This window comes from Ursus maritimus, unplaced genomic scaffold, assembly GCF_017311325.1.
Source record: "Ursus maritimus isolate PB19 unplaced genomic scaffold, ASM1731132v1 scaffold_8, whole genome shotgun sequence".
Taxonomy (NCBI): Eukaryota; Metazoa; Chordata; class Mammalia; order Carnivora; family Ursidae; genus Ursus; species Ursus maritimus.
The window spans coordinates 12,886,847-13,031,025 of NW_024426996.1; the positions used below are offsets into that span (position 1 = coordinate 12,886,847).

The window sequence follows — 144,179 nt, forward strand, 5'->3', positions numbered from 1 at the left end:
GAACAACTTTCTAAAACTTAGGGCCTGAAAAATGGAAGAATGGAGAAAAGAGTTACTTTTATTCCTCCAGTGGGAGGAATATGTTTATAGGAGAAATTTCAGAAGGTAGATTTTGGACATCTAAAAAAATTTTTTTAAAAAACTTACAGAAGAGTTACAAGACTAGTACAAAGAAATCTTATGTCCTCTTACCTAGATTCCCCAGTCGTTAACATTTATCTGCATTTGCCCTCCCTCCAACACTCCACCCCACATAGTCTTTTCCTGACATCGTGTACCTTCACCCCTAAACACTCTGGAGTGTAACTCCAAGAAACAAGGACACTCTCCTACATTACCACCTTCTACCCTCCCAGCCGGGAAGTCTACCTTGCTGCCATCACCGCCATCCAACCCACAGACTCCAGTTGGACTTCATCAGTTGTCCCAGAAGTGTCTCTTTCTCTTTTCTGGCTCAGGATGTTCTCCAGAAACACTTGTTTAAATCTTTTCTAATCCTGACCCATTTTTCAGTCTTTCCTGGCTCTCACGTCCTTGTCTGTCTTCAAGAGTACATTTCATAGAGTGGCCTTCAACCTGGATGCATCCAGTGTTTCCTCATGACCAGGCTCAGGCCATGAATTCTTGGCGGGAGTACCACAGAAGTGATGCTGTGTTCTTCTGCATAAATCAGGGGCTGCCTGATTTTGACTTCTGCCACCGTGGGTGATGTTCATGACCATCACCTGGTCATGTTGGTAACTGCTGGGTTTATACCTGCTGTGAAGTAACTATTTTTCCCTTTGTAATTGGTTAGTATTTGAGATAATGGGGTATTGTGTCCATACCCTATTCCTCATCAAATCTCCACCCACCAGTTTTAGCATATGCTAGCAATTTCTGCCTCCATCGATTACCGGTACGATGGTTGCCAAGTGATTTTCTGTTTACATCATTCTTTCTACATATGTTAGTTGGCATTCTACTGTAAAGAATTTTCCTCCTTCTCTATTCATTTATGTTTCCTCATATTCTTATTTTAGTCAGTGGATCAATGGATTATATAATCTGTTATTCTTATTTATTTTTATGATTAAATTAACCCTGATTTTGCCATTGGAAGCCCCTTCAGTCTGACTTTTGTGTCCTTTTGACATGTCCCCTAATCATTCTTCAAGAAATTCTTTACTTTATGTTCTGCAAGATGTTCCAGGCTCATCTTGTACTTTTCCCATGTCAGATGTTTCTCTGGGGAGTCCCGGTACCTTCTGGTGTAGTCAGAATTTAGAAACCAAGATCTGATTACTTAGTGTGCTCACTGCTCCTGCAGTTTCATTGCTTCCAGACCAACTTAGCAGGCACACCTAGGAAATGCTTGTGTACGTGTGCGTGCATTATGTATGTGCATATATAACACAGAAATACGTTCCTATATTTTTTTATTAAAGATTTTAAGTAATCTCTACACCCAATTTGGGCCTCGAACTCACAGCCCTGAGATCGGGAGTCTCATACTCCATGGACTGAGCCAGCCAGGTGCCCCTATTTCTATATTTTGTATGGAAAATATGTAGAATATTAATTTATTACATATATATATATGGTTTAAATAGAATGATACATGCAAACATCTGTAACATCACTGTTAGCATGTGTATATTAAAAAACCCATGAGTGCATAATATTTCCAATCCAGTCTAACGCTTGCATGTTCTTTTTAGTCTTTGCCCTTTCCATATTTGTAAGTGATTTTTTTAGACAGGCAACAACTTAGCTGTCATTATTTCAATATATTTACTTACTTGCTAAACCAAGTAACTTAATTGTTAAATATAACTAATCTCCTAGTCACTGTGGCCATCCCCTCCGCTCATCGCCTCTGGGACTGCTCCCTACCACCCCAATTTTTTTAAAAACGCCACACACATCTTCATATGACATCCCCTCCTTGTTATTACCTTGCTTCCTCAGATGCTCATGCCCTCATGAGCAAGTCTCTATGCTAGGATAAGAAGAAATGGGCAGATTTTAGACATCTTAAGTTTGAGATGGCAGTTGCATATTTAAGTGAACATGCCAAGTAATGGGTCTGGGGTTCATGTTCTGTTAGGGAATGCATGATATTTTTGTGATCTGTAAGTGTGTTAACTGTTCATTAGAGAATGGTGGATTCCAGAATGTAGAATACCGGACTGTGTTGTGTTTTATCCTGTTTTGCGCTGGTTAGCACACAGGCATCTTTCCTTGCGCTGGAGGGCTGTAACCTGGAATTTCTCACACTCCACTGTGCACTCTAATCATTGGGGTCTTGTTAACATCAGATTCTGTTTCTGCAGCTCTGAGATGGAGTCCGAGTCTATGTGTCTCCTAGGAGACACTGATACTAATACCATTGGTCCTCAGACCACAAGGCTGTCACACTGAAGCCCGTCCCTACTTCTAGTCCTTCACCGGCTCTTTCTTGCCCTCAGCCTAAAGTTGCAGCTTCTGAGTGAAGGGATTTGTCTTGGGCTTGTTTTGGGGGGCGGTCTCTTTTCCTAGCTTCTTCCCCACCCCACCCCCCCCGCCCCGATCCCCATGCACACGTCCGGGCTCTGCAATGACACAGAATTACTTGTAGTCTCCTTAGTAGATCTTGTTATTGCATACTTTGTTGGCCATCTTCCTTCTGCTTCACTACATTTTCTCTTCTTGGCTTACTCTGGCTGGCCACATTGATGCGCTTCTTTCATTATCTTCAGACTGGCTTATGGTCTTCCATTTTACTTATAAGGAATCCTCAGCTTCTTTTATTCCACACTGTACTGAAATTGTTGGATCTGCTGGCCTGATCCTTGAGGCAGAGCAAGCTTGTACCCACTGGCATGTAGTAGGTGCTTAGAAAACACTTAAATGGACCTGCTACCTCTCATAAAATATTTTCAGTAATGACAGGTTTTCAACAGGGATTTTGGCCTTCGTTTCTTTTCTTCATGAGTGGTACCTCCTGTGTAAAGGTAGTTTAGTAATGTTTTGGCCTCGAAATCAGACCAGGGATCAGATCCCAGCCCTGTGCCTTACTAACTGTGACAGGGCCAGTCGCTCAACCCTCCAAGTCTTAATCGGTAACATAAAGGTAATAACAATCTTGGTACTGCCTTGTAGCAGTATTGTGAGAATTGAGATAAGTATGAAAGTATGTAGCAAAGACATAGTAAGTACTCAGTAGTATTAATTGTATCATTAGGGCAAAAGAATGAAAACCAATTCCTAAAGAGCTAGGAGATTTAAATGATCAGTGACAACAGGGCCTACAACCATCATTTTAACATTTAGTCTATGGTATGTTTCCATACTTGAGTGTACATACGGGTTATCTGGGTGCTTGTTAGAAATATGGAGTCACTAGGCCCAGTAGGTCTGAGAAGACTGTCCAGGGATCTGCCTTTTTCATTAATATTCTGGTTGACATCAACTGCCCATGGAACACACTTTAGAAACCCCAGTGTTTTCATAAAAGCACTGAATTTAGGTCCCCTAACTATCAGATAATATGAAATGAGAAGTTAGTAAGAGAAAATCAAGTCGAACTAAGAACAGATGATCTGAAGGCAGGAATAAAGTTGTCATGATGTTCAAGTTTCAGATGGTTAATGACTTTTATTTTTTCGCTTTTAACTTAGGATGTCTGAACACGGACGAACAATCATCTTCTCCATTCATCAGCCTCGTTATTCTATCTTCAAGTTGTTTGACAGCCTCACCCTGTTGGCCTCAGGAAGACTCATGTTCCACGGGCCTGCCCGGGAGGCCTTGGGGTACTTTGCATCAGTGGGTATGCTTGACTTTTTCACACAGTAAGATCCTTTCTTAATAGAATCCTGAAAGAGCAAAGGCGGTGTCTAGGAGTGTTGTTGGGTCTTTGAGTAGACATACCGTGGCTTCTGCCACTCCAAAACTTCTTCAGTTCGTTTGGTGCTAGAATACAGTGCTAGCTTGTTCTTCAGGTCTCTTTCCTGTCCTGTCTGACTCTGCCTGCATATGTGTGTATGAAGATTTCTGTGGGGCCCATATTGATCCTCTTCCTAGTTCTGGCGACCTTTCCCTAACGGTTCTGTAAATAAGTTGGACTCATAACCAGTTATCTGTCAGTCAAACATTTTTGGAAAGGCCCAATAATATCCCCAAATAGTTTGTCTTCTTGTCTAAGTTATGGCTCAGGCTTCCTCACTTTATTCCCTTGTGTGGGATGTTGGTCTGCTTTGGTGGGGGTTCATGAAGATGCTACTTAAAATTTTCTAGCAGCATTAAGTTACGGATTTAGGCCTCGAGAAGGGATGAGTGATTTACCAGTCAACAGAATGACTCATCCTAAGTCTTACTTTGAGGGGCCAGCACTTCTGGCAGTTTTGGGCTGCCTGGTTCTATTTAGAATGCAAATACATAATTTTTTTATGACTCATGCCGTCTGTTTCATTTTGGAGATATTTGGATGGGATTATAAATGGTGCTCCATGACTCCAAATATAGTTTTAAATATTCACTAGTCATCTTTTAAAATTTTTATTTAATCTTTCTCCTTCAAAGGTAACAAGCGCACGCAGGTCTAGGGAGTTTAGGGGCGATGAAGCCGATAGACTGCAGGCCAAGTGAAGTTCAGAGGAGCACGCCGCAGGCAGTGGAGATGAGCGTTCCCCTGGCCGTGCGGTCACATTCTCTTGGGAGTGCTGCTCTGGGGATTTGCTCTCTATCTTGGGGTTTTGACAGCACAACAGATGATCGTTTTAGGCCCCAGGTGAACTGGGGGGACAGAACACAGCCCTGGCCTCTCCCAAGTGCATTCTTTGCTTGAGGAGCAGTAGTCCTAGCTACAGCTTTTTTTCTCTTTAACTTAGTTTTTTTTTTTCCCTTGGGCCTATATGTAGATTTTTGAAGCAGTTCTGATAAGCATCAGAGCTTGCTGATAGCTGTTCAGATCTCATGAATTACGATGGATAAGGACCAGGTATTAACTTTAGACTTTTGGGGAGTTCAAGGTGGGTTTTGAGTATGTTGTTTTTCCGGAAGAAAGAGCATTGTTGAAATATCATGTGATTGAATATATAAAACGAAAGCGTAAATCAGTGAAAGGAGAAGAAAAAAAAAGATGAAGGAGAAGTTGATTCTCTTCCCCTGCCTCACCTCTCTCACTGCTGACAGTTGAGTTTTTGCTTTCTAAGCCCATCAAGTGTGTATACCTGAGTTGCCTTCTTTTTGTAGGTTACCAGTGTGAGCCTTATAATAACCCTGCAGACTTCTTCCTGGACGTCATTAACGGAGACTCGTCTGCTGTGATACTAAACAGAGAGGACCAAGAGGGTGAAGGTGTGTGAATCTGTTGAGAGTCACAGATTATTGCCTAATTGAGTTGGCTGAAGTTTAGCAATGTGACAATAAAGCATGGCTTTGTGGATTTTTATTAAAGCCGTCCTCTGAGAACAGTTGTGTCGGTCCACTTGCGCTGCCATAACAAAGATACCATAGACTAGGTGGCTTAAACAATAAACATTTATTTCTCACGTTCTGGAGCTGGAAGTCCAAGGTGAAGGTATCTATAGACTCGGCGTCTGTTGAGAACCCGCTTCCTGGTTCAATGATGGGTGACCATCTTCTCATTGCCTCCTCACATGATGGAAGTAAAAGAAGGGCCTCTTCTAGAAAGGTTCTAATTTCATTTATGAGGGCGACACTCTCATGACTTAATCACCCTTCAGATATCATCACGTTGGGGATTCGGTTTCAGCATATAAATCTTGAGGGGAACACAAACATTCGCTCTATAGCACTGGTCAGCATACAGTTTGTTTTCCGTGATTGCTATGTTTTTTACTTAATGTATAAATGAGTATTTCTGTGATAGTGTCACTTCTAAGGGGAATTTTCATTAAAAAAATGCCCATTGTTTATATAATGTTTTGAAATAAGAAACTTGGCAATTTATATATTTGCATATAGAAGAAAACAAGGATCAAGTGTGTATATTAGGAATTACAACTCCCTCTGGTAAGAAGTCTGTTTTAAAAGAATTAGGGTTCAAATGTTATAGTTAGGAAAATGTCAGTAGGTTTGCTGTATTCATAATTTTATGGAAACGGTTGGCCAATTAACTATATTTTTCTAATACTGTAAAGCAGTGACAGATCTAATAATTTTTTATACTCAAGTGTTAGAATTAAGATGTCAGGGAAGAACCTAAGAAAGGGGTTACAGAAAAATAGCTAAATCATTGTCATTTTATGAATAATGTTTCCCTTCTTTATCCACTTCTATTCCAAAGTCAAGGAGACTGAAGAGCCTTCCAAGAGAGGTACTCCACTTATAGAAAAAATAGCTGAGTTTTATGCCAAGTCTGACTTCTGCAGAAAAACGAAAGATGAGTTAGATCAACTCTTAAAGGGTCAGAAAAGGAAGAGCTCAGCCTTTAAGGAGATCACCTATGCCACCTCCTTCTGTCATCAACTCAGATGGATTTCCAAGCGTTCATTCAAAAACTTACTGGGTAATCCCCAGGCCTCTATAGCTCAGGTAACCTGACAGATTCTTCGGGTCATGCTGGGACCTACTCATGTGGGAACATTAGGGTTCTGATATAATCTATTTTAGGATTATGCTTATCTTCTACTCAAGCTTCCATTTATTTATCCCACTGTGTTTGGGATATAAGAAGAGCCAACAGAACAAGCGAAACCCCGTGAAATTTTTACCTACGGAAGACTCTTTTTTGGTGTGGGTTTTTTGTTTTGTTTTGTTTTTGACTACGTAATTAAGAATTTTTGTTGATTTAGACTAGCTGTAATGGGTAATCTTTGTCGAAAAATCTTTTCTTCAAAATTTGTGAAATAAAGGAAATGTTTAGCCACATTTAGGGTTTTCTGGTGGCTGCACACGTTTGTTTCCTGACTCATTCAGCAAGTTCTCATTGACCGTGTGTGGCATTTTGGGGACTTGTATACAGCAGTGAACAACATGGGTGAAAGTAAAACCCCTGTTCTCATAGAGCTTGTTTTCCTATGAGGCGTGACAAATGACAAATTCATACAGTAATGAACTCGATAGCAAGTCATATGGTAAAAGGAGCTCTGGAGAAAGTTTAGGCACAGTGGGGGAGAAAGGAAGAGGAGAGAGAAGGAAAGGAGAGTGGGAGAGAGCAGAAAGGGGTTGATTGCATTTGAAGTCAGGTGGTCAGGGAAGCCTTCATCTAGACTCCCTGAATGCACCTGAAGGTCACAGGGGTCAGCTGCTGTCTCAGGGAAGAGTCTGTGTGCAAGCGCTCTTCCCCATCATTGACCTTCCTCATTTAGGGGTTCTCATTTTAGGAGAGCACTAGGTACCTAAAACAGTTGTCAGTTAACACAGCATAGTAAGCAGGCTTGAATTCAGTTAAATAAGCATATTCACTGTCAGATTAATAACTTTCTTTTGCTGAAGAGGAAATCATGTTCTTTTCCTCTTTGGGCTGGCTCTGTTGGCAGTTGTTGATTACTACCCCTTTATTGTCCTGTTATTCTCAGGTGCTCTGTCCGACAGAACCCTAGTATTCCCTGTTCATTGGTCCATCCTTTCTAAGGAAATCTGTTTAGCCAGTTCTTTTGGGGCTGATTGATTTTATTTATTAGCAGTCATTGAATTTCTGTTGAATACCAAAGATGGCATGTTGTTGGCACTAATAAGATATTACTGATTTCTTGGGGCACCTGGGTGGCATAGTCAGTTGAGTGGCCAACTCTTGGTTTCAGCTTGGGTTGTGACCTCAGAGTTGTGGGATTGAGCCCCAAGTTGGGCTCCACGTTCAGTGTAGAGTCTGCTTAAGACTCTCTCTCCCTTTGCCTCCCCACCTCCCGCCCCATGTGTACGTGAGATCTCTCTCTCTTTCTCTCTCTCAAATAAATAAGCTTTTTTTTTAAAGATTTTATTTCTTTATTTGACAGAGAGAGAGAGAGAGAGAGACAGTGAGAGAGGGAACACAAGCAGGGGGAGTGGGAGAAGGAGAAGCAGGCCTCCCCCTGAGCAGGGAGCCCGATGCAGGGCTTGATCCCAGAATGCTGGGATCGTGACCTGAGCCCAAGGCAGACGCTTAACAACTGAGCCACCCAGGCGCCCCTAAATAAGTCAATCTTAAAAATAAAAAAGATATTATTGACTTCTTACCACATGCACCATAATTTTCATACTTCAGTACTGTTGCCTTTTAAGTATTAGTACCAAGAATCTCTATCCCTCTTTGAGACATACTGCTAATTGCTCCAAATATTTTTGCTACTATTATTTTGTATTTGTCAGAATATGAACACTTCTTTGTACTATCAATCACAGTTAAATTTTTATTCTTTTAGAATAGATTTGATATCATTTGGAAACAAGTCTGATAAATAAGGTGAACCTTGTTTACCCATTGTTCCAACAGTGAGATAATGTAATGGAGTTGATTCTTTAGTGTGATTTATACATTAATTTTTTTACTTGGAAAATAATGTAAATTTTCTCTTTTTTCTGAAAGTGGTTTGTAAGTGTCTTGTCCAGGTCACATGTATAGTAGTTCTGGGCTGGATGTGATTAGAATGTGGAGTCGTTCTTTCTTTTTTTTTAAAGTTTTTATTTAAATTCTAGTTAGTTAATATACAGTGTATTATTAGTTTCAGGTGTACAACATAGTGATTCAGCAGTTCCATACATCACCCAGTGCTCATCACAAGTGCCCTCCTTAATCCCCATCACCCATTTCACCCATCCCGCACTCATCTTCCCTCTGGTAACCATCACTTTGTTCTCTATAGTTACGAGTCCGTTTCTTGGTTTGCCTCTCTCTCTTTCCCCCATGATTGTTTTTGTTTCTTAAATTCCACATATGAATGAAATATGGTATTTGTCTTTCTCAGACTGTCTTATTTCACTTAGGATAATACTCTCTAGCTCCATCTATGTTGTGCAAATGGCAAGATTTCATTCTTTTTTAGGATAAGTAATATTCCATTGTATATATACCACATCTTTATCCATTCATCAGTTGATGGACACTTGGGCTCTTTCCGTAATTTGGCTATAGTAGATAACGCTGCTATAAACATAGGGTTGCATGCATCCCTTTGAATTAGTGTTTCTGTATTGTTTGGGTAAAAAATAATAATAGTAGTGCAATGGCTGGAGTCATAAGGTAGTTCTATTTTTAACTTTTTGAGGAACCGCCATACTATTTTCCAGAGTGGCTGCACCAGTTTGCCTTCCCACCAACAGTGCAAGAGGGTTCCCCTTTCTAGAGTGTGGAGCTATTTCTAATACAGCATGATTCTGCATCTTTTGTTGCTAGGCTTCCTTCAGCTGCAGACCCAGGCCTAGTGCCTCCAGGTTGCATGTTTACCCTACTTGTCTCCTCAGTGAACTCAGTTCCACAAAAGGAGTCCTAACAATGCTCAGATTCATGGCAGTCTCTTAGAACAAAGATAGAACATTGCATTTCTCTGAGCATTACCTGTTCAGATTTGTACATACTGGAATGTTACCTTAGGACAGGTAAAGGGCTGGATAGTATATACTTTTGACTTTTCAGGCCATGTGGTCTTTGTCTCAGGTGGTCAGCTCTGCTATTTGAGCAAGAGAGGAGCCATAGATAATACATAAACAAATGAACGTAACTGTGTTCCAATAAAACTTCACTGATGGACACAAATTAGAATTTCATTTAAATTTCATGTGGCGAGAAATAGTCGTCTTCTTTCACTCTTTTTGTCCCCCAACCATTAAAAAAGTGGTAAAACCCGTTCTTAGCTAGAGGGCTGACCAGAAATAGGACACAGTCCATATTTGGCCTGTGGACCCTGGCTTGCTGACCTTTGCCTTAGTGTTTTTAATCTTGTATATACATTTACTTCTTAAAGTGTTCGAATGTGAGGCTATTAAACTGTTACGGCTTCCTGCTGATAAATCTCATATTGCTAATATTACAGCCATCCTTAGATTTCAACTAGTCATTTATGTGATTCAGACTTTGCTTCTGATAATGCCATTTGACCAAAGGTTGTATTTGGACGATCTGGGAGTAAATGGATCATCTGTATGAAAGGCTTTAATGTCCCTTTAATGTGCCATGGGTTTTTCTGATCAAATCAATTTGGAAAACACTGTCATAACTCTTAGAGATTCATTTTACCATTGGCATATTTAATATGTGACTATGGATTTGTTTTTTGAGTGATGGCCATAATTATCCCTCAGAACTTACCTTGAGATACCTTGCTAAACACGTTTGGACAAGACAGAATAACATATTTAGAGAATTTTTTTTTTCCCTTCTGTTCAAAACAGAGACCAGATGCACAGAACTCAGAGGTAGTGACTTTGTGCCCTCTGTTGAGCAACGTTTAGCTTGTTTGTTTGTTTTTTCTTTTCTGTAATGCAAGAAAGAATAACCTAGATGCCCCTTTTGAAGGCATGACAAAATTACAAGATTAATAGTTTTGTCAATGTGTTTGAAAGCTGACTTGAAAATACTTTTAGAACTTTGAAACCTTGAGCAAACATCCTAATGATAAGACTGACAGTCTGTTAGTATAAGATAGCAAATATTTGAATACAAAAGAAACTTTTAGACTGCCTGTTTTAAAAAGTCTGAACATTCTTAAAGTTCTGTTGTCTGAAAGTAGAGACTCGTCCGTCATCGTTTATTCTGGGAGCTTGATCTGTTGGCACGAAGTGCAGTATATTCTGAGGGTAATGAAAATTATACCAAGGTAATTTTTTCCAAATTTCAGACTGTCTTATTAGCATGGGAATTTTGAAGACATCTCACATCATACTTTTTTTTAGACTGTGGTCTTCACAAACTAGTCTTCATAGATCATGGGCCTCTTTTCTAGTTTGGTTTGCTTCATGCCAAAATAGGCTTGTAAAAAATTTCAAGTCTCGATACCATCACACTGTTGTAGTACTGAAAAAAAAATTTTTTTTTTTAACTTTGAAGGTTCTGAGGTACATGGTGGGATATTTTGTTTTCTTTTGATGATATTTCTTCTATTTTTATATTTAATACAATATAAAAGTACAATAAGTAGAATTTTCTTAAATAAATTCTGTCACAGTGTAACCCTTAATCCTTTGCTTAGAAGTGTCTGTAGGAGACATTTTGTCAATCTTTAAAACAAAAGTGATGTTTATGTGGTCTTCTTGGGAGTCCTCAAACAGACTGAGTAAGCGAATGTAGGTAAGAGTGGCCAAGAATAGGCAGCGTATTAGTTCTACACTGTTGGCTGTAGGCCCTTGGACTGAGGTTGCTAGAGAAGCCGTGTCAAGAGAATGGGTAGTGGAAGCATTTGAGTTCCCTCAGAGAGAGCTGGCTCAGAGCTTTGGTGGCAATGACATTGCACTTTTCCAGTGCAGGCATGCCCTGCCCCCTGGGTCAGGTAGGCAGTCCGCTTACCCCTGCTTCCTTATCACGCAGAGTAACATTGTTAGAATTTTTTTATGTGTGCTTGAAAAAATTTATTTATTTATAATAGTAAGAGTAAAGATATCCTGTTTTTAGTTGTACCTCTATTTTTTTTTTTAAAGATTTTATTTATTTATTCGACAGAGATAGAGACAGCCAGCGAGAGAGAGAACACAAGCAGGGGGAGTGGGAGAGGAAGAAGCAGGCTCCCAGCAGAAGAGCCTGATGTGGGGCTTGATCCCATAACGCCGGGATCACGCCCTGAGCCGAAGGCAGACGCTTAACCGCTGTGCCACCCAGGCGCCCCTAGTTGTACCTCTTGAATATAAAACTGCATGTTCACTAGGACAAAAGGTTGAGAGTTCAGGTCAGGACTCTTATCTATTTGGACTTTATTCCTCAAATGACTTAGCCAGGCACTTGCATTATTCCCTTATGGTAGCGTGAACTGGACCTTGAACTGGCCTGGTGAATCACTGGGAGGAACCATAGCATTCCAGGAGTCTACTGTGTTCTGTTGGCCTCCCCAACACACAGATCGATTATTTTTTCATTTAGAATTTAGTCTAGGGGCGCCTGGGTGGCTCAGTCGTTAAGTGTATGCCTTCAGCTCAGGGCGTGATCCCAGCGTTCTGGGATCAAGCCTCACATCAGGCTTCTCTGCTGGGAGTCTGCTTCTTCCTCTCCCACTCCCCCTGCTTGTGTTCCCTCTCTCCCTGGCTGTTGTCTCTATCTCTGTCAAATAAATAAATAAAATCTTAAAAAAAAAAAAAAGAAAGCAGTCTAATAACCTACACTGTTTTATATTCACCCAAGGACTTTTTCTGAATCACTTGAAGTATCTATCTCCATGGAGAAATTTGATTATGTAGCCTTTACATCTTATAATAATAAATGGTGGGTTAAGTTTTTACCTTTAATTAAAACTTGTTTTTCTTTTTCTTTTTGAAAAGATAATTGTAACAGTCATCCTGGGATTGGTTATAGGTGCCATTTTCTATGATCTAAAAAATGATCCTACAGGAATCCAGAATAGGTAAGTAAATTTGGATCTTGACTTTGAGGAAGTGCTATTACATCTTTCCAGCTAATGAAAATCCATTAAGAATTTGATTTTGAGACAAGTACAGGGTAAACTGAGGAGTAGGATAAGTCAGTGAATTGCAGGTGGAGTGTGTGTGTGTGTGTGTGTGTGTGTGTGTGTGTGGTGGTAATTTATACAGATTATACAAGTAATTAATTTTACCTTCCTAACCAGTTTTAAGTGCACAGTTTAGTGACGTTAAATACATTCACATTGATTTTTTAAAAGATTTTATTTATTTATTTAGAGAGAGCACACGAGCAGGGGAGGGGCACAGGAAGAGGGAGAGAGAGAATTTCAAGCAGACTCTGTGCTGAGTGCAGAGCCTGATGAAGAGCTTGATCTCGTGACCCTGAGCTCATGCCCTGAGCCAAAATCAAGAGTCAGATATTTAACTGACTGAGCCACCCAGGCGCCCCAATATATCCACATTATTGTGCAACTGTCACAGCTGTCCAGCTCCAGAACTCTTCATCTTCCCAAACTGCATCTCCGTACCTGTTGAACAATAATTCCTCATTCTTCCTTTCTTTAGTGCCTGGAAGCCACCATTATACTTACTGTCTCTGAATTTGACTACTCAAGGTACTCATATAAGTGGAATCATACAGTATTTGTCCTTTGGTGACTGGCTTATTTTCCTTAGCATAGTATCTTCAGGGTTCATCCGTGTTGTAGCATATGTCAGGATTTCTTTTCTTTTAAAGCTGAATAATATCCATTGTATGGTTGTACCATATTTTGTTTGTGCATTTCTCTGTCCTTGGACACTTGGGCTATTTCTACCTTTTGGCTGTCGTGAATGTTGGGGAGGAAGAATTTCATCTGCCATTCAAAGTCCTTCTGGTAGGACTGAGAATCACATTGACATGAGACAGATTAACAGGAGAAAATTTAATAGCACGTGTACTGGGAATTCACACAGACATGCAAATTCCAAAAGCAGTGAGACAACATGATGCTTATATGAGCTAAGGAGAAGGGTGGGTAGGGTAAAGCAGAGAAAGGCCTTAGCAGGAAGGTAGGAGATGATGTTTGGAAAACAAAGGTTGCCCTCTTATGCAAATAAGTTTCTTAGGCAAAGAGGCATCTTTCTTAATAGCTCTCTTACTGGTACAGGCTCTCCTTTCCAAAGTAAATTTAGGCAGTTGAGGGGGAGATAAGAAGCTTTTTTTTTTTTTTTTTAATTTTAATTGACAGAGCACAAACAGGGGGAGCTGCAGACAGAGGGGAAGGGAAACGCAGGCTCCCCACCAAGCAGGGAGTCTGATGCAGGACTCGGTCCCAGGACCCCAGGATCATGACCTGAACCGAAGGCAGATGCCTAACCGACTGAGCCACCCAGGTGCCCTGAGATAAAAAACTTCTCCTGAGTCTGCCAGGTCTTGATTGCTTTTAACGCAAAATAATTTTCATGGCAATGTTACCCATCTTGGAGTGGCCTGCCCTTTGCCCCTAATTGAGCAATGCTGCTGTGAATGTGGAAATATCTGTTTGAATCTCTGCTTTACATTCTTTTGGATTTATACCCAGAAGTAGAACTACTGGATTATTTGGTAATTCTATGAAATAGTCTCATCTTCCACAGCAGCTGTAGCATTTTGCATTCCTACTGGCAGTGCACAAGGGTTTCAGTTCCTCTACCACCTTACCACCCTTGTTATTTTCTGTTTTTTTTTTTTCTTTTCATAATAATAATAACCATCCTAATTGGTGTCAGGTGATAGCTCACGTGGTTTTGATTTGCATTCCCCTAATGATTAGCGATGTTGAGAACCTTTTCATGTGTTTATCGGCCATTTGTGTATCTTCTGTGGAGAAATGTCTATTCAAATCCTTTGCCTATTTTTTAATTGGATTTTTAAATTGTTGAATGTAAGTGTTCTTTATATATTCTGGATATTAATCCCATATCAGGTATAAATTTGCAAATATTTTCGGACATTCTGTAGGTTGTCTTTTCACTGTTGAGAGTGTCCTTTGATGCACAAAAGTTTAAAATTTTGATGTAGTCCAGTTTATCTGTTTTTTTCTTTTGTTGCTTGTAAATATTTTTTTTTTTCTATTTTATGATTTGTTTGCCATGGGAGCTGGATGACACTCAGGTTTTTCTGTTATATGGTTAGCACTTATGTTAGTTTACCTCACCGAGTTTTAGTCACCATGTACCCTTAAAAATATTTTTTCATGATGAGACTTTGTAATGGGCTCTGGCATGCTCTGAAAAAGACTGCAGAGTTCTCCTTGTACTTCATGTAGAAAGCTGTTCTGTGCTGGGCGCTGTGCACTGTGTTTTAAACCATGGACTCAGGCTTCTGCCCCAAGGTGGGGGGGTGGCTATTATCCCCCTTTGCCCATAAGGATATGAGGAAACTTGCAGGAGCTTAAGTGGAATCTGTGGTGTTGTGTGATTATTTATGAAAGAAAGAATAAGCATAAAAGTCAATTCCTCACTCAAGTAAAATAAATGATCTCCTGTATGGACTCAGATAGTGTTGCTCTGCATTGAGATTATTATGGCAGCTTATTTCCAGGGTTGTGTCACTGTTTTTCTCTTTCCTTTCCCTGAAGGGTGTGGTGTTCTCTCACTCGTTTCCAAGCTTGCTAGTAATTGATGATTTATACCCATTATAGATGCCATATTTGTACCAAGTACAGAATATAGGTCACAGGATCTTTTGCCCGGGGACCTTTTGTATTGTGCAGTGGGAAGTATTGTGGTGACAGCTAAACAAATTAGTATCTATTAAGAGAAAAGATATTTTAAAAAATATTTGGATTAATAAGTAGATATTACAGACGGATTACTAGCTTGAAAAGAATTAGAATACCTTAAATTCTTTAGCAATAAAAACTGTATGTACTATAAAATAAACCATATGATTTAGAAGTAATGTCAGTATCTACTAGTTCAGAATCATGATGAATATAACAGTGTTGTTAGACATAAGGCTTAACCAATTGAGCTGAATTGTTGCATGTCCCATCTTTCTTTCCTTCTTCTTGTTCTTTTTTTTTTTTTTTTTTTGCATGTCCCATATTTCTGAAATTAGTTTTTACTTTGCTAGTAGGCTTACTTATGTGGAAAAAGTTGCATAGCTGCCTGTGTACTGGATCTGGCTATTTTCCGTTCATTAATTATTGTATAAACATTCACTTTTAAAACAGTCTGTTCTCTAAATCCATTCTTTCTTTATGTTTTGGTGTTAAAAACAATTACTGAGTGTCTATGGACTTTTTTTTTGAGGGGCTGTACATTTGGGTTTATATTTTTAAAAATGTTCTCTCTTATTCTTGTGTCATTTAAATGATGGGTCACTTCAGCTCTTTCAGTGTCAACTCACATCCTCAATGTCAATTAAATGGTTTGGTTATGAATGGAAGCCCAAGACCTTTTCGGGAATGTTGGCATGCTTTCATAAAATGCGTATGTCTATCAAAGCGTAGATTACCTGTGACTTTCCTTTTAAAGCCTTAATTATTTTACTGAGAAAGAAGCATTGGTAGTCTTCCTTTTCTTACAGGTATGCAAATAAATTTTTCTTTTATAAGCATCATTTTGTTTTCTTTCTTGAGCACGTTGGAAACCGTTTGGTGATGGCTTGTCAAGGATATCAAGGTGCTACTGACAGCTGTGTGGTGGAGATATATAATAAGGGGTCGATTGAGGTTTTCCTCTACTGTCCTTTTGCCTCCTCATGTCTTAGTTTCTTCTTTACTTTAAAAAGGTGGCTAATAGAGGTTTTTAAACTTTGCAGGCTTTATTTGGTTCACTATTTCTCTGTTCATACATTAGGAATGATACTTGTTTTTGTTAGTTAAAATTCAAGATGATAATATTTTTATGACCTATGTATTCACCAGCACAGACTGCCTTCACAAAGAACCATAGACTGAGAGGCTTAAACAACAGTGTAAACAACAATTTCTTACACTTCTAGAGAACAGGGTACATCCATGGTCCGTTTCAATGAGAGCTGTCTTCCTGGCTCGCAGGTGGCTATCTTTTTGCTGTGTCCTCACATGGCAGAGAGAGAGAGTGTGCACTCTGATGTCTGTCCCTTTTCTTTTAAGGGCGCTAATCCCACTGTGTGGGCCCTACCCTCATGACTTCATCTAAATCTAATTACCTCCCAAATACACTGTCTCTAAATATCATCACATTGAAGGTTTGGGCTTCAACATAGGAATTTGGGGAGGAAACAGTTCAATCCAAAGCAACCCAGGTCCATGACTTCCAGACTGTGCCCTGTGAAGTCCCAGGGGTACCACTGTGGATACACAGGTATGGTGGGGAGAAAGCCAATGAGGCCCATACTTCCCTCTGTTTTAACCAGAGCAGTTTCTATTTCATGTAATAAAGTATCATTTGAGGAGAGAGTTTTGAGGTTAGAAAGTGATTTGAGAATGTTTCATTGACTGCAGTGCTTCCCCCCCCCCCCACTTCTCTCATTGCAGAGCAGGGGTGCTCTTCTTCCTAACGACCAACCAGTGTTTCAGCAGTATATCAGCTGTGGAGCTCTTTGTGGTTGAGAAGAAGCTCTTTATGTGAGTAGGTCTCTGTTCTAGGAAGGGGGCTGTCGGTCAAACTGGTCATATCCAGTATTGGACCACAGCCTGGTTCCTGGGGATTGCCAGTGTTTATTGAGGAAATTGAGAAAAAGTAGCTAGAGGTTGGGAGGACAATCATGAGCATGTGGGGCTTGATGCCAAGGGAAAAGGAGTTGAAGATTAGGGCAGAGCCAGCAAATCCAAATGCTGCAGATAAAGAAGTGATAAAGGGGCTAAAAAGGAGTTTTTGTTTTTAGCAAATGAGAAGTTGTGATGGCCCGCACAGGAAAAGTGAGAGGGGCTTGGTAGAGAGAAAGTAGTGGGTTGAACAGTAAATATAAGGTGTGGAGGTCAAGTTGAGAAAGAATGTGGACCCAACTTAGCCCTCAACGGGAGGGGAATGGAAGGAGCCAAAGGATAGCCTTAAAATAAAGTAGGGGCTGTTCTGTTTCTTGTCTTTTTCAGAGTTGGAAGAGATTTGCCTATATTTACATGCTGAGGAAAGGATCATTCCAGAGGGAAAGAATGATATTGGTGGAGGAGTTTGGAATTACAGGAGGAAGATGTCAGGAAGAGGAAGGGATCTAGAACTGGAGAGGGAAGGAAACAGTATTTGATAGCTGACAGGGATGTGTGGTTGAAAGGCATGATTGTTGAAGGAGGAAGTGCCATTTTCTTTTTTATCACGAGAGTGGGAGAAGTGATCCAAAGCTGCATTAGAAAGCTCAGAGGATAGCAGAGCCAGCTGCTTCATAATCAGAAGTGGGGAGAAAGTAAAGCCTCTACCATAACTGAGCCCAGCTACTGGAGTGCTGTTCTCTAAGGAGAGCCAGTGTTCGAAGAGAGGGAGGAGATGCAGATCTGCTCACTGGGAGTGGGTGCTCAGGGGGCAGGATGGATGGCACCCAGAGGGAGTTCTATAATGAGAAGAGCTGTATCGCACAGACTCGTGTGGGGGTGACATCACAGAGGAGGCTCGCACCCAAGATGGTAGGTGGAGGATTGATGCTGACAGGATGGAGGCCGGGGGTTTGCCTCAAGGATGTGAGAAGCTGTAGGCATTAGACCCCTGGTGGTGGTGGAAGTCTGTAGACACACAAGCAGCCCAGTCTGGTCTCTGCCTTCCTCAACTAATGTAAGACGAATTTTTCTTTTTTAGACATGAATATATCAGTGGATACTACAGAGTGTCATCTTATTTCTTTGGAAAACTGTTATCTGATTTACTACCCATGAGGATGTTACCAAGTATTATATTTACTTGTATAATATATTTCTTGTTAGGTAAGCAATATGACAAAAGGTTTGTGTCTTTAGTCTTGGATATGAGGGCAAGCCGTTGAAATCACTGGGAGGTCACGTAACCTTCTTCCCAATTTCTTTACCTAACGCAGTTATAGCAAACAGTCATGTGGCGATGTTTGGGTAAAACAAATATTCTTGACAAGTTTCGTTCTTAGAAGAAAAGGCAGTAGAATTGGGGCCAGTTATGTTGCCTGGAGCTCTCCATCTCAGGCACTCAGAAATTGTTAATAATTACAAATAAAGGAGCAGAGGTGTTACACAGAAATGTACTTATGCAACAAGTATAAAAAAGAAACTTTATGATAACTTTATACAGTAAGATGGGGGGCTGGTGATGAAATTGGTGACTCAAGGTGGTTGGATAGAGGATGAATTTTCTTGGTTTTGGTATTAGTTTCTCAAAATATTATAGTGCTTTGCGCAGTAAGCAATCCCAAATACACAGTTACCTAGGCAGTTGGATTCAACCCTCTCTTTTCTTCCCAACTAAGGCTTGAAACCAGTTGTGGAGGCCTTCTTCATCATGATGTTTACCCTTATAATGGTGGCTTATTCGGCCAGTTCTATGGCACTGGCCATTGCAGCAGGCCAGAGTGTGGTATCCATAGCGACACTTCTCATGACCATCTCCTTTGTGTTTATGATGGTGAGTAGGAACTGTGCCTCTCTAAGAAGTAATTATTTCCCCTTGTGTTTTCCCACAAATTTACCTGTTACCTAAAACCTGCTTTGAGGATTCTGTAAATGGGATTCTCTGCCTTAAGGAGACCATGTATTGAGGTATAGCTTATATTAGAGAATGTACAGATTTTTCTTGACATTACCCAGCCTTTTTGGCTACTCTTCCAATATCATTGCTATAACTTTAGTTAACATTTTGTTATAAATGAGTTTTTAAAAGATGCTTCTTGGTGACATATAGTGAAACATTGATAAACTGGAACTTCAAAAACCAAACTAGACTTTAGACCAGAGACTGTAACAAGAGAGGAAGAAGGGCACTATATCATAATAAAGGGGACAGTCCAACAAGAAGATCTAACAATTGTAAATATTTATGCTCCCAATATGGGAGCATCCAAACATATAAAACAATTAATAACAGACATAAAGGAACTCATTGATAATAATACAATAATAGTAGGGGACTTTGACACCCTACTTACAGCAGTGGACAGATCATCTAAGCAGAAAATCAACAAGGAAACAATGGCTTTGAATGACACACTCTACCAGACGGACTTAACAGATACATTCAGAACATTTCATCCTAAGGTAACAGAATACAGTCTTTTCAAGTGCACATGGGACTTCTCCAGAATAGATCACATACTAGGTTACAAATCAGTCCTGAATAAGTATAAAAAGATTGAGATCATACCATACATATTTTCTGACCATAACGCTATGAAACTTGAAGTCAACCGCAAGAAAAAATGTGGAAAGACCACAAATACATGGAGGTTAAACTGCATTCTACTAAACAATGAATGGGTCAACCAGGAAATCAATAAATTAAAAAATTACATGGAAACAAATGAAAATGAAAACACAACGGTCCAAAATCTATGGGGTGCAGCAAAAGCAATCTCAAGAGGGAAATATATAGCATTACGGGCCTACCTCAAGAAGGAAGAAAAATCTCAAACAACCTAACCTTATACCTAAAAGAGCTAGAAAAAGAACACCAAATGAAGTCTAAAGCTAGCAGAAAGAAGGAAATATTAAATAGTAGAGCAGAAATAGATGATCTAGAAACTAAAAAAAAAAAAAACCCCAGTAGAGCAGATCAATGAATTCAAGAGCTGTGTTCTTTGAAAAAATTAGTAAAATTGATTAACCCATAGCCAGACTTATGAAAAAGAAAAGAGAAAGGATTTAAATAAATAAAATCACAAATGAGAGAGGAGAAATAACAACCAACGCCACAGAAATACAAATAATTACAAGAAAATTAGAAAAATTATATGCCAACAAATTGGACAATCTGGAAGAAATGGGCAAATTCCTAGAAACATATAAACTACCAAAACTGAAACAGGAAGAAAGAGAAAACTTGAACAGACTGATAACCAGCAAAGAAATTGAATCAGTAATAAAAAATCTCCCAACAAATAAAAGTCCAGGGCCAGATGACTTTACAGGGAAATGCTACCAAACATTTAAAGAAGAGTTAATACCTTTTCTTCTCAAACTATTCCAAAAAATAGAAATGGAAGGAAAACTTCCAAACTCATTCTACAAGGCCAGGATCACCCTGATTCCAAAACCAAAGACTCCACTGAAAAAGAGAACTACAGGCCAATATCCCTGATGAACATGGATGCAAAAATCCTCAATAAAATACTCACAAACCGAATCCAACAGTACATTACAAGAATCATTCCTTACGATCACGTGGGATTTATTCCTGGGCTTCAAGTGTGGTTCAGTATTTACAAATCAATCACCATGATTCACCATGTTAATAAAGACAAGGATAAGAACTATATGATCCTCTCAGTTGATGCAGAAAAAGCATTTGACAAAGCACAGCATCCCTTCTTGATAAAAACCCTCAACAAAATAGGGATAGAGGGAACATACCTCAACATCATAAGGGCCTTATACAATAAAGCCACAGCCAGTATCATCCTCAGTGGGGAAAAACAGAGCTTTTTCTCTTTGGTCAGGAACAAGACAGGGATGTCCACACTCACCACTGTTATCTAACATAGCCTCAGCAATCAGGCAACAACAAGAAATAAAAGGCATCTAAATTGGTAAAGAAGAAGTAAAACTTTTACTATATGTAGATGACATGATACTCTCTGTAGTAAACTCAAAAGACTCCACCAAAAAATTGCTAGAACTGGCACATGAATTCAGTAAAGTCACAGGGATACAAAGTCAATGTGCAGAAATCTGTTGCATTTCCATACACCAATAATGAAGCAGCAGAAATAGAAATCAAGGAATCGGTACATTTACAACTGTACCAAGAACCATAACCATCCAGTGATTATACTACTAGGTATTCACCCAGAGTGGGGAAAATACTGATTTGAAGGGATCCATGCACCCCTATGTTTATAGCAGCCAAACAATATCAACAATAGCCAAATTACGGAAAGCGCTCAAATGTCAATTGACTGATGAATGGATAAAGAAGATGTGGCATAGTTACAGACTGGAATATTACTCAGCCATCAAAAAGAAATGAAATCTTGCCATTTGCAATGATGTGAATGGAGCTAGAGAGTATTATGCTGAGTGAAACGAGTCAGAGAAAGGCAAGTACCATATGATTTCACTCCTATGTGGAACTTAAGAACCAAAACAAATGATCACAGGGGGAAAAAGAGAGGCAAGCCCAGAAACATACTTAACTATAGAGAGCAAACTGATAGTTGTCAGAGGAGAGGTGGTTAGGGGGTTGGGTTAAATAGGAGATGGGGGTGAAGGAGGGCACTCGTGATGAGCACCAGGTGCTGTACGGAAGTGCTGAATCACGAAGTTGCACACCTGAAACAAATATTAGAGTGTATGTTAACTAATTGGAATTGAAACAAAAACTTCTAAAAAACCCCCACAAAAACCAGAAGAATTTTGATTGTAAGATTCCCTCATAAAAATGACAGGTTAATGACCCAACTTTTGTGCTAGTGTTAGAGAACCGTTGACTTCTTTAAGCAGTAACTTAATGGTTTGGTCAGATTTGCTCCTCTCCAAGGGAATAGCTAAGCTCCATGAGAAATAGAACAGTTTGCAGTGTGGGTAGTCTGTCTTGGGTCCTGTATTTTGAAAAGGGGTGTTTTAAAAATACCGTAAGGTTCCAAAGCCCACACAGTACTGTGTCTCCTCCTTTCTGGGTTCCTGACATTCTCTTCTACCAATATATTTCTGCTTACCTTTTTTTTTAATGGTTACCAAAGCCTAACCTTACATATCCCTTAATTTTACCTGTACATGGATGAATCAGTAGGCAAATCAGCTAGTTGCCCCTTAACTAAATCAAGTGAACAGGAACGTTTAGCCTGTTTACTTAATACACGTGTTCTTTTTGCTGGAGTAGAAGATGTCTTTCTTTCTTTTTTTTTTTTTAAAGATTTTATTTATTTATTTGACAGAGAGAGAGACAGCCAGCGAGAGAGGGAACACAAGCAGGGGGAGTGGGAAAGGAAGAAGCAGGCTCCTAGCGGAAGAGCCTGATGTGGGACTCGATCCCATAACGCCGGGATCACGCCCTGAGCCGAAGGCAGACGCTTAACCGCTGTGCCACCCAGGCGCCCCGGAGAAGATGTCTTTAAAAGCAGCGTAACTAGCACAAATTTTTGCCAAAGTTTAAGTCTTCCATTTCTGAGTTTGACATCTACCAATCTAAACATTATTGGAAAAGTGATAAACCTTGCATATATTTTCTATCATCCAATAAATAATGTGTCATCAATTTATAAAAATGTTTTGTGTGATAGATGCTTCACCTTATTATTATTTAAAAGTTTGTAGATAGATCCTTTAAAACCAGTCATAAAACCATATTTTCCTCAGAGATGCTGTGTGTCCTCTGTTAAGGACCTGGTTAAGTCAAGTTCAAAAATATGTAGCCCCTCCAGCAACCTCGTCATTGTTATGTCTGCCCCAGCCGGCTAGAAGCTTTAGATGACCCTCTTCTCACATGGCCGTCTGTTGCTGGCATAGTCCGCCCTGGGATCTTCACTGTAATGCTGCTCTTTGGTAGCTTTAAATGAAGGTATTCACCGTATTTTACGTTGTTCTTCATCCTGTTACTCCGTATGTCAGTCCCAGGCTTTGCGTTATTGTAAGCATGCATCCTGAACCCCAGGTGGTTTCTGTCGTCGTGCACAGGTAGAATGCAAGCCTTGTAAATAACAGATCTTACTGTGTTGGGGAAGTAGAGAGGGGCATCAGACGTTCAGATCTGTTCCGGTATGTTTACAGGGGTTGTATCATTAGCACAGTCAGTACTGTGTTGACCTTTCATTGTGGGCAGTTACCAAAAGTAAAAACCTTGACAATGAAGGGTCTTCCAATGAAATGACGTAGGTATGATAGATATATTGTCATTCCTTTAGAACCATAAACAGCCTCAGCTCTAGAGAGGCGTACGTATGTGAAGTGGAGAAGTCAGAAGAAGTGCTTGTAAAGGTTGTAGGGGACTCAGAAATTATTCTCTGTAATTCTTCATGAAATCACTTCACCAGGTCTGATTCTTGGTACTTGCTTTTTGTAGATATTTTCAGGACTGTTGGTAAATCTCAGGACCATTGGGCCTTGGCTCTCTTGGCTTCAGTACTTCAGTATTCCCCGATATGGCTATGCGGTAAGTTTTCCTGACGTGTCCTTGTGACTGCTTCATTGTTCCCACGCTGGGAAAAACCAGAATAAGGCCCAGCAACCTCATGGCCCCAGCCACGAACTGTGAAAGTCTCCCAGGGGTTTCATTTTTAGAGTGACAGGTGTCACCTTGATCATCACCTGAGGTTTCCCCAGTCACCCTGCTGTCTGAGGGAGGTGAGGGGTAGAGAGAGAACTCCTCATGAAGGAGGAAGATGGACTAACTGATATAAAAAAATGTAGTTGCATTTCAGTTCTATAGGAAAATAGAGGATTGGAGCCTAGAGTACATCTTTTATGTGGAAATTAGAAGAAAAAGAGCATATGATATAGCTACTGTATTGGCTTTAAACAGCTCATCAACTCCCAAAAAACTGTGTCTTAAAATAGTGTGACTGGGTTTCTAACTCCCAAGAATTAGCACTGGTTTTGATGAAAATAAACAAGAACAATATAAAAGATTCTTACCATAAATTAACAATAGTCTTTGAGTACTGCTGTATGATTTTGATTACACTGTTTGTGGGAGTATAAAATTAGGGAGCGAAGAAGAAAGGAGCTACGGGTAGGATAGCCAGAGGTCTCCCCTCTTTGCCAAATACTTTACTGCCTTTATTTCAGAAGCCAAAATCCCAACATAGACCACTCAATTACCAGGGAAAAAAATTTTAGCTGCTCTGGTGTGACCGTGACTGTGAAGCTTGGTTTGTTTTTAGGAATAGCAGTAAAGATTAAACTAGGAGGACATGATCATTCTTTGGAGACTTTTTGAAATTTAAAATCATTTACCTTCTCCCATCTGCCCTTGTGTTATAGGCTTTGCAGTATAATGAATTTTTGGGACAAAACTTCTGCCCAGGAGTCAACGTAACAGCGAATGATACCTGTGGCTATGCGACGTAAGTTTGTACTCAGTGTCAGAATGGGTTTGCTCACTCTGGTGTCATGTAGAAAGGCCACTGGGCCACGTGGCTGGTGTGGGTCCTCTCACCGGCTTCTCTGAGCTGTAGTGCACCAGTGCACATCTCCTTGACATTCTACTATGGTCAAAGTTATGTTTAAGTTGGGGAAGTGTTTCTGATATGTTGTTCATTTGGGGCCTTTTAAAACGCTGTGTTGATTGTGGGTTTTAGCTTTTATTTTCAGAACGTCTAAGTTTGAAATGAGCTGCTTTGACATTTTAGTGAAGCCTTAGAATATTGGAATTGTATGGCTTATGTGAGGTGTACGGATCCATGAACTTACGGCTTCCTCTAAGCCCAACCCATGGCCAGGAGCAAGAACTAGAAAGGCAGCTAGAGCAGAACAGAGTGAACGTTTCCCGGGCACGCTCGTGGCACCTGCCTCTTCGTCCTGCACTTAAACAGGAGACATTATGAAATCGAAGTCTACACAGCTGTTTTTTTTTCTTTTAAATTGACTTGGAATAGCCTCATTAAAGCATGTACCCTCTAAAGAAAGAAACATATTTCAGCCAGCTGAGAAAGAAGTCCCATTTATTGCATAATGTCCATAAAACGGAAATGAAGATTTTCGTAAAATCAGAGGATATTGTTTTAAAAATTGAATAACACATTCCTTATCAATGATTGTTGTTAACAGCTTGATTCTGATACATGAGCTAATGAAAGAAAAGAGAATGCTGGTATCCAGAATCTCACGAACCCTCATGAAATAATTCTTAGTAATAGGACAATTTTAGACAAAATTAGAAGTATTTCCATAGAAAACCTCTGTGGAGAGAAGTTTTTTTTACCGTGCCCACTCCCTCTCTTTTGTCCGAGCATGACACTTTTTCTGTTGAATTTCAGATGTACTGGCGAAGAATTTTTGATAAACCAGGGCATCGATCTCTCCCCGTGGGGCCTGTGGAAGAATCACGTAGCCTTGGCATGTATGATTGTTATCTTCCTTACGATTGCCTACCTAAAATTGTTATTTCTTAAAAAATATTCTTAAATTCCTCTTCAATTTACATGATTGATCCACACATTAAAAAGGGAGCATCTTGATTTATTTTAAGTATTCAGAAGTGTTTTCGTTGTCTTTTCATTCGGCATCATATTCAGCAAGTATTTTCAGCCCAGACATTCACAGACACCGCGATGAACTGAATTATACACGAAAGAACCCAGGTCATAAGCTGGTGCTGTTAGGAACCGCGTATCAGCTCATCTAGTCTTATAGTACCCATGGGGGAGGCATCTAGTTTAATTCATCGACCTAAGCAAGAATTGAATTCTAGGAACTTGTGACAAGTTCTGAACATCGCTGATTATCCACTTCCTCATCTTTAAAACGAGTAGAGGGTTCGTTGCCCTCCAGCTGGAGTATTGCATGAACCAACGATCCGCCGTTACTTAGTAAATAAAAACAACAAATACACACATGCAGTGGTGGAGTACGAAATCGAAACTGTGTTGGGAAAACCCGCTGTTATTTGTAGGGTAAAAAAAAGCCATTATGAGAGGGAAAGCTTTGCTGGGCCTTTTAACGTTACTGGAATTTCCTGAGATTTCTGTTGTGGAGTCGGAACAGCTCAGGAGGCTCTGCTGGCCTCTGCACGGGGTGGCGGGCCTGCGGTTCTCAGCCGCGCGGGGGCACCTCAGGGGCTGGGATGTGGGTGCGCCTCACAACCTCCTGGGGCCCTTCGCTCAGGTGCACGTGTCTGTGCCCCGTGAGCCCTGCTGCGGCCGCGTCGCCAGGGCTGCTCTGGAAAGAACGTTCCACGGCAGGACCTGGGAACTTACCCAGATCCTTCCCGGCTCCAAAAACTGAGACTGATGCTACCGTAACTGTCGTAACTGCCCCCGTACAGACGTCTTCGTTTCGTTCCCACACAGACGTCTCTTACTCACAGATTCTCTCTTCGTTCTGACCTATATCAGTACTAAGGAAGCGTTTCTTAACTTCCTTTTCTTGAAGGGTAATGTAGGGAAAAGTCTAGTCCAGTGACTTATCGTAAAAGGAGCACATCGGTGCTACTACCAACGCAGGGGCGGAAACAGGACATGACCAGCACATGGGAGCCCCCTCGTGCCCCCTCCCCATCACTACTTCCCTCTGTGACACCTGCATAGCCTCTCTGTCGCTGTTACCACACAGCGGGACGGCTGAGTTTTGTGTTCCTGTGTGCATAGGTACATCCTTACTTAAGTCCCTCCTGCCCCCTTTTAATGAAGGATTAATTTCGGAATAATTTTAGATTTACAGAAAAATTGCAAAGATACTATGGAAATGTTCCCCTATGCCCTTTGCCCAACTTTCCTTAATGTTCACGTTTCTAGACCACGGCACATGTCAGAAGTAAGAGATGAACACTGTACGTGATTATTACTCAACTGTGCACTTGGTCAGATTTCACCACTTTTACACCAACATGCTTTATTCCAGGATCCATTTCAGGAGATCACATTGCAATTAATCCCCCTTTTTGTAAAAGTAAACACTTCAGTATTGTAGGAATTAAGTGAGCCTGAGGGTCACCAGTGTAGACGCCTTGCGTCTGCTCATCTTGGAGCATTGTTCAGTGTCAGTGGGCACCCTGCCATACTGTTGTGACATCAGTCCAGGGACATAGCATTATATTTTTAAGAAACTATTTAAAAATGACATTTGATTAATGCATCATCTTGTAACATGTTATCACACACTCTTTTTACCTGATTGTTGTGTGACCATCAGGGCCAATCAGTTTTTCCTGTTGTTGGTATATAACCCTGGCTTCCTTAGAGTTCTCTGTATACAGTCTTCCCTCATTATACAGAGGATAATATATATATCTATACTTTACATACAAAATACACTTAAAGAAGAAACAAAACAGCCAAATATATTACTGCGTATCTTTAAAAAGAATTTAAATGCTGTTATACTTATCATCCCTTTATATTACAATATTCTTTTTTACATAATTGTTTTTAATATTGTGGTAAGAAACAACATAGGATTTGCCATCTTCACCATTTTTGAGTTAAGGGACATTTTTTTGAAGTATAAGTAAATATAAGTCCTATAAAGGAGAAAATATTAATTTATAGAGATTTACTTCAGACTGTGTCTATATTATTTGAATTTTGTTTTTATTTTCTTGGATGTCAGAAGAACTAATCTATAATGGATGGGATGAATTAATTTGGTTTAAAATAAAAGAAACCTCAGGAATAAGTGAAATGTGTTAGCTACTACTTATGCTCCTTCCATTGCTCTCGTGGTGGCTTGAAGTGAGTCATTGAAGAGGCAGCGTACCCACTCACCTGTGTCTCCATCTTGAAAGCCATTCTTTATGGTCTTTAGATTGGAACTGTATTACCCTCAGTACCTCAGTATCCACATATATTTGAAAAGTAGCATTACTCATATCTATATGACATCTTTAGGCCACCCCAGTGCCTGCTCAGTGGGCCTCAGATGAGACTAGTTGAGGTAGCATGGGTCCAAAAGCTTGGGCTCTCACCAACTCTGATGTACTGGCAGCCATTACGGATGCCTGAGCTGCCCACAGCAGGGCTGATGCTGAGCTCTCCATACCGTCCTGACCTTTGATGAGACCGCAGGCCACTTGGTGACAAGCTGATAATATGCAGGAACTTGATGATTGTCCCAGAAATCTGTGAGGATCAGTATCTTGGAGTATGAGTCCTACTGGAGGCCTTAACTTTGTAGAAACTCTGTGTTTTGTTTTGCATTCTCTCATGGAAGAACTGTATAGTGTTTTATGATACCTCTTGCTCTACTGTCTGAGGAATTTTCCTTTTGCCGGTAGCAGTAGAATTATTAGAAGTCATCAGCTTGAGAGTACTGCCAGGTCTTCGCAATGCTAAAACTTTTGGCTAGTATCCGTGGTAAAAAGTTTACTTCATTTTACAACCCGCTGCTTGTGTGTACGCAGATAGTCCAAGCAAGTATCAGGGCGTGCATTCCGAAAGTTATTTTTGAAAATAGAGTTTGAGTATAACGATTTTATAGGCCCACCAGTATAATACAGTGAAAATGTAATCAATCAATATTTTCAAAGTTACACACTTTTATATGCCCTTTACTTATTTTTAGTGTCCTGGTTTGATCAATTATATGTTTATGGTGGTAATAGTGCTTTATCTCCCTCAGAATTCATAAAGATTAAGTAATTCCTGATACTTATTTTTCATTTTATGTTTTTTGTTTTCATACATCCTTGCTTTCTCTGAATTCCTTCTTGCATCTGTAAAATGAGAACTTCTTGTAGCTTTAGCATTTTAGGTTACATGGTTTACATTGAATCGTCCGCTTTCCAACTAGCTTCAAGAAGAGCAGCCACCCCGTTTGACTTTCAGTTTCAGCCGTGTGCTTCGGGATACTCCTGTAATTTCTTTCATTTGAATTCTTGCCAAGATAATGTGAATCTTATGGAGGGCCTTCTTTGTTGCTGTGTGAAAGGTCGGCCTTCGACTTGTTCATCTGATGAGTTTTAAGCATTTTCTTTTTTACATTTCGTTTTGGTTGGTAGGGTTAGGACCGAGCAGTGTTCTTTATTCCTACAGACCAGGGGTTGACAGACTTTATCTGAAGGGATCCACTAAGTGTTTTGTAGTTTTTGTCTATTTTTTTTTTAAACCACCTCTTAAAAATATAAAAATCATTCTTGAAAAATGCGAAAACTCTTCTTAGCTTGAGGCTGCACAACACAGGCAGCGGGAGCCGGATTTGGCCCCCAGGCCATAGTTCGCAGGGACCCCCGGTGTAAACAGTTGTTGCTCCTGCTTCGTGAGGAACCATACTTAAATTGTTGATGAACCAGATTTCTAAGAAATCTGCTGGTATTTTCAATAAGAGATTTTTCAGTATTGTATTGAAACCCTATTTCTGCATAATAGAACAAATATATCGCTTCCTAATACTCGACTCTCCCTCAAGAGATCTGGCTACCAGTTGAGATTAGGCCTCATGGGATTTGTGGGAGAGCCTGTTTTGCATGTTAAGGAATTGGACTTTTTTTTCCCAGCGTGTGTAAGGGGCATTGTTATACCCTGAGGAATTAATTCACACCAGCCATCCTCGGAAGGGGACTGGTAAACCAGAGCACTGATTCACTAATGTAAACAGTAAAATGTTACAATAGCCATTTACTTGTGACATTCTTCTCTCAGGTGGGAAACTGAGATCAGAGGATTCCTTGGTAAAGATAGAATTAGGATTTCAGATTACCTCAAATAATGTCTCTACGTCCACAGGAATTTGTGTGCCAAGCTAACCTGAATAGTTGCAAGAGCTCATCGTCACCAAGACGATGCAGGAGATAATCAGTACCCTCCTCAGCCTCCCAGGTCTGTGTTTATTCTCAGTGGAATAAAGATCCCAAGGAAAGAAAACCTGGAACCCCACCAAACCTAGTTCTACCGTCTTGCTGTATCTTCTGGCCTTCTGTCTTTGGTATATACATTAAAAAAAAAAAAAAAAAAAAAGGTTGATTCACATGTTGCAGCCTGCTTTTTGTCCCCACCAAGCACTGTGAACATAAGGTACTTACATTCTAAGTTGAAGGAATTCTTCTTTTCTAGACACATATCTTTGCTGTTATCTAGGGTTTCCCAAGCTTGCCTGCTAAGAATCAGTGACCATCTGGGATGCTTATGTGAGGAAGGCAGGCAAGGAAAGGCTATTTTCCCCCCAGCTGTTGAGAAATCTCTGAGGGGTGAGCCTGGGAATTCCGGGTGATTCTTTGGGATATTCTGATTTAGATTGTAATAACCAGGTAAGGCCATTTTAACTTCATTGTAATTTGATCGCGATCCAATCACTGTGACATCTGCATTCAACCACATATTTTGTATCTCCCTACATATCAGACTCACATTTAGAACCAAGTGAGCTCATTAACATTAGCTGATCTTCCGACCCTTTCTAACCCGCGGGATCATTCCTCCCCTGGCAACCCCACACGACAGCACTATGCGGTCTCGGGTAAGTGACAGTTGAAAGTGCCGCCGCTCCAACCGAGCGAGGGTTTGGCCTCCTTTCTTTGCCACGCAACAGAACCCCAGGCATCATCTCAGTAACAAAGGGCTTGGCGGTACCGCGTTTGGAAAACCTCAAGCTGTTCCATCTTTTTCATTTTGCAGATGAGGGAACTTGAGTTTCAGAGGCTGTGACCCGCCAAAGGCCACGCAGACTATTTTCTTGCTACGGTTGGGAACATACTGCACTAATCCCCGGGTAACTTGCCAGATCACCTGTGGCGGGTCATTTGTGCAAATGTGCAGATATCAGGATGGGCACAGGGGTCTCCAGTAGAAACCAGGGAGTTGTACTTTTAAAAAGTGTTTTAGGAGCCCTGAAGCAAATACAGGGCCTTTTTCTCTCTACAGTTACTCAGGCAGATGTCCCCCCTCCTCTCCTTGTCATGTGCCATTCACCAGGTTTGTGGCCTTGATTTACTTACGTGGCTTCATCTATATCTGTCTCACGCATAAAGCAGGGATTCTCTCAGTATGCACCTCTGTGGAGGCGTCACAGGGAAGTAAGGGACTGCACGTGAAGTGCCGAGAAGTACCTGGCTCATAGGGCGCCCTCAGTGATTTTAGCTATCACTGCTGCGTCCCACAGGACATCACACAGGTTATTCGCATCATCCTAGTGCCAGTTCATGGATGACACCCTTGGCAGGGATGAGAGCGCCATCCTCCAGGGTATGTTTCGGGCATTAAACCAGCAGTTGGCAAACTATGGCCTGCAGGCCAAATCTGGCCCACTGCCTGATTTTGTAAATAAAACTTTATTGAAACACAATCCCAGGCATTTGTATTTGTATTCTCTATGGCTGCTTTTGCACTATGATGGCCAAGCAGTTGTGGCCGAGATCATTATGGTCCATAGAGCCTAAAACATATACTATCTGGCCCTTTATGGAAAGTGTGCAGGCCCCTGGAGTAAACCAAGGGTTCTTGTTCCCAGCAGTGACAGTATACAGTAACAGAATACAGGTCTACACGCCAGTGATCTTGGCCTCGCTCAGTATCCTTCCCTTTAACGCATTTGCAGAATTTATGCTTCCCGTCTGCAGCTGTCGGCTCTACGGTAGTGGAGCTCCCAAATCCCAAATACAGGGCGGGTTCCACGGAACCTGAAACTGTCCGCCACGTACACACTTGGAGATTTGCACACTGGTGAAAAGCAGGCAAAGCAAGCAGGTATCACACTGGTCATCTGTGTCAGGAGAGTGTGGACTTGACTGCTGTCTAACGGGGCAGAGAATTCAGAGGTAACCTGGTGTCTCCATGCTCAGTGGTTACCCTCTACTGGCAGCCAAAACCACCACAGCCTGATAAGGGACAAGGGCTCTGAGCCCCCAGCAATGAGGGTGTGATCACTGCACCAAACCGGCGGTACAGCTGAAGTACTGGCCAAGAGTGAGAAACCTCTAGAAACGGTGGGAGAGGAGATAAATCGTTATGGCCTTGTGCGCAGCAGCAGCAATGGGAACTAGCAAGTTCCACTAACCTTCCTGAATTATATTCTCTAGAGATGATAGCTGGCCTCCCTCAAAAAGCCCACAGTGGACTTAATGAGGGCACGAGTGGATCTGAGTGACGCCAGGGTGGCTGAAGGAGATGCGTTTGGTGCCCTGCGGCCTGTCTCCTCTGCGCCTTTGATCTCAGACAGTTCCGGTGAGCTCGGATCGTGTTGACAGCATCCCCCCCCTCAAGCCTGCACCACAGACATCTTCGCTTTGCTGCTGTGCGGCCTGCAAAGCTGAAAGAGCCTGCTTGGCCCGAGTGCAGGCCTGGCCTGAAAGGGTGGGGGTGTCCGCCCTCCACCAATAGGAACCAGGGCCAATGGATAAAACCCTGGCCTTACCTTCTTCAGACAAGGAATTAGGGGAGGCCTTCTGTAGTGTCCTCGGAGGTGGCGCTGGGCTCCTGTTGCCTCCAGAGGCACCTTCAGTAGCATACCTGTGTACTGGCATCTCCTCCCTTCCGGGCTCACGCTGTGTCCTGGTCCAGTTCCAAATAAACTATCTGAATTCAGGTCCTTGTCTCGGCTTTTCTTTCAGGACTCCGAAACACATTCCCATGAATACCAGGAACAAAACAAGCATGTCTACTCTCACTGCTACTCTCCAACATAGTACTGTCCTTTCTTTCAAATGAGCTTCTCTTCTCCCCAGAAAATCCAAAGAACCAATACAGAATCTGTTAGAACCAGTAAAGGAGTTCAACACGTGTGATATATGGAAGATTAATTTATAGAACATTTGTAATTTCCCTTCATATCAGCAATAACCACCTAGAAAATATAATAGATTCTCATACTACCAATAAAACTATATTAAAAATGCATAAGTTCTTTAAGAAATTGTAAGAAACACTTAAAGGACATTAAGGAAGTTCTGAATAAAGGAAGAACTGTTTCTGATAGTGTTAAGATGTCAGTTCTCCCTAAACTAATGGATAAATTCAATGCAATTACAGTTAAATTCCAGTGGGAACTTTCCCTCTGTCCACCCCCGCCCCCATAGGAGCCCACCAACCTTGTTTGCACACTTGCATGGAAAAATAAAGTTTCACAAAAATAGCACAATTTCGGGGGGGGGGGAAGATCTTACCACATATGAACACAAACTATAAAGTCATAATAATAAAAATTGTGCAAGAACATTCATAGATCAGTTTTTAAAAGGCTAAAGAGTTAAAAAAAACCACACATTTATACATGAAACAGAAACGACATCATGAAGTAACAAGGTAAAGTAACTTAAATTATTTAATAGAGAATATTGACAAAACTGTCTCACTGTATGGAGAAAATACCTGTGGGCCTTACACAAGGTTACTCTTACACAAGGTATTAAATGTGAAAGGTAAAACTGTAAGTTTAATAAATACAAGTTTTTGACCTTACAAAGGTCTCAAAACCCGACACAATAAGGCAAAATAAATTGATGGATTTTTTAAAGTATAAAAACCAAGAAAATATTGACAAAATTATCAGTTGGATGAGAGATATAAGAGTCCGAAACCGATAAGGGATTAATACTTAAACCATACAAGGAACTTGATTTGTTGATTCACAAATCAACAAAAAAGGCCGTGACCCAGTAGAAAAATAAGCAATGAACACAAACATACGTGTTTCCCATCAGATCAAAGTGTAAGATTTTAAAGGTTTGAATAGGCAACTTACCAAAAGGGAAACCCAAATGTTGAACAATTACGAGGGGATGTCCAACCTTAGGAATTAAGAATCAGAAATGCAAAATAAAGTGAGACCTTACTTTAAAACCATGCCATTGGGGCGCCTTGGTGGAGCAGTCATTAAGCGTCTGCCTTCGGCTCAGGGCGTGATCCCGGCATTGTGGGATTGAGCCCCACATCAGGCTCCTCTGCTATGAGCCTGCTTCTTCCTGTCCCACTCCCCCTGCTTGTGTTCCCTCTCTCACGGGCTGTCTCTGTCAACTAAATAAATAAAATCTTTTAAAAACAAAACAAAACAAAACAAAACCATGCCATTAACAAAAAGTAGGAAGCTGGATGGTCCTGATGCTGGTGAGGGTATGCATAAAACTGGTAATCTCATGCCCATAGTGGAATTGTAGACTGGGGCAGTCATTCCGGAGGGCAATCTGACAGTTCTGAATAAAATTAAATATTTACAGGGGGCCTGGGTGGCTCAGGCAGTTAAGTGTCCGATGCTTGATTTCAGCTCAGGTCATGATCTCAGGATCCTGGGATCAAGCCCCGCATTGGGGTCCCCGCTCAGTGCAGAGTCTGCTTGAGATTCTCTCTCTCCTTCTCCCTCTGCCCCTCCCCCCTGCTCATGTACTTTCTCTCCCTGTAAAATAATTTTTTTAAAAAAATTAAATATTTATAGACCTGGCATTCGGCACTCTGACTCCTGTTATATACCCATGGAGGAACTCATGAAAAGCCAACAAGGAAATTATGTTCAAAGATTTTGAAATAACAGAAATATTAGGGCCAACTATTCACTATAGAAAAGCATAATAAAAGGTGGTGGCCGCACAACAGGAAGTACTACAGGATCCTCAGAATAACCTCCTAGAGGCACAGACTGCAGAAGGAGTAATATGTCAGATTGCTCTTTGGACATAAAGAAAGAAGATGCCTCTTTCAAAGTCTAAGCCTTTACTAATGAGTCTCATGATACAAATTACCCACTGCTTCTACTTAGGAGACAGACACCTATTACATCTGTTATACCAAGTCTTTATTGAGAAGTAAAGTGCTCGATATTACACATGAATGAAATCTCGATTGTCGAGAGACTTGCATATGTAACATCTTAATAATACAAATATAGAGGGGAAGATGATAGGAGAGGGATGAGAAGGGAGTTCTCCATGACTAAAGAGAAAAAAATATGTAACTTATGGGTAAAAAGAAAGAATTTTGTAAAATCTTACAGGTGAAATGAGAAACAGTATAATAATAAGTATATAAAAAGACTTTCTAGTGACCATAACTGACATATGGCACGTGGTCAATACTCATGGATACCACATAATGACTGCACTTCAAACTGAAGTTTGTTTACACATAACAACATGGTACACATAAATACGTACACTCTGTATCCCTGGAATGCAAACTGTAGTACCTAGTAATAAGCACTTGGTGTAGCATATTCGAAAGAAAGTAAAGAGGGAAAGAATGCCACGAGAAATCCTGTTAAAGAAACCCAATGTGTATCACTTCTACGGAAGCCAGCTTAAAAAGGTTTGTTTGCTCATGTTTTCATTGAAGATTTCGCTGACATATTCTACCAATTACATGAACAGCATGGGAATTCAAAACAAGGCACTACAACACAAGCCTCTCTTCTACTGTTCTCTGAGTCGGAGTTAATTCACCAGCACTGCATTCTCTCTTGCTCGTCCCATTAGCTCTCAAAAGGTACCTCATTCGACACTTGAAAAATAAGATCTTTACTTTTTATTGAGAAATAGATTTCTTCTCCATAAATTTGGTGAGACCCTCTCCTAATGAAAAAAAAAAAAACCTGCTGTAAACTCAAACTTCGGGTGATACGTTCTGATAATGAATTTTCAACACCAGAAACTCCTTTTGATTAAACTGAGCTCCACTTAGATGATCAATTCTAGTTTTGAAATACAGGATCAAGAGTATTTGAGTTCTAAGGGCGCCTGGGTGACTCAGTTGTTCAAGTGTCCAACTCTTATTTCGGCTCAGGTCATGATCTCAGGGTCAAGAGATTGAGCCTCGAGTTGGGCTCTGTGCTGAGCATGGAGCCTGCTTAAGGTTCTCTCTCTCCCTCTGCCCCTCCCTCTCTCTCACAAAAAAAAAAAAAAAAAGAGTATTTGAGTTCTATATTCTCAAAACAGCATAAAACTCAAACTTTAGTTTTACAATATTTATATATGAATTTCAAAAGTCCTTTAAATTTTTGTGTAAATGAACACATTTGCTGAGTCAAAACCTTCAGTACCTACTTAAAACATTTAGTAAGTTGGCCTTCCCAGATTCATTACAACATAAAAATCAGTTGCAAATAAGCTGGATCACCTGGGAAGAGAATATATGGACAAATCTTTATACTAAACTAATTATTAGAATAAGTCAAACTTAGTGATAGGGCTCCTTCCAGTTTTCCCATGTTATGGTGAGAGATGACGTTTTAACCCACAATCAATCCTTGGTGGCTTCCTGCAGCTCAGAGTAAAAAGAGTGAATAAGCGGAAGTTATTCCCACAGACATTAGATACTATACAGTAACGACGACAAAAAAAAGCACAATATTCAACATTTAGCTTAACCATTCATACGAATTCTAGCATAATGACTACATACCCATTCTATGGTTTGGGGTTCTTTTCCAGCTCATCTTTTAGAAAAGTTTACCCCAGAAAGGTAGTTGAAATAAAAGGCTCCTTTCTTAAAAGAAAGCTCTATATTATGTCCATGAGCTCAGCTTGAGTGGGAAGGACTGCCTCTACTTTCCCCTCACACACTGGGCAAAAAGGACAATACTGATTTTTGTGATGGGAAATAAAACTCAGAAGCCTTTTGACAGTTCTCTCCTCGCTTTAAAGGCTACTTCATTGTCAACTGAGAAGACTCAGCCATGGGAGCAGGTGGGCACACCACTCCGTATACTTTACAAAGACTTTTTCCTAGACTCAATATTTACACCTAGATTTCTTACGTGAGAAAAAAAAAATCTTCTTTGATCCATGGGCAAGGTTTAAAATAAATTAAAGTGCAGAAACATTAACAGCTGGTCACAAAGACCAGCATCCTGTGGTGGTCAGGGCATACAGACAGTGCACTTGCCATGGCAATGCGGGACAGCCCCTCTCTCACCAATCCGAACACATACTAACACATGTCCTAGACGTGGATATTGGAACTCCCGTTTGCACCTGCACCTTCTATTCCTTCTGTAGACTGGGAGGAAGAAGGGCGGGAGCTTCTGGAGCGAGGCTGACCATTCAGTCCCACGGGTGTGCCTAAACCGTGACTTATTTGGGAAGCCGCATCATCAGATTCCCAGCGTTCCAGCTCTTCCCGTACCAGCCGTTCCATCTGCTCCCTGTGGATTTCACCGTCACGACCCAGTCTCTCATCCTAATAAAGGAAAAAGAGACCACGATGTTGGGGGTAGGGTGATGCATACTTTTGTACTTAGGAGTTGCCCTAGGAAATTAAGGGGCCAAATAATCTGTCATTAATTGACACTGGCGATTGATAGCATAGAAAGCAATTCTTGGAGCTACTGGAGTAACTTTTTGCTTAATTCGACCATTCAGTGAAGGCAGAAACATCAGTGCTTGTAGTACTCAGTAACACCTCCAGAGTATCATCTGATTGCACTGATCTGCAGTTACAGACATTTCAAAACACGCATCTCAGATTAAAGGTTACAAAACATGACTACCCCAATATTTTATAGAATCAGTGTTTCTGTGTCAGATGACCACTTACCTCCACCACCCCATCCAGCAGCCTTCCCAACACTTCCCTTCTCTTCAGTTTGGCCCGCTCCATGATCTCCAGCTTCACGATCACAGCGTCAATCTTGGACACGATGCTGCCGATGGAGTGCTCCATGCGGTCCACGCGTCTCACCAGGCTGTGGGAAAGCACAGGTGAGAGGGTCAAAGCCACCTTGTGTAGTCGGTTGCCTTTTCAGCCCAGCTGGCTTTTCAAATGGAAGTGCTAAGATATTTTTTATTAAACAATATGATAATCTGAACACATTCTAAATAGTCTCAAACTTTAGCGATAAACTCATACATTGCTGATGGGAATGCTAACTGCACAACTTCTCTGCAAGTCAACATTGTATTAGAAGTCTTAAAAATATATGCTTAGCTTTTATTCAGATATACCATTTTAAAAAAAATTTCTAAAGGAAATATGTATACTTTTTTTGGCTTTTTTGGCTACTAGCATACTCATTAGAGTTCTGCTTATTAATAGTGAGTCATTGAAAAATAGTTATGTTAGGGGTGACTGCGTGGCTCAGTTGGTTAAATGTCTGCCTTGGACTCAGATCATGATCTCTGGGTCCTGGGATCGAGCCCCACATTGGGCTCCTTGTTCAGTGGGGAGTCTGTTTCTCTCTCTTCCTCTGCCCCTCCCTCTGCTTGTGCTCTCTCTCTCTCTCGCCCTCCCAAATAAAATTTTTCAAAAAAAAAAAAATGACTATTTTTATAATTAACAGAAAATTATTCAAATGTGTTATTGTTCATCTATACAATGGAATTCCAAGGAGACACCAGAAATTATATAGTGATGGATTATTTAATGAAATAGTAAAGTTCATGATATATTAAGCAAATAGTTAGAAAACACTGTTCACTAATGATCCCATTATTTTGAATAAAAAATTACATAAATGCTTTAAAAACATAGAAATAGACAACCTCTGGAATGGTGGCATGGGGCTCTGTAGGCACTCTCCCCAGAGAAACCACCATAACTGTTGAAAATTATTTAAAATTTTTTTCAAAATTCTGTAAATCTTAAGAGTATACAGCAAATGAAGAAGCATTTATTTAAGAAAATCCACTGGATTTTAGTAAGAAGAGTGAGAGTCTGACATGTGAGCTACGGTCTACGGTCTACTCCCTCTCTGTTTCCCCCAGCTCAGTGTGACAGAAGTGTCACTCCAGTTGGGTTGGCATGGACACAGGGCCCCCACTCCCTTCAGGTCCCAGTGGGGGGCTGTGGTGTCTCTAAGGGAGGCGGAGGCTGCTGCATGTCTCATCTCTATGCCCCACCTCCAAATTCATGTTGCAGAGGATCTAATCCAGGCAAGAGTGGCTGAGAGGAACGAGGTTCTCTTCCTCCACCCAACCGCCAACTGTGGGGTGGAGTTTCCATGCCAGGAGAGGAAAGCTGAGGAGACTGAAGACCACCCTAGCCCAGTGGCTTATTCATGAAACAGGGGTATCGCTTTGGGAAGTAGACTACCGTCCCTGCCCCTAGCTCCGAATCAGTGGCACATAGGTTTTGCCCACGAGGAGAGTCAGGCAAGAACAGAGAGCTCCAAAGCTTCCCCCAGGAGGACTGGCTTTGTTAGGAACAAAGTACTAAGCCTAAGAGGGCTCCTCAAAACATCAGAGATTGTGGTGATAAGCCGTTCAGACTAGGTTGGTCACCTCATGAGATAAAAAAGGAAAATTGTTTGCTGAGCCTGGGTGGCTCAGCCGTTAAGCATCTGCCTTCAGCTCAGGTCATGATCCCAGGGTCCTGGGATCGAGTCCCGCATCGGGAAGCCTGCTTCTCCTTCTCACACCCCCCTTGCTTGTGTTCCCTCTCTCGCTGTCTCTGTCAAATAAATAAATAAAATCTTAAAAAAAAAAAAAAAGGTAAATTGTTTACCAGCTAGCTTAACAGAAAGAACCAGGAAAAGAGACAGCTAAGGAGACTGCTAAAGACTGGCTTCAAAAACTACCCTTGCAAAGGGGCCTGGATTGAATTGGATCAGAGTGTGAACAGTTTATATCCCAAGGCATTACTGAAAACAATAGACCAATCAGCCAACAATTAGTGGAAGCTAAGAGGTGGAAGTAATATCAAGAGGCAGAAGGTGGGGCGCCTGGGTGGCACAGCGGTTAAGCGTCTGCCTTCGGCTCAGGGCGTGATCCCGCCATTATGGGATCGAGCCCCACATCAGGCTCCTCCGCTATGAGCCTGCTTCTTCCTCTCCCACTCCCCCTGCTTGTGTTCCCTCTCTCACTGGCTGTCTCTATCTCTGTCGAATAAATAAATAAATAATCTTTAAAAAGAAAAAAAAAAAAAAAGAGGCGGAAGGCTTCACAGACAGATCCAGGAAAGACAATGAGCTTCACAGACAGATCCAGGAAAGACAATGAGAGCCCTGCTAAAAGCACTGTCTTTTCAAAAGGACTGTGTGTGGTCACGTGGTCACGGCTCTGCCCTCTGAGAGGCAACATCAGAGGCTTTACAATGTGGGGGAAATAGACTTCATTAAAAAACAAGCATGCAAATTGCAAACAGAACAAGCCTGGGGGGTAGGGGGAGGAAGAAAATAAGTATTCTAAATGGCTGTAATATTTCTTTAATATCTCCAGTTTTCAATAAAAAATTATGAGACAGGCAAAAAAACAAAACAGAAAAAAATGTGACCCATAATACACAGAGAAAGAGCCAGCAACAGAAACTGCCTTTGAGAGGGCCCAGACAGATTTAGTAGACAAAAAGCTCAAAGTAACTATTATAAATATATTCAAAGAACTAAAGGAAATCAAGCTTAAAAAGACATAGGACAATATGATGACACTGTCTCATTGAACAGAGAATATCAATAAAGAGATGCAGATTATTTCAAAGAACCAAAGAGAAATTCTGGAGTTGTAAAGTACAATAAATGAAACAAAAAGTCACTAACGGGGTCTCAACAGATTTGAGCTGGCAGAAGAAACAATCAGCACACCTGAAGACAGATGGACAGAAACTATGGAGTCTGAAGAGCAGAGAGGAAAGAAAGAGTGAAGATGTGGGATACCGGTAAGCACTTCAACATACACAGGATAGGAGACCCAGAAGGAAAGGAGAGAAAGCAGAAAAAAAAAAAAAAAAATCTGAGGCCATAATAGTTGAAAACTTCCTAAATTTGATGAAAATATTATATACCCCAGCAGCTTAATGAACTCCAACTAGGATAACTACAAAGAGATCCACGTCCAGACAGATCATGGTCAAAATATTGAAAGGCAAAGACAAAGAAAAAATCTTGCAAGCAGCAAGAGAAAAGTGACCCATCACATACAACGGAACCTCAGTAAGATTAACAGCTATCTTCCCATCAGAAACAGTGGAGACAAGAAGAAAATGAAGAAGAAATAAAAATATTCTTAGATAAAGAAAAACAGAGAATTCTAGCTAGCAGGCCTGCTTTATATTTTATTTTTATTGTTAAATATTTTATTTATTTATTTGAGAGAGCACACACAAGCTGGGGGGAGGGAAAGGGAGAGGGAGAAGCAGACTCCCGGCTGAGCAGGGAGCCCGACATGGGGCTCGATCCCAGGACATTGAGATCATGTTCTGAACCAAAAGGAGAGGCTTAACTGACTGAGCCACCCAGGTGCCCCAGCAGGCCTGCTTTAGAAGAGATACTAAAGGAAGTTCTTCAGGCTGAAAGCAAGTGATCCAGATAGTAATTAGACTCCACATGAAAAAACAAAGAGCACTGGTACTGGTACACGGTATTATGCAACTGTAAAAACACAAATGCATATTCCTTTTCCTTTTTTTCCTCTTAACTGATTTAAAAAGCAACTGTGTAAGACAATATGTACCTGATTATATGTTGGGCCACATAAAAATGTAATAATATATTTGACAATACCAGGACAGAGGAGGTGGGTATTATCAAAGTTGTACTGGAATACAGAAATGACACCAGATGGTAACTTGAATCCACAGGAATGAATGATGAGAACCAGAAATGGTAAATATGAAAAAGAATATTCCAAACTCTCTAAATATATACTTTCTCTTCTTTCTTGTCTCAGCTCTTTTATGAAGTGATCATTCTAACAACGTGATACTGGATTTGTAACATATATAGATGACTGTGTATAATAATGACACAAAAAAGGGGAGGAGTTAACAGAGTTATATAGGATATTTCTAGATCTCCTTGGATTAAGTTAATATAAATCTGAGGTAGATTCTGATAAATTGATTTGTATATGTTAAGTCCTAGAGCAATCACTAAAAAAATAACTGAAAAATGTAATGAAAAAAACTATTAAAGGAAATTAAATGTTGCATTAGGAAATATTCACTTTATGTAAAAGAAAGCAATAAAGGAGAAAAAGAGGAACAAAAAAAGACATAAGACCTATAGAAAATGAAAAATAAAATGGTAGATGTAAGTCCAACTATATCAATGGTAACATTAAATGTAAATGAAGTAAACATTCTAATCAAAAGGCAAAGACTATCAGACTGGATAAAAAGACCAGATCCAACTATATGTTGTCTACAGGTGACATACTTGAGATTCAAGGATACAAACAGGTTGTAAGTGAAAGAATGGAAAAAGATGTATCATGTAAAAAGCAACAATAAAGAAGTTGGAGTCGTTGTAGTAATATCAGATGAGAAAGACTTTAAAACAACAACAAAAAATCTTACTAGAGATACAGTAGGACATTTTATAATGAAAATAGGGTCAATCTATTAGGAAAATGTACCAATTATAAACATGCATACACACGAACAGCAATACACAAAGCAAAACCTTACAGAAAGGAAGGAACAGACAATATAATAATAATAGTTGGAGACTTTAATACCCCACTTCCAAAAGTAGATAGAACAAATAGGTAGAACAATAGGGAATAAACCAACTAGACCTAATAAACACCTGTAGGACACTCCACTTAACAAGAGCAGAACGTACATTCTTCTCAGGTGAACACGAAACATCCTTTAGGGTATACCATGTGCTAAGGGCATAAAAACATAAAAAAAACCCCACATGTAAATGAAGATACAAACACCAAAAGGTTAACTGGCATTTTGGTTTAGTGGGAATGGGAGAGATTTTAATGTTTTCTTTTGTTTTTCTTTATTTGCTAATCTTCCTATAAGGAATGTATTACTTTTATCAAAAGAAAAAACACCATTAAAAGTTATTAAAAAAAAGAACTGATGATAAGTAATGGGAAGAATCAAACTGCGAGAAGTAGAAGAAGCTGCTTGGTCTCAGCTGTACTCGTCAGTCCAAATTGTGCCAATTCTTTAATACTTACACTTGAAACTCTTCATAAGAAACCCCACTGGAAATGCTTCCCCTCCTTCTGGAGCTATGCCCACTGTCTTCATCATCGTCCTCCTCAGAGTCATCCAGGCTTCGAGGGAAACTTCGGCTACTCATCGGACGTGGTAAAGAGCTGTGATCCAGATCCAGGTCCTCCTGAAGAACATGGGATCGGTGAGTGAGGAGCGGGAACACCCAGTCCGCGCGGAGCTTCCCTGCGGGCCTGGGCACGTGGGACATGGGCAGGTGCCATTTAACACCAGACTGTGATTCCCACACGTCTCAATTTCAGAGACTGGCACATTTTCAAAACAGACTTTTAATGACCAGCAAGAAACTGCTAACTTGTTTGGACAAGCAAGAACATTAAAAATGTAACGACAACAACAAAAAAGTCAACGAAGAAATGTATTACCACCTTTTCATAAAAGAGAACACATTTAATAGCTACAAAGTAGGAAGGATATAATCTTAGAATAAAAATTTTGACTAAATACAGCCTCGTGAAAGATGATTTTACTCACTGTCCTCCTGCTCACATTTCACCATACCTGGTCGTTTCCCACCTACGGACACCGTTCTGCAGAGCAGGTTAGAACTCACGTTCTATACTACGTCCTTACAGAAAAGGGACTTTTGTATAGAGTATTCACCTGGGTTCTCTGTACCTCAAATACCATGGATAGTTTTTGGTTTGTTTAACCATTTATTTTTTAAGTTAATGTTAAAAGCTTTTAATCATCCTTTCTGATTATAAAAGACCATTTCATGACAAGTGCTCAAATGGAAGGCAGCTGCTAGTTTTGTTTTATTGTAAATGTTAATTTAGAGAGCAACTAACTTTATATATCTCCTGAGGAATCTTTTTTCCCCCCACTCTCATGAACATCGCGAACTATACATAACTCCTAAGTTTCCCTTTTCAAGCTGATGACGAGAAAGCTTAGGGCCAAATTTGTAGCTCACTCTTTAACAAGCATATATGTATTTGCATTTTTAGCTTCATAATCTAGTTTTATATTTCACTTTTGTTTTACCTCATTTTTCATTTTGATTTTTTACATTTACGCCAACCTACTGTATTTTTACATATTATTACGTCGTATATCCTTTTTGGAATACGCTGGGTGCTACTGCGTAAATTGACTGAGACAGAGAGACAGAGAAAGAGGCAGAAAGACAGAGAGACTCTCAGTATCCACTACTTAGCGTGGTGTCTGAAACACTGTGAGGACTGAATCAGATCATGTTCTCCTACACTAGACCCACCCTCTCTTTTTCCAGGTCGTCTCTCATCTGCTGATGTTCATGTTCGGTCAGTTCTTGATCTCCATCTTGGTCATATTTTGTGAATATTGCCTCGATCTCTGCATCGGTATGACCCTTCCTGAAATTAGCGAGAGGTTACAGAGGAAATCATTCATGTACATGGTCCAACGCAAACACAGAGACATCAAGATGCAGGGAGAAAGGAGAAACTGCTGAATCACGGCCAGCCCTCCTCTTGGGATATGTTCCAGAAAGACAGTTACTCTGAAAGAAGAGCGTCTGAGTACTCCGGCCAGAAATATCCTTATCACCAAGAACTTATCTTTATACAGGAATTTGCCAGGGCCTCAGAAGTGTGATTCTCACCCTTTGAGATCTTGTCGAAGTTCATCAAAGTTTAACTTGCCTCCCCCTTGCCTCAGACTCTCAGAAATGTCATCCACAGTATTTTTTTTCAGTTTTAGTTTAACCAAGGCTTTCTGGTAGCCCTGTTGAAAAGAAAAGACTGGGTTTAGTTTACTCTCCTTTTCCATGTGCTTTACCATCCATTTACACTAGTAACTACTGGTGTAGACCTTGTTTTGCACGGTACTGCAGGACTGTCAAAATAACCACACAAGCCCGAACTGTGCAAAGTGATGTTAATAATCAACAGGAAAAATTATGACTGCTCCGTGACCTTTAAAACATCTTATCAGGGGCACCTGGCTGGTTCAGTCAGAAAAGCTTGTGACTCGTGATCTCGAGGTCATGAGTCTGAGCCCCACATTGGGCACAGAGATTACTTAAATAAATAAACTTAAAAAACAAACGAAACTTTTAATCAAAGCATTAAAAACTCCCTTGGTATTGGTTATAAATTTACAGGGAAATTTAAAAAAACAACAGTAAAATGAGTATCCGTTTAGTATACTGAAATATAAAACACTAGAAACATTAAAATTAAAATGGTTTATTTCTTTGTAAAAATGTTATCCAGAGTAGTCTGAATAGTGCTTCCCTTCTTCCTGTACAACCGGATATGGAGGAAGCCTCTTTTCTATGTCTTGAGGAGCTTTTATAACCCTTTCTTAATATAGATCAGCTCCCAACATTTTATCCTTTGCCCTTTCAATGTTGTAAAGTATCTCCAGAGTTCCTTGAATGTGATGTTCCTTGCCAGTGTCACTTCCTCGGAGACACTGTCGGAACTTTCCATCACCACCACTACCCTTATTCGTGTTGATAAATTTGCCTTCACTAAGTTCTTTGACTGCGTATCTGTCTTTGCACAGATACTTAAGATCTCGGAAGATGGCAGCATTCTAGAACTCTCTTACATTTGTTTTGAACTTTACGCTCAGTGTTATCAGCCTTTGTTTCTTTGCTCTGCTTTTATCTTTGCAGGCCCATTCTCCCTTTCAGTTATGCACGCTTGTAAAATGTCATGTGGGGGTTTCTAACAGGGAGACAGAGGAGCAACACAGCCACCTGTTTGGTGCCTGCACGGAACAGCAGGTGCTCAGTGACCTAGCCTAGACTTCGTAAGAGGTGATGTTATCGCTCACTGATTATGATACACATCCATTACTTACGTAACAATCTGTAGACTGAAGAGCTAGCAGGGAAGTTTACATGCTATGCTATTACAGTTAATATACTCTGATAACTGAAATGTTCTGTGACAATGGGAAGTGCGCACTTTATAGTATTATTCACAGGCAAGATACTGTGATAACTGAAATAGGAAGTGTGTTGCGAGGCTGGTGTTATTTAACATGAACCGAAATCTGTGCATCTCAGCCCCAAAGCGCAAAGTCAGGACTGCTCGTATACACTTTGGAGATTTGCTAACATGTAATAAACTGTTGTGCAAAATTCAGGATAACACAAGTCTTAGGTCCCATCCAAGGGATTTTGTTTGAAGAACTGGAAGTTCTCTGTTCCAACATGATTCACCGACAACACAGTCTTAGGACTTGAGCCAACAGAAAAAGATCACAGTCAAGGAGCCACTGGTATCTTAGCAAAATGATGTTAAAGAACAGGCTGCGTACTTTAGATGTAGTTATTTGTTGTTGCTTAAGTTTTATACTTTAAACCAAATAAAGAAGTCACATTGAGAAGAACAAAGCTACACAAGCTTCCGGTCCCACCCTTCCGTTTATTTAACCACTTCCTGAGAAGGTGTATAAGTGAAAGTTCTCAGGCCCTTACTCTGTGGCCTTTTTCCTTTGACTATTTTAAAACTTCCCTGGAAGGTCAAGGATAAGGAGTGAACCACAAAATGTTTGCTTCTAAAACTTTTTTTTCTTTTTAAAAATTGTGTTCGAGATAGAAAAAGTGGAAGTGTCTTTTGATTCTTCCCTCCCAGTTTATTCTGAACTCGGATCTGCAAGTGACAGCCAACTAGAGGCATCCTCCAAACAAGTAAAGGTAAATCAGCAGCTCAGCTCTTAAGAGTCAAAAGAGATTGTTGAGAATTTAATTCTAGGGCATTAAAAGATTCCCAGAATTTCAGTCCAAGCCAGCAGCATACCCATCTCTAGCTCTAAGACAGAGAATATTTAAATTATTCCTGAAATGTAGCACTCTACTCTTTATTGTAAACCATGACAATGGATCAATGTTGATGTGGAATCTGGCTGAAACAATGCTCATTTTATGGAGAAAATAAAACAATTCTGAGAATTAGGGCTTGTCATACCTTTCTGATAAGATCTGAGAGCTCCATTTCAGCTTTCTGCTGGGCTAAATCAGATTTAACTTCAGAGTAAGTGTCATTGATGATGGCCAAAAACATATTCTGTTTGTAAATCAAAGGAAAGTTGAGATTAAAGAAGAAACCTAAATATACTTCCTAAACATCAATCCGAAATTTGACATATGCATTTTTGTTCTTCTTTTTTTTTTTTTTTAACAATCTGATTTCTTAAGAAAACATAAATTAATAGTCTTGCTACTGTACTCTTTGGGAAAATTGTTTTTTTCATTAAGTCATACCAAGAAAAATGCAATATATTTTCTTACTTACAAACCATATATTGTGATATATTTTGCAGAAAGAGACAAGAATGAAATACAACAAGATATCGATGTATTTACCTGTGATGGGGGGATTATTTTATTATTTTTGCTTGCCTATGTTCTCTACACTTTTCTCATTTGACAGAAATTATGAGAGGTGTAGAACTCTACATAGCTCTTCAAACTCCAACAGTCAATATAGACAAGTGGAATTCTATGCTTCTTCCAAATATTGTTATATAATATTATTTGAGATACAGAGCATATTTTGAAGAGTTAAAAAGATCTCTGCAAATGGGGATAAAGTAGGCTTCACAGAAGACAGTCAAGATAAGGTTAGTGAAAAAGACAGACTTTGGAGTCAAGCATACTTGGGTTTCAGTCTTAGCACTGCCAAAACTATATTGTTTAAATGTTCTAATCTTTATTTTAAAATTTATTTGTTCTTACATTAATAAAATGGGAGAAATAATAGTTCCTCCCCTACAGATTTGTTGTAAGAATTAATGAGATAATCTATGTCAAGTGCTTAGGACAGGGCCTCAAGCATGGTAAGCATTACATAATTTATAGCTATTATTATTCAGTAATGGTAAGTTCATTTTCCTAACTTTTCCCCTCCCCAGGATAATGGTTTGTATTTCCAACACCTGTTTCCCACAGGTTTTCTTGAAACGCCACACCCAACTGATGAGGTCCTTCTTCAACATGCTTTCTTCACTTTTCCTTTCATCTCATAGCTACAGTTTGTAACTACAGAGTTATGTATTTTTAAAAAACATTTTATTTATTTGAGAGAGAGATATAGAGAAAACAACAGAGAGAATGAGCAGGAAGGAGAGGGAGAAGCACGTGGCTGATGACCTGAGCCAAAGGCAGATGCTTAACCTACTGAGCCAACCAGGTGCCCCCAGAATTATGTATTTGATTATGTCTGTTTTCCCCACAAGTTTGTGGAATCTCCCTGAGTGCAGGTCTGGTCTCTTATTTTCCTTACGACAGTACCCCCAGTACCTAGCACCTTGCCTGGAATATAGTGGTTCAGTAAATATTTATTGAACGATTGGGGAATGAACAAATGAGAGCTCTATTATTTTAATGGGCTACTAAATTGCTACAAATTAAGGAGGAATACTATTTAAGATTCTGTAGCAGAAATGAGAATAAAATATAAAATGCATGTAAGTTCCTGGCTTAATGCTCAATTCTAAGGGCAGCCAGAGTAACATCTGCCACTTACTCCCTCCCAACCCAAGCAATCAATGTTCTCTCCCCCTCCTTCTCTCCACCCTGTCTCAGAAGGTTCGCTTGACTGTGTAATCAGAGGTCTTTCCCTGGTGATGATAGGCTTTTGCTTCCTGGCTCCGCTGGACCACCTCACATCACTGTGGCTTCTTTTAACGCCAGGGCAGGGGCACCTGGGTGGCTCAGTCGGTTAAGCGTAGGACTCTTAATTTTGGCTCAGGTCATGATCTCAGAATTATGCAATCCGGCTCAGCGCTGGGCATGGAGCCTGAGTGGAGAGGGGATTCTCTCGCCCTCTGCCCCTCCCCCCACTCATATGTTTTCTTTCTCTATGTAAATAAATAAAATCGTAAAAAAATAATAAAAAAATAAAGTCAGGGCAATAAATTAACACCTGGCAGTCATCTCAGACAAGTGGCCAGTGCTGCACCTGGCTTGTTATTTCTTTAGAGAAAAGTCTGTACCGACAGTAGCTTCCTCCTCTCTCTCTGTGGGGTGCAGGGAGACCATTTCCTTTTTGTGTAATAGCACAAAAAATTACTTTAGTGTAAAGACAGAAGCTAAAAGCTTTTTTACGTGTTCTATTGATTGATTTGATGAAATGACTGAGTAGTTTCAGGGCATTGCCTCCTAGAAAACAACCTTCAAACAAGTCCACATTTGACCACTTCAAATGGCCACAGGTGTGTCCCTCATTCGGCAGAGGGAAAACTCAGTGACCTGCAGTTAACTAAAAGGTCTGCTGCAGAGCTCTCAATTCCTGGTTTTTGTTTTCTCAGTAGAGATTCAGGGATTCAGGTGCTCCAGGATTCAAAGAACTACCAATATTAGAGATGAAAAAGGCTTACTGTTCCCTCTATGTTTTCCCTAACATATAATAGAAAAAAGAAACTAGAAAGGCTTAACTTTAAAACTAATGATACAGGGGCACCTGGATGGCTCAGTTGGTTGAGCGTCTGATGCTTAGTTTCTGCTCATGTCATGATCTCAGGGTCATGAGATGGAGCCCTGTGTCGGGCTCCACGCTCAGCGAGGAATCTGCTTGAGATTCCCTCTCTCACTCTGTCCCTCCTCCCGCTCGTGCTCTCTCCCCATCTCTCTAAGATAAATAAATAAATCCTTAAAAAACCCGATAAAACTAAAGATACATACGTATAAGATATAAACAGACTTGCTTGATATTCCTGACTCTTTCCGTCTTACTAAAGTAGATCTAATACTCAATCTGTAAACACCGTACACATAACCACTAAATACTCGAACCAACTTTGGGGATTTTACACTGAATTACTGAACTTTACACAGAGGATCTTATAACATCTATTGAAAATGGAGACAATTTTGTTGTTTTCTGATGATTAGATGGTGATTTTATGATGGTGATTTATGAAGTTTAAATCGCCTCACTATGAACAAAAGTGTACATACCAAAAGAATGAAGAACATAAAGAACACAAATGTAGTGAAATAAATTGGTCCCAAAACTCGATTAGCTTCCTCAATCTCTGCGAAGTTGATATCACCCAAAATGATACGGAATTGAGTGAAACTATAAAAACAAAACAAAACAAAACACCACAATACAAAAACAATGTCCAGCATTGACGTAACACTCCTTAAAGATGATTTCACACTTTTGGACCTTTTTATCAGTATAGATAGCTGCCAAATAATAGAATACTGTCAATCCCTTTGGAAAACTCCTGCTACTTATATGACCAATTGAGGCCTCTGGAATAAAAATGATATGCTTTCATGCTAGATATGTTATTTCCATTTGGTTAAAAAGAAAATATAATAACATTATTAGATGACATAAAGCAATCAGCTATAAGAATTTAACACATAATCTGGCTAAAACATGGTAACTCTAAACTTCACAACGGTCACCCTCGTTCTGAATTTAAAACCTCTTAAAAAAAGACTTGAAAGACAGCCAAAATTGTATGCATTCAAAGATCCACTATCTTCACATGCACTCAAAGTGGTGTTGAGTGGCTGTGTGTTGCCAATGCTGGGTCTTAATCAGTAAAATCATTTCTGTTCTGGACTTCCATCAAACAGTGACATTAATTAGGTGTCCTCCAGCACAAAGCCCTATTAACTTCTATTATCATAATCCTCTTCTTTCCTAACTAACTTCTTTCTAAATGGCATGGAAATCTAATACTGGTTATTTATTTTTTTTGGTCTTCATATTATATTTGAGAACTTTGGAAAAAGACTGAAAATTGCTATACCGATTTGAGTTTCTCTTAGAATATTAGAAATACTATCACTTTTTCTTAGAAAATAACTCCATGTTTAAAATACATGGCAACAAGGGGCGCCTGGGTAGCGCAGTTGTTAAGCGTCTGCCTTCGGCTCAGGGCGTGATCCCGGCATTCTGGGATCGAGTCCCACATCGGGCTCCTCCGCTATGAGCCTGCTTCTTCCTCTCCCACTCCCCTGCTGTGTTCCCTCTCTCGCTGGCTGTCTCTATCTCTGTCAAATAAATAAAATCTTAAAAAAAAAAAAAAAAGTGACTAAAATACATGGCAACAATATTGAGTAAGAATGAAAATATAGGCAAATGTCTCTTAAAAGCTGCCACCTGCATTTGGTGCTGAGAAGCCCTCCGTCTTTGTAACAGTAATGGTTTACTACAGCTGTTCCACTCTATCTCGTTACTTCAGAGCTGCTATCTTAAGCTCTATGCATTGCCGTCTTTGCATTGGTGGGTTGTTTCTGGGAAAGATAATTAATTCTTATTTTTAAATAACTTTAAAGATACTTGTTCATTAAATAGCAACCATGAAGATTTCTTTATCCTTCAGAAGGCAGTGACATCTCTGATTAAATTTTTCTTTTTAATTTCATATATACTTACATACACTCTTGGAAAGTACTGAAGTCGTCAACCTGCGTGCCAAAGACAAGGTAGGCCAGTTGAGCATATGCTAAGAAAATAATGAAGAACATAATCGCAAAGCCAAAGAGGTCTTTGGCACACCGAGACATGGTTGTGGAGAGCTGACTCATGGTCCTGTTAAAGTTGATAAATTTGAAGAGCTGTAACAGAAGGAAGATATCAACAGATGAGTGGGTAAACAAAACGTGGTAGATATGCACGAGGGAATGTTATCCAGCCTTCCCAAGGAATGAAATTTTGACAGGCCACAACACGGCTGAACCTTGAAAATATTATGCTAAGTGAAATAAGCCCGACACACACACAAAAACAACTATTGTACGGTTGCACTAACATGGCGTAGCTAGAATATGGAAAGTCATGGAGACAGACGAGGTTACCAGCACCTGGGGCAAGGGGGGAGTTTGGAGTTAGTGTTTCCCAGATATGGAGTTCAGTTGGGATGATGAAAAAGTTCTGGACATGCATATGGTGATGGTTGGACAACACTGTGAATGTAATTAATGTCACTGACTTGTCCACTTAAAAACGGTGAAAGTGATAAATTTTGTGTTACATATATTTTACAACAACATTTTCGGAAGAGAGAGAATAATAACTTGCTTTTTCCCCCAAACCCAGGAACTTCTATTTCTCATTCACAAAGTACTTGTTGAGTGCCTACCGTGTGCCAGGCACTGTTTTTGGAGCTGGGAACAGCAGAGAACAGAACAAAGCTCTTGCCCTGATGTTGCTAACATTTTACATGATGGTTGCAATAAAGTAAAAACAGGGTCAAATCATAATTAAGAGGATTAGGAATATTCTATCCCCTAAGAAAGATTAAACTAAAAGAGGGGGAAAAAAAGGGCACAAATGAAAACTAGTAAAGAACAACAAAAAACACCCTCGGAAATAGTTATTGCATGTTATTAACGGTCATTCATTGTTTAGCAACTATGTGCCAGGTATTATGGGAAGAGCTATGTATACTGACTCAGATCTTTGCAATGAGATTGAAATATTGGTATCCTGTCCCCAGGAGGCAGCCAGGGCTCAGAGCCAGCGGCTGAACCCAGCTCCGTCTGCTGGCAAAGCCATATTGAACATCTCTGTAGGCCAGACACTAAGATGGCTGTTCAGGTTGCCCGTCACAGCCCAAGGGCATGACAACCTCGCAGCTCTAGCTCAAAGACCCAGTGGAAGAACAGGAGGGGGATACATTAGCAGTTGAGTCACAGTCCCTGCCCTAAAGAACTTTAATGGTTCTTTAAGTTTCAGAAGCAGAACACTAAATAAAACACTTAGCCTGAGGCACAAATCGAAAGGAAATCACTAGAATTTTACTTAAAGAACTCTTATACATCGTTTCTGGCCACCATAAACATATTTTGAGGGTTGTTGTAATCACATTACTTAATTCCTATTGGATTTGGATTATTATTACTATTTCATTTTACGGTTTGGTGTGTGAGCAGTGGTTTTTCCTGAACAGGCATGTAACTAAAATAGCAAGAGAGATATAGGATGGGGCCTACACCCTCTGATAAATCTCAGGCCTTCCAGGTGTGAATACCAATTTAGGAAAAAAAAAAACCAAAACCAAACTATTGGTGAGCAGATTCTAGAACAGTGTTGTTTAATAAAACTTTCTGTCACAATGGAAACGTTATTTCCACTGTCCAATACAGGAGCCACCAGCCACATTCAGACATTGAGACCTTAAAATGTGGCAGAGTGACAGAGGAACTGAATGTCTAATGGTAGGTAATTTTAATTAATTAAAATTTCAATTTCAACAGCACTTGTGGCTAGTAGTTACCGTCTGGATAGCAGAATCCTGGAACTTGACAGGTGACACGCTGGCAGCTGCCTCATTATTACTAAAATTTCCCGCAACTCCAGAATTGAGGCTCATTTGCATATGAAATGCCCTAACCTTTCACACACATGGAATTGCACACTGTGTCTCAGAAAAGGAGAAAGTAACTAAGGTACTACTTGGAAGAGTATGTATCTGTCCCAACCTCAATTCTAGGTAAAGCTTCCGCATGGCCTCCACCCGGTAGAGAGGCAATCCTTCTATAGATCATTTCCAATGCATCTTTCCATCCCTCCCCATGCGCACCCCTCATTCTTAGTTCCTCTTCCTTCACCTGGTCACACCATGTCAGGTGAAACTCAGACCTGTTCCTGTGGTAGTGTAGCCCTAGGCCCAGGTCTTATGGCATTTGTTAAACAACCTTGCAGGGACAGGTCTTGCAAGAGTTCAGGTCAGGTCGTAGGAAGCACCGTTCACAGTGAGAGGAAGGATCACATGGGTCCTGCGAGTATCCTTGCAAAGTCTGAAGCGGCTATGGCTGGCTATTTGAATCTGGCCACAAAAGCAAACTCTAGTCCTCCAGCATTTTGTGTGACGCATGTTAGTAAAAAGAAAAGAAAAATATTATTGAAAATCCAGAATATGAAATTTGTAAATTACCTTAATCCAGACAAAAAATACGATGACAGCAGCTATATTGTTGAACTGTATTTGCCAGTATGCCAGATGCTCAAAGTTGGGGAAAGTATTTTGATCTTCTAGAAACTGTAGGAGCACCTCCACATTTGATGTTCTATATATGTTAATTGCTATAGCTACCACTGACAGCTGGAAAGCAAAAGATTTATATATTATTACAGTGTTTTAGAAACTTTAAAGGACTATTTTTCCTTACCCATGTATTACTCCTAGGGCTCACCAATCTACTTATCCAAATCACTCATATAAGTGTTGAGCACAGCCATAAAACAGGTGTAACAATAAACCACTTGCATTCCCTCCGCTAGGAAGAGAGATCCAATGAGTGCGTGTGTCTGCACTGGAGGCCGCACGGAAGCTCGCGTACACACACACACGATAGGTTGCTATGTTACAAACTCAAACTCAAACAGGAATGCCTTGTTTTTTTCTGCCACCCTCATCTAAATCACCTTCTACCTTCTGCTTTCACAGCCTCATCTTGCTTTTTTGTTTGTTTTTTTCAATTGCCAGCCATACGTTTTTTCCCACTATTCAACAAATATAAGCGAGTATCTATGTACATAGCACTGTGCCAGGGGCCAAGAGGAACAGACAGAAGTAAGATGCACAAGCTCTGTTCTCGAGAAACGTGTTCTCTGGCTCAAGACCAGGTACACAAACGAAAATAAGTAACGCAAAAACCTATTTAGGAGTTGGCTTCACACAACATAAGGTGAAGGGTGAGACAAGACATAGGTAAAAAGAGTGCTTTTAAGAGGAAAGAAGATGCTTGGTCTTGAAAGATGGTGGGGATGATGGTCAGAGAGGGCTCAGGAGAACTTGCAGTGGGAATATATGTAAGCCAAGGGTTTCCCTCCTGCTCATCTCTGTCCCGTAACTGACGATCATGCAACTTTTCACATCGGCTTCAGTTCTGGGCTCTAAAACCAGGTGTGAGGAGAACACTGGGCCCAACTTGCAACCATCACCATTGGATTAATGTGTAGTCATGGAAAGTGCTAGAGGTTAACCATTACCACCTGCACCTCCTGTGGGGTCTGAAGCCATAGCAGGTGGGTTGTCTCAGGTGCTGAGACCTTTGCTGTCCATTCCCTTTCTCTTCTCATGCACGATGGTCTAAGACCACTTCATTAGCCCTTCTTGAGATAGCTGTCCTGACCTGGGCTCCAGGTGATCAGCATAGCAACGACCTGCCCGGCTACCGACCACAGTTGAGAGAGCCAACCTCACCACCTTTTCTTCTTCTGTGAAGGATTCCCAGAGCAAATCTTATATTTTTGTGCTGGTGGTGGGATATTTCCTTTGAGTTCTCTGGAATACACTGAAAATGTTTCTCTATCTTGACTTAGTTGAGAGGGAAGGGTTGACTGACTGAACAACAACTCTTTACCCAACTCTCACTAGGGACAATTGCTTTGTACCCAGGATGTGGTCCTTTATATGATGTCAATATTGTATCAATACACTGAATTTCCTAGAGAATTTTTCTTCAAAATAGAGGACGAGAGAAAAGAGATGAGGGAACGAGATTTTGTAAGCACTTGAGTTATGTCCTCCTGAGTTCCCTTTGGGATTCGCATCCCTATCTACAAAAGAACTTCCCTTCCTTAATATAAGCTTCAGAAGGGCAGGGGTTTGGGTTGCTTTGTTCAGCCCTATATACCCCATGCCTAGAACAACGCCAGGTACATAGTAGATGCTCAAAAAATATTTCTTGAATAAATGAATTAATCATTTTCACCCTTGAAACCTACCAATCAATAAAATTATTTGAATTTAGACTTTTTTTTTTTTTAAGATTTTGTTTATTTGAGAGTAAGAGAGCAAGAGCACAAGCGGGGGTGGAGCAGAGAGAGAGGGAGAAGCAGGCTCCTCGCTGAGTATGGAGCCCGACGTGGGGCTCAATCCCTGGACTCCAGGATCACGACATGAGCCGAAGGCAGATGCTCAATCGACTGAGCCACTAGGGGCCCCGAATTTAGACTCCTTAATACTCTTCCTTTTATCAGTAATTCTGCTAGAAAGACTGTTTAGGTCAAATAGGTTGACTAAAGAAAGCCCACAGATTTCAGAGGCTTTGTTAAAGAGACAAAAGGAAAACAGGGAAAATAATTTCAAAGTGATTCCAAGATGTTATATTTTTATCTAGGGTATAATTACTTTTCAAGTTTCAGGTGTGCCTTAGCCCGATAAAAATGCCTTTGCTTTTTTCCTGGGGTTGAAGGTCCCGTGGAGCAGAGGGCTTATTTTGGAGGGTGGGCAGAAGGCGTGCCCTCACTTCTGCTGGGTCAGAGAAGGTTTCCAAGGAGGAGGAGGATTCCAGTAACCCTTCCTTATTCTTTACAAAAGCGCACTGTCTGAATTGTTGTTTTGGCAGTACTAAGAGTTAAAAAAAATAAGAACAATAGCACAGTGAAGCGAGTTTTCAAAGAAATACTTGCAAAATGTCATGGCTGCTGAGCCAAAGAAACTATCCTCAATTTCCATGATATCAACAGCTATTTTCTCCGAAGTGGGTACAAGGCCATTCCCCGGGGTGTGGAAATAAAATATGAAAACTTCTACCCAAGTGAACAGAAAGTGTTAGAATTCTATTTGTATTTTTTTAACCCAATCTTTCAAATTCTATGTTCTGTATGTTTTTACAAATGTACCTATTATAACACACACACACGCCCCGTTTATAAATAAATGGAATACAATAGGGTGTGTTGTTAACGTTTTCACTGATAGGTGGACGTAATCGAACAGGTTGATTGCCACCAACTACTCTTTTGCTGATACTGAAGGTATTTGGTTGAAACCCAAATAAACCTGCCATCAATTAGCATAATATCACACTCACCTTTTTACCATTATTCTCAATGACTGAACTATAAATATATCCATATAAACTAAAAAGGCAGGGTTTGCAACCTTAGAGTTCCAAAAGATAATTGTTTTCTAGAACAATTTTCAAGGTATATGGACCACACTCTTCCATCTTGCAGCATAGAAATATTTTGAAAAATTACTTCCAGTATCCTTGCCTCTCCTGCTTCCTTAAATGGTGAAATTCCTTTGTTACTGTTATTAATATACTGAGAACTTGGGGATCAAGAGTTTACCTACAGGAACTGTGTGATGTTACACAGCCATCATGAAAGAAGGGATGCACTTCTAAATGCATCAGGGTCGAATGGGTTCCACCCCGTATTCTACAGGAATTTGTATTTTAAGTAAAAGCTCTTTCTGAAGTCCACATACATGTGGCTTGAGAGGCAATGGCAGAGTGACTAAGGTTATGGTGAGATCTGAAGGTACGTCTGGATGTGAAAAGCACTCGGAACTGTGCCTGACACACACAACTTCTAAAGCGTTAGCGGTATTATTGTTATTGCCCCAGTTAATATTATTGTCAGGCAATATAGATCTATATAGTTCTTTTCAATGTCTTAAGCATTCTTTTACTCACATATGAATAACATTTTTGTGTATTTAAAACATCTTAACATATTTCAGAACATAGTTTCTAAATTTTGCTGACTAATTCTAGTGATGCTTTGAAAATGACTTGATGTAAATGCTTCACGAAGCCCAAATGAATTTTTGGTTGTTAGGGGCAGGGGGAGAATAATGGCCAAGAAGTAGGGTAACAGAAGAGAGAACGCTGATAGGGTAATGCACCACTTACTGAGATTTCAGGGGGGCACCTCTGTGAGCGGACAGCAGAAAGGATGGACTTTTAGGCATGTGACAATCAAGCATGTCCTTATCTGCTTCAGTGTGTAACAGGACTCAGCAAAAGATTATGTGTTCTTGCCGAAGGGAGAAAAGTTTGCAAAAATGCATTTCCCCAGTGAGACCCCTGGAAGGAAGTGATGAGGATGATGTGGAAGGGAAGCCATGTTGAACAAGTGTAATGAGTTATAACAGAGTTAAGGGCAGGCAGGGGAGCTACAAGGCTTCATAGTCTCGACCCTGACCTCACTGCCTTCTGATTTCTTGCACCTGATACAGAAAACCCTGATAGTCCCTCACTGGTATTTTGTACACTTAACTATTGGCAGGAAATTTTAAACTGCAGGGAGGTTTTCTCTGCCACCCCAAATATTTTCAAGATGTTTCTTCTTGCTGTAACTTGACACATGAGCAGAAAAATACAAAATAATTTTTTGCTAGTAGTTGAAGAAAAATATCATTAACAAAAAAAAGAATAAACAAAACATTCTTTTCTCCCTCATGTCTCATATGGCATGCCAAAGCCAAATATGAATTACTAAGCTATTCTTTTTTTTTTTTTTTTTTGTCTTGGAACTCTAGCTGTATCAGCATATATGGATCTCTTTCATTTTTTAAAATATTTATTGATTTATTTTTAAGTCACCTCTATACCCAATGTGGGGCTCAAACTCATGACCCCAAGATCAAGAGTCACATGCACTTCCAACTGAGCCAGCCAGGTGCCCCACAAAGTTATTCTTGTTATTTGTGTGGCTAATTGACAGCTTCTCATAAATACCTCTCTACTTCTGTATTCGGAAGGGTTACTCATGCAAAATGAAGAAGTAATTCATAACACTGACGTTGATATAGCAGAGGAGAACGTTTAGATTCTCCCTCAGGAATGTCAGGGTCCACAATACTGAGGAGACAGATCAAGGACTCTCATTAACATGTTTTTATAGGGAATTTGGTGGTGTTCTCAAACCTACCACAATGATCACAACATCCAGACAATTCCAGAAACTCCTGAAATAGTGTAGCTTGTGAATGCGAATTTCCAATATCTCTTCCACCACATAGTAAAGGATAAAAAAACAAAAGATAATCTCACAGGCTGCCAGGAAGAAATCAAAAGTTGTGACAGAGCGGATCAGCTTTACAGGCTGAAACTGCCAAGATGGGATCACACCGCCTGTTGCTGGGAATTCAACCAATAACCTGCGTTGCAATAAGAACAATTAAAACAGTAACAATAACAGCACATGGATGCAGCCCGGAAAGGACATCCACCTGTTCTGTCCCTGCACTAATGAGGGATTACAACTGCAACCACAAGTCACCCCAAACTAGCGGCAGAATACTTTTGATTACAGCTACGTACTTGCACAATTCTGTGCCCCCAAAGGAACAAGGTTTCCCACGTCCTCCTAAAGAGACTATTCCTCCTGAGTCTCCCCTCTGGTATTTATACTGCTAAAAATGCTCTAGTTTGGGTTTTTTTTTTTCTTAATGTAGAAGTTAATCAACAAATAAGCCTTTCTAGGACTTCTATTAAATACAAGTAATTTAACTAGGCAATGAAGAACCTAAGAAATATAACTCATGCATTTAAACGTGTATGGCCTGTTGAGAAGTAGATGTGTGTGTTTGTGTGTGTGTATACGTGTGTGTCTCTATATATGCATGTATGTATATATATACACAAACTGGGTTTCTCCTTCATTCATTCGGTATCACCTAACTAGCATTGAATAATTTGCCCTAGGGGCTATTCTTTCTACCCTTCCCAGAGCCTTATCGTTAATAGGTGTTCGGTGAATGTCTGATAGTCTAAAACAGTAACACGTAATTTTTTACATTCATACTGACGGCACTGATGTTTAGTGTTTTAGCATAACTGAAGTGAGGATGTTTCTTGCCAAATTCCCATTTTGTAGGTGTCACAGTGAGAAAGTTAAATGACTCTTTTAATGGTACAGCTTCCCTATCAAACTAGAAGAATATCTAGCTCCTTAACTTTAAGACCTGTGAAAGACCTTCAGTGGACTATTAGGAATAACCATCTCTCCCACTGCAGGATGGGTGGCCACACCTAGAGCCTGAGTGTCTAGGACTCAAGCATGAGCAATAATCAGGTCCAGGCAGAGACTATGGCCAATTAGAACTGGTCAAAGAAGGGTGAAAATTCTTCCTTCTTCTTTACTGTCAATCTCCTGTTTTTTGTTTGTTGTTTTTTTTTTTCCCTATTCGATGTGTTAGAGAAGAGGGCTAAGAACCAAAAGCCCAGGAAGCAATACTGAAATGAAGCGCCTCGTCACAGCCTCAGCGTAAACTCGGAAGGGCAGAAAGTAGCCTCTGTGTGCCCAGTCCCCTCTCTCTGTCCTGCTCTAGCCCTGCATCCATCAAGCCCCTCCAGAAACGTAGACAGCAGCACAGATAAATGAAGTAACTGCCTTGACAATATTCACTCGTAAAGTATGGGGAGGACGTGGAGGACATACTCAAGACCTTCTATAGATATTCCCTTCAATGGCAATCAGAGTTGAGTGCCCGCTTCTATCCTCTCTCTATCTGCACTGAAATCATTAGGAAAAGTTCAATAATGATTGCAACTGATTTTCATTCATTTCTAGTAATAACTCTTATTGGACTTCATGTGATAGTGCTTCCTTCAAAAGTTGTTAAATACACGGTCTGGAAAAATCCAACTGGCCATGTAAAGCTGATGTGCATTTAGCCTCAAAAATGATCACAAAATAAGGATATTATGAGAATGTATCCTTCTTATTTGGTTGGTAAATATATGTGCAAGAAATTCATGCCAGTGATGTCTAGGTGTTGCTGACATGTTCACCAGGAGGATTAAGTGGGGTAACCCTGGATCCCCCTTGCCTTGTTCTACTTTTTCTTTATAGTACATGTTACCTTCTAATATACTTTTTAATTAATTTGTTTCTTTTGTTTATTGTTTATTGTCTATTATCTCTCTCCTCCTGGTTGAGTGCAAGCTCTGCAAGAGCAGGGATCTTTATTTTGTTTACTGATGTGTCCCAAAAACCGAGAACAGTGCCTGGCACATATTAAGTGTCCGATAAATGTTTGCTGAATAAATGAATGAATGAACAAAAGGCCCCAGACAAGCACGTAGGAGTTTTGTCAGTTTTCTCACTGCTGACCAGAGCGATCATGATAGCAATGTCACAGGATCTTAGAAGGAACTTCATGTGCCTTTGGTGAATCTTGTGTGTCGGCAGATACGTGGGTATCCTCCTGAACCTAGCCATAGCCCCTGCCTGCTGTGCTTGTGTTCTAAAATAGCATGGGCCTCATCTGAGAATGGGAAACTCAGGGCAATGAGTCGAGATTTGGTGGCCAGAGGCCACTCATGATTATCCTTATCATGAGTAAGAACACATGTTAGCAGAACACAGTGCTTTTTCTGGGAAGCTTCCAGCTTTGGGATAAACTTGGACCAGACTTAAGTTTTTTCCCAACTCATAATATTCTAGGATCCTAACTCCCTTCCACCAAATATATTTATCCCACTAAGCCTTTGGTTTTCACCCTTCCCTTGCTCTCGGCTCTGATCCTCGGCACTCTTTTAGCCAACTGCAGCAATGGTTTCCTGGTCTCTCGCAAGACTAGGATGTACCTACAAATACACAGACGTGGGACGGATCAGTGCCCCTGGTACACACCTGATCACACAGAACAGGTTAATGTTGGCGTTGTACACTGAAAAGTCAATAAACGTTGCCCTGGTTCCTCGGTCCAGCCAGCCATTTTTCTTGAGGCTAGCAACCTGAGCAGCCGTCTCCTCTCTTGTTCGTGACAAATCCAGGTAATAGCCAGCTCCGCTATAGGTTGCAATCATTCCCCAGTGGCTACTCCCATTCAAGTCTTTTTCACTTGTGTAGATCCAACTAATGAAAAAACAAAATGAAAACGAAACAAACAGATAAAATCAGTGGAACACTTAGAGCAAATACAAAGACAGTTGGTTCCTGGTAAGACAGAGTATGGAATAAATCAGTATAAGTCTTATCAAGCTGGGTAATGTGCTTGGTGTGGTGCTTCGTGTTTTCTTATTTAATTCTCATACATTTATTATCCCCATTTTAGGAATAAGGGCCCTGAAGCTTAGTGAGGTCAACTCAGTCTCCGAGCTTTCAAGGGTATTGTCAGGAACCTACACCAGGACTGCCTGTCTCTAGAATCTGTCTATCAGCCCTTAGTTTATATGGTTGTCTTTCCTGGGTAACTATACTCAGGGGCTACGTGACTCTAGGCTCTCAGAGAAAACTGCAGCCAAGAGGCACAAGTTCATCAAGTACCACTGTCGGCAAATGAACTAAACAAGACTCCGCAGGGCATTTGGGAATTAATTAATCAATTAATTCCTCTCAAATTAAGAGGGGGAGAAGGGGAGAAAGAGAGAGTGGTGGGAAACAGAGGGAGAAGGGGAGAAAGAGAGAGTGGTGGGAAGCAGAGGGAGAGGGGGAGAAAGAGAGAGAATCTTAAGCAGGCTCCATGACCATTGCAGAGCCCAACATGTGGCTCGATCTCAGGTCCCTGAGATCATGACCTGAGCTGAAATCAAGAGTCTGACACTTGACCGACTGAGCCACCCAGGTGCCCCAGGGCATTTGGGAATTTAATCCACAAATATTGACAGAGGCTCTCTTAGGAACCAGATGCTTCTTTGGCATTAATGAGGATATAAGGATGAATCAAGGGGCCCCTGGGTGGCTTGGTCATTGAGCATCTGCCTTCTACTCAGGTCATGATCCCGGGGTCCTGGGATCGAGCCCCGCATCGGGCTCCCTGCTCAGCGGGAAGCCTGCTTCTCCCTCTCCCACTCCCCCTGCTTTTGTTTCCTCTCTCACTGTGTCTCTCTCTGTCAAATAAATAAAAGATCTTAAAAAAAAAAAAAAGGATGAAGCAAGTTCCTTTCTCTCTCAAATATATAGTAAGTAGGGAGAGAAAAGTAATGAAACAATTAAAATACAAGGTAGGTGGATGATATCCATCAGAGAAGTAAGATAAATGGCTCAGGCAGATCAGAGGAAAGCTATCCTTGTCTGGGAGTCCGGTGACAGGAAAGGTGCATCGGAGAAAGCTTTTGAAACAAGCTGCAGTGGACCTGGGCTGTGAAAGGTAAATAGGAGTCAGGCAGGCACCAGAAGATGGGAAGGGCATTTTCGAGCCTGAGGCAGGCAGGGCTGGAGAAGTACGAGGCACCCAGCTGGTAGCTGAGTTCAGCTCTCGTAATGTGAAGAAAGAAGGCTGACGGGTAGACTGTGATCAGATGGTGAAGAGCAAGCAGGAAGGGGTCACTGAGCGAAGGTTACTGAGAGGCACGGAACAGGGTTCCTCTGGTGGCTGCAGGAAAGACTAGAGTGGTGAGAACAGAGGGCTCATGTGTAGAAAAAAGTGGCCACAGCGGGTCTGAGACGGCCTTTCCCTAGGAAGGCCTGCTTGCAAGGTTGTGCCTTGCCTGGCATTCGGAACATGACTGATAAACAGCTCCTTACACTGATACAAAAAGTGCCCGACTGGCTGCTTCTTCCTCTCCCTCTGCCTCACGCCCTCACCCCACCCCACCCCCCGCTTATATGCATGTGCTCTAATACATAAATTTTTTTAAAAAACCAACAAAAACGTTGTGTGACTGGGAAGAGTGGCCGTGCCTAGGCTGTCTGCACAAACCCAGTGGCTTGTGTCCAATGCCTGCTTTCCTTCTGGGACTCTGGGATTTTAGTACCCGCTAGGCAGTGGCTGCCTATGTGACCTGCAGCCAGTGACTACCTGGGCCCTGAGTCTCTAATGAGCCTCTCTGAGAGACAACACTTCACACATGTTGTTATAGCTCGTTACTGGAGGAATTCAGCATGTCCTGAGTGACTTCATTGGGAGAGGACTTTTGGAAGCCTGCACGTAGTTTCCTACAAACTTTGCTCCATGTGCCTGAACTCTCTGCTGCTTTTGCTTTTATCCTTTCATTGCATTGAAGCTTAGCCATGAACATGACCAGAGGACGAATCCTGTGAATCCTTCCAGCACATCCCTGAACCTGGGAGTGGTCCTGGGGGCTCTGACAGCCATGCCTGCAATAACCCAGAGGTGATGATGAGGCCTGAACCACAGCAATGATAGGAAGACAAGAAGACAGACAGGAAGGATGAACAGAGGACACTGCAGTGACTGTCGGCAGAATGTGGCCTCTGATTTGGAAGCTGGAGAGAGGGAGAAGGGACATCTGAAAAATGACTGGAGACTCCTTTTGGATAATGCAAAGGAGCTGGTAGGACATAGGTAGGATACAGATTTGTTTTTGGTTTCCTATTAAGCTCTGTGAAGACAAGGGATTTGTTTCTGTCTTGTTTCCTGCTGCTTTGTTACCCAGCCAGCACCAAGGGTATTTCTAGAAGAGGGAGACTTTACTGAGAAAATGCTGGCACAATGTAACATTCCATATATTTGTTGCAGAAATGATAAATTATCAAATAGACATGAGAGAGGAAGCCACTGGAATGTCAAGGGAAAGAATGTAAAGAAAGAAAATTTAGAGATCTGAATATTGGTACCTGCCAGAACCTAGGAATAAGAGAGAAGCGGGAGAGTTAAGAGGAGGATTACAGAATGAAGGGAACCCAAAGTTTAGTGTCACTCTCAGAAGTCAAAAGAATGAGCAATCAACACGGCCGGGTTGTGCAGAGGTTGCATGGGATGAAGATCAAGAATTGGTCATTGGGTTGGCAAACTCAACAAATCCATTGGTGGCTTCCAAGAGAGATGTCGGAGACACAGGGTTTAAGATTTAAGGGGTGAATCAATGGTAAGGGAATGGAGGTGGCAAGTGAAGGCTATTCTTTCCAGAAGCTTGTGGAGTTCAAGGGAAGGAGAAATGGGAGTAACCTGAGAATAGGGCAGAATCAAGGGATGGTTTAGATACATGGCAGTCCATCTTGTAGTGGAAATCACCATGGTGGCTATTTACTGAGCAGCTTTAGTTACCAGGCAGTGTGGTCAAGGCTTTGAGAATACAGCAGTGAACAAAATATAGTCCCTGCACTCTAGAAGCTTGAATACGGATGAGGAGCTGAGGGTGGTCAGGAGCCACCCCAACAGTGTAATTAAAATGGAAGAAGCAATGTGGTTTAGTGGAAGAAGCACGGGTTTTGGAGTCAGGATGGTTAAATTCCAGCTTGGTTCCATTTACAAGCTGTGATGCTTCGGGTAAGTGAGCCTTAGTTTTTTCATAGACAAAATGGAGATGACACGTATTTCAGGTTGTTTTGTGAAAAGCAGATGAGATAATCTATGAAGTCACCTCTTAAATAGCATCTGGTAGTAGCTGCCACTTCCCTTCTTAATGATATGAGATAGAGTAAAATATTCAACCAGGTACGACGGTTTAAGTCCTTGGTTAAGGGGTTAGAGGATGAATGAATGAATGAATGAATGAATGAATGAATGAATGAATGAATGAGTGAATGAGAAGTCGGGGCGCGCATGGCCGCTGGGCACAGACACTTACGCAGTTCCGTTTCTTGGACCGAAAGGAGCCCTGTCTTCACTCCTGGCGGAGTAGACATCATAGCACTCTTTAATCTCATCTCTCAAGTCCTGGGGGATAGAACAGGATCCATTTCTGACTTTGAGTTGCCGGATACGGGGCACCCCTAACAGGAGGTTCTCGTAGTAGATGAAGCTTCGGTTGTCAGCTTCGCTTCTGTTGCTGGGCTGCGTCTTCCAATACAGCCCATCCAACAAGGCACCTTCTGTGAACTGAAAACCAAGGAAACATTTGTGAAAATTTTTTTGAAGAGTCCCAAGCTTAGTGACTGCTTTGCTCTTTCCTGGAATGTTTGCATGACCAACAGATTGGCAACTCTGCAAGCACGGTAGAGTGGCGAGGGTGGGTTTTGCTGTCAGAAAGATTTGGGTTGGATCTTGCAGCATTGCTTGCTAGCTGTGAGGCCTTGAGCAGGATCCAGCTTTGAGCCAAGGTTCCTGCATCGATTATATCCATTCTCTGCATGGCTGCTACCCTGGTACCCTGTGGGTGCTTAATAAATGGCAACTCTGATTTTTGCGCTAGGACTGAAGGTGGTGGAGGGGGGAGGAGGTTGACATAAATCCACAACCATGATCAATTTTACTTTTCCTTATTAAAATAGCATCCCACAAGGTTCCAAACTTGTTTGGAGAGAAAAAGACTATAGTTTTGATTGCCAGTATGCCACCTGGTGGATCTTTTAAGTGTCTGGGTTATTCTGTCATATGGTGAACTCTGTAGCTGCCCCTGCCCCTGCTCTTAGAGCCTGGCGTTCATTACCATGGAATTGTGGCTACAGGACAAGTCTCTCATTAGTCTGCCTATTGGGAAGAAGCAGCTATTTCTCAGTGCCTTATCTTATTAGACAATCGGTAGAGGTGGACTGATTTGCTCTGCTGAGGAGGGAGAGATTCCTATCTTACATGCATGGTTTTGGATGCCAAGTATTTTTAGGCACCGGTATTGATGGGTTTACACGGTCCAGTTTCCTCTTTCTTTACAACCACCAGCTCTGACCTCAGGGTTTAGTAGGACTTTTAGGAAGCATCTCTGCAGGAGGAAACAATTCTTTCCCCTCCAGTGTCCCTTCCAATTTTTTTAGGTTCTGAGCACCATACCTCCCAGATCAGTGTAACATTTCTCCTACGGTATCACTCGTAGCTTATCCTTGGTTATTATGCTGGATTTTGTGACAACTTGGGAAGGGGCTGGGTTGAATTTCACATTAGAGATCTCTGAAAGAACATGCCTGCCTTGTATCAGGCACTGTTCTAGGGTACATGCCATCCTCAACAAAGAGACCAAAGACAAAAAACAAAGCAAGACAAAACAACCAAATTTTGCCCTTATGCGCCATATATCCTAGGAGATACTCAACAGATATTTATTGAATCATGAACGACTGAGTGAATTATAGACTAGGGTGAGGAAGTGCCTGTCAGGCTAGAAACAAGTCCATTTTTCTTACTCCCTAACCATGTGCAAGCATGCTGAATCTTCGTCTCCTCAACTACCACCGGGGCGTAACATTAGCCCTTACCTTGTATGGTTACCATGCGATTATGAAACACTCAGCACGGTGCAAGGCACACACCAGGTTCTCGACAGAACCATAACTTCTATCAACTCACCATAACCTACACCTCATACAGCGTCAAGCACAAAGGGGGTCCTAGAGATAATGCTAACTTGAATTTATGAAGCCAAATGAACCATTTTCAACGGGAAAGAAATACTTTGAAAGTCATTTGCAAATACCTTCCAGAAGTCTTCCATTGAAGAAAGAGTTTTAAAGTTTGTTTTCTCTGTTTTGGAAACTGGGGTGTCTAGGAAGAGTTGTGACATGATCCGGGTATAGTAGTACACACTGGAGCTCATCATCCCATAGGTCACTGGAACACAGAAAAAGCCACGTGAACCCTGCAGGGGAACCCGCACACTCACTTGCACACTCCCAGGGGAGGGGCAGGTAGCCACAAACATTCTGCTGTGTCCCCTGCCTTCTTTCCCTTTACCATTCTTCTAGGATGTCTCCCTAGCTCTCAGGCCTATAAAAGAAATAAATTAACATTGGCATATGTGAAACAAAACTGGCTTACTACAGAGCATCGAGTTAAGATCAAGTGTCTTTTTTTTTTTTTTAAAGATTTATTTATTTATTTGACAGAGAGAGACAGCCAGCGAGAGAGGGAACACAAGCAGGGGGAGTGGGAGAGGAAGAAGCAGGCTCCTAGCAGAGGAGCCTGATGTGGGGCTCGATCCTGGAATGCCAGGATCACGCCCTGAGCTGAAGGCAGACGCTTAACAACTGCGCCACCCAGGCGCCCCAAGATCAAGTGTCTTTACTTGACATCTGGGACATGCCTATCCAACCTCATGCCCCTCCCCCCGTCAGCCTCTCCACACGGTGAGGCTGCTCCTGGATCGGCCCCTCCACGTGGTGAGGCTGCTTGGCACAGGCCCCTACCGAGGCCAAGCCTCACTCCTCGTCTTGAGCCTGGGCACGCGCTGTTACTCTCCCTACCATAACAGGGGCAGGACGTTCTCTGCTCCACATCAATTCTCCATTCTTCTCTGCTCTGCACTCTGAGGCTGACCTCTACAGACTGTACCATGCCCTTTGATTTCCCATACATTTGGCCCAGGGGAGGCTGAGCGGGAAATCTGGAGACCTGAGGAAAGGGAGGTTGGGTTTGCTTCCTCAACCCTTACTCCATTCCTTCACCACCTGGATGGAGTTTGGCAGGGGACCCTCTAACCTTGGCCATAGCTGCTGGGGGCATCTCTCCTCCCATAGCCACACTGGGTTCATGCCATGTCATTCTCTCCCCTTGTCCCCTCAGGTCTGGAGATGGTAACTGTTCCGAGGGCCTCATTTCCCTTGCAGGTTCCCATAACCATCCCCACCTTGGAAATAGTCCCTTCATTAAATGTTCTTTAATTACCACTTTGAGTTTTCCATCTCTTTTCCTTCCAGAATGCTAACACAGACACTCTGCCTCCCATCTACTGATCAAATCTACGGAACCCTCTAAACTTAAGCTACACCCTGGCCAGGAAGATTTGCTGATTGTATCAGCCCATTCTGAATGGTCCTGGAGGGAGACGGGAAGATAATTTATAGGCTTAGTAGGTTACAGGAGATCAGAGGTTGAATCTTAGCCGTGCCTGCTACTCACTACATGACCTGCGCAAGTTGCTTAAACTTTCTTCTCTTTTTCTTTTTCTTTCTTTTTTTTCTTTTCTATTCTTCTTTCTTTCTTTCCTTTCTCTCTTTCTTTCTTTCTTTTTTTTTGAAGTAAGGGCTTGAACTCACAGCCCTGAGATCAAGACCCGATCTGAAATCAAGAGTCGGATACTTAACTGACGGAGCCACCCAGGTGCCCCGAGCTGCTTAAACTTTCTGAGCTTCAGTTTCCTTTTCTGCAGGAAGAGATAATTAGCTATCCCACAGGAGTTTTTGGTGCTTACATAAAAATAATAACTAAAAATTACCCAATACAGTGGCTGAAACTTAAATGCCCAATAATGATGGCGCTTCCTCCTTAATCAGCTTTTAATCCTTAAAAATTTCAGCACTTTAATCGGGGCTGTCTCACACTGGACTCTAATGATTACATGTGCAATATGCTATAATTCCCATAACTGACAAAAAGCTTCAAGGGGAAACACTTCTTTTTTATAATTCTTTTGACCACAGAGGTTTTACACTTCTTTTTACCATAGTTCTCAACATCCAGCAGGTGATTAATACTTAGCTGACCCTGTAATAATCTTCAGGCATCATAAAATGCATTTTAAAACCTTGTTATTGGGGCGCCTGGGTGGCTCAGTTGTTAAGCATCTGCCTTCGGCTCAGGACATGATCCTGGACTCCCGGGATCGAGCCCCACGTCAGGCTCCTCTGCTGGGAGCCTGCTTCTTCCTCTCCCACTCCCCCTGCTTGTGTTCCCTCTCTCTCTGGCTGTCTCTCTGTCAAATAAACAAATAAATAAAATCTTAAAAAAAAAAAAAAAAAACCTTGTTATTATATGATTTCGAGATTAAGTGCTACTTAATAAAATCTCATCCTTATATAACTCCTTACCCCACCTGAGCAGCATAAAAAATTATTTTAAAAGAGGAGTAGATAATAGTGATTCAAACACAAGTGTGTTTTTGAGTCTACCTCGAGAGGTCAATGAATCAATGAATACACACAGTCACAAGGCTTATGTGCTCTATCTGGAGGGGAAGGAACATTTTCCTGTCCCCTTAGTTAGGCTCTCTCACCTGTCCTCCTGGGACCCACAAATCAGGATAAGAACATTCCTCTTCAAGTGTCACGTGACCTGCTACCTCTCAAAACTATACTGGGCCAGAGTTAAGGGCTTAGACTTTTAATCCATTCACATTTATAGGACAAAGTACTTATGAAGATAAGCAAGGTGTGATCTCTGCCCTCAAGGAGAAAAGCCAATAAGCTTCCCTGGGAACAGCACTGCCCACTCAGCTCCCACAGAGGGATGGGCAAGGTACCATGAACTCTACGAAAGCTTTCTGTGGATCCAGAGACAGCTGAGGGAACAAAGCTGATATGATGCTAAAGAGTAGTGGTGAAGGATCCCCAAAATCTAATAAATAATTATGAAGCTGATTTTTTCATTTAACTTGAAATTAGAATTTGCTTTGGATTGATTAATTAATACAGATCATTCTAAATTTTTTACCTCTGGGTTTTTTTGTTTAAAAAGAATTATGACAAATGATTTAAATGTTTTGATTTATAAATATGCTACTTCTATATGTACATAAATATAAGTATTTTAGCCACTGTAACTCTTTTGTTTTCCTATATTTTTAATATCGATTGTTTTTGAAATTTTCAGGACCTGTATGAAATTTCACGGCCTCACTCAAGGGGAAGTGATGCCTTCCCTTGGCTATTTAGCACCATCTGTTGGACATCCAGAGAAACAATGTCATCTAGCTTTGAAGGGATGATTATTCTAACACATTTGATCAGCAAATATTAACTCAGTCCCTCCCTTGTGCCAGGCCGTGGGCCAGTCCTTGGGGTATCTTTGAATGGCAGCTCCATACACTCCAGGAATCACCTACACCATGAGTCCATCTAGGTTGGAGCTAAAGGACCCCTGGAATTTGGAAGCAGAATGATTTGGGTTTGAGTTTCAGCTTCGCTTCATCTTGAATGTCTGCCTCTGTGTTTGTTCATGATAGTGGGTCTCGGTGTCTTGGGATCTCAGACAACTACTTAACTTCTCTGAGCTTGAGTTTCATCAACAAGAAAGTGGGGATAATAACATCTAGAGAAGGATTCCCAGGTGGCTCAGTCAGCTAAGCGTCTGCCTTCAGCTCAGGTCATGATCCCAGGACCCTGGGATCAAGTCCTGCATTGGGCGCCTTGCTCAGCAGGGAGCCTGCTTCTCCCTCTGCCTGCTGCTCCCCCTGCTTGTGCTTTCTCTCTCTGACAAATAAATAAGCAATGAAATTTAAAAAAAAAAAAAACCACATCTAGAGCTTCTGCATAGTTCAATGGGAGAAATGTATGTGAAGACATTTTGCATGACGTCAAATGCAACAGAAATACAAGACAGCTACATCATTTTCTATTTGGTCCCTGATAGAGAAAAGCTCACTTGGAAGGTAGCATTCACTCTTTAAATGATCTGAATCATGAAGGAAAAAAATACAGGATGAAACTATCATAATCTTAAATGAGGAACAGAAAGGAGAAGAATGCTAAAAAATATAAGGCATAGGATAGATAAATGTCCTATGTGTATATATTTCTTCTACTATATAGTCCTTGTCTTAATTTCCAAGTTCCCTTTTCCGTAAAATAAGCCAGAATAAATACTATCACAGTATCACCAACTAATCAGCATATGACATAAATAAAGCTGTCTTAAAAACATGCCTCATTTCAAAATAGGCAATAGACACTATTTTGCCCTTAATGTTGAAAAAAATGTAGGCTCAAAGACCAAAAACCAATAAAGAGGACTGTACTATAAAAACTCCAAATCGTTAGAATAAAAAGCAAAGAAGAATTTTCCAATGTAAATCAAGACAAACAGAAACACGGAAAATAACAAAAAATCCCCCACAAAAACCAAAAAAATGGTATTTTAAAAACCACAAATGCAGAAAATTAATTTAAAAAGGATTAAGCAAACACAGAGATGAAACCAAACACCTCAAAATGAAAAAAAAAAATTTTTTTTTTCTTCATAACTCTTGGGTTAAAGAGGAAATCAAAGCTGCTACACAAATATAAATATACCAGATGTAAAGACAGTAGAATCCAGTGTTCCAAGGCCATCTGCCACAAAGTGAAGCCATCATCCTGACCAGGAAGCCGAACTCCTCTGCTAGCTCTGGGCTGTCCCACATCCTCACAGAAACACAGCAGAGATAAAATAAGGACAGATATTTGAAGAGACTCTACAAACGAAAAGTGCCAAATGCACAGTAATATACATAAATCAAAGAATGATTAGGTTTGAACTCTTGCAGTTGTCATATTAGGAATAGTTCTGGGTTAGTGAGCAAGAAGTACTAGTAAACAGAAACGAGAATGGGCCAAGCTGTCAACATTTGGTAAGAACATCCATGTGGCATCTCTGAGATGTGCCTAACAGCATCCCTTCTTCCCTCCCTATGCTGACGAGATGAATGCATAAACAAGTTTGACAACGCAGGGTGACGAGTGTGGTGATGGAGATGGGCCCAGGACTTCAGCACAGCTCAGGGTAAGGGCTAGTGGATAAGGCTTCTCAACGGATCTGCCTCTTGAGCTGATCTTGAGGGATGAGGAAGAACTGAATAGACCAAGAAGAGGTGACAGCCTAGGCCAAGGCCTTTTTGGGACTCAGGGTGGCTTGATGTGGTAGAAGTAACAGGTGTTCACAGAGAGTGGCAGGTCTGAAGAAGTAAGTAAAGACTGTATAATGAAGTGCACTTTATTATGTAACGATTTTAAACTTCATCTTGAAAGTGAGTTGATTATAGCATGTTAAATGGAAGACTGACTTGGATTAATCTGGTTTCAGAGACAACAGTCTGGAGGCAGTACCTGGGAGTCCTACTAAAAGATCTAAAAAGATCCCAGCCAATCTGTGGTCTAATGGTGTTGAGTCATCTTCTTAAAATTTAAATAAATCATGTCACTCCCCTACTTAAAATCCCAGCTTCCTCCAGTAAACCCCTAACCAAAGCCTACCAGACCTATAGGGTCTGGCCCCTGACTACCTTTCCATCCTCATCTGATGGTACTCTCTCTAGTAACTGTCTTCACTCAACTTCTGGAATGTTCTGAGCTCTTTCCTGCCTCAGAAACTTCACTCATGCAGTTCTCTCTTCATCCAACTGGCTCCCACTCTTGATTTAGGCCTCAGAGAGGCCTTCTCTGTAGGGGAATCCTTGTCCCCAAATGTTTTCTTTCATATTACTTCCACATTTCAGGGCAAGGCCTAAATCTGTTTTTAATTAAATTACTGAACAATTGAATGAATGAATAAATGAATAATCCAGGAGAGAGATGATAAAGGTTAAAATAGGGACAATAGTGCTTTATGAAGGAAGACAGATTTGAGAGGCACTAAAGAGGAAGCATTAAGCGGAATGATCACATGAGAAGAATGAGGGAAAGCATCTAGAATGATGCCCAGCTTTGGAGAGAGGCATCATGTGGGTGATGTCAACATGAATCCACAGAGAGAACATGAATGAAGCAAGTTTGGATGGGAAGGATGTTTAGTGCAGGGTTAAGAATGTTAAGGATGAGATGCCTGGGAGATATACCAGTGGAGATGCCTGGTAGAAGTTGGCACAAGTTTGTAGTTCATGAGCCAGTCTAGGGGGGACTTGGAGTCACCAGAATCAAGTACCAGTTGAAACTGTACAAAAGATCACCTGAAGAGAAAACCAAAGACCCAATGGCAGAGAATACCCTGGCTAAACACGTTTCATAAAGACGAAAACTAAGAAAGTGAATAGAGCAAGAAGAAAATAGGAAGAGAGTGAGTTCTGGAAGCCAAAGAGAAGCTTCTAGAAAGCCAAATGCCATAGAAGCAAATGCCAGAGAAAGTCTGAAAACAGCCCATAAAATTTAGCAACGAAGAGGTCCCTAAGCAACTGTGGGGAGGCCTTTCAAGAGACAGAAGTGAGACAGCAGAATAAACAGGAGAGGTGAATTAAAGTCATTAAAACCTCCAAATATTTTAATCCAGTTTGGTTAAAATTGAAAGGAAATTATAAGTAACATTGTGATGGAAATCTTTGAAGGATTAAGTCTGTTGACACAAGTGGTATTGCGAATGCCCATACCGAGCTGGTTATTACTTTGTCTTTTGAAACAAGAAAGAAAGATATGTAATATTTATATATGTTATCACAAAGACGTAAAGGAGAGAAAGCTACGCACATGGAGCACAGGCCATGTTTAAATTAATATTTATACAAGAACATGCATTTCTTGTCAGTGTAGTTTTGTTCAATTTATTGAAAAGGACCAAGAGCTTTTCAGCCACAGGCAGTCTTTAAAAGTTACTTTCCATGGGCTGCAAGCTTCAGACTGAATGTGTTTGCTGTGGAAAGCTGCTGGAATGTTTGTCACTGGAGATTGAATTAGCTTCCCACCAACGTGATGATTAACCCAGGGACTTTGACGTCCCTGACCTAGTTATCAACAGTTCATCTGCATGAATTCTCTTGCAATTAGGAAAACTATCTTTAGCTTGGATAATCATCTTCGCAAGATTTTTACAAGTAAAATAAAATATTCATTTTTTTTATTGAGGTATAATTGACATACAATATTGTATAAGTTTAAGGTATACAACGTGTTGATTTGATACTATTCATTTCTTTCTTTCTTTCCTTCCTTCCTTCCTTCCTTCCTTCCTTCCTTCCTTCTTTCTTTCTTTCTTTCTTTCTTTCTTTCTTTCTTTCTTTCTTTCTTTCTTTTTAGAATACAAGGCAAAGCCTCCTTCCAGAGATAAAGAGATAGAGACACATAGATTTCTTCCTCTAAGAGCTCTTCCTGTCCTAGGACATAACATGCTGTATTATGATTGTGTTGTTCATTTCTCCAGTTTCATTACTTCTTTGGACGCTGGTGACTTTAAAGTTAAAGACTTTTCCTTATACTAATTGATTACATGTTCTACTCTGTGAAATATGTTATATTTTCTACCCTGTAAAATATTTACTGAGGCCTTGGTATTTTTCTCAGTGCTTTGTGGGTTATAAATGTGTTAAAATATTAATCCTTTGTAATATGTCTTGTAAGTATTCTTTACAGTTGTTTTCTGCCTTTTAATCTTGTCTATTTCTTTGACATACAGAAATACCACATTTCTATGATGCTAACTCAACCAACTTTTCTTTATGATGTCCATTATTACTTTTAAAGCTAGGAAATTTGAGAAATTTTAATGGAGAGAGCAGAAAAAAAGAAGAGGCAAATGTATTTTTAATCATAGATTCACCAAAGACTTCGTTTGGCTTTTCCAAAGATCTTCAATAATACTATTAATCCCGTTCTTTAAGTTCAGCATCTAAGTCACACAAAGAAATACTGTTGCTGTTTATAACAGTAACCCATATATAAGTAAGTACTTTGAGGGGGGATTCATAGCAACCTTAGGTTTCAAGTAAGAATAAATTCTAAATTATACAGAGAGTGGGATCACCTAGTCCCCATGTTATTTCTCTCCTCTGGGTTAAGCAGACTAATTTTAAAGACATAGGGGTTTAGAACTAACACCAACAAGATAGAAAATAGGTCTTCATGGGCACTTAGTTGCTTCAAATGAATGCCCAATTAGAACCTACCCTTCTTAGAACCTACTGATGAAACAATTCAGCCATTGTCAACTATCTCTGGGAAGAATTTTGATCTTACTAATTATATGACAGTATCCTAGGATCTTTTGGTGTATTAATCCCAATCTTCACAAAATATTTTTCTTTTTTAACTATTTTATTTATTTATTTGAGAGAGAGAGGGAAAGAGAGAGACAGAGAGGGAGAGACTGAGCAGGGGAGCAGAGGGGCAGGAGAGGGAGAAGCAGACTCTCTGCTGAGCAGGGAGTCCGACAACTCAGGGCTCGATCCCAGGACTCTGAGATCACGACCTGAGCTGAAGGCAGATGCCTAACTGAGCCACCCAGGCACCCCACAAAATCTTTCAAAATAAGTATTCCACAGATGAGAAAACAAGGGCTCAGAAAGGTTAAATAACTTGCTCAAGCTTACCTAGTATATAAGTAGTGGAGCTGGGATCTGAACCCAGATCTCTGTTGATACAGAAAAATCTATACTTTTCCTACTATCCCAACTGCTTCCAGAATCCTATCTACTTCATATCAAGAGCTTCCAATATGCAAAGCATACAGCTAAGTACATTATCTCATTTACCCACAGAGTAATGTGATTGATATTACTGGTCATTTGATATTGATATTGATGGCAAGATTTTAAAACTAGTAGTTAAAAAGATGGTTTTTGAGAAATGGGAAAGGGCTCAATCACTAGGAGCCAGTAAGGCTTTGTTAGAAGTAAATCATGAGCGCTTATCCTCACAACGTTCATTTTTAATTTGGTCAACAGCCAACAGCAGAGGAATGGTGGAGTTATTCTGACAGGCATCTGAAAAAGTCTTTCTTATTACCCAATTCTTGAACATTCTGAGCTAGATGATAATATAGTTCACTGAACTCCACTCACAGAGCTTTGACTAATGGATGATGTTCTTTGACCAATCTTTTTTTGATTTATTAATTAACAGGATAAGGACATGGATGATATCAACTCTGTTGGTCCAGTGAAGCCAAGAGGAACAGCTGATACATAAGATGAATGAATCTAGATCCAAAATAATTTCAACACATGGAATGAATGAGATGAAATTTAACATAGCAGAAAGGGAAGTCCTCCACTCTGTTCCAGGAAAAAGTGTTCGTATACTAGTTGGGGGACTCAGTGCTTTATCATTTTTGGTGAAGGGACTGAGGAATCATTTATGTGAAGAATCGGGTGATGGGAGGAGGCATGAACCACAGCCGTGTATCTGACTGAGGACACCCATGGCCCCATGTTTCCACTCTTTCATCATGAGGTTCCTACTGTGCTTTCAAAGGGACCTGATAAACAGAACATGTACTGGAGGGAGTTTCTATCACATGGGTCCTGAAATGCATGTCTCCAACTACACGATCAACGTTAAAGGAACCAGAAAGGTTTAGCCTCGAGAAGACATAAGTGAGACCAAATGTTTGTCTCCAAACTTCTGATGGGCTAATTGGAGAAGAACATGGAAAAGGTACTTGGTATAGGTGGGCTTGGAGGAGGGGAGCCAAGAAAGGAAATTAGACAGGATAGACTTGGCTTCATATAAGGAAGAACTTTCTAACACAGCCATAGCAAAATGAACTATTTCAAAGAAAGTCCCTTAACTTGAAACTCTTGCTCAATTAGAAACAGGAAGATTGACCATTTGAGAGGGATGCTGCAAGGGGAATTTTAGCATTCAGTGGAGGTTTGATCATATGGCTGCTAAGATCCCTTCCTAGCCAGAGATTCTACAATACTCTGAAAATAAAACTTAGCCTATATAAAATATGTAGCCACTGATAGAAGAAAAAAAAGTGATTAGTGTGAAAAAGAACAAAAAGCATTAAAAACTCCAAAATAAACAAGAAAACACTAATTATATGACTTAAGGCATGTTTCCTAGAACTCTAGGTATTTGGTTTATTTATCTGGCCTAGTTCCCAAACTTGTCAGTGCATCAGAACACTCACTTCCCTGGGCCACATCTGGAAGGCTCTGATTTAGCAGATCTGGGCCAACTGTAATTTTTTAAAAATTCACTTGGCGATTCCGATGCTCAAGCAATTTGGAGGGCCACTGAAAACCTAGACTTACTTATAGGGATACTTATATTTTGCACAAGAAATATATATGTATGAATGTGTCTGTGTCATGCTTGAAAAAAACTTAATAATGATTCTAATCAATCTGTTAATATTTAAGGCCACTGTAGTTTAATATTTAAGCGCCTGTGTAGGGAACAAACTCTACTTCAGTATTCTAAGCTCTAACAGCTTAGAACAGAAAAATTAAAAATATCACATCTCTGGCTTTACAACTTTTAATATAATGAATAGATCTTTTCTACTTTTTCAACATTTCGATTTTAGATAGAATGTTGTAAAAAGTAATGACATTCCTTCCTAAACAAATAACAGAAAAAAATCAAGAAAATGGATGTTATTCACACATACATACATTCTAGCTTAAATACTTTCTTTTTTTCTTAAGCTCCCACTTGGGATGTCAAAGTCTCAGAAAATGCAAAAAGTCATTCCCTGTTAAAGCTCATTAAGAGCTTACTAGTATTAATAAAAAACTGTGTGTGGGGATAGTAAATAAAATGATACTCAATTTCTTAAAATTATAAATATTGAAACTTAAGTGTTTCCTCAATCCTTTATGTTCAACTAACAAGTTTTAAAAATTTTTTTTTAATAAATCTAATACATTTAAAAAATATTTTTAAGGAAGCTTTTTGCACTTAGTCAATTAAATTCAAGGAGGTCAATTTTATTTTATTTTAATTTAATTTTTAAAAAAAATATTTTATTTACTTATGTGACAGAGAGACAGACAGCGAGAGAGGGAACACAGCAGGGGAGTGGGAGAGGAAGAAGCAGGCTCCCAGCGGAGAAGCCCGATGTGGGACTCGATCCCAGCACGCTGGGATCACGCCCTGAGCCGAAGGCAGACGCTTAACGACTGCGCTACCCAGGCGCCCCCAAGGAGGTCAATTTTAATGTAGTAAGAATGGTCTTATTAAATCACTGATTAAATTTTGATTCTCTCCATATAGAAAGAAGGGGACTCTTCAAAATTGGTGGTAATTTTTTAAGCATTTCTATGAATAAGTCCTTTCCCAGGGGTAGGTGAGAGGTCTTGGTTATTATAAAGCTGCTCCTTGTCTGTTCTCATAAAGGGCTTTAGAGAGAACAGGACAGAGCTCTCATCATCCAACACCCTTTGATTCAGAACATCAATCCATTGTCTACGACTTTCTGGACTTGGAAGCAAATGGCTTCTAAGACTTGTCCTGGCTAAGGCTTGACTCACCTCCCATCCCAGGGGATGCACGGACATACTGAAAGAAGAGAGGAAGTAGAGTACGAGGCTGGTGATTACCGAAGATTTGGAAGATATTATGAATTAGAATGAAGGAACCCACACAACAAACCAATCATAGGAGACATTATTTGTATTTCCTGAACATTAAACTTGGAACATCATTTTGCTGAAAATAATTCTTACATTAGACTTTACGTTAATTGATGTAAAAATAGTTTCAGTGTATTTATCAGGAAACCTAATACAAAAAATCCTTTTACCTGGTGTCTTGGTATCTGGCAGGTTGCCACATGCATCTCATAGTGAAAATGGTCATGACTGACAATGAACTGGCCAATCAGAGAATGCTGAATTTTAATCAATGTTTACCAAAGAAGAGAGGAGAGAGGAGAGCTTTACCAAATTCTAAACTGAAATTGAAAATAGAGAGCTTCTGAATGAACCCCTGATGCATATACAATTCCTTTCAATTATGGTTTCGACAGGTCAAATATTTTCAAAACTTTTCCTTTAGTAGGAGGAAATGTTCTACTTACAAATGCACAAGACTATGAGAAAAAGGAGGTATGTGGCCAGCTCCCGTAAAACACTTTTCAGATACTTCTCTCGGTTAGTGTTGCTTTCTTCCATGAGTCTTGTTCCCCAGAGACCTTTAAAATAATAACGAAAAGTATGACATTTTATTGTTAAAAATCTCATGAATGGCAAAGAGGAAACATAAAATAAATAGTATAACCTTTAAGGGGGATTGTCCTGTATTTTTTTTTTTTTTTTTTTTTTTTGCATGCTCTGAATGTAACTAAGAGATTGTTTTAGCAGGAGTGCCTTTTATTTAAGAATACATCAGCCTCTACTATCTCCCCAGATGTGCAAAACACAGGGTGACAGTCTGGTCATTGTCTAAACTCCCAATCCCATCAGAAAATGTCTTATTAGTAAAAATTTATAGAGAGAACAGGAAATGAGGGTACCCTAGAAGAACATATTAAAAAAGTGCGCACATCCATCTGCTCTTCCTGTGTGGGGGAGGACACAACCTGGCAACTACCTTCTCACTTAACCTAGTTAGGACATGATGTAACTCTATGGCACATGACACCTTTTGGATCACCCCTGATGAAAAGAAAGCCTGGTCAGAGCATCCTTTCACTACAGAAATATCCACCAAACTTCTAGCACGCTGGCACAAAATCTCACTACTCTGCACCCGTCTTTCTCCTTTTAAGAAACTCAATGCTGACTGACTACCCTAAACAGGCTTAGCTTAACAGATTTGAAAAATGCTAATTAACATATCATCTTTAAGTTAAAAGCAACCATCATCCAACTTCTCTCTTTGGAGAAAGAATAAAATCAGCAACCATGTTGCATATTTTAGCAGACGGAAAAAGTGTTGGGCTGGCTGAGCAGGGATGACATAACCCTCCATGAGCTTGCTGGAGGCAGTGACCGCAGTGTTGGACTCGCTCCGCAGACAGACGTGGTGGCCAGCCAAAACCCCCATTAATGAACAGTGCGGTAAAATCACATTGCTGGTTACTTGGAAGAGCCTTAGTGTTTGCCAAAAAGGACAAACTTCTCAATCCTTTCAGTTAGATTAGGTTGACTATGAATGGCAGCCAACCTGGCCCCAGCGTTCTGCCTCACACGTTTATTCCACAGACTTTAACACCATCGATCACTGAAACTCACACAGCCACTTAAGCCACCATCAAGCCACACAGAGAACAGGGAAAAATGGCATCTCAGCTTTTATTTCACGGAAATGACTCCATGACCAGTGTTTATGTATTTTTTAAGTCTTATAATAATACATTAATTCTACTCCTAAAGCTGGGTATTTCATTTCCTTTTCTTTTTTTTTTCCTCCCAAATTTCCTTTAGGAAAATCAGCATCTGAATTCAAAGACACTGTGTTACGCATCATAGGTTTCAGCACACGGAAAGTGGAGCATGACTTATGACCAGGCTTGCTTCTGCCAAGATCTGGTAGTTGTCAGGGAATTACTCACTCAGAAGAAATGCAGCAAGCAGAATGTTTGTTCGCTGAAACTCTATCATATTTAAAAATTATTACAAATTTAGATGACATGGAAAATTACAACTCAGAATAACATAGAGGCAGCCAAATATTCGGCTCAGTAGCCCTGGACGCAATCACACTATTTCTTTGGTTATATTTCTTTTGGAGACCAGGCCTAAAATATACACGTAAGTAGAGATTACCAGTCTCTTTATCATCAGCAAAGATTGTTGTCTTGCCTCAGTCGGTGATTTCACTCTTTCCCATGGTTTATAAACAATTATGCACTAAGGAGTAGTCATGGTTCTTAATATTTACAAATGGTATTGCTTGACCTATAAATAGAAAAACCAAACTCCCAGCAAATTTTATTCAAGTTAAACGTGCAATGATCTATGGCAATTTAATTCTAGCCCTTGAATGAAACATTTGAAATAAAAAGAAACAAAGTCCCCTTATTTATATTTTTATATAATATACTTTATGCATTTCATTGACTTTCTAAATTACTGTATCTCCTTCCTCAAATATTTATCGCTTTCAAAATTTCATCCAATTTCCCCACTGGGTGTGTGTGTAGGATCTGTATTAGGACATGGGGATCTCTTTACATTCTGATGAGTGAGAAATGGCTCTGTCCACAAATAGAAAAAAATTGCTGTCCTCCAGCTACTTCCCATGTTCAGCAGAGCTGATAGACAAAGAATGGTTAAAGGCAGTGTTCATGTCCAAAATGGCAGCATTCTTCAAAATCAACTGTTGTCTTTTCCCACAACTGTCCTCATAATGGTGGGAGTACATGCCCAGCATTTCAGGCACTCACACTCAGTATGTAAGATGTCTCCAGCTGTTAGGCAGAACAGGATATGAGGGGGACACCAGACCATATCCAGCTTCTCTCATGTTTAAAAAGGTGCTTGGTCAATGCCAGACCCCAAAGTTGGAGGACTTCATCTAGACAGTGTATATTCCCCTAGCCAGTGGTACTTATCAATACGAATATAGGGGAACTCTGAGATGGATCATCTGAAACACAAAAGATGTCTTAAACATCAATAACTGTGAAAAAATGCCATATATGCAACTATCTTATTCAAATACTTTCCAAACTATTATTTTGCAATATATAAAAAACATCACCGAGAGAATGATATAATGAAGTCCTATGTATCTCTCACTCAGCTTCAACAATTATCAACTCAACAACTGACCTTGATTCATCTAAACCCTCACCCACTCCTTCCCAATTTTTAAACCAATTCCAGCTATCGTATCATTTCATCTTGAATATTTCAGTTCCAGGGTTAAAAGATTCCATGTGGATCACGTGCCTCATACCAACCCCGTCCCATCTGATGTATACTAAACCCCCATGACTCATCGATCATGACAAGGTGCAATGTGGAATTTCGGAGTCAGCTGTGCTCAACTGAGGGCTCAGTCACATATGAACTGTGAGACCTTATTGAACATCATGAGCCTCCATTTCCTCAGCTGAAAATGGGATAAGAGTACCTCTTTGTGGGCTTGCTCTGGGAATTAGAAATATTATGTGTAAAGCACATAAAGTACTTGGAAGAGGCCTGCCTATAGCTCCCGAAACAGGTGCAACTCTGAAAAATGTCCCACTTTTGACATCTAGTTGGTCTAAATTTCAGAGCAGTGTAAACACCCAAATCTATACGGACTTCGATTTCACTGTGAATAGCCTAACCAAATTCTCACTGCATTTATATCATGAAAGAATTCTGTTTTTTTGTGCTCAGACACAGGTGGGCCTTATTTAGGAAGACAAACACAATCCTCCCAAATATTTACCTCAATTGCAGGGCCAACTTTAAAAAGGGAAGTGACTTTTTACTACTATCGGCCCATTTACTATAGAATATCAGTTGCTACCTTCTATGTTATTGACTCCTGAATCTTAAATTCTGAGTCGGCCCTCTCCTGAGGTAGAGATGAGCAGATGCCATGGCTACCAGCCAGTTCTACCTGCATAGTCCAGACAGTTCATACTTGCATGCCCCACACCACACGGAGACTTTTTTCTTTGTCTAGAAACCTACTTGCCCTGTTTGGGTTAATGGTACCAAGCTAGAACAGGCCCTTTTCTTAACCCTCACATGGAGCTGGTCCACAATTCTGATGGCTTCTCCAGTCCAGCTCCCTTCTTATTTTATTTTATTTTATTTTATTTTATTTATTTAACAGAGAGAGAGACAGCCAGCGAGAGAGGGAACACAAGCAGGGGGAGTAGGAGAGGAAGAAGCAGGCTCCCAGCGGAAGAGCCCGACGTGGGGCTCGATCCCAGAACTCCAGGATCACGCCCTGAGCCAAAGGCAGACGTTTAATGACTGAGCCACTCAGGCGCCCCAGTCCAGCTTCCTTCTATCCCAGCTCACAAGCCTTGGCTGCAGCCAGTTACCCCTCTCTTGGTTAGTCCTCTCCTGACCTATTCTCCTGCCAAACAGCACTATCTGCCTCACTCCATTCTCGACATTCTTGCTAGAATCATCTTCAGATTGACTTGGGACCATACCAGCCCCCTTCTTGGAGCCTCCACGAGCTCTAACCTTTTAGAGGGAAAAGTACCAATAAGCTACAGGCTTGCTTGGTCTTACTTCTGCTACTTTTCCCTCCTTAAATTCCCCCCTCAACCTCCAAGTTTTAACTCAAGTTTCACTTCCTCTGATCTCGTCCTGTAGAGCTGGTCCTCTCTTCTTTGGGTCCCTCCCATCCCTGGGACCTCACATTGCAATTATTTACTTATACCTGTTTCCTCTACTAAACTGAGCTCCTTGAGAGTTGGGACCTTGTATTATTCATCTTTGTAACCCTAATATATACACCACAAAGGAGACTCTCACAAATGTTTGTTGACTGCACAAATTCTGTTATCAGCATAGCCTTACCACATAACCCACAGCAGCAATCCTCCCTCAAAAAAAAATCCCCACAGCTATGGAAATACAATTAAAATACAAATAAAAAAAGAAAAGGAAGAAGTGATGGAATGAGGTCTGGATTAAAAACAAAGGGAAAGTCACAACAGCCAAAAGGTGGAAACAAGCCACGTGTTCATCAACTGATGAATGGATAAACAAAATGAATGTTATTCATTTATTAAAGGGAATGAAATTTGCATACATACTACAACATGGATAAACCTTGAAAAATTATGCTAAGTGAAATAAGCCAGACACTAAAGGACAAATACTGTATGATTCCACTAATATGATGTACCTAGATTAGAAAAAGTCACAGAGACAGAAAGTAGAATAGAAGTTACCAAGAGCAGGGGAATGTGGTCGTGGGTAGCGTTTCTGTTTGAAATGATGAAAAAGTTCTGGAAATGGGCAGTGATGATACAACATAGTGAATGGGAGAGGAGGTATCTATTTGTTACAGCAGCCTAGCCCACCCTGACCAATACAGCCAGTGCTTTAGGATTTCTCCAGGAAAACAAAACCCCAAAAACCCAAGCATAGATGTTTAAAATAACAAGAGATGACTTTACCAAGTTGATACATCCATAGAACACATTCAATTCTGGAAATTGAGAAAATTTGATGACTCATGCAAAGTGTCAAATTTTATTTTTGCATGAAAAAGAGTTTGCTAAGAAAAAAGTAAACAAGATTATTGGGGATACCTTTAAGTTTGGGGGCAGTCTTTACATCTTTCAGCCATCCTTCACTTTCTTTGGTCCAGACCTTCATCACTTCTTCCCTGGCTGCCTGCTACACGGTCCTTCTCTGTCTCCCTGTGCAAGCTTTTCTGCACAGCGCACTGCCTACTGATAGTCCTTTTCTGCATGTTTCTGGCCCTGTTAACAACTTGCAACTACTTCCTAATATTTAGGGATACATTCTCAGCTCCTTGGGTGGACACAGTGTTTCCCACAACCAGGCCTCCAACACTTCTTTACCATCTTACCCCTGCTAAGAAGACAGGGCTATCTACTGTACAAAGAGCAAAAAGGATCATTTTTTGTCCATCTTAGACTCATGTCATTAAAGACCATCACAGAGTATGTTGAAGCTAGAAAAGACTTTGGAGATTAGGTTCAACTCCTTCATTTTATTAATGAGGAACAGAGGCCCAGGAAATCTGAGTCAGTTGTATAAAATTGGGAAAGCAGGAGACCTCCAGGGAAGCTCCTGACCACTCCAACCTTGACTAATTTCTCCTACCTTTAGAAATTGCAAGTTTACTTTCTCTTCTGATCCTAGGGTACTTACTTACAAAATGCATATAAGGTTTTTGTCATTGGTATCCCATAACAGAAAAATATCACAACTCATTCATGGTTATTTATTTTACTTTTCTTGGTTTCTGTCCATAGGAAAATGGTGATGGTACTATTTTAGTTCTTTTTTTTTTTTTTTTTTTTTTTTTTTTTTTTTTTTTTGGTGGTGGAGGAGGGAGCACCTAGCACAGTATTTCATAGTAGGTGCTAATTATTCAACAAATGTCACTTACTTAATAAGTGATAAGTATATGTTTAATTTTTAATATATTTAATAAAATAAAATTTATTCTAAAATTTTCTAAGATTAACATTTTCCTGAGTCTCTTCCCCTACTAATTAGACCACTGATAAGGTTTTACTAGAAGTTCACTATGAGCTTATATACTGTAAATTTTTTGCAAAAAATTTTTTGACAAACTATACTTGTATATAAACTCATATAAAGATATATATTTCATTTCATTATATTCCATTATTGAGTTTATTCACAAAAGGTAAAAGTATCATAACTTATTATTCACTAACTTGTAAAAAAACTTCTCTTACTTCAGTGAATATTTTTTTAAGCACATTTAAAACAATGTAAAAAAAATAATTTGTTTGGATACAGTTTTGAACCTTAAAAAGCATTAGGGTTTTTTACTAACTTACATAGGTTGTTCAAAAGGATCTTTTGTTCCCCACCCTGCCATGAATTAACAGCATATGCACTTACATAAATGAAGTACAAAAGTGTACACTATTAAAAATTTGATTTTATTTATGAAGCACTCACATGTCAGTGACATGCTTGCATTTCACATGTTTCATCTCATTTAATTCTCCCCACTCAAGAACAAAGTATTATGATTATCTCTTTTTAAGAAAAGCAAAAATTGGGGATCAGAGATATTAAGCAATTTGCTCAAGGTCATAGGGCCAGTGTGTGGTGGAACTGGAATCTGGGTGTAGGGCTGACCTGGTCTTAATCACATTGCTATAAAAACACCTGGATTTTTTGTACAAGATTTGCAAAACTGATAGGGAAGAGTAGGGAAGGGAAACTTTCAAAAGAACTGAGAATGTAAACTCTTAAAAGTGGAGATTAAAATAATTTGAATGGTGAGAGCAAATGCAACTCTTTTCCAAGGATGCCTCCGACAAAACTTTGCAAAAACAGGATCCTCTCTGCTCCTGGAAAATCTGTGCCCTCTAAATACGCACTGACAAATTTGAAAATTCCTTTCCTGCCTTTGGAAGGCTGGGTGCACTGAACTCTGACACATGTACACACAGCTGGTATCTGGTGACTTCACTGTTGGAATTTCAAAGAACATTAAGTTAGCTATTTAAAAACATACTACCAAGTTTTTAAAACAATGTAACTTTTTCCTTGCAACTGTTTTAGAAAAATGCCTAGATTAGAAATGGCTACATGTTTTCATAGACATTACTTTATTCTATTTCTGGTGTTCTCAACAGCTTGCTCTCCCCAAAACAACCACACACATCACCAAAACAACATCTGTGACAACTCAATGACACTTCTCCCACAACTTGGATAACACTACAGTTACCCTTTTCAGAATGGAATGAGGGGTAAGGGGGCATCCAGACCAGTGGAAGACCCGATACACAGGTGCAACCACCTTCAGTTATATTAGAATATTCCTTCTTTTTTTCCCTACAAGAAAAAAATCTTCAGAGGTATCCTTTCATTCTTTACGGCTTTCACTTATATACAGAGGTAAAAATATGTTGACCTATCTTCTTTTAGAAGAAGAAGGTATCCCTCAAATTGGCACAAACAAGGGCGTAGTGGAATCCCGCCATGGGTACCGGAAGTAGGGCACAATTAGCAGAGGTGGGGTACGCGCTTCCAAGGGAGGCGGGGACACGAGAGGGATGCGAGATGGAGCCCCGGAAAGCTGCCCACGGCGGGCGATGGCTCCGGCCGGCGCCTGCAGCTCTGGTTTGTGCATCAGCCGCTGCGGGTCGCGCTCTTACCTCGCAGCCCACGAACCAGCCTCTCGGCCCAGGCCACTCGGGGCGGCTGCCCGTCCAGGGGGAGGTGGCGATGCAGCGGGTCGCCGCCGCCGGCCGGGCTGGAACTCGGGGGGCCCTGGTCCTCTCGCCGGCGCCGCCTCCCGCTCGGGTGGCCAGAGCCGTGGTAACCCCCCAGCCCCCGGCCCCGGGCGCCCACGGAGCTCACGGCGGAGGAGGAGGCCGACCTCCGGCTGCCCGGGCGCCACTCCACGTCCATCTCCACCACCATTCCTCCTTCCTCTCCTTCCACCTCCTCTTCCTCCTCCTCCTCCTCGGCCTCGAAGCCTGGGTTGTCACGGCTCCACGCCTGCCGCGAGCACGACGAGAGCGGAGGAGAAGGCGAGGCTGAGGCTCCGGCCGGGGGGTCCCGCGCGGCCGCTTGCCGGATACGCTCCATCTCGATCTCCAGGCCCCTCTGTTCGCGGAGGCCGCCCGGAGCCGCGAGGCCGGCGCCCACAGCCGCGCCGCCCGCCATCAGCCGGCCGGGGCCGGCCGCTCGGGATGCGGGCGGCCGCTTCGGGTCCCCCGGCTGCTGCGGCTGCACGCGGCTCGAGTTCACCATCGCGGTCACTGACTCCCCGCGCGCCTTCGCCCCGCGCCGCGCTCGGCGCAGCCCGCCGCCGGAGCCATGTTCTTTTCTTCCCGGGGCCCGCCGCCTCCTGCTCCCCGCCCCCGACCTCCCCGCAGTCCCGCGTCCCTCGCCCGCCCCCTCGGCCCGCCTCCCGCTCGCCTCGCCTCGCCCAGCCGCCGCGGCGCGCTGCAGGGGGAGGTGCGAGGAAGCCGCCCCCGCGGACTGCGCGGTCGGCGAGCGGCGCCCAGGCTCCCGTTCCAAGTGGAGCCGGAGCCCGGTGCGGGCGCCCACATTCCATTCGGGTGGAGGGGCTCCGGCAGGGAGCGGTTCGCTGCCCCGCCCGCTCGCCTGCGGAGAAGGGGCTTCCGGAGCTGTCACTGCCTGCGTGACCCTGACATAATGCTTGGTGCCTCTTAACCCCCAGCCGCTTTTGCCTCGATTTCCCAAAGTGGGGAGAGAGAGAGAGAGAGAGAAAACCATTTTGTGGGATGGTGTGTACTAGCGAAACTACCAACAAACTACTACTGCTGACTTCCTTGTCCCCGCTTCCGTTGCATTTTGGATGGGTTCTTCAACCTCTGGTTGGCTCCTCTCTCCACACATTGTGGGGACCCCCAAAGATTGCGTCCTGGAACCTTCACATGGCTGGTGCTCTGAGCGTGAGCTCATCCCCTCCCCCCGCTGCCGCCTTAGACTCTGGCTTCCGAGTCACAAGCCCAGGTCAGCCCAGAACTTTATTCCCACTCTACGGAGCACATCCAACTGGATGTTCCTGCAATTGTCTCAGACTTAACCTATCCCAAATTAAATATCCATTCTTCTCCTCTTTTAAGCCTGCGTTGCCTCCTGTGCCCCCAGTTGAAATTTGAGGCATGGCTGTCCTCCTTCTCAAGCTACGCTTCTCCCTGATACCCTCATCTGTCTACTTTTCTCCTCCTACACCTCATCTCCCCAGATCTTGCTACTTCTGCCCCCCAAATCTCTCTTATAGGATCTCTATTTCTCATGCCTGTTGTCAGTGATTTCGTCCAGGGCCCTTGGTTTATGTTTTGTTTTATTCCTCACTGGAACAACAGACCTTTCAGTTCCATCTCCATTCGTCGGGGTCCCCAGGTTCCTGATTGTATTCAGAACCCAAACTGCTCCCGTCACATTGATGCTTAGAGACCTCTGGGGGGCTTCCCACAGCTTAACAGATAAAATTTAATTTCCTTAGGTTAGGTTAGTGAATTTTCTTCATCTGCTCTTGTATTTATTTGTTTGCTAGGGCTGCCGAAATGAAGTACCACAGACTGGGGGGCGTAAACAACAGAAATTTATTTTTTCACAATTCTAGAGCGTGGAAGTGTGAGATCAAGGTGTTGGCAGGATTGGCTTCTTCTGAGGCCTCTCTCCTTGACTTGTAAATAGTGGTTTTCCGCTGGAGTCTTCACATGGTGGTCTCTTTGTAGGTGTCTGGGTCTTAATCTCTTCTCATCAGGACACCAGTCACATTGGATTAGGGCCTATTCTAATGACCTCACTCTAACTTAATTACCTTAAAAAACAAAACAAAACAAAACAAAACACTCAGGGCACCTGGGTGGCTCAGACCTTAAGTGTCTGCCTTTGGCTCAGGTCCCGATCCCAGGATCCTGGGATCGAGCCCACATGGGGCTCCCTGCTCGTTGGGAAGCCTGCTTCTCCCTCTCACACTCCCCTTGCTTGTGTTCCCTCTCTCGCTGTCTCTGTCAAATAAATAAATAAAATCTTAAAAAACAAAACCCAAAACAAACCCTGTCTTCAAATACAGTCACTTTCTGAGTTGTTGGAGATTAGGACTTCAACATGGGAATTTTTGAGGGGGACACAATTCAGCCCATAATAGCTCCCAATCTACCTTCTTAGCATTGTTTCCCATCTTGTATGATTCCCTATGTGCTCATAACATGCTGATTTTATTCAGGTAATCATGGCCACCTATCATCAATTCTACAGCTTATCTATTTAGTTATCAGTATCCTTTTCTTAACTTTGAGCTTCTTAAAGACAGAGTGTGTTTTTCCTAATCTACTGCCTCAACCCAAATTCCACTTAGAATTCCTTATTAATTAAAGCTCTCAAACATCTGTTTTCTTTATGCCTGTCAATTCCTCACAAATATTGTCTCTTTGTCTAAAAAATATAAAAACTGCCTGCCTTGGTCATTTGTTTAGGCCTTAATTTCATTATTAGGCCTCTGTGTGCACATAATAGAACTTTGGGGTTTTCTCCCTTTATTAATCTGTCTCATGTAAATTTAATTCTAAGTTCAGCTGGAAGGCCGTGAAGGGTAGAGGAACAACTTCTCTTCTCTACAATACTAAATTACATTCTCCCATCTGTTGTTTTTTAGAGTTAGCGTATGTATCTCGCCAATGAGATAACTCCCTGCAGTTAAGTCCCAAGAATATTTTGTTCTATCTTGGATATTCTATTAAAATAATAATGTTACTTACTAGGCATAGTGAAAGCACAGAACCTGAACCCAATAAATAAATAGTAATTGAATTAATTTTATTAGTCTATTATTCCTTGGTATTATTGTTTTTCCACTCAGTATTCTCCTCCTTGTATCTCTGGACTATAGACTTGCTAGCAAAAAAAAAAAAAAGTAAGAACAAAGAAGAAATGGATAAACTGAGGAGTCATCTGCTGTGTTCTAAACCTTGAACTGTGGAAAATCAAAACACCCTTGGGAAACCAACATTACAAAATTGAAGATAATGTTTTGAACAGTGACATAATTATAGTTTCATGTGGGGGGTGACTGGGTGGCTCAGTCGGTCAAACATCTGCCTTCAGCTCAGGTCATGATCTCCGGGTCCTGGGATCCAGCCCCGAGTTAGGCTGTCTGCTGGGCAGGGAGTCTACTTCTCCCTCTCCCTCTGCCCCTCCTCTCTGCTTGTGCGTGTGCGGGTGCTCTGGCTCTCTCTCTTTCTCAAATAAATAAATAAAATCTTAAAAAATAAAGTTTCCTGTGGGCATAAGTTATTCCAAGTCCCCCTGCACCTCAGAGAAGAAATGGTGGTATGTGAAGGTTAAAAAGGGCTCTACGTGAAGGGTTAGAAAACCCCAGTCTTAACCAAAGGTCTAATGGTATGACTGAAAATGATGACACCTGACTAGGCTCATGTCCCTCAACAATTCTGCATGGAATGCAAACTCCTTAAAGGCTGGGATTTTTGCCTGTTGCACTGATCGTGTTCTTCCATAGCATTGTGCCTGGCACGTACAGGTGCTCAAGAAGTATTTGTTGTAGAAACCTCTGCACCAGTCAGGGAGTGTCTGATCCAAAGAAGCTCGTAATCCAGTTGTGACAAAAAAACAAAAACCACATAAGTTATTGTAATAGATGGAAATATTTATCATAATCGAGGTAGAAGAGCATGGGGCGCCTGGGTGGCTCAGTTGGTTAAGCATCGACTCTTGATTTCGGCTCAGGTTATGATCTCAGGGTTTTTTCTACAGCTTTTTGGGCTTTAAAGTTCCTATCTCCGGTGATAAGGATATCTTTGTACTTCTTAGCACAGGAAGGGTACCTTTCATATGGGATGCTGATTTCCTGCTGGAGGGGGGTGGAGGTGGTTCTGAGTATCCTTACACCAGCTGTTTCTTAAGTAACTTTTATTTAAAACAATCAGTATGCTAAGGTGCACTTTTTGGGGTGGCTTGCTCTTGGCCCCCAGGGCCTCAAGTCAGTAACAAGTCTTTCAACACAAGAAGGGGTTGAGGAGAGAGACAACTCAGGCTGGCATGGGAGGGGAAGGTAGGGCCAGATCATGGAAGGCCTGAGATGCATGTTAAAGAGTAGCCTTTATTCTATATATATAATTAATAATAATAATAATAATAATAATGTGCCATCTTTTATAGTGTCAATTACTTGGAATAAAATTTGAAACATTCTTTTTTAGGACTATACCATTGTCTCCAAAACAATTCAGACTGACCAAAAATGTGTCCACACATACATAATTCAGAGTTAAATGTGTGCTTACCCAAAATTTTAATTACAAATCTTCACAAGTAATGTGATTTTTAAAAAATCCAGAGAAATATTTGTGTACCATAACGTGGACAGTATTTAATGCACTGCATCCTAAATCTTGTGTTCCAGCAATTTCATTACCAGTTCCAATCTTAGTTTTCATAAACCCATCACCAGCCATGAAATGTATTTCCTGTTCAAATACCTAGTCATTCTTTCTGGCTTCCTAATGTTCTCTTTTGTGCTTTTACCTTGGCATGTTTTCCCCCTTCAGAGTGCCTTGCTTTTCCTCAAGTAGGCCTTGAACCTGTAAATTTCTCCCCCTTCCCACAGAATTACTCCCTTTAATATTTATCTTATAACCCTATTTCTCATAAGAAGTTTTCTCTTATTAAATAAATGAGACGCACAAACTCGTATTTTTCTTCACCTGGTTGCCATAATCCTATTGCCATATTGCAAGTTTCAATAACCTACAGGGCCTGAAATACTGCAGGATAAATAACATAGCTGGAGGCTATTTGGTTTTATTTCATCTGTGTGGTAAGTTCTTCTGGAACATGCTACACAAACCCCATCTCTTTGTCTCAGTGCCATGGTGGACACTCAGACAAGCCCTTTAAAAGGCAACTTTAAAAATAGTCCAGTCCGATTTAATACTTAGTATTCTCCACACTTCTGGCTTCTGTATTACTAGACTTGCTTGTTTGTTTCCTGTTTTGCTTCTATTTTCCCATGTGAACAGATGAAGCGGACACAAGCAGAAGGACCCATTGGTCTTGCAGATTTCACCTTCCAAAGGAAATCCAGAAGGACTCTCTGGTATGTGTGGTGTTGCTTAGCAACCCACCCAAACAAACATGTTTCCCTCTCAATTTTTTCCCAGTCCTTATTTATTCAAGAACATTATAAAATAAATTTTTACCACTTGACATCTGAAATCATTAGAAAAAAATCTGGTGTTTTGGGCTTTATAAGAACTGCTAACCATACTAAAATTTTTACTTGTTTTTATTTCTCAATTTACAGCACTAATAATGCAAGGCTAGGATTTGTGATATTCTACCTTATGTCTAGAATTTGGTTTGGATGTGTCCCTGCCTCTGTGGGAGTTACCTTGGCACTGTTGTTGGCTGGCACTGTGATTTTGATGACCTAACCTCTGTATCTCAGTTTCCTTCTGTGAATAATGTGGTTAAATATTTACCTTACAAATTACCATAGAATTTTTGCTGAACACATTATGAGGGAATATTAACAAATTCATCAAACACTTACAGAGTGTCCACTAGACACCAGGCACCGTGTTGGATTCCAGGAGGGCAAGGATAAGACATAATTCCTGTCTGAAAGGGGATCAAATCTTATAAGTCGAAGATGCCTGGAAACATCGTTACATCATCCCCAAGCCCTCTTCTACATCTCCTAAAAACTTAGAATCTTTCTAGACTCAGGAATCATCCCCTTCTAGAAATTTACTTGGCCATAATCCTGGCCCTTAGCTTGAATTTCCTTGTCCCTCTGCCCTGTAAAATTTAATCACAACATTTATGTTTTTGTTAAAAAAGATTTATTTATTTGAGAGAGAAAGAGTTTCTGAGTGAGTGGGAGGAGGAGCAGAGGGAGAGAATCTTTAAGCAGACTCCCCACTGAGCATGGAGCCTGATGAGGGGCTCGATCTCACGACCCACAAGATCATGACCTGAGCCAAAAGCAAGAGTCAGATGCTTAATCAACTGAGCCACCCAGGTGCCCCAACATTTATCATTTCATATTGAAAATACCTGTTAACATAGCTGTCTTCCTGAGTAGAATGTAAATCCCTACGAACCCTGGCTTATTTGGTTTGTTGTTTAGCAGTTCAATAGCCATTCCCCTTTCTTACCAAAACAATAATCAGATTTTCTTGGGGAACCACCCTTCCCTGTTCTGAGCCCATGTGTGCCTTAGATGTGGCTGACACCACCACTAGTTCCCAAGCGAAGAGTGTGGAACTCAGGCGTGGCCGACCAGAGCATCATGAACCCTTGGCTCCTGTGAATGGTATTTAAGAACAGGCGTGGGATCTGGTTCTCTTCAATGGAAATCAGGACAGAACTTTTTTTCAAGTTGTGGAAAAGAAAAGCTTTTCTTCCTGCTAGATTTAGAGTCAAAGGATGTAAGTCTAGACAAGCTGGCAGCCAAAACGTTGATGCTCAGGGGAAATGGATCCAACCATATATATATATATATATATGTAATGTGAGGACTGGAAGAATACCAAAATTGATCCAGTGGTAATGTTTGGGTGACCATGCTTTTTAAGAACACTGTGAAATACATCTTTATCATTTGACATCTTCTGGTTTTGTCAATAGCAGATGTCATATTTATCATCTATATCTTTATTCAAGTTCAAAAGAATTTTGAACAAGGCAGGGCCAAGAACAGAGTGCTTTGGAATACTGCTATGTACTAACTCAGATTTATTCACTAATTCCATTTGGATGTAGTTGTTCAAAAACTTTGAATCCACCTGTATTTTCACTCACCCAGATTTTCCAAAAGAATACAGATTTTTTTTTTTTTCAAATGCCTTCTGATGCTTATAGCATTAAACTTACAGCATCCCTAGATCTACCGGACTTTACAGAATACCTGTTTAATATCCATCGACCACAATCTTCGACACGATTAGGATGCAGAAGAAATTGTCCTTGCACACAAGAAGCCTGCGTTAACTTGCAAAGACAAGCTGTACACACAGAAAGCGAGGAACTGATAAGTGCTTTGTGGCACTCATCTGGAAAGGGTTTTCTGTTGTTGGTTTTAAGATTCTGGGGTCTAACTTCTCAGGATTCTGATTTATTATGTCTTAGGTGGGTCTTAGGAGATGAAGAAAGACCAGCTTCTGATGATATCATTTGAGCCCCTGAGCCAGCACTAATTGAAGGCAGATCCACCCCTGGACTTCATTAGTTCTAACATTTCCTTTCTGATTAATTTATTCCAGGTTAGGATTTCTGTCCCTGGCAATTAAAACAGTACTAACAAATTTGAATAGAAGTAAATCTTCAGACTGGTAAAAGTTGTGTTAGGTGCATAAGATGCTGTATGACCACAGGTTCGGGACCCCTTGTCTGGGCTTAGGGTGGCCGGTTTGGCCTCCCACTCTGCAAGAGTTAGGAGATTAGAGACTTTAGAGGATGCTGAACCTTACTTTTCTTTTCTTTTTTAAAAAAAGATTTTATTTATTTATTTGTCAGAGAGAGAGAACACAAGCAGGGGGGGCGGCAGGCAGAGGTAGAAGCAGCCTCCCTGCTGAGCAAGAGCCCGATGAGGGACCCCATCCCAGGACCCTGGGATCATGAACTAAGCCAAAGGCACACGCTTAACCCACTGAGCCACCCAGGAGTCCCTGAACCTTACTTTTCTTTTTTTACATAATTAAATTATAGCTTTGAAATCTTAGCTGTAATATTCCAGAAGTCCTTTTTAAAATGAACTCTCTTGGTAATTTTCAATAGCAGTTCTTAATTTTGGTAAAGTTCAATTTGTGATTTTTTTCTTTTATGAATTGTACATTTGGTGTCATATTTTTAAAAATCTTTGCTTCATCCAAGGCCGTGAACATTTTCTCCTATATTTTCTTTTAGAAGTTTTATAATTTCAGGTTTTATGTTTAGGCATATAATCCATTTTGAGATAATTTTAGCATACGGTGGGAGGTATGAATCAAGTTTTTTTTCCTTACATATAAGTGTCCAATTGTTCTAGCATCGTTAGTTGAAAAGACAATTTTTTCTCTCTTGAATCATCTTCACACTATTTTTGAAAATCAATTGACCATGCATGTGTGAGTTTATTTCTGCATGTTGTATTCTTTTTGTTTGTTTGTTTGTTTAACCTTTTACTAATACCGTCCTACTTTCGTTACAGTAGCCTCCCTCATACTCTTGCTCACTGACTACATATTTTAAATTCATAAATTTGAATGGTTTAACTTTATTTAATGATTCTGTCTGGTCATAGTCCTTACTTTGCCCTGACCTGTAAAGGGCTTCTCATCGATTTATTAGAGAGGATTAGTGAGCTGTGTTGGGTTTCTGTCTGAATGTTATTTAGAAATTACTTACAAATGTAAATTTTAATAACATCAATTTTTTTAATTAAGCAAGGAATTGTTTTTTGATCTGTCAATTTTTTTCAGTAGGCTTTGACTTTTCTGAAAATAAGGTAAGTACATACTCTCTACCAACACTTTCAAAAATTAATAATTTTGACATTGTCAAAGTCTATAAACTTTTATTTTCTTCTAAAATAATAAATATAATATTTCATCTTATATTTAGATATATTCAGTCGTCATTACCAATACTTTTCAAACATGGGTTCCCCTTCCCCAAGTTCTCTTGATTCAATCCTTTTGGGATAGAGTTTTTATTAAGTGTTCTTTTTTTCGTTTTTTTAAAGAAGGACTCATTAGTGCCTCATTATTCCCAGAGTCTGTACAAAATTGAGAGTGCCTTTCTGTTGCCATAAACATAAAACAAATGGGCTGGGTTTAATATTCTTGGTTCAATCTTCCTTCTTTTCAAGATCCTAGACACATTCCTCCACCTTCCTCTGTCATTAAATGTTGCCATGGAGAAGTAGAGTTCAGATTAAACCCACTCTTTCCTCTCAGCTGTGGCAGATGACTTGATTTTCCTACCCAAAATCTACCTGCTTAGTGAATTTTTTATTATCCTGCTCTAGAGTACATCATTGTGTTGATTATTATGCATAATTATTTTTCTGGGAAAAATTATACGGGTTTAGTCAGCAAATGCAATTTTTCATTCATTTTAGGGAAGTTTTCTTCATTTGTAATTTTGGAATAATTTAAATTTTGCTTTCTTTATTCAGGAATACCAATTATGCATATGTTGGAGCTACGGTGTTTGATTTTTGTATTATCTTCTTTCTGATTATTTCTCTTTTTATCATTTTCTATTTTTTAACAGAAGTTTTTACAAATCCTGCCCTCCATGTTACTGTATCGTTCACTTTTTTTTTTAATGTACTTGGTGAGAAATAACTGAAATTAGCAGCAGACAAAGTTGATGCTAATTATCCCTGGAAACGGAACATACTGTTTTTATAAGATTGGTGTAAAAAAATCCATGCATATATTAATTTTTAAAATTTTACATGCAGATATGGCCTTTAGAATCAGACTTTTCATTTTATAGGATGCTGCCTATATAAGGAAATGAGATTGAATGGGTGATGTAAATTATATATATATAATTTTTAAATGCCTTAACTTAGGCATTCAAATGAATCTTGTCTATGAAGCAAGGGTATACACTTACCTAAATGCTGTTATTGATATGGAATATGGATATGGAATTCTTTTGGAATAAAAGTTATCTATCCCAACCCTGAAAAAAAAAGACTTTATGTCTTTATTTGAGAGAGCGGAGGGTAGAATACAAGCGGGGGAGGGGGGAAGAGGGAGAGGGAGAAGCAGGGAGCCTGAGCAGGGCTCATCCCAGGACCCCAAGGTCATGACCTGAGCCACTGAAGGCAGAGGCTTAACCGACTGAGCCGCCCAGGCGCCCCTGTATCTTTCATTTTTATAGTTTCGAATGTGACTTTTATTTCTCCAATTATTTATTTAAATCCTTAATTCCTCCTGTGAATTCTGCCAGCTCACTCTTTCTTTCTCTGTGGTCATATATTTATTTGGTCTTTTTCATTATTTTTTTAAGTTAAAATTATTTTTAAAGGATTTCTGTTCCCAGCCCTGACAGAGCAGCAGGGACGGATATATCCACTTACCCTCAATTTAAAAAAAACAGAAAACAAAACAGTCAAGTTTTATAAAGAATGGTTTTCAAACATCAGACAATCAGCAGTGATGAACAGTAATCCTTGAAAGAAGATAAACAAACGAGGAGATAAACAAAGGATGACAGTTCTATGGTTTCCCAATAATTACCTAGAGGGGGTTCCCAGGCTGCAGTGTAGTCCCTCCTAGTTGAGAAGACTAAGTTGAGAATTTGGGGGGGCCAAGGTGGCCAAGGAGGCCAAGGTACAAGGGAGGCCAATGTGCAGACAGAGTACCAGAGGGGAGAGAACTGTGGAAGGAGCTCCAGACTTCTCCCAGAATTGCCCTTTCATTTCAGAGTGTGCAAGTGAGGAATCTGCCTCAGCACAGAACTGCCTGCCGGGAAATCTGCGGGGGAAATAACTACCTGAAAGGAGCAAGTGGGAAAATTTCTGATATTCTCACAGAGCAAGAAAATTTTCTAGTTCTCAACATCCAAGGTAGGGAAACTTTGTAATATATGGGGCATTGAGTAGAAGACTCAGAAAGATAATGCTTCAGTCGTGGGGCCAAATTAGCCTAAAATAAAAGCTGGTCCGTTCTATATAACTCCTAGTCAGATTAGCCTGTTGAGTATGTCATCTATTTCCTAACTGAATCTAAGTGACCCTAAGCGATATGCTAAAATTTTTCACCACTGTTGTGGTTTTCTCCCCCCCATATTTAAAGACTTTATTTTTTAAGAGCAGTTTTAGGTTCACACAAAATTGAGGGAAAGGTAAAGAGATTTTCCATGTGCCTCCTGCCTCACATGCATAGCTTTCCCCATTACCAACATTTCCCACCAGAGTAGTACATTCGTTATATTTGATGAACCCACGTGGACACAACATAATCACTCAAAGTCCACAGTTTACATTAGAGTTCATGCTTGGTATCCTACCTCCGTGGGTTTGGACAAATGTGGAATGACATATATCCATTATTATATTAACACTGGTCTTGTAAAATGAGTTTGGAAGTGTTCCCTTCTCTTCAATATTTTGGAAGAGTTTGAGAAAGATTGGCATTTATTTTTCCGTAAGTGTTTGATAGAACTTGCCCATAGAGCCATCTGGGCTTGGGTTTTTTTGTTTGTTTTTTTTATTGGGAAATTTTTGATTACTGATTCAATGTCCTTACTTGTCATTGAACTGTTCACATTTTCTATTTCTTCATGATTCAGTCTTGGTAGGTTGAATGTTTCTAAGAATTTATCCATTTCTTCTAGTTTATCCAATTCATTGGCATAAGATTTTTGATAATAGTCTCTTATGATCTTTTATATTCCTGTAGTTGTAATGTCCCCTCTTTCATTTCATTTATAGTTTTATTTATTTGAGTCTTTTCTCTCTCTCTCTCTGTCTAATGAAAGGTTTGTTGATTTTATCTTTTCAAAGAACCAATACAGTTTTGTTATCTCTTCTATTGTCCATCTACTCATTATTTCATTTATTTCTGCTTTAATCTTTGTTATTTCTTTTATTCTGTTAAATTTGGCTTAGTTTTTTCTAGTTCCTTGAAGTGTAAAGTTAGGTTGTTTATCTGAGAACTTTCTTTTTTCTTAATCCAATCGTTTATTGTTATAAACTCCTACTTAGAATTGCTTTTATTGGACCCTATAAGTTTTGGCATGTTTTTATTCCATTTCAAGATTCTTTCTGATTTCTCATTTAATTTCTTCTTTGACTCACAAGTTGTTGAAGAGTGTGTTGTTTAATTTCCATATATTTGTGAATATTCCAACTTTCCTTACTAGTTTATACCATCATGATTAGGAAAGACTGATATGATTTCAGTCTTCCTAAATTCGTTAAGACTAGTATTGTGGCACAGCATACAATCTATCTGGAGAATGTGCTTGAAAAGAACGTGTATTCTGCTGCTGCTGAAAATAACATTCTATAAATGTCTGTTATTTTCATTTGCTCTATAGTGTTATACAAGCTCACTGTTTCCTTATTGATTTTCTTTTTTTTTTTTTAAAGATTTTATTTATTTATTTATTTATTTGACAGAGATAGAGACAGCCAGGGAGAGAGGGAACACAAGCAGGGGGAGTGGGAGAGGAAGAAGCAGGCTCATAGCAGAGGAGCCTGATGTGGGGCTCGATCCCATAACGCCGGGATCACGCCCTGAGCCGAAGGCAGACGCTTAACTGCTGTGCCACCCAGGCGCCCCTCCTTATTGATTTTCTGTCTGATGATGAATCCATTGTTGAATATGGAGTATAAAGTCCTCTACTATTGTTTTATTGCTGTTTATTTGCCCTTTCATTTCTGTTCATATTTGTTTTATATGTTTAAGTGTTCCAATAATGAGTAAATATTTACAATTGTTATATCTTTCTGATGAATCGATAATGATTTTGGATAAATCACTTCCTTATCCAAACCTCCCTATCCAAACTTCCTTTGGATAAATACCCAGAAGTGGAATTGCTGGGTCATATGGTAGCTCTGTTTTTAATTTTTTGAGGAGCCTCCATACTGTTTTCCCTAGTCACTGTACCAATTTATGTTTTTTACCAATAGTGCACAAGAGTTCCCTTTTCTCCATATTTTTGCAAACGCTTGGTATCTCTTGTCTTTTTGATAATAGCCATTCTAACAGGTATGAGGTAATATCTCCTTGTAGTTTTGATTTTGATTCCCTTGATAATTAGTGATGTTGAGCACCTTCTTATGTACCAGTTTGCCATCTTTATATCTTCTTTGGAAGAATGTCTATTTATTCTCCTGTCCATTTTTTAATTGGATTGTTTAGGATTTTTTGCTATTGCCTGGTGTGAATCCCCAAGTATTTAGGTCTTTTTTGCGTTTTTTTTTTTTAATCAGCATTTTGTAACTTTTATCATACGGATCTTATACATAATTTTTTAGATTTATACCAAAACATTTCATTTTTTTAGCAAGTATAAATGACATCATTTTAATTTTGGTTTTAACTTGTTCATTGTCAGTATATAGGAATTCAATTGATTTTTGTATGTTGATCTCAAATCCTACAAGTTATTGGAGTCATTGTTTAGTTCTAGAAATGTTTTGTATGTTTCTCGGAATTCTCTACATAGAAAACCATGTTGTCTGAAAATAGTTTTATTTTTTCTTTTCTAATTTGTGTACTCTTTACTTTTTAAATTAAATTAAATTTATTTTTTCCTTATTGCAATGACTAGAACTTCCAGGGGTATGTTGGATGAAAGTGGTAAAAAGGGACATTGGGTTTGTTTTGCTCTTGTTTGTCAAGTTTTTTGAGGTAGATGAGATCATTGATTTGACACCTCCAGAGAGGCTCTGGAGGCACTGCCAAGTAGAGTCTGCCTGTGTTTTGGCCCATCTCCAAAAGCTTTGAGGCTAGAGGGTAGGAGCTATAGACCAACTGTTCCTTTGTCCACAACCCCCCGCCCCCGCCCCAATTCATATGTTGAAATCCTAACCACAATGTGAAGGTATTAAGGACATGGTTAGCTCAAGAGGGCACAGCCCAGAATGACCTTAAAAAGGAGGCTCCAGAGGGATCGCCAGTCCCTTTCACCACATGAAGACACAGCAGAAAGATGGCTGTCTATGAACCAGAAAGTGAGCTCTCACCAGACACCCAATCTTCTGGTGCCACGACTTGGCTTTCCCGGCCTTCCGAACTGTGAGAAATAAATTTCTGTTGTTTATAAACCATCCCGTTTGTGGTATTTTTGTTATAGCAGCCCAAACAGACTAAGACAATGGGGTCCTTCTCTAGAAGAACATGTCAGCATCAGCACTTAATCCCCTTCTTCCCCAGTGTTAGTGTCTGGAATGAGGAAGAAGGTGATGTGTGGGGAAAGTCAGGCATTTGAGCTTTACTAGGGTTAGGCCACCCCTCACCTATTCTCACCTTCAAGAAATTGGGTGTATTATTTCCATGCAAAACTTCTGTACATTTACTCAATAATTTATAAATAATAACTTCAAAGTATCACCTTGATATGTTCTAAATGATGTTGGTAATACTTAGGGCACCTTTAGGACCCTTATTTTGGATTTTTCCCTTAGGTCTGCCCCACATTCTTTTGGTGGTTCCTCAGAGGCAACTGGTCTTTTGCCTTTTTGGTTGCCAACCTGTGCTTTCAATTTGACTAGATGACTGTGTTTAGCCACATAGGTTTCCCGGATTTATTTGTTTGCATCTTAAGGGTGGGGGCATCTATTCTTGGAGATAGGGACCTAATATGCAATATATAGCTGCCCTTTGGATTAAAATAACCACATTAGATTAGTCAGACATGAGTCTTTACGGTATTTGGAATAAAAGAGGTTAAGTCAAAGAGACTGCAGTTGAACGTGTAACATGTTAGTGTGGGCTTTGGGTCTGGGTGTTGCAAGTGGAGAGCATAATTCATAATGCTTCAGGATGGCAATTCACAAAATTGAGGAAACATAAAACTCTGCCTCATGAAACTGTGCCGTAGAAGAGTTTTTTCTTCAACCTGCACAAATAGGGTTTTTAAGTCCTTTTCTGAATGTTCAGTACAGATCCAGAACAGAACTGCTTATTTTAGTGATTTGCCTCTGTCCTGCTGCACAGGCACCACTGACTCACAGGGAAGTTTTGTCGTTACCGTTATAATTGCAATCAATCTTCGGAGCCACTGTTCCTAGAAGCCTGAAATACTGGGTGTGGGAGAGGGGGAGAGGCAGTGCCAGGGACCAGTCAAAAAGCACTCCGAATCATAGTTAGGTTATGCTACTGACATGGAAAAAGGGTGAAAAGATTGTCAGATTGCAACTGAAGGGAGTGTCTACAGGGTCATTAGGGGATATGTAGGCGATGGGACATAGTTTAAATATTGGGGTTTTTTTAGTTGTAAAAATATATTAATTCCTTTTCCTTGATTTTATATAAGAAGTAAACCATGAAGGAATTGCTCTGAGACTTTGATGTCAATGGAGGAGACATTATTTTAAGGACGTTATTCATCATACATTTTTGTATTCTGCTGGCTCTTTCCTCCTACCCCCAATTTTGGGAACATTTCCAAACCTTGACAAAAATTGAAAGAATAATACATTTTGCTACATTAGTTTCTTTCTCCTTGTGTACTCTGTGTGTGTGTGTGTGTGTGTGTGTGTGTGTGTGTGTTTTCTGAATCATTGGAAAGCAAATTACAAAAACCATGGCATATCAATCCTGAATATTTCATTATATATTTCTGAAGAACAGGGATGTCCATTTCATAAACATGATGCCATGATCACACCTAAGAAAATTAACAGTAATTTTGCAATATCATCTAACATACTGTGTATTCCAATTACCATGATTGTCACCAAAATGTGTTTTATAGTCTTGTTTCTTTTTCAGTCCAGGTGCCAAAGTTCATGGTTTGCTCCTGGTTATACCTCTTTAGGCTTTTAATCTAGAATAGGATAACACCCTTTTTTTTTCCAGGGTTGAAAGATTTAGAAAATAAAAATACAGGATGCTCGGTTGATTTGAATGTCGGATAAACAATGACTCATCCTTTAGTATAATATATACCATGCTTACACTAAAAGATGATTTTGTTGTTCATCTGACATTCAAAAAAACAGTGTTCTGTATTTCATCTAGTAACTTTATTTTTTGGAAAGTTCAGGCCAGTCGTATCATTGAGTAACTCAATGTCTGGGTTTGCTCGTTTTCCTGATTTGATTATGTTAAACATCTTTTTACAAAAACGTTTCATAGGGTATGTTGTATGCTTCTTATTGTGTGACGTTAGAAAGCAAACATCTAGCCGTCCCACTTGTGAAGCTAAGTTTGATTACTAGGTAAAGATGGTGATCACCAAAACTCTCTAGTTAGAAGCATCTTCTTGTTTTGGAATTACTAATTTGTGGGGTGAACTTCTAGGATGAGGGGAGCATCCTGTTGCCAATAACCTTTTCTGCAATTCTTTTAACACTCATTAGTGATCATTTCCTGAGTCAGTGTTACACTGTGGGTTGCAAACTGATTTTCTAATTTTATCATTCCTCCTACATTTACTACTAGCTGGCATTCATCTGTAAAGAAGACCTTTCCTTCTTTTATGCTCTCTCTTATAGTTTCGCTATGTACCAAAGAAACTAAAAAAAATTCAATTTGTTATAATTCATTATGGCCATTGTTCTTTTTATTCTCAAATCACTCCAGTTTTGGCGAATGGAAATCCCCTTCAAGTTTGGTCTTTGGTGCCTTGGTTATGACCCCATTTTTCTTTGAAGGCTTCCTTGCATTCTATCACTGAAGAGATTTCCCAGGCTTATTTTTTACTTGTTTTGCCCAAGGAGGGGAAATCAGCTTTTTCCTCCAAAGAGCCTGTGACAGCTATCAGTTTAGGGCTGTCCCGCTTTGTGGTACTGGATTGGACCCTGTGCACGTGCTGCCTTGGCCAGCTGGCACGATGGCAAGCTTTGTCAGTAGATGGCACTGGAGGGACGCTGCAGGAAACGGGCTTCTTTTGCTGGCTGGTGTCCTATCTTTCTGGTCATCAGTCTGGTGGAGCCGTGGAGCTGCTGCCAGCACTGTGCAAGAACACCCAGGGTCCCTCACTCTCCGGTGAGCTTTCCTGGCCCCTTGGCCTGCAGGGTTTTGCTCTGCAGTCGTGGTCGGGGGTTTCCTGCTTGCCAGCCTCAGCCTCCTGGTACTCCAGTGGGAAGTGTCCTGTTTGCCAGCTACAGCCCCCCAGCTATGGATCGGCTGTGGCCCAGGATAACACAGCAAACTTCTCTGCCATCCCCTGGGCTACAACTCCATTCTCTCTCATGAAGTCTGAACCTTAGTTTTGGGGATTAACTGGATTAATTTGGTGCATCCTAGGATTTGACCACAGTGTGAAGCCACTTGCCAGGAGGAAATGGGATGCTTGTATTCTGCGGCGGGCAGGGGCAACACAATCAATAAAGCTATCGCCTGTGGCTGATGGTGATGAAGTGGCAGATGAAGCAAGAATAATGGGAGGCCAAGGGGTTGCTGCACCTCATTAATGATGATTTCAAGGATGGTGGTGTCTTAGCTTGTTTGAGCTATTGTAACAAAAATACCAAAAAAGACCTGATGTCTTATGAACAACAGACATTTACGTCTCACAGTTCTAGAGGCTGGGAAATTCAAGACCAAGGCATCCGTAGAGCTGGTGTCTGGTAAGGGCCTGCTTCCTGGTTCACAGACAGCCATTTTCTTACTGTGCCCCCTACCCCCACCCCTGCCATGGTAGAAGGCGCCAGGGAACTCTCAGGGGTCTCTTTTGTAAGGACACTGATCCCATTCATGAGGACTCCACTCTCATGACTTAGTCACCTCCCAAAGGCCCCGACCCTAATACCCTCGTGTTGGAGATCAGGTTTCAACATATGAATTTTAGAGGGACAAGAACATTTAGTTTATAGCAGGTGATATGGGATCGAGTCTTCTCATGGTTAGAAAAGCTTCCCCACACCCAAGTTATAAAGTAACTCCCTCACGTATGTGTCTAATGTTTTTATAGTTTCCTTTTAAATTTACATCTCTGGTCTCTTTGGAGATTATTCTGATGGATAGTGTGAGATATGGAACCAGTTTTATCTTTTTCCAAAGGAATATCCAGTCACTCAACACCATTTACTCAAAAGTCTGTCTTTTCCCAAGTGATCTTAGATGCTGTCAAGTAATTTCCATATGTACTTGGGTCTATTTTCGGATTTTCTATTCCCTTCCCATTCCATTTGTTTGCCGGTATGACAGTGTTTTTATTAGAGAGGCTTTATAGTCTGATTTAATACTTGTTAGGGCTAGTCCTCTCTTACTGCTTTTATTTTTCAGGATTTTCCTTCCATTATTGTGTGTTTATTTTTCCATATGAACTTTATTTATTTATTTTTTATAATAATTTTTTATTATGTTATGTTAGTCACCATACAGTATATCCTTGGTTTTTGATGCAATGTTCCATGATTCATTAGTTGCGTATAACACCCAGTGCACCATGCAATATGTGCCCTCCTTACCACCCATCACCGGCCTATCCCAATCCCCCACCCCCCTGCCCTCTGAAGCCCTCAGTTTGTTTCTCAGAGTCCACAGTCTCTCATGGTCCATCCATATGAACTTTAGAATTAGCTTGCGTAACTCTAGGAAAAAGCTTACCTTTATTTTAATTGGAATCACATTTACATATTACTTGGGGAGGATTGTCGTCTTTATGGTGTTGAGTTGTCCTGTATGAGAACAAATGATGTCTTTTGATTTCTTCAAGACTTTTTTAGCTTACAGAAGTGCTTTTCACTTACCGCAGTTTTTCTAATAAATTTTGGCACGTTTCCTTAAGTATTTTATCCTTTTTTGGTTTCTATATTAAATGACATTGTATCTTTTAAATGATTACTGTTTGCATTTTTGTATATATGTATCAGGTAAATTTTATATTATGGCACGTTTCAGATATTATTATCTTTAGTATTGATTCTTTGTTTTCTAGGTGTAGTATTACATGATCTACATAGAGATATAATTTAATTATTTCTCAAGTCTTATGCATCTAAATGCTTATGATTATTAGCTTTTTTTTTTTTAAAGATTTTATTTATTTATTTGACAGAGATAGAGACAGCCAGCGAGAGAGGGAACACAAGCAGGGGGAGTGGGAGAGGAAGAAGCAGGCTCATAGCAGAAGAGCCTGATGTGGGGCTCGATCCCATAACGCCAGGATCACGCCCTGAGCCGAAGGCAGATGCTTAACCGCTGTGCCACCCAGGCGCCCCTATGATTATTAGCTTTTATCTCCAATACTTTGTTACATAGTAGCAAAGCAGAGGAAATAACTGCTTTATTCTACAGAGAATTGTTTCTCTATTAAGTAGGATGCTGGTTTTTGAGTTGAGGTATAAAATATTTCATCATGTTAAGAAAGTATATCTTAATTTTTATTTTATTTTTCTGAAATTATGAATGAGTGTTGAAATTTATCAAAGGCTGTGGTACATTTTACTATGTGTTCACAATTATTTCTTTTTTCCCTTCTATCATGATTTATTGTTGGGAGAGAATACTTTACCAGTACACTGATTTTGGGTTTAAGCATGTGACTTGCTTTAAACAATGGAATTTGATCAACAGTAGTCGTGTGTCAAGTTCAGAGTCCAAAGCATCATATGTTTCTGCTCACCCCTCTTGTGTTTCCACCTCTACCATCAGAAAGACATGCCCTGGGTAGTTGCTGATCCCAAATGGAGAAGCATATGGAGGAGACTTGAATTCATCCTGTAGCCTGAAGCATAAGCATCCCTGCCAACCCACAGACTGGTGAGTGAGAACAAAGGAAATATTTGACATTAAAAGCCACTGAGATACTGGGGGTATTTGTTACTCACTATTTTCACCCTAGTAATAGCTGACTAAAACAAAGTCCTTTTTGTCACCTATACATCTAATCATATAACATCTTTCTCTTTAGATCTAACTATATGATGAACTATAGGAATGAATTTACTAATATTGAAGCTTCAATGTCTGGGAATAAACCCCTCTTGATTATGATGCACTCTTTAAACTTGATTTTAGATTCTGTTTGCTGACATTTTATTTAGGATTGTTCCATTGCTAGTATGACTGAGACTGCTTTATAGTTTTCTTGTGTGTGTGTGTGGGTGTGTGTAATCTTACCAGGTTTGGGTCTCAGAATTATACTTGTTTCATAGAGATCATTGAGAGTTTTCCTTCTGTTCTACAATTTAATGGGATTGGGCTTATCTGGTCTTTGAGGGTTTGATAGAATTCCCCTGTAAAATCATTTGGATCTAGTTTTTATAGTTCTCGATAACTTTTTGTCTTTCTTCTATGGAAATCTGTCTACTTATGCTTTCCAAGTATAACAAAGTCAATTTTGATAAGTTGTATTTTCTTAGAAAATAATCCAGTTTACCTAGGTTTTCCATTTTATTTGCATTGAGTTGTGTAAAGTAGTCTCTTTCAATATTTAAAAACTTACTAATGTCATTGGTTATCTCCTTGTTTGTATTTCTGATTTGTTTTTTCTGCCTTTCTTCCTTTACTGGGTGAGTTAATGGTTTATCTATTTTGTTGTTGTTTTACAAAAAGTCAGCATTTGGATTTATCAGTTTCTGCTATTTTTCTGTCTCTACCTCATTACTTTTGCTTTTAAGTTTATTATTTCCTTCCTTCTGCCTCCTTTTGCTTTACTTTGTTGTTCTTTCCTAATTTTTAAGATGGGAGCTCTATTTATTTATTTTCATTTTTTGATGTGTTTGTTGCTGCAAGAATTTAAGGCTATGATTTTTCTGTGATCACTGATTTAACTATATTCTATTGATTTTGTGTTTTCATTATGGTTCTTTTTTAGAAATTCTTCCCCTTAATTTTCCCCCTTTTGTCCTAAATGTTACTTAATAGAGAATTTTAAAATTTCCAAATGGAATTTCTAATTTTCGAAAGAGCAGAGGAGCAAGACATGGAAGTAAAGATGCTTGCTCCACTTCACGCTTCCAGAACTTTTAGTTTTGAATGAAATTGAAAAGCTTGATTATTACCTGAAACTGCACTTAAAAATTTTCCAATAGAAGGGGACCGTTTATTATCTACAGGTGATCCAAATAGCTATGGGACAAAACTGCTATGGAAACTGTCAGTTTTTCATCCAAAGGCAACAAAGCAATAAATTTACCGAGCAAATTAACGGTGAGTGATGAGAAACAATAAAATTGATTTGTGATTGCAGCTAGGCTTTCATTAGCTTTTATATCAGCTTTGTGAAAATTAGAAAAAGGTGTTCCCCTGGGTGTCAGGGTCCTGCATGGTTGGAGGATTTCTGGCTGAACATCAACCTCAACTTGAATCCTATTTCTTTAACTAGGAACCCTAGCTCAGCCCGAAACTGTACGGTTGATCCAGCAGACTCTGGATTGCTCTCTACTAAGTTTAGCAGGTTCATTAAAGTAGCAACTGATTGCTAAGACAGTACATCTTGAATGCTCTTACCACAAAAAAAAAAAAAAATGATTAGGATAGAGAAGGTGACAAGATAGGGATGTTAACTAATGTTGTGGTGGTGATCATTTTGCAGTATAAGAGTGTATCAAATCATCATGTGGTGTACCTTAAACTTACACAATGTTATATGTCATTTATATTTCAGCTGCAGGAAAAAAAGAGAAAAAAGAAAGAAAAAAAAAAGAAAAAGATGCTACCAAACTCATTATATTTGAGACATAAGATTTATTCACACACACAAAAAATAATCACAACCAAATATACACTAATTAAAAAAACAAAAGATTATAGTGACATAAAATTTTATATTCTTTTATAAGTGTGTAAAGTGTTTTGTTTGCTTCTACATAAATTTCTATTCATAAAAGAATAGCAAACATTACAATGCAGTGATAGCTTGCATTTCTTATATGAAAAGAACATAGACCAAACCCTGAAGCTTTTAATTCACAAGGGTGTTACCATGAAGCTACACACTAGACTAATGATCAAAAACAGGACCTATTTCCAGATCCATATACATATACATTCACCAACTAAGCTGAGAAATAAGCATTTCATATTCTTTCCCATCCTGCTACAATGTATTTTTTCTTTTTACTAAAAGCAGAGTAAGAAATTGCATTTTCTCCTTTTAATTGACCTCCGAGGATGCACTATCTAATTCATGAGAAGTGTGAAATTTCAGGTGTTTATCTTCCTCACTCTTGGAATCTAGGACAAGCCCCTTTTCATGGCTTTGAACTATTTGGCTGACAAGTTCACTGCTGACTTCAGAGTTTTCCTGACTATCAATCTCATGGGAATGCCTATCGCTCTCATCACTTGCTCTCAGCTTATACTCTCTGGTGTGCCTGCGGCTCTTGGTTTCCATACTGTGGTCATCCAGCTGACTTGTTTCCTGACTGTCTTTCGCATGGCTGTCCCCGTCGGAAGTCCCCCGCACTGTCTGGGAAAGAAGGACGGCATTGAAGTCATCTTCCATACTCCCACTTTTCACAAGTGATGTCAAGTCCTCCTCTGTAGAATCAGGATACTGAATCACAGAACAAATGGAAGGAGAATTAAATGAAGAGCCAGGGATGGGAACATTGTAATTCTGCTTTTTAACTTTTAGGCCAATTATACTGAAAATTGTCTAAATTTGGCTGAAGCAAGAAACAGGACTAGCAAGTTACTTTGGTTTTTTTACCGAGCCTTTTCACATATTCATCTTCTTAGTTTAATAGATACGTCATTATGCATATGATAAAGACTATGACGTAGGTCTCACGATTTCTGCTTTACATAAAGGGAAAGTGAATTGAAAGTTAAAAAGTCAAATGATTAGTAAGCAGCAAGGCTATGTGTCGAATTCAGATCCTTCGACTACAGATCCAGCACAATTTGCAACTCTACAGTTCTTCTTAGGTATTTAACTTCAAAACATGACCATTGTATTGTGAAAATAATTGCTGTTTTCCAAAGTTCTTTTCTTTAATCTAAAAAAGTGAATAGAATAAATACTTTATAGCCAGGATTTGGGAAATAATCGTTGTGATTGAGAGACAAAAGTAGGGAGAATTGCATGGGCTTAACCATAAAATCACCAAGTGAAAAAAGGTTTTGTGTTCAATAGTCATAAATTAGGGGTGCTGGGGTGGCTCAGCCAGTTAAGTGCCAGACTTTTGATTTCGTCTCAGGTCATGAGCTCAGGGTCGTGAGCTCAGCGTGGAGTCTGCTTGTCCCTCTCCCTCCACCTCTACCAGTCCCCCTGCTCTCTCTTTCTCTAAAATAAATATGTTTTAAAAATCTTTTAAAAAGTCATAAATTAATAATGCTTACTGAATGAATGAATGAATGAATGTCAACATGCACACTCTGGTTTCCTAGAATCGGGCTCTAATCATAAATATCTGATGTGTCTGTTCAAGGATTTACCTGGACTTCATATCTGTGGGACTTCTTAGATCTGGACCTCAGTCCATAAGCCACACTATCACCTCGGCCATCATTTGAGTCTCTTGTGGGGACAGCTGGAGTGAAGAATTGGGTTGCTGGAAAGTCCGTGGGAAAATCCGTGACCAGTTCATCAGATTCATCAGACTGGTTAGAGTTGTCATCTACGTCATTAGAATCAACGGAATCCTGGCTATCCACATCGTCTCCGTCATCTTCATCCACATCATCGTGGCTTTCATCGGACTTGCTTGAGAGGGTCTAAAAAACAAGATGGCCAGAAAAATTGGGGTAAGGGTTTTTATTTTCCCTTAGTCTTTAGAGTGCATTAGTCTTTCAAACTAATTTGGTTTCAGAATCTTTGCATTCACAACAATGTATTCAGTGGCTTCTAGGAGCAAAAGTGAGTATCTTCCAATTTCTTTTTTAACACCAGGATAAATGGAACCATAATCTGAGGTATTTTTCTTGCTTTTCCATAAATAATTACTTTCATAGACATTTTCAAGCCATATGACATTTCTTTCGATAACATTGTTTTTCCTTGTTCATATTAGACATTATTTAATTTACCAAATTCAATGATGAAATAAATACAGATACGTAATTGTAAATTATCCTTTATTTGAAATGAGAATTCTCGGGAGATGGGAGCATCCATATATTAATGCATGCATCAAAACCTAAAACCACCCCCTTATCAGCATGGATAAGCAAAAGCTGACTCCATTACGCTTATGTATAAACTGCAACTCAAATCTATCAACCAAATGAACCACTGAATGTCTATTAAACTTCCGATTAGCAAATATACTGGATTATTTATCTAACTTTCCTAATTAGAGATTCATAAGGAAAATAAATTTTAATTATCTCTTTAGCGAATGTATCAGTAGTCCTAATAAAAAGAATAGCTGTCACAGAAACCATTATGTTAGGAACAGAAATGTTCCCTTAGACAAAATCTTGGCTTTTGTCAGCGTTATTAGATGCTTATCAGATATTAGATAAGACATCTACAAAATACCTTAAATAAAATGTTAAGAGGCTTAGTATTTCAAATAACAGACATTGGTAAACATTTCCTGCCACACTAAACTTATCTGAAGAAACCTGGTATTTCTGACGTTTAGTAAATACATGTTTTCTTCCTGAGCCAGTTTTAAATTGGAAATTTACTGTAAAATTTGCTAACTAGAATATTGTCAGAATCGAACCCAGGCCATGTCATCAGAGAAAGAGTGGCTTCTTTCATCTATCCAAGGCGTGGTCGGCTTCTGATTCACAGTGAGAACTCACCTTTTGTTGGAAGTCATCAGTTTCTTGAGAGAGCACAGTGTTCTGAAGAAGGAGGGACACATATCAGTTTACATCAAACATGTCTCACACTTTAATTCAAAAGTTAGCCTTTTCTATCCAAAGCAGGTCTCGTTTTGTAGCCTCTTAAGTAGGCGGCCTTGTAAGGGGGGAAAGGCCAACATAACCAGATCAACTGCTATCCTAAGCTCACGTTTACCAACAGGCGGGAAGGATCCATTTAATTGGCCTGAATGGCCTGCATGATGCTGGCTACTTTGTGTTGTTCTCTAAATGTGAGACATTTAATTCTTAAAATTAGTTAAAATGAAAAATACCTGTAGTGCTAGGAAAGTCTGCTTCTGAGATGGGTCAGGCTTTAGCCAAGTAGCTACAGCACCTGGGTATTTGTGGTAAAGCTACAAAAAATGTTGCATATTTGTCATTATTAAAAAAGGAAACATAAGATTTTATCACATAAGTGATACACTGAAAAAACAACTATCCTTCACGGATCTTGATGGACAAGCATAAGATGCCAGTATATGGTCAACCAGAGCCTTAGATACCTCTTTTATCATTTCCTTTTTCTTACAGATTCATGTAATATACTCTTACATAGCACTTACTTAGGTCAGGCATCCTTTCAAGGTGATTTACCAATATTTATTCGTTTAATCCTCTCAACCCCCTGTGAGATGGGTATCGTTATCATTCCCATTTTACAGATCGGGAGAAGCTCAGCCACAAAGAAGTTAAGTGGTAGCGAGTGGCAGAGCCAGGGTTCAAATCCAGCCAAACTGGCTCTTCGCAGTGACGCATTCTGTGCGTGCTGAACACCGTGCACTCCTGTTCTGTGCTCGCTAGCTGGAACTGTCCCTCAGATAAAACACATCTAAAGCAGAGGTGCCCTTAATTAGTGGGGATCTTCACTGTTTCCTCTATGGAACAAGGAGGAACTCTCTAAGGCTGTGCTGTCTGATACAGGATCCTCCGGCCATATAACATGTGGTTATTTCATTTAATTAAAATGAAATATAATTAAAAATTCAGTTCCTCAGTCTCACTAGCTACATTGTGAGTTCAGTTGCCACATGTGTCTCATTGCCTTCTGGGCGGACCATGCAGAAATATGATATTATTTTAATAGTAACATCATTGCACAAAAGTTCTATTGCTCCAAGGTGCCAGAGACGTGAATGGAATGGTCTTTCCTTTAGCCAAGTTATTTATCTGGAAAATGATTATCCTAGTGCAGAGGAGTGGAAATTGCTCTGAATAAGTGTCATCTGATGGGCTGTATCACCCAGAGCCAATCCGTTCCCATCCCTGTCATTGAGAATAAGAGCCCTGGCCGTTCCACAGGGTCCCTTTCACAGCCAGCCACCGGGTGGGGGAGGGGCAGGGAGGCGAAGGGTCAGTAGCACTTGGGGTTTCCTCCAGGGCTGGCTCCAACCAGAGCAACTTCATATTGGGCTTCTTTGAAAGCTTTTGCTGAAGGAAGGGGCTCCTTGCCTAAGCAAGATGTGAAACTGCTGCTCTAGGGAGTTACAAGTTTCCCTCTCTTTTTTCTTTAGAAATATATAAAAACGATATGTAAATATGGTATAACATATATATTTAATATATATATTTCCTGCTGCTACATGTAATATGGGCTCAGACAGAAGGCATTTATAAGTTAAATTTATGATTTAGAACAAGGTAATATGAAGACAATATAGATGAACAAAACAAACCCATTAACCCCCCCTAACAGTCGTTAACACTCACAGATAACCGACCTTCACCTTCAGAGGTATAGCCTTATACCTTTCACATATATCCTGCGAGCTCTGAATTGCTAGGATTCTGGAAGGTTGGGTTCTTCACTTATCTACTAAATATAATTGAATAATTTATACTGTCATAGCTTTATGGGCCATATTTATTCTATGAAAAAGGCACCAATTCTTGCCTCAAATAGTGTAAACTCTATCTTTTCTGGAAATGTTAAGTTTTCTGGCCTATTATTGTGCTTCAATACTTCTTTTCTCAAATCAGTCGGAAAACAGACGTGCCTGTAGCCACCCACTTGCGCACCCAAACACATGCAGCAATACTTCTCCTAATGTCTTCGTTAAGCAATCTCCTTTCAGTGACCCCAGGCAACTCTACACAGGCCTTTATTCTGTTCCTCTGGGATTGAACTCCCTGTGCCTTTTGTCTGAGCTCCTCAGGACAATGCCCGTTTGTTGTTTGCTGGCAGTTTCTCCTGTTTTGGGGCATGTACATCTATGGATTTGGTCTTATGTTCGGTTAGAAAGTTGTTCTCTAAAGTCAGCTGACAAGCGAAAGAGATCCAAACAGCATAAAAACCTTTCTTTTTATAATGGGCTTCTTGACTAATATCTTAGGAAATATTATGAATATTATGGTCATACAAACTGTCCAGTGTGTGAGACAAATTTCAAACTTAGTAAAGCAAAAGATGGGGTTTTCTATGTCTAGTGCAGTATGATGACTCATGGAAAGAAAAAGTCACATGACTTCATAGAATTCCTTTTACATAAATGATAATGCGCCAGAGCATTATTTTATTATATAAAACAACTAGTTTGGTATTAAGAGCATTTATTTACTAGAAACTATACAGATCTTCCTCAACTTGCAATGTGGTTATGTCCCAATAAACCCATCGCATGTTAAAAATATGGTAGATCAGGGGCGCCTGGGTGGCACAGCGGTTAAGCGTCTGCCTTCGGCTCAGGGTGTGATCCCGGGGTTACGGGATCGAGCCCCACGTCAGGCTCCTCCACTATGAGCCTGCTTCTTCCTCTCCCACTCCCCCTGCTTGTGTTCCCTCTCTCGCTGGCTGTCTCTATCTCTGTCGAATAAATAAATAAAAAATCTTTAAAAAAAAAATATGGTAGATCAAAGATGCATTTAATACATCTAACCTACTGGCCATGATGGCGCCACTTAGCCTACCTTAAACAGGCTCAGAATGCTTACATTACCTTGCAGTTGGGCAAAAGCATCTAACGCAAGGCCTATTTTATAATAAAGTGTTGAATATCTCATTTAATGTATTGACTACTATACTGAAACTGAAAAATGACATGGTTGTATGGGTACAGAATGGCTGAAAGCATTCAGGTGTTTACCTCGTGATGGCGTGACTGACTGCGTGCCTCGACTCTCTACCCCAGCATCACAAGAGAGTATTGGACCATACTTCGCGAGCCCCGGAAATGATCAAGATTCAAAATCTGAAGCATGGTTCCTACTAAATGCAAATGACTTTCCCACCATCGTGAAGTTGAAAAATTGTAAATGGAACCATCATGAAGTCGGAGACCATCTGTAACTGTACTTAATACTGGCTTAGGTTGAAAGCCGGCAGTCAATAAATACTCACCAATTAACAGCCTGACTATGAAAAGAAGTAAAATGGCAACAAATATGTTTGTGGTGCCTCCCATACAGCTGCTTAAGTAATGTGACTACGTGATAAACCTAAAAGATGCTTACCTGCTTTTCCTCAGAGCTCCCGGAATCAGGCTGCTTAATCTTTGAAACAGAAAAGATGAAGAAAGATTACAATGTGAATGTGTTCCTAGCCCAGGGGAGTACACAATTCATTCATTTTGAGAAATTTCCTTTAAGAGTCAGCTGTACTCACGGGAATGGCGAAGGCAACGCCCAAGAGGCAAAAGCAAATCACTGCAATTCTCATGGTGATTTTTCCTGCAAAATATTTTGTAAGGAATATTTGATTTCTTCATAGGGTAAAACGGTGATACCTCTTTATGCTACCACATTACAAAATCATTACAAATAAAATCTATTTTCTGTAGAATATTTTCTACCTTTTGGAGAAAACTTGTGTCTCAATCACTGTGGTCTTTTGAGTTACTATTCGTAACGCCTCCTCTTTACTCCATCTCTCACTATTAGGCAAGGGAGAGAGGAATCTCACAAGTCTATATTCGACTTCAAGAATTTAGAGTTCCAGGGATTAGACCATTACTACCCGATAGCTCCAGCTATCTCAGCCTAAAAACTGATCACGAGTAATTTAATTAAAATAATAAGCTAGTGTTGGAATATTTATTTCTCAGGGAAGAAAAACACAGAAAGAAAATGAAACTATACAAAGACACTTGCTTTCTTCATTTTTCCAGCATGCATATTAAGTGCGATTTTTTGCTTAAATTATTAAAAAGTTACTACTTAGGAAAAATGAGGCTGTCTCAAATCTCAGTTATTTAAAAAAGACATTCTAGAAATTTGAAACAAAACCCAAAACACTGAAAATAGTCAACAGCTTTCCCAGTGAAGATTATAAGTCTGCATAGTGTCATACAGATATTTTGGTGAAAAATTTAACAGCTGAATACAGAAGTAAAATATTCAGAAAGGGTTTTTTTTCCCCTTGAAAATAGGATGGATACATTAAATCATTAAAGCATAGCATAATTATTAGCTTACATTACCACTAAAGATCCTTTTCCTTTTAAATGCTTCCACAGCCATTTACCCATTAAAAATAATGTATATATAGTCATTCAAAAGGAGCATAGAATTTTTCTTTTTGTTCTGACTGGAAGAAAGAGTTTCAGTTCTTTTGAGGACTCCAAGTATTTTTGAGTTATATAATTGACTGGCTTTCAAACTAACCGGTTACCTTTCCTCCAGGAAATCTGCAACGTATCTGGCATGCTCCATTAAAAGACTAGAACAGTGTATGTAAGTCTGCTTAACAGCTTTACAGTTCAACACTTTTCATTAGAACTTGCCCTTCCCCCCGGAAAGGAAGCCGAATGCCTAGGACAGCAATGAAGTTGAATGCCTAGGACAGAGGAAGCGCGGGCTTACCTTGCTCTGTGGCTGGCTGAGAAGAGAGCCCAGTCCTGGTTGATGCTGCACTGCTCGCCTTCTCTTCCTGCTGCTGACAACCAGGACCTCCCAGAATTTAAATGCTGCTCCAGACATTCTCCACCAACACAGGGAGGCGGAGAAATGTGTCATGAGGTTTTTTTGCCACTGCCCAACCCACTTGCTCCCACACTTCCCCCTCTGGTTTTTGTGGTTAAAAAACAAAGAAACAAATGCACAAACTACTCTACAGTTAAAACATTACTGATGTACAATATCATTAACTAGCTTTTTCATTTATGGGATTGGCAGTCAGCACCATGGAAGGGCATCTAGGGGTCCTGTAAAAAGGTGGGGAGGAATGACTAGTTCCTTTAGAGAGTTGATAATGTCTGAATTAGAAGGAAAGAGTATTAACATAAATCAGTCTTAAATAAAATGAAATGGAATAGATTTTTGTTTCTTTCAGGTTAAATAACAGATTAAGGTAGTATATGCAACCCAATTTGCCTCACAATTACACTTAACAGCTGCAAGGCTATTGTTCAGAGAGGCTCCCTCCACCCTTCGCTAGAGGCTCAGTGTGATTTCAAGTACGTAGCAGCTAGTCATTTTCACAAATGACATTACTAACACTAAATTCTATGTTTATGCCCCTTAAGTTGGATTTACAATGACCTCTCAAGGACACGAATTTTTGTCGCACTGTTTGAATTGTTTGGAGGTGGTGAATCGGATAATTTGCTATATAAGACCGAAGAATGGTAATTTACTCTCTATACTGCAGAAGTAAAGCAGCTTCTGACTGGGAGTGTTTCTGCTTGAGAAGGCTGCTTCTGGGGCCAGAGTGTGGCTCTGGGTTCCACACTGACACCCATTAGCAATGTGACCTTGGGCAAATCACTTAGCCGGCCTGGTTTTGTTTCTTCATCTGTCCAATAAATGCACATGATATTACCGAGCTCATGGGGGTTGTGAGAAGTTTTAAATGAATTAGTATGTGTAAAACTAACAATGCTTTGCACATATTACACGTGTATTTCAAGCACTGCGTGTGTTAACCAGGCCTGCAATTTTTGGGAAGAACATGTAGTCATCATTTGTAATGTCTTTAAGTGGACTAGGTTATTAGAATGAGGTTTGGGGTAAGATCTTTAAACTGTGCACATCAATAGGGTAATTTGCACATCTCTACAGGAATGGATTGATTTATGAATCCTCTTTTTTCTAGTTTTTCTCCCAGGATATATAAACTTTGTTACCTAATAAATAAAATTAAAAACGTTTTTCTATATTAAAAAAAAAAACTTTACTGGGTATTTAAAAGGTATTTAAATGAAAGAAAAATACAGATGAATTTTGAATGTTGGAACAGAAATTAGGGGTAGCAAAGCTCTGAGTCCATTTTAAATATTTAATATTGTTCTGAGATGACTTAACTTCATCTACTTTTCTCAGTTGTGAAGTGGGGGTTGCACTTTTACCTCACACCCCCACTGTAAGAATTGTGCGCGAGATTAAAGATAAAGGGCCTTATTTATTATTAGTTCTATCTAAGGTGTTGGCTCCTATTTACTAAATGCTGCTTTTAATAGAAATATGGATTAAATAATTTCTTGCAGTTTTATTCTATCATTATAATCCATAGGTTTTGTGGACATTTCGTGGGGGGGTATGTCTATTTTGGATGCATTCCAAATGAGTTGATATTATTGATTTGTGGGATCTAATCACACATTTCAATAATTCAGATGGCAGCTATCTCTATAAAACATAAAGCACACAGGTTATAAAGTTTCAAAATAGATTTCTTAGTTCTGCCTTTAAAAGTTGTTTTTTCCCTTTAAACGTATTACCCACATCAATTTGTCATGTTGTCAGTTTAGTGAGGGGAAAGTTCACAAATTCTAAAAACAAGATTTCCGCAGGACTCACTATGGTTTACTCTGTGCCCACGGGAATGATTTAATACAAACTTAGAGAGTTATAGGAATAGGTTTTGCTGGAGTCGAGCCATGTTGAGCTGAACCATATGACCCACCGCAGGACTCTTCCGGTCATAGCTCCAAAGTGCCACACGATGGCAGCATTTCTGAAAGGGATTTCAGACCTCAAATCTGGTTCTCTGTTTTCTCAATCCGGCAGGACAGGACATACCACGTATTTAATGACAGAACTGTAAAACAGCTGTGGGGCCTTCCATTCTTGGAATGCTAGGTGAGAAAATATTTCCCAACAATGCTCCGCTACACAATAACAAGGAACACAGAGGCCAAGAGAACTAAAGCATTCCTGTTCTGTTCTGTCATAGCTCTCAGCGGTCCCAGGTAGACACTATTGTCTCCTTCCCCACTTCCCACCTTCACTCAAAAGGCTACTGATTCCGATATCTCACTCAGGGGAAAGACTTGTGAGTTCACAGTTAAAGAATGTGTCTGGGATGCTTCAGAGATGAAAAGATAAAGTGATTGGTAATGGAGGCAGTTCTGCAAAGTATGAAATGGATAGTGTGTTCATTCTGACTATTGAAGAAGCTCGTTCTTCTTGCTTTTTGTAATTAAACGCGCTGCTGACACTTATTTTTTTCAGAGTAAGATTTTTCAACTGTCAGAATTAACGAGTTAAATGATTTAGGTCAGAGAGGCTTGATCTGGAGGCTTGATCTATTTCTATTCTTGTTTAGGCTAATGCTTGGTTGTTAGAATCAAAACGTCAAATCGAGCAAATTCCTTGTAAATCTTGTATGTGGAAAGGAAAAATGTTAGTTGTTAAACTGGAATGCAAAGAGGGATTTGTGATTGTAAAATATAGACACTATAAGAGGACATATGGGAACATATAAAGAACATTGAATTTTTTTTCTTGAATGACATGAAAATTCTCATATAATGGAAAAATTGAAGTTTCCAGATGTCACCATTTTATGGAGTTTTTTAATACCAACTTCCAGTTTATTTGGATATTTCTACTTATATTCTTCATAAGGCATAATCAACTACTTAAACTTTTTCAGCTCTGCAAATAATTATTTTTCCCCCTGAAACAGTGTTCAAATAAAAATCTGATACATTGGTACTATGACTAATCTGTCATAGAGAAGTTGGGAACTGTAACTAAGCAGAAACCTACCACGATATTAATCATTTGTAGGCTAAGGAGGAGGGGCATTATTTATTAGAGGAAAGGAAACAAGGGTGGAAGATAAGAGGGTACTACTTTTAAGTTCAGACATGAAATTAGAACATTTCAGAAATAGAAAAAACAAACACCGTAAGACTTTTATCCTACTGCTCAATAACTTAAATAATAAAATTCAGCTCCTGAAAAAAGTGTCCTTACTATTGATAAACATGACTTTCACTTAAAAGAAAAAAGTTTCATTTTAGACATATAGAATTGTTATAGAGTAAATAAATATTCAATAAGTTATTAGTGATTAACCACTCAACTCTCCATCCTTAACAAATTTGGAGCACACAGTTTGTTCTTATAAATTCAATGCACTAGGCTTGAATTCATAGTCTATCATATGTGGATATCTAATATTTGCTGGTACTCAAGAATCAGATAGTGTTTTTCTAGTAAAGTATTATTACCAACTCTGAGGGCATTCTAACACTCTTTAAGTGATAGATTCTTTAAAGTGGACTAATTTTTTTTTTTAAAGGACACCATTCTTACCCTCATGGAGCCTCAAGGAGACTTTTATTTATGAAAATCAACTAAGAAATTTGGAACTTGTGTAGCCAATGAGGTTAAGGGGGGGCAGTTAAGTAGTAAACTCAGTGAAACTGTGGATAGGAAAAGGCATATGGTGGAGACCCTGTGTCTATACTGGAGAAGGGTGGGTATTTGGGGACTGGCTCAGACAGGAAGTCTCTCTTTCTACCCAACATCAATCACAGCAGCATAGAAGCCTATACCTGCGGCAACATGGGGAACAATACAGAAGCTTGTCATCAGACAGGACACGAAAGGGGTTGGGGGGGGGAGGGCAAAGCTGCAGTAATGTACAAAAAGAAAGTCTAGCAGCTCAGGCCCCTGTTAGTACAGAAAAGGCATTTTGCCAAAATAAGCAATCAGTGATCAGCATTCTGCAAAATGTATTTGAGGGGAAAAAAGCATTCTTCAAAATTGGTTTATGAGAATTCTTATTTAAAATCTGATGTTTGAGGGACACTGGGTGGCTCAGTCACTTGAGCATCTGCCTTCGGCTTGGGTCGTGACCCTGTAGAACTGAGATGCAGCCCCGCACTGGGCTTCCTGCTAAGCGGTGAGTCGGCTTCTCCCTCTTACTCTCCCTCTGCGCGCTCTCTTAAATAAATAAAATCTTTTTAAAAAATCTGATGTTGGAATAATTTTTGGTAGAAAATCCATTATAAGGTTAATATGTAAAAGTGACTCCTTGAATATAGAACAGAAGAAAATTTGAAGAAAGAGGACAAAAACTGGACAACAAAAGAAGCAGCTAAATCAGTTATATTTCTAGCCACGTTTGGCTAAGTTTTGTTTTGTTTTGTTTTGTTTGTTTTGCCAGTCCCTATTAAGGAAAACTCACATTAATGTCTCTATTCCATGGAATAACATTTATGTTTTTAAAAATATAATTAGATAATTAGTAATTAAAATTTGAGTCCTTCAATGTTTGAATTTTTTAATAAAATGAAAGCCCATGATATGCTCATCCCGTAGTTTTTGTGTCAACAAATATTTATGCAGTGAATGAAAAAAACTAACTCTATTGCAAAATGTATATAATTCCCATGTAAGTTGAGTCATTCCTGATTATTATCTGATGCTTTCTTAAAGTCCCAAATTGAACATCTGCTTTAGTTCCTATTAGAAGTCACTATCAGGCAGAATGGATTACAGCTGAGAACTTTGGGCAAGATTCCTGTGTCCAAAGAGGGCTGGCCAGGTGAATGCTGTTTTTCACAGAACATGAAGTCCTCCCAGGTTTGGCATTCTCCTGTCTCTACAGCCTTATCTTTCACTGACTCTCTTTCTTATAGTCCCTGCAACAAGCACACAAAGCCAATTGGAGCTCCCCAAAGTGCCATGCTAGTTTAAGTCTCCATGCCTTTGCTCACACTGCATGACACCTGTGCCTCGAATATCCCTCCAGCCCCATCCACACCTGCCTGTGAAATATTTTCTTACCAGACTTAGTTCACATTAAGCATCAAGGCATCCCCTATAAAGCCTTTTTTGACCTAAGTAGAAATAGCCACTTCGACTTTTTGTAGGCCTAAAGCACCCTGCCCGTGATCTAGCACAACGTACCTACGATACTTTATTGCCATTACATGCTTGTCTCCTTACACTAACAAGTAAACTCCCTCCAGGCAGGGACGTAGTCTTATTCATGTTTGTATCCACCATTTCCTGTTAGCAAATCAGTAAATGTTTGAGGAACAAATGGGTGAAAGGGCACACCTTTATTAATGCTTAATCCTATGGATGCTACGTATAACACTAGCGTTTAGCATCAGCTCCACGGGGTGAGAACAACTAACTGCTGGGTTCTCAGAATAATTATCTGCAGTTTCGCGATCCGCAGTTTCGCTTGTTACCGGCGAACAACCGAATCTAAAAGCAGATGATCCTCCTTTTGCCGAATCATCAGGAGGTCAGTAGTAGCCTAACTCTACGTCAGGATGCTACGTCATTCCCCTCACTTCATCTCATCACACAGGCGTTTTATCACCTCACATCGTCACAAGAAGGGTGAGTACAGTACAAGATGCTTTGAGAAAGAGAGACCAATGCACATAGCTTTTATTTGTTGTAATTGTCCTATTTTATTGTTATTGTTATTATTTTCCTACAGCGCCTAATTTATAAATTAAACTTCGTCATAGGTATGTAAGTATAGGAAAAAAATAGTATGTATATAGAGTTCAGTACTATCCGCAGTTTTAGGCATCCCTTGGGGGTCTTGGAGTGTATTCCTTCAGATAAGGGAGGGACTGTATATACATTTTTAAAATGCCATTGCAGAATCTGCAGAGCCAGGATCTTTCCCCTTATCTATGGGGTTCTGGCAAGCCCTTTAGCTTGCCTGGATCTCATGTTTCTTAATAGAGTTAATCTGGATTATTTTTAAGATCAATTTTGGCTCTAAAATTCTGTGATTTTATGTTTCTTTTTAAACTTCATGAGAAATAAAATATTGACATGACAACAGGAAGAGCAAGCAAGTTATAGAAATAGGGATGGCATTGAGATTGTAAGAGAAGAGAGAAGTTCATATTAAAAACCAGAAAGGGAAGATTTTAACACAAAGATTCTCTAATAGGCTGGCAGTCAGGTGAGAGTTGAAGAGTCTTTAAGATGTTTTAAAGTAAACTATCATGTGTTTTTGTTTTTGTTGTTGTTTTTATATTTTAAATAATAGATAAAAAATTAATGAATATTATTACAATAATATTAGTAAAAATAAAACTTTTTTTTAAAGAGACCAATCACTTCCAACATATAACTCTAATGAGTCAATTTTTAAGGTTCTGAGAACTTTTTATCCTTACCTCCCCAAATATGGGTTTTCTAGAGGTGTTTTCTCAACGTGGGTCACATGAATTTCTTTCGGATTCTGTTACACCAGGAGTGGGAGATTGAAGAGAAAGTGACTGAAGAGGTTGGCTTGTTTCTTTCCTGGAAAATGCTGCCTGTGGTTTTTAGGAGGCAATTTTGTTGCCAAAGAGATCGAGAATATCAGGCGGCTCCATAATCTGGAGATGTTTTTAGATTTTTCTTTCCCGCATTCACATCCTCTTCATTTCCAAGCATCTGCAGATGTGACTGGTCTAGACAACCTATTAATTTCACTTTGTATGAGATGGAATCATTCAAGAGTTATCTAAAATCAGAGCTTGTGATAAAATTCTGCTCTCTTTTTACCCATTCATGTGTAACGAATTTCTACTGCTTGTTTTTTCCCTAAGAAACATTTCCTCATAACTATTACGACCTCAGCATTTACCTTTTCTATGGTAACAAAGAGTGAGCCCAGAATTTTTGCCTTTACCGTTAAAATGAGAGAGATTAAAATAACAATAATAACAATAGTATCTATATGTTTTCATGGAAAACCTATAATATTCTAGATTTTAAAATATACATTATGTCTAATATTCTTAACAACTACATGAATTCAGTATTAGGATCTCATTTTTTCAGGTAATTAAATGGAAGTCATTTACTGTGCAATCATGTCTATATACATGATTTTATTCACTCCTTGCAAAAACCTTTGAGTATACATTTACAGGGTCAGTAGCGGCCCAGAGAAGGGAGTGGCTAGTTCCACCTGTCTAGGCTGGAAAAACTTTCTAAAGGATGCTGGGGCACAATACAGAGGAGGAACTGGTTTTTATTTTTATTTTTAAAGATTATTTATTTATTTATTTGGCAGAGAGAGAGAGCACAAGCAAGGGGAGCAGCAGGCAGAGGGAGAGGGAGAGGGAGAGCTGAGCAGGGAACATGATGCAGGGCTTCATCCAAGGACCCTGGGATCAGGACCTGAGCCAAAGGCAGATGCTTAACCATCTGAGCCACCCAGGTGCCCCGAGGAACTGGTTTTTAGAGACTAACTTCTAAGATGTGATTCAAAAGAATAAGCATCCAACTTTGACCAAACTTGGTTGAAAACAAATAAGCATACAAAAAAGCTATAAGTGACAGTGATATTGGTGAGAAATTTTGTTGAGAGTGAATAGTTTTGTTTCTCATAGGCTCAAATCTAATCAAAGTGCAGAGTGCTACGTATCCACATGCCATCCAGCTAATGTCTTGCTCTGATTATGAGCCACACAGTATCAGAGTGTTAACACATCTCTGCTAATCTTATGCTGCTATGAATCACCAATTCAAAATACACAGATTAGTGATTGTGGGTTAATATCATTAGCTTCCTGTTTAATACATACGATGACCTAAAATATTAGTTGTCTTGATTAGCAGAGCTTTGAGTGAATTTCTTGTCATACTTTAACGGTCATCGTATACCTAGACAAAGGAACAATTCAAAGGCACAAATTCATAGTTAGCCTTATGTCTTGCTACATATGGATTCATTATAGTACCCACAATAATAATTGTGACAGGCATTGCTAGCTGCACACCAAGAATTCATCTTCTTCAGAGTAGTTGCTGGGAAGGGGCTGCCCAGCTGAAACTACATTTTCCAGCTTTTTTTACATCTGGGCTTGGCCGTGTGACTAGTTCTTGCCAACAGAATATAAACAAAGTGATGTGTTTTACTTCCAGGCTATAGTGCCTATTCAGTTAGTTGTGCCTCCTCCATAGTCTTCTTTCTCATCCGTTGGCTGAATGAAGAGGACTATGAAGCATTTTTGGAGGGCAAAGACCCAAGGAGGAGATAGCTTGAGCTGTTTGCTGACTAGGAACCCTGGTATTGAATGTTATATGAACCAGAGATATGCTCTATGGGCTTCAAGTCCCTGAAAGCTCTTACAATAGCAGGTGTTACCTTAATTAATGCAACCCCTGACATTACATTACATGTTCAATCCATAATTTTTTAATGTTAGCAAGTAGGCTCCAGATTCTAAACTCATGAGACTGGATTTACATTATGGTGCCATAACTTTATTTATATGATTTCTGTATTATAATTTCTACCTATATAGAGAATCTTCTATTCATTTTTGCTTCCTCTTTCTTAAAACCCTGAATTAGTCCATGTGAAATTACTAATATGTTAAAATTGGAGTTGATTGTTTCATACAATAAGTATGTGACTCATTTAACTTCAAAAGGAGATGGTGTATCATCTCATTTAATTCCAAAAGGAGTATCAGTAGATATTTAAAGAATTAAGATAGCAGGTTTCTTTTGGTCTTCTGTTTTTGTTTTTCTCACTTTTACCAGAAGAGAGTTAGCCTTGGTACTGGTTTTTGTGGACAGTGTCTAATGTTGGAAATCAGGGAACCTGATTTTATCTTGATTATGCTACAGACTCCACTGAATATTGTTAAATTAGCTCTCCTCCGAGAAGAGAGAGGCTACGCCATCTCCCAATAAATAATAAACTCATCTTGCAACTTCTCATTATTCACACAGCATCATTTACTTTAACTCTTAATTAGGTCACTTGTTTTTTGGAGCACCTTTTGCTTTTCACCAGGGGCCAGACAGGAGAAGGTAGAGATGAAGTTAAAATCTACATACCTGGGGGCACCTGGGTGGCTCAGCTGTTAAGCGTCTGCCTTCGGTTCAGGTCATGATCCCAGGGTCCTGGGATCGAGCCCCACATCGGGCTCCCTGCTCAGCGGGAAGCCTGCTTCTCCCTCTCACACTCCCCCTGCTTGTGTTCCCTCTCTTGCTTTCTCTCTCTGTCAAATAAATAAGATCTTAAAAAAAAAAAAAATCTACCTGCCTAGTTACATTTGAAAACTTAAAGTCATGTTCTCTGCAGGTTTTGGATGACTTCTATTTCCTGGAAAACATGTGTTTATAGATTAATTTTAATCTTAGGTGACTTTTACCAGATCAAATATTGAGGGTGGTAAATTCTAAGACACTTGAAGAATTTTAAAGCACTCTACCGTGGTTTCTAATATGGAGATAACCATAATTAGAGGAAAGGTAGATTACATCACAAACTGTTTATGGTGGGGAGCTGGAGTTTTGACCCTGTCCTGTATATTTCACTATCAGTGAAATCCTATATATTTCACTTTCCCCAACCTGTGGTGGTCTTTTGGTCTGTAGACCATAGCTTGGCCAGGGGGTTAACTAGAGTTCTTAGTGAAGTAAAGAGGTCATGTATGACGTATCAGCAGAGTTGGTACACCCACTCGTCTGGGTTGGGGAGGAAGTGGAGGTTGGGGTCAGGCAAGGGACCTTTTTCTGCTTTTAGACCGTGGCAAAGCATCTCAGACTGGGGTTTCACTTTATTTTTGTTTATGTGGAGTTGGTTCAGACACAAGTAAAATTGCGGTGTCCTAACCTCTAGTAAGATTTCAAACACATCTTGCTTCATCAAGGTTGGTCTCTTAAGAACGCAGTTTATATCTCAGACATGATGGTATTCTGAATTTAGAAGGATAAAAGTGACACACTTTCATTCAAATCTCACAATCTGACTGTTTGGGGATGTAAATTAATGAAAAATGTTTTATTTTTCTTTTTAAGAAGAAGGATAAGAATCCCATACACAGGAAGTTAGTTTTCCTAAAATATTTTATTTTCATAGTATTTGTATAAAATTGGGCAACTGATTTATTTCTTGTGGTTCTTTCTTCTATACCAGTTTTTATCCATGGGGGCCAGAAGATAAGAACCAGGAAATAAAATCAGTTAAACTTTTATCCCATTGTGCCAAGTAGGCGTGAACACATAGCTAGCTGCATGTAGATCTTTTTCTCACACAAATGATTTGAGGGTTTTGTTTTGTTTTTTAACAAAAATCAATAAAACCCAAAGACAAATAATTGAGAGATTTGGGGAAGAATGCTAGGAAATCAATAAAATTTATAAGCGTTGGTGTAAATTTAGTATAAAATATAAAATGTCTAGTTCTATACATTGGCTTATAAATACTAATTTAGTTGCTTTGAAATAACATAATGTAGTATCAAATGCTTAAAAATACTAATTTTAGTCAATATAATTAAAAATATAGATTGTATATATCTGGTTGGCTATCAGGGATGACACTTCCCAATTTGGTACTATTGTTTTAGGTCTAGAATGCCCCAAGAACCTGGAGGAAAGATGGTAAGAAGGCAGGCATGGAGAAAAGAAGGGGTATTCTTGACCTGGGTTTAATTTTAGCTCTAAGACAACTCAGGATCTAGGTGGGCAGAAAATCACTAAGATGGGAGATCAGAGCAGAAGTTTTGGTTCAAATAAAAATCAAAGTCTTCAACAGTAGTCAAATCAGTGTATTCAGAAAGCAGCTCTGGAATTGCATTATGAGCTAGGGGATTTCTTCTTGAGTCTTTAAATCAGGTGCCAAACTGCTGTCTTGGATATCCTTTGTTTTAATTTTCTAGATAATGGGTCAGTAAGCTCTTGGACCAAATCTGTTCAAAGTTTATTTTTGTCAATAAAGTCTTATTGGAACATGGCCTTGCCCGTTATTTATGGTGCTACAACACTAGAGTTGAATTGTTGGGTCAGAGACCATATAGCCTGCAAAGCCTAGAATATTTATTATTTGCCCCATGTACAGAAAAGGTCCCACACCTGTTCCAGATGAAAGATCTTTTTTATTTTAGTCTATTCTTTAACTCAAGCATATGAGTCAGACTCTCACCCTAGTTCCCACTCTGTCATTTCTGGCTACATCAAGTCATTTTTGTGGTGTGATGAAAAGTAGTCCATGTATGGACCTGGCTTTGAACCATGCAATACAATGCTTTCTGTTTTGCTTTCATTCATCCTGATAATGCTCTGCTTTACGGTGAGCATAGGACACTGAATCAGTGATGTTAAGGATAAGTGGTTAATGACTCAGGGATCTCTTTCTGGTTATAAGCAATAGCTCATTAGATACAGTTTTGTAAATGTACTTGGAATTTCTGCCAGATATAAATATCCCTTTTTATATGGGCTCATCTGACATTTATCTGTCACTTTTTCTGCTATTTCCATATAGTCCCATGTGAAACAATTCTTTAATTGTTCCTGTTGTTCTCACCGGCCTCAAAAGTCTTAGTATCATTTGTAAATCTGGGAATTTTAGTATGAATAGTGATATTAATACCTTTAATATATTTATCATCTTTTAAGCATTTAAGGTGCTTTGAGATCGATGATCTTAATTGATGTTTGTAACAGTATTTGCCACTGGGGAAGGGATCTGATTGGCTAGAGATAAGGATGGGAAGGAGACTTAAATTTATTGGCTTTTAAATTTTGCATCATGTATGCGTTTGTTGTCTATTACCGTATAGCAGAGTTACCAAAAACTTAGCAGCCTAAAACAACACATATTTCTTGACCCAGAGTTTCTGTGGGTCAGGGATCCAGGTGTGGTTGGCTGGGTCCTCTGCCTCAGAGTCTTCATACAGCTGTAAGTGAGGTGTTGACAAAGGCTGGAGTCTCCTCGAAAGGCTTGATTGGGGAAGAATCTACTTCCAAGCTACATAGTTGTTGTCAGGATTCAATTTCTTGAGGACCATTGGCTGAGAGCCTTAGTTCCTAATTGTTTGTTGGCTGGAGAGCTCCCCAGTTCCTCTTCAACATGACAGCTAGCTTCATCAAAGCCAGGAAGCCGAAAAGGCAATAAAAGTCTGCTAGCAAAATGGAAGTCAAATTTTATGTAACCTCATCATGAAAGTGACATCACATCATTTTGTCCTATTATGTTTGTTAGAACAAGTCTTTACGCTATCCTACAGTTCAAGGGAGAGTTTTACAAAAGGGCATGAGTATCAGGAGTTGGGGATCATAGGGGGTACATTTTAGAGTCTGCCTGCCACAACCTGCATATGTATTATCTGTTTAATAAAATTAAACAAAGTATTTGTAGACATCCAAGAATGAATGAAAATGGAACTCTCAGTGTAAAAGGTGAAATGTGATTCATTTTTGTAAATAAAAAATATAGCCTGTGCATATATACATATATATGTGTATATAAATGCATACAAAATGATAGGAATAATACAAATCAAATGGTTAGTGTCTTTATTCATTCAGGCTGCTGTAATAAAATACCATAGACTGGATGGATGGTTTATGAGTAATAAATATTTTTTTAAAGTTTTTATTTAAATTCCAGTTTATTAACATACAGTGTAATATTAGTTTCAGGGGTACAATTTAGTGATTCAAAACTTACATACAACAGCCGGTGCTCATCACAACAAGCACACTCCATGAATAACAAATATTTATTTCTCACAGTTCTGGATGCTAGGAAGTCCAAGATCAAGGCATTGACAAATTTGATGTCTGGCGAGAGCCCACTTCCTATTTCACAGACAGCCATTTTCTTGCTATGTCCTCACATGGTGACAGGAGTGAGGGAGTTTTCTGGGATCTTTTACAAGAGCACTAATCCCATTCATGAGGGCTCCAGCCTTATGACCTAAGGACCTCCCCAAAGGCCCTAACTCCTAATGCCATAACTTTGGGGATTAGGTTTCAACACATGAATTTCAAAGGGATACAAACATTCAAACTACAGCAGTTAACAATGATTACTTCTGTGGAGAAATGAGAAGAAATGGATATAAAGGAACTTTTATAGTTTAATCTAGTTCTTTGTTTTCTTCTCAACATGACAGGAAAGAAATTAGAATCATTTTGTAAAGTTGTATTGGATAACTGGCTTTCCAATGGCATATGGTAACTTAATTATAGGATCAGGATTCAAAATAGTTCTGTACATCAAAGGTTTTTTTTTCCTATTTATTTATTGGCTTAGTTATTTACTTCAAAACTAATTTTTTTTGCTCAAAAAATTATTAAAAAATTTAAAAACTGTTTATAAGAATTTTGAGTATTTATTCCTTTGGTGATGCCTGGCTAACCGCATTGCTGCATTGGGTGGCCATAAATATTTCTGGTAATTAAGCCATTTTTAAACCATGATAAAATAGAAATTTATATTTAATCCTATGGTAGGGTTGCCAGATTTAGCAAATGAAAATATAGGATGCCCAATTAAATTTGAATTTCAGATACATAATGAATAATGTTTTAGTATAAGTATGTCTCAAATATGCACATATTTTTATATGTACCATATTAGGACATACACTACAAAATTGCTCATTGTTTATCTGAAATTCACATCGAACTAGATGTCCTGTATTCTATCTGGAACTCTATCCTATGGGCAATGAAAAAAAGCAGTGTAGTGTCTTGAGCAGAAGGATTACATAGTAAAATAGAATTTTAAAAGGATCACTCCCTGCCTCATTAATGTCTGTGATACCCCCAGATCCTTATTCTTCTCGTCTGACGCAGGGACTAATCCATTCGACAAACATTTATGAACCCCTGCTAGGTATGAGGCACTGCACCTGCTACTGGGGACACAAAATCAAACAAGCTTCCATTCTCGCCTTCAAGAAACTCAGAGCCTGTTTTGGCTGATACTTGTTGCAGGATTTTTCCTGCGGGGGTGGGGTGGGAATTACTAAAGGTAAGAATATACCAAATCTGATAAAAACAGACCAGTATGTTGTGTCTCTTAACTCTCAAAATTTAGTATTTTTTGGATGGTTTTAACGCACTTTAAAGCTTTTAAAATTCTATGCTATAATGGATGCTTATGACAAGAATATTTTTTAAAATTGAGAAATTTAAAAAAATGGTTTTAAAGGATTTTGTTTTCTTTGAATCCTCATCATCATTTCTATTCTTCTGAGATAGTCACTGAAATATCTCTGTGGAAGTCTAAGGAAGTAATATAATTTTGCAGAATGTGATTTACCAATATAAGTTTGCTAAATTTGACTTTATGACTATATTCCAGGAAAATAGAAAAGCAAAATTCAATAAGGAAATAATCTGCAACTAAATTTTAATAAACGTCCCAGAAAGAGCTTTGTGTCAAGTCCTCTTTGTACATTGATTTAAGAGATTTTTTTTTTTTGCTGTTTTAAGCACATTATTCCCTGAAGTTTATCCCAGTGATGTAACATAGTTGGATGACTGACTAGTTAGTTACTGCATGAATTCTAAAGTTCCATATTTTTAGATTGAGTAACAGCCCTGTGGTGGGGAAAGGATGACTGTGTAGCCACAGAAAAGTGGAAGAGAGAATTGGAGTGTGCCGTCCACGGCCTGATGCTGTCAGATCCAGTCCTCATGTCCTTCTTGTTGGCTGTGGATCAGAGGGAATGGCCCTGTAGGCTGCATGACCAAGCCCTCATGTCAGCTCACCTTTGGCTAGTTTTAGTCAATAGATGGCAATGACAGGAGAGAGGAAGGCAGCAGGAAAGGAGAAGCTGGGGGTTTTTGTTTGTTTCTTTGTTTTCCATTCACTCTCTGCATCAAGCAGCCTCTCTGACAATGCCTGTGCCTTCCCCAGGGCCTCAGCTTTCACCTGGTGCTCCAGGGCCCTGTGCTCTGCCAGTCCCTTTCCCGCCCCTGGTCTAGGGAGGGCAGTGGCTCGCTGACGTTGCCTCATGGAGCCTGTTTCATTTCTCAAGTCCTCCATCTGCCATGGTACCAGTTCTCTGAGTTACACTCTACTATAGGTGCTTGAAACGGTTTCTAGCTTTCCAGATAGATGTTGGGAAGAGGGGAGTTTTTGGAGAATATCTGGAAATCAAGGATCCATATTTCTCGCTCCTTGACATCATCTTTAGGGAGCTTCAAGTAAACAAATGAACAGCTGCTCCTTCACCACTAATGCTTTCTGTTTCAAGGCTCAGAGACTGCTCAGGGTCTTCTGGGGCTGAGGATGCATGAGAATTTTTAGCTAGTAGAGCATGAATCTGTGCCTTGCCTCAAACCAAGTTTTTCTTTATTTTGTGAACACATACAGGTTCCTTTTTTTAAAATAGAGGGGAGTTGGTATTATTTCTAGATCAAGAATTCTTTTTTTTTTAAGATTTTTAAAAAATTTATTTATTTGACGGAGAGAGAGACAGCCAGCGAGAGAGGGAACACAAGCAGGGGGAGTGGGAGAGGAAGAAGCAGGCTCATAGCAGAGGAGCCTGATGTGGGGCTCGATCCCACAACGCTGGGATCACGCCCTGAGCCAAAGTCAGACGCTTAACGACTGCGCCACCCAGCCACCCCTAGATCAAGAATTCTTAAAATCAGTATGTAAGAGAAAAGGAGAATAAAGGAAGGCAGAATGAAATGGGGGGGGGGGAAGGAGTTCTGAAATAAGGGAAAGCCAAAAGAAAGACAATATGGAATCAGGTAATATAACTATTTTCTTAGAGAAGGGCAGTACCTTTGATTAAAAGGGGATTAAGAAATCTATTTTCTCAAAAATGTTACTCTGAACCCTGAAATTCATTAAACACATTGCAGATGTTTGTGTGAAATCATAAACCATAGTAAATATAGGAAATGACGTTTACCATATACATTGTAAATGGTAGTAATCACAGCCTCGCAGTGAACTTTGTTGGCCAGCAAAGGAAAGGGAACTATTTCATAGTGAAAGCAGTGCGCTTGACAAATGGGCAGCAGTAATAGACACCTGATGGAGGGGAGGAGGCAATCACATGTCTTTGCTTTATTATATAGGTGTAAAATGCCTTATTCCAGAATACTTACTTATAATCTGGTGAGCGAAGGGCCTTGTTAACTGACTTGTTGAAAAAGATTAAATCATGAAGTATGATTTGTGTAAATCATAGGTCTCACTGCTTTCTGGCATCAACTGTAAGGAAGACAAGCCCTTTCTCAAATGTTCCAAGGCATTACTGCTGTGCACTATACCATCACCCTTTAGAGCAAGGGCTTTGCACTCAGGCTGCCTCCATTCAAATGCTGCCTTGCTCATTTCGTAACTGAGGCATCTTGAATCAGTTAACCTCTCTGGGCCTTTTTTGTAAAATAAGGACAGAAACAGGACCTCCTACATAATGTTGGTGTGAGGATTCAACACACTCGTAAAACTTAGACCAGTACCTGGAAGTTAGGAAGACCTCGATAAAGGTGAAATATTAATAATGCCAAGGGTGATAACTGTGATTTTAGAGCTTGTGTTAAATTTAAAGTATGGGAAATACATTTTGGAGAAATGCATCAAGTCATATACCATATTAAATGTAAGAAATCCTGTTGGTTTATAACTTGTTCTATCTTACAGGAAGACAAAACAAAAAACCCCACAGTGACAGCAGGGAGATTTGACAAACAGGAAGCAATAGTAAAACATTTAACATTGAAATTCTTTTCTTCAGGCACATTCTGCACATACATGTTGAAGAGATATGTGACTGTAGTTATAGTAGCAAAAAACGCAGAATGGTTGGGATTGGGAAATCCGCAGCAGAATAAATTCACTCATTTAGATGGACAATGTATTATGAAACAGGTCTGAAACTGTTACCACTCAGCTTACGTACCCTTTGTTTCCTGACAGTTTTTAGCTTACTGAAGTCAAATGACCTATTTTGACAGATGGAAATGTATACACTGTTTAGGGAAATGAGCACATGTCTTGATGAGCACCTCACCTTTTCCATAAATGTAAATGGAAGTTTAAAAATTGTTTAGATAGAAAACAATTGGTAGAAACTTTCTTTCTCTCCCACTCTTTCNNNCCCGCTCCCTTTCTCCCCTCCTTTCTCTCTCTCACTTCCTTCCTTCTAATGGATAGTGGTCCCAATCTTTATATAATCAACCCAGCAATAAAGACCGACAGCTGCCTTTTTGAACGGACATCCATTTTGTCACTATCGCTGTTGGGACACCAGTTTTATAGCAGGCTCTGCCCAAGTCCTGCTCTAATGCCTTTGATGGTTGATAGGATCCATGTAGGATTTTCCACATAAGAACTCTGGAGAGAAAAGACTTAAATAGCACTATTTATAAGTGCAGTCAGGTTTAGGAAAGTGTAAATGATCATGCATATACTTTCAGGGAACTTGTGATTATACTTTTCCCCTCCAGAACAAAGCTAACCCTTGTTGACTCAGATGGTGTTCCATCTCACCCAGTTCATTTGGCTGGAACAAGTTTACGTGCCAGTGTGGGGATGGCCACATGATTCTTCTAGGAAACAACAGGAGTATATCGGTGTGATTTTGAGTTCATCAGCATTGAGCAATGCTTCTTCATAGTGAATCCATTGACCTACCTGTGGCAGTTTGTACCAAACATATGCTGTGTTTTGACACCAATCCTTCGTCTTTAGAATTTGGAAACATCTATGGTTTTTGAATAGTTTAATGCCCTCACATAGTCAAGTGTGCAAAGGTGCTCAGAACATTTATTAAAGATGACCTTATAGCAACATTTACAGAACTAGAAATAAGAGCACATGGTTGTGAGTAAGAGAATGGTCACTGTGTGCCCAGGCCTGAAGGAAGATGAGTGGGAGGCTCCAAAGCCCAGTTTGCTGTCTTTCTCCTGTTCTTATTTGTATATTCTGTGGAATTGCTACCACATCACTGCCCTGGACTCTCTCCTACCATGAGACTCTCTACCATTTTGGAAACACTCAGAAGGATAAAGGGCCCAGAACAGCTGAGGCAAATATGATTAACTGTAACTTCTTAATCACTAGTTCATGGGGGCACCTGGCTGGTTCAGTTGGTGGAGCATGCAACTCTTTAACTCAGGGTTGTGAGTTTGAGCCCCCCATTGGGTGTAGAGATTACTTAAAAGTAAAATCTTTTAAAAAATCGCTAGTTTATGAGCAGAGGAGAGGCAAAATGAACATAGTAAAAGCAGTGACATTTGACAAACGGGCAGGAAATAACACAAAGCTTATAGAGGATAGGAAGTTGGACTCAAATGGGATAACTATTCCCTTTTTCCTGAATGTTCCAGTTGCATAAGCCACCTCTACAAGAAGGAATGCCATCTCTTCTACTATAATGGGAGGAAAAGCCTGTCTTCTGCAAAATGTTCCTAGGTCATCCCAAAAGAAGTACGACTGCTCTTTTCCAAATTACCTTAGAACTTTAAATGTGCTCCTTTGCATGGTAATTAACATCTCATCTCCCTCAGTTGGATGAGACTGGAAGAAAAGGAAGCAAAATAATACAAAAATGAATCTAGATAAGCAAATCTGATAATTACAAATAAGTTATTTTGATAGTGTGGTCAAGGAAAGGTTCTTTGAGGAGGTGACAGATAAGCTGAGACCTAAAGAATGAGCAGGAACTGGCTATAACATCAAGGAAAAGAATATTCCAGAGAGAACAACATGTGCAAAGACCCCAAGAAAAGAAAGGATCTGGGCTGTGTACTGAGAGGGCTGACCATAGGCCAGTTTGACTGGAACTCGGTGAATGTTCTATAGCAGAGGAGAGCCTTAGAGAAGGCAACTCCGTATGCAGATTGTCTATTCTAGTAAGGGCAAAACACTGCCCCTTCCGTGATGGAAGTGGTATCAAATGTAATAAACTCGCCACCACATAACTAGCTGATCACCTACGGAATGGTGCCAAATGGGAGCTCAGTATTGGTCTCTGTTGCTGGCAGATCAGGCACTCAGCAGCGGCCATAGTCACGTTGGCCTTGCTGAGCCAATGCATAACCTCCATCCCTGCCACCATGGTCATTTTGTTCATGAGCCCATTGGGCAATGACAGGCGTGGTTGGGGAATGAGGCTGACTGGTATCCACAGAACAGGTCATCCTATCCACTTAATTATTAGGATTCTCCTCTTCTGGCATTGTCCTTTGGTGAGCATTCACATGGGACACAAACATCTTCACAGTTTTTGCCCATTCAGGTAGGTCTGTCCACAAAACTGTCTCACAAATATCTTTGTCTCCAATTTTCCAATAATGTTCCTTCTAAATCCCTGACTATCTAACAAAACCATTGGCTACCACACCACCCCTCCCCCCAAAAAAGAAAAGAAAAAAGAGAGCCTGACTAGTACATCTAATTTCATTGGTCAAAGTGGTTTTTAAAAATCATTTTTTATGTGTGGAACATATTGCTTGATCAGACACAGTAGATTTACCCATATAATTTAGCATACTCTGTCCAATGCACAAAATGTAGTAATTATTTTATACTTAATTACTGGAAAGCTTGAATCATAAAAGGTAATTGTCAGCTGAAGAGATTTCTACTTAAACTTTGGTTTTGCTCAAAATATGTATGAAAATGTATGAATGCGTTTACATTTAAAAACATACTTAAAACCCAATTAAAAATAATCACTTTTTTTTGAAAAATGCATCTTTTTGTTATCCCATCACCTTGAGGGAAATATGATCTTGCCAAGTATCTTTATTACTATGCCTTCCATATTTCACTCTTGTATCTAAAAATCATCTAAAACCAAAGCTAGAGAGAAAAGTGGTAAATAATGTAGTACCCACAGTAGTCACAAAATATTTTTTGATTAATTCTGCTAAGGTTTTCAATTATGAAGTGGCAGAAATATTTTATTTTGGGAGCGCCTAGGTGGCTCAGTCAGTTAAGCGTTTGCCTTCAGCTCAGGTCATGATCCCAGGGTCCTGGAATTGAGCCCCAGTCGGGCTCCATGCTCAGTGGGGAGTCTGCTTCTCCCTCTTGCTCTGCTGCTCCCGCTGCTTGTGCTCTCTCTCTGTCTCTCAAATAAATAGATAAATATTTTTTTTTAAAAAGAAGCATTTTATTTTGTATCTTAATATCATGGTGCTATTAATTTAATTATTTTTCTAGAACAAAACAAACATGATACAAAAGCATGTGCTGGTAACTATCACGAATTTATTCAGTTAACAAAACCGCAGTGAACCAAAAGACCTGGCCTTCAAGGGGTTTGAATTCAATGGCAAGGCTAACTGTAAATAAATTAACAAATAAATATGTAATATAACATCATGTAATGATAGATGTATTAAAATAATGGATTGTGTTTATAGCATTGATTACCAAAATACTTGCATTCAAATTTGGCTATTATGAAATCTTTTATTTTTGCCTCCTCAGAAAATCATGGAAAGCATGCTCCTTTGTAAAAGGAATCAACAGGGTTTGCTTCCTGTTATAAGGAATAACTTGGAAGGTAACTTGAAGCTAAAGAAGAAGGTATCAAGCACTTATTTTTGGTTTTAGTTTCTGCAATTTCTTTCCAATATGCAAAGTTAGGTTTGTGAAAAAAGCTCTCGTCTCTTTAACTTCCTGTTTAAGTAGTAAAACAGAAGTCTAGGAAAGTCGACTATGACCAAGCGATAATGACAGTTTACTCATTGGAGAACTTTGTTTTTCTCCTGCCCATAAGCATAGCCTTAGGAAGATGAAACCCTCACCACAGCACATGTGTACATTTTGCTGAATTGACCAAAAATTGCACAATCCAAATCCCAGTCTAAAAGTTGGGAATTACACTGGAAAATCTAACTGAAACTGACAAAAGACTATAATTATAAAAACGATTAGTATTTGAGACCCCAGAAGTCAGTTGTTTAGAATAGTAATTACTAGAAATAAAATTCAATAATATTTTAAAAATTTATTCTTCAAAAACTGGTCACTAGATGGACCAGTAGAAATCCTTCTTTAGCTGGCTGGAAAAGTAAAGTTGTTTTTTTTTTTTAAGATTTTATTTATTTGACAGAGATAGAGACAGCCAGCGAGAGAGGGAACACAAGCAGGGGGAGTGGGAGAGGAAGAAGCAGGCTCATAGCAGAAAAGCCTGATGTGGGGCTCGATCCCATAACACCAGGATCACGCCCTGAGCCGAAGGCAGACGTTTAACCGCTATGCCACCCAGGTGCCCCTGGAAAAGAAAAGTATTAAAATAAGTAGCCCTGTTCCGTAGTAGTTTCTTTTGCATGTTAGGTAAGGCCTTTAGAGGTACTGACATATTTAGAATATCTAAGCAAAAACTTTTCAGTCTACTTTCATTCTTTCTAGTATTTTTAACATTAATTTCACAGGGTATTTATTCTTGGTTGTATGGTGATCTGTCAAGACAAAGATGAGTATTGAGACACCAGTCTAATCAGGATTACTTGCCGTTAAGTTTAGGAGCACAGGCTCATCACATACCACCCAAGCTCCTGTTTTCTGCTAATGTTAATTCAGCACAATATTGATTATTTCCTTCATTGGATTTTTCAGAAGGAATCTGTGCTCAGTCTTGGTGGGTCTATGTAATTGTCTTGCCCTAATGTGAGATTCAGTGTAAACTAATACGTCAAGTGTTAAGTATCTATTAAAATTTTTCCTTTCTTCTATCTACTTAAGATTCACTTTCCAGACACTTCAAAATCCCTCTGGGCCCTTAAGGGCAGAAGCCACACAAGGCATTGATTTAAGACTGTCTGCTCACGCTAGGTGCAGCTGTTTGGATATCTTCAAGTCTCCAAAGTCTCCTCTTGCTCTGGTATCTGTATCTGTTTAATTTTTAGTTTTTACCTCCCTCTTGATTCTTGGATCGCAATCCTTTTTCTAAATTACTCTGCTCTACTGTGAACACTGCCCTGACTCGTCTTCATTGACAACAACACAGGCATTTGTATTCAGCAGACTATGCTGAAGTTTGAAATTGTACAGTGGCGTTACATGCAATATTATCGATGACAAGTTAAATGAGTTAAATTAACAAAAGTTAAATTTTAATAGTAGTTATCATGGTTCTACCATGGCCTCCATTAGCCATTCATCCTGGTTTTCCTTTTTGTTCCTGGTTGTCTCTCCTTAGAGACAACCTTGTTGCCTTCACTTCTGGTTAGAGTCTCATCCTCTCTCCTGCCCTTTCCCTGGAATCTGTTGGATTAGTTTGCTTGGGCTGCCATAACAAAATACTACAGACCAGGGAGCTTAAACAATAAAAATGTATTGTCTCCCAGTTTCGGAGGCTGGAAGTCCAAGACTAAAGTGCTAGCTGGTTTGATTTCTCCTGAGGCCTCTCTCCTTGGCTTGCAGATGGCTGTGTTCTCCCTGTGTCCCCACATGGCCTTTCCTCTGTGCATGAATTGCAGCCCTGGTACCTCTCCTGTGTCTGAATTTCCTCTTATATTGATACCAGTCAGAATAGATGAAGGCCCACTCTAACAGCTTCATTTTAACTTAATTACCTCTTAATTAACCTATCTTGAATGCAATCACATTCTGAGGTACTAGGGCTTAAGGCTTCATCGGAGGAATTTCAGGGAGGACATAATTCAGTGGATAAGTACTTGTTCTTCTCTTGTTTCATTGCCAGCCTCCAATGCCTGAATTTTGGTTCCTCCAATGCCTGAATTTTGGTTCCATTTCTTTTCTTTTCCTTTCCTTTCTTTTTTCTTTTCTTTTCTTTTCTTTCTTTCTTTCTTTCTTTCTTTCTTTCTTTCTTTCTTTCTTTCTTTCTTTCCTTCCTTCCTTCCTTCCTTCCTTCCTTCCTTCCTTAGATAGAGAGAGAAGGGGCAGGGGCAGACAGAGAGAATCTTAAGCAGACTCCCATGCCCAGGGCAAAGCCCAACATGGGTCTCGATCTCATGACCCTGAGATCATGACCTGAGCCAAAATCAGAAGTTGGACGCTTAACTGACTGAGCCACCCAGGCACCCCTCAGTTCCATTTCTAAAGCAGAGCAACTTTGTTTTCTATTAAATACTCAGTATGTTCCAAACAAAATGTTATCTACTTTCAGACTTCATTTTTTTTTAAGCAATATAGCTCAGGTGAAAGTTTTAAGATTACACTTTCTCTTATAATATAGTTAAATTCCGTGGTCTGATTCCATCAATATTTGTGCAGAAGAGGGACAAATACCATGATTTATTCTCCTTGTCTTGAAGTTCCCTCAGGGCCACTGGATGGGTGGAGTTGGCTGAGATGCCTGGTTTTCCTTTTTGAACTCATGCATTTTCTCTTGAGTTTACTCACTTGACTTAAAATAAGAACTTGTAGAGAGATTAATTCAGAGGAAATATCTTGTCAGCTGCTAATATATCAGCCTCAAGACTTTTTTTCAAACAAAAGGTATCCAGTGCATAACTGTTAACCTTACATTAATAAGCCAATATACTTGACTCTCCATACTGTTCCTTCCCCAGTCTCTCTGGTCCTGACAGGCCCTCCTTCAATTCCATCCTTTTGGGGACTACTTTTTTAATTCAAGCACACTCTCAGCATTCATTCATTCCAATAAATCTTTATAAGCAGTTGGTCTATATTGTCTTTAATCTTTTAGATATTTTTGCAAGGTAGCCATTACTAAACGTATTAGTTAGAGGAGAAGTTATAGGTCAAGGCCTCATGCAGCATCTTAGTTTCATGCTATTCATTGACAGGATATGAATTTGACCTATGTCTGCCAAGTCCTAATGTCCCTGCTCTTTTAACTGAACAAGAATAGCAGATATAAGAAACTTCTGTTTTTGAAATTGTCATAAGATTTTGGAATTCTCAACATTCATAGTCCTGTCTTCAAATATTTGGATACTATAAAGTCTATCCCTGTTTATATTCCTCTTCCTCCCTTTTAAAAATTAAAGAAATTTGGTGGTGGGGGGGGAATTTTCCCTAATCCCATAAGCCCCTAAGAGTACTCTAATTAATTTTACATTTTACTTTCCCATCCTGGTTGACATCAGTTAACATATTAGCAAGTCTCCTTAGCCAGCCCTTCCTGGTTGAGGCAAGGAGATAATTGAGTCCTGCCAGTCAAGGTCATATACAGCAGGAGGAGGTACACAGCAGTTGGTGGGAGGCTCTGAAGGGAAGGTGTCCTGGGACAATGCCAAAAGAGAGTAAATTATTGAGACATCATTCCAGGAAGCAGGAAGCTGGTGAAAGTTTTGGGAAATAAATGCAACTTCATGAACCAAGAAATAGTTCAGAAGGTGAATCAAGAAGAAAAACCCAGGCAAGGCAACAGACTAAAACAAAATGGCCAAGAGCCAAAGAAAATAAACACAGGTTGAAGGGCATTCGGGAACAAAATGTTTGATTGTGTTGATATTATCCTTTATGCATTTCTTAGCTCTATCATTAAGGCCCAGTTAAAATGTCACTAGGACTGCAATTTTAGATCTACCTTTTTATAATAAGAAATTATTGTGTTATAGATATTTAAGTTAACTGCTTGGTGAATATTATGGTGTTCTTCTGAATTCCTTTTTTTCTAAAGTCATCATGATGGAGAAGAGAGACACAAAGATAATCAGTAGTAAATTTTTATTGCATGTTTAAATCCTCCTAACCACCTCTATGAGAGAAACATACTGTTATTTTCATTGCACAGGTGAGACAGTGGAGGCACAGGAGGCTGAATAACTTTCTCATGTTTACAAAATGAGTAAGTGGCATAGCAAGGATTTGAATTGATTACTATGCGGTGTGTTAAGAGATAAAATAATGATATAGTAAACAAATGAGGATCCAACGATTTCTTCTTGGATGAAGATCAGGGAGAGTTCTGCTAATGGGATGCCATATCTTCTATGAGTCATCCCACACCTTGGTGCCCATGTAAACATTACCTCTGTGCTCTCACATTAATATTACCCTTGATACTGCTCTCATTACCCAGACACTAAAAATAATACATGAAAAAAGGATTCATCCTGATTTTTCTTTTACCAAACTTCCCCAAGTTTTAAAGACATTCTTACTCCACAGGGCTGGGGTATTCTATTCAAGTTAATTTTTTTAAGTTTTGTATTTAAATTCTAGTTAGTTAACAAATAGTGTAATATTTGTTTCAGGAGTAGAATTTAGTGATTCATCACTTACATATAACGCACAGTGCTCATCACAACATGTGCTCACCTTAATGCTCATCACCCATTTAGCCCATCCCCCACTCACCTCCTCTCCAGCAACCTTCAGTTTGTTCCCTATAGTTAAGAGTCTCTTATGGTTTGCCTCCCTCTCTTTTCTTTTCCCCTTCACCTATGTTCATCTGTTTTGTTTCTTAAATTACACATATGAGTGAAACCATGTGGTATTTGTCTTTCTCTGACTGACTTATTTCACTTAGCATAAAATACTCTAGCTCCATCCACATTGTTGCAAATGGCAAGACTTCGTTCTTTTTGATGGCTGAATAATATTCCATTGCATATATAAACCACAACTTCTTTATCCATTCATCAGTAAATGGACATTTGGGCTCTTTCCATAATTTGGCTATTGTTGATAATGCTGCTATAAACATTGGGGTGCACGTGCCCCTTTGAATAAGTATTTTTCTATCGTTTGGGTAAATACTTAGCAGTGCAATTGCTGGGTCATAGCGTAGTTCTATTTTTAACTTAGTTTTGTCAATGGTTTCCTTCACTGTGAAGATTTTTATCTTGATGAAGTCCTAATAGTTCATTTCTGCTTTTGTTTCTCTTGCCTCCAGAGACATATCTAGTAAGAAGTTGCTATGGCCAAGGTCAAAGGGATTACCGCCTGTGTTCTCCTCTAGGATTTTGATGGTTTCAAGTCTGACATTCAGGTCTTTCACCCATTTTGAATTTATTTTTGTGCCTGGTGTAAGAAAGTGGTTTGGTTTCATTCTTTTGCATGTAGCTGTCCAGTTTTCCCAACACCATTTGTTGAAGAGACTGTCTTTTTCCCATTGGATATTCTTTTCTGCCTTGTTGAAGTTTAGTTGACAGTATAGTTGTGGGTCCATTTCTGGGTTTTCTATTATCTTCCATTGATCTGTGTGTCTGTTTTTGTGCCAGTACCATTCTGTCTTGTTGACTACAGCTTTGTAATATAACTTGGGAGTCGGAATTGTGATGCCTCCAGCTTTACTTTCCTTTAACAAGATTGCTTTGGTTATTTGTGGTCTTTTGTAGTTCCATACAAATTTTAGGATTGTTTGTTCTAGCTCTGTGAAAAATGCTGGTGGTATTTTGATAGAGATTGTATTAAATGTATGGATTGTTTTGGGTAGTATAGACATTTTAACAATATTTGTTCTTCCAATCCATGAGCATAGAATGTTTTTCCATTTCTTTCTGTCTTTTTCAATTCTTTCAGCAGTGTTTTATAGTTTTCAGAGTCCAGGTCTTTCACCTCTTTATTTAGGTTTATTCCTAGGTATCTGATGGCTCTTGGTGCCATTGTAAATGGGATTGATTTCTTGATTTCTTTTTCTGCTGAAATGCAACAGATTTCTGTACGTTGATTTTGTATCCTGTGACTTTCCTAAATTCATTCTAGTGAAAATCAGTTCTAGCAGTTTTTGGTGGAGTCTTTTGGGTTTTCTACATAGAATATCATGTCATCTGTGAACAGTGAAATTTTGACTTCTTTGTTGATTTGGATGCCTTTTATTTCTTTTTTTGTCTGATTGGCAAGGCTAGGACTTCGAGTACTATGTTAAATAGTAACGGTGAGAGTGGACATCCCTGTCTTGTTCCTGACCTAAGGGGGAAAGCTCTGTTTTTCTCCACTGAGGATTATATTAGCTATGGGTCTTTCCTATATGGCCTTTGTGATGTTGAGGTATGTTCCCTCTATCCTTACTTTGTTGAGGTTTTTTATTAAGAATGGATGCTATACTTTATCGAATGCTTTTTCTGCATCTATTGAGAAGATCATATGGTTCTCATCCTTTCTTTCATTAATGTGGTATATCACGTTGATTGATTTGCAAATATTGAAATTCCCTTGCAACCCAGGAAAAAATCCCACTTGATCATGGTGAATAATTATTTTAATGTGCTGTTGGATTTGATTTGCTAGTATTTTATTGAGAATTTTTGTATCCATGTTCATCAAGGATATTGGCCTGTGGCTCTCCTTTTTAGTGGGTTCTGTATCTGGTTTTAGAATCAAGGTAATGTTGGCCTCGTAGAATGAGTTTGGAAGTTTTCTTTCCATTTCTATTTTTTGGAATAGTTTGAGAAGAAAGGTATTAGCTCTTCATTAAATGTTTGATAGAACTCCCCTGTGAAGTTATCTGGCCCAGGACTTTTGTTTGTTGGGAGATTTGATTTTGATTCAATTTCTTTGTTACGGGTCTGTTCAAATTTTCTATTTCTTCCTATTTCAGTTTTGGTAGTTCATATGTTTCTAGGAATTTACCCATTTCTTCCAAATTTCCAATTTGTTGGCATATAATTTTTCATATCTCTTATAATTGTTTGTATGTCTGTGATGTTGGTTGTTATTTCTTCTCTCCCATTTGTGATTTTACTTATCTGGGTCCTTATTCTTTTCTTTTTGATATGCTTGGCTAGGCATTTATCAATTTTATGATTTCTTTCAAAGAACCAGCTCCCGGTTTCATTGATCGGTTCTACTGTTTGTTTGTCTGTTTTTCTATATCAGTTATTTCTGCTCTGATCTTTATTATTTCCCTTCTTCTGCTGGCTTTAGGCTTCATTTGCTGTTCCTTTTCTAGCTCCTTTAGGGATAAGGTTAGGTTGTGTATTTGAGACTTTTCTTGCTTCTTGAGGTAGGCCTGTATTGCTTCTTGAGGTAGGCCTGTATTGCTCTTACATTTTTGCTGCATCCCAAAGATTTTGGACTGTCGTGTTTTCATTTTCATTTGCTTCCACGTATTGTTTT

The 144,179-nt window shown here is 39.7% G+C and overlaps 3 protein-coding genes across 9 annotated transcripts in view; 1 reads left to right on the forward strand and 2 right to left on the reverse strand.

Moving 5' to 3' along the window:
- Positions 1 to 25,718, forward strand: part of ABCG2 (ATP binding cassette subfamily G member 2 (Junior blood group)) — a 129,159-nt gene extending 103,441 nt beyond the window's left edge. For 5 of the 6 annotated variants that reach the window (XM_008707128.2, XM_008707130.2, XM_008707131.2 and 2 more), the window contains 10 exons: positions 3,642 to 3,793; positions 5,218 to 5,322; positions 6,275 to 6,522; positions 12,370 to 12,452; positions 16,959 to 17,048; positions 18,211 to 18,335; positions 18,848 to 19,002; positions 23,590 to 23,679; positions 24,510 to 24,592; positions 25,505 to 25,718. In XM_008707128.2, coding sequence (XP_008705350.1) covers positions 3,642 to 3,793; positions 5,218 to 5,322; positions 6,275 to 6,522; positions 12,370 to 12,452; positions 16,959 to 17,048; positions 18,211 to 18,335; positions 18,848 to 19,002; positions 23,590 to 23,679; positions 24,510 to 24,592; positions 25,505 to 25,652 — 1,279 coding nt within the window. In that variant the 3' untranslated portion in view covers positions 25,653 to 25,718. Of the gene's footprint in view, positions 1 to 3,641; positions 3,794 to 5,217; positions 5,323 to 6,274; positions 6,523 to 12,369; positions 12,453 to 16,958; positions 17,049 to 18,210; positions 18,336 to 18,847; positions 19,003 to 22,886; positions 23,089 to 23,589; positions 23,680 to 24,509; positions 24,593 to 25,504 lie in introns of those variants that run through there. The other variant, XR_572557.2, reaches the window with a different exon arrangement.
- Positions 25,719 to 34,881: 9,163 nt separating this feature from the next.
- On the reverse strand, positions 34,882 to 87,182 carry PKD2 (polycystin 2, transient receptor potential cation channel). Its single transcript, XM_040625078.1, has 15 exons — positions 86,582 to 87,182; positions 78,857 to 78,970; positions 66,912 to 67,045; positions 65,133 to 65,383; positions 61,291 to 61,515; positions 58,582 to 58,810; positions 53,846 to 54,013; positions 51,343 to 51,524; positions 49,902 to 50,022; positions 46,909 to 47,007; positions 44,589 to 44,710; positions 44,223 to 44,340; positions 42,946 to 43,109; positions 37,634 to 37,781; positions 34,882 to 37,276 (listed from the first exon to the last, which is right to left on the reverse strand). The coding sequence occupies exons 1-15, from the start codon at positions 87,180 to 87,182 to the stop codon at positions 37,040 to 37,042; spliced, it is 2,913 nt and encodes a 970-aa protein (XP_040481012.1). The 3' UTR covers positions 34,882 to 37,039.
- A 21,039-nt stretch (positions 87,183 to 108,221) lies between these two features.
- On the reverse strand, positions 108,222 to 116,238 carry SPP1 (secreted phosphoprotein 1). 2 transcript variants are annotated; one of them, XM_008707124.2, is made up of 7 exons: positions 116,114 to 116,238; positions 114,918 to 114,982; positions 114,767 to 114,805; positions 111,592 to 111,672; positions 111,257 to 111,298; positions 109,940 to 110,218; positions 108,222 to 109,055 (listed from the first exon to the last, which is right to left on the reverse strand). In XM_008707124.2, the coding sequence occupies exons 2-7, from the start codon at positions 114,969 to 114,971 to the stop codon at positions 108,654 to 108,656; spliced, it is 897 nt and encodes a 298-aa protein (XP_008705346.1). In that variant the 5' UTR covers positions 114,972 to 114,982; positions 116,114 to 116,238; the 3' UTR covers positions 108,222 to 108,653. The 2 variants fall into 2 exon arrangements, with proteins under 2 accessions (XP_008705346.1, XP_008705347.1); XM_008707125.2 differs by lacking the exon at positions 111,592 to 111,672 and having other exon boundaries at positions 108,223 to 109,055.
- Between the last annotated feature and the right edge of the window lie 27,941 nt (positions 116,239 to 144,179).

Coding starts and splice junctions, on each gene's coding strand:
- PKD2 (XM_040625078.1), bottom strand. CDS start 87,182: ATGGTGAACTCGAGCCGCGTGCAGCCGCAGCAGCCGGGGGACCCGAAG. Junction 58,811..61,290: donor AACCTGTTCTGTGTGATCAG/GTGTGTACCAGG, acceptor ATTGCAACGCAG/GTTATTGGTTGAATTCCCAG. Junction 50,023..51,342: donor AGTACTTTCCAAGAGTGTAT/GTAAGTATATAT, acceptor TTGTTTTTATAG/TTTCACTCAATTCCGTATCA.
- SPP1 (XM_008707124.2), bottom strand. CDS start 114,971: ATGAGAATTGCAGTGATTTGCTTTTGCCTCTTGGGCGTTGCCTTCGCC. Junction 114,806..114,917: donor GCGTTGCCTTCGCCATTCCC/GTGAGTACAGCT, acceptor TCTGTTTCAAAG/ATTAAGCAGCCTGATTCCGG. Junction 110,219..111,256: donor CTGATGACTTCCAACAAAAG/GTGAGTTCTCAC, acceptor CTTGTTTTTTAG/ACCCTCTCAAGCAAGTCCGA.